General features: G+C 40.6%; 1 protein-coding gene across 1 annotated transcript; it reads left to right on the top strand.

Moving 5' to 3' along the window:
- The first annotated feature begins 26,002 nt into the window (after window positions 1-26,002).
- On the top strand, window positions 26,003-127,324 carry LOC139310193 (endogenous retrovirus group 3 member 1 Env polyprotein-like). Its single transcript, XM_070934357.1, has 2 exons — window positions 26,003-27,665; window positions 127,191-127,324. The coding sequence occupies exons 1-2, from the start codon at window positions 26,003-26,005 to the stop codon at window positions 127,322-127,324; spliced, it is 1,797 nt and encodes a 598-aa protein (XP_070790458.1).
- The last annotated feature ends 10,622 nt before the right edge of the window (window positions 127,325-137,946 follow it).

Raw genomic sequence — 137,946 nt, 5'->3', positions numbered from 1 at the left:
GAACCACCTGCCGTCATTGCTACCGGATCAGCTGATCCGGTCCGAACCAGGAGCATTTCACCCCTGACTGGAGGGCAAGGCAAGAAATAATGGATGTCAACTTATCAAAGAGAGATCCAACCTAGAATTAAGGAGAAATTTCCTGACAATGAGAACAATTAATTAGTGGAATGTTTGCCTTCAGAAGCTGTGGGTGCTCCATTACTAGAGATTTTTAAGAAGAGATTAAACAACTATTTGTCCTGAATGGTATAGGGTCTTCTGCTTGGGCAGCGGGTTGGACTGGAAAACTTCCAAGTTCCCTTCCAACTCTATTAGTTGTATTCTGAAAATACTCTGGCTTCCAAGTAAGTGGTGTTTTACCTAGCCACTGATTACTAAAACTAGTCCCATTCTTCCCATCCCTTCTTAATTATGGATTGAATTATGGAACAAGACACACCTTCAATCTATTTTATATTGAGAATCTATGTTAGCAACAAAACACAGCTGTATATCTTGAATATTAAGAAAGTTGGGGAACTTCATTCATTCTTAGAGTAAACAAGACTGTTTCTAGTACCAGCATCACCCTGAGACAAATTTCTTCTCTTGACAGTCATTCTCTTAATGGTTTTAGATGACTAATCAGTTAAAGGACTTTTAAAACAACTCTTTTGACAAATCGTCCTCTTTATGGTTTTTTTGCCACCATGGACTCTTGCAACGGGGAGCCCCATTAAGAATAGGGGAAGAGCACTTCTGTCAAAATGAACTCTCTGTGACCTTCCCTTCCAATATGTGCTCAATCAGATGGGAAAGTGGGCCTCCCAGGTGTCACAGCAAGACTGGTGACTCGAGACGAATTCTATTGTCTTCAACAGGAGCGCTGGCTTTGAGATTTTGGATAAGCCATCCTTCAGCATAGTATCCTTTGGTTAATAAGCGGGGACCTAAACAAAGGCCTCTCAAAAAAGCAAATCCAACAATAATTGTTTAAAAAAACCACATTCTAGAGAATATCACATTAAAAGCTTCACAATGATTGGTTCCATATTGAGATTAGTGGACTCTACAAGAATATGGCCTCATATAAAGTTCAAATGTTGACATTAACTGATTACCAAAAAATGAAGTCAGAACTGAAAACATTATTCTATATTTGGCTATGTTTTTTTTTCCAAATTCAAGAAATAAGAAGCTATTTTTCATTGCATGTGTAAAGTCTAAAATCAATGTAGTCCACAAGATTAGTAAATAATTAAAGAATTTGTTCAAAGTTCTTTAAGACATACATGAACATTATTTTACACATTAGCAGAAAGCTCTTGATTAAGATAATAGTGTTTTTAATAATATTATTAAAACAATGTAATACCTTATTTTAGTTATCAACCTCCATTGATTCTGTAGAGATATATTCACATTGCTGCTCATTCCTGCTTGGGCAGGAGTTGGCTAGAAGACCTCCAAGGTCCCTTCCAATTCTTATTCTTTATTCTCTATTTTATGCTGTTCTTATTTCATCATTCAGAGTCTACATTTTAAAATACCATTGATCCTCAGAACAACTTGCTTCTGAACTAACTACTCAAGTTGTGTCTGCTTAATCGTGGCTGATAAGTGTTGATCATCCATGACAAAGCTGAATATACTCCAAAATTTAGGACATGCCAAATTTAAGAAGTGAGTTGGGGTTTCATGGCAAATTCTAATCCCCATGCAAATTTTAAAGCAATAATGCCTGAGTTAATCTTGATTTATGATAAATACTTGGATATGTTCTTGCCATTTCCTTGCCCACAATACAAGAGAAGTTTATCACTGCCTTTATTTGGGAATTTTTTCAACTTCCTAGTTTACTCTGCAGCCTAACTATTCCTGGAGATTTCCAATTTAAGATCTTGTTTTGCTTTTTGATGTCACCAACATTGGATATATGCTGCCTCTGACTGAGCAAAGTTTTAGGAGTTGGTAATCAGGACCAATGATCCCCAAGAGGAGCAGATGCAGTTTGAGCTCATATCTAGAGGAAAACAAGAATACAGAACTTTCTTGCAAAAAGTATTAACTTTGAAGTGGGCCATACTACAACAGAGACTAGCTATATGGCTTCATAACCGAGAAATACTAAGACTGATCCAGATCAGCATAAAAACTTATCTTGGTTTGGAGATCAGTTCTGATTTGGAATGGAACAGTTCAAAGTGGTTTTGTCTCCCTGAACATGGGACATATGTGTCTCCATTCATTCATTCATCAAATTTAAAGACTGCTCATCTACTCTCAGAATGAATCTGGGCAGTGTACAATTTCCTATCTGTAAAATCCTACATGGAGCTGCACTAAGCTCCAATAAGTAGATTCATGCATCATGGAGCAAAGAGTGAAGGGCAAGCAGTTGTAGACTCTGGACATCAGAGGACATCAGTCTAACAAAATAACAAATGTTGGTGCTTGTTTGCACACAAAACATCTTAGTGAGAGAGAAGGAAGAAAGAAGATACTAAATTTAAATTTCTATGGAGATTCTCAGTAATCTAGGTCATGGTTGTCCCAAAGATTTTTTTAAAAAAAAGGCAACTGGACTTTGTTTTTCCTTGAAGACATTTTGTTTCTCAACTAAGAAGCTTCTTCAAATCTTCAGAACTGAAGAAGTGTCTTGGATGAGAAGCAAAATATTTTCAAGGAAAAACAAAGTCCAGTTTTTTTTAAAAAAAGCAACTTTGGGTTGCTGGGTTTAAGAATCAGCAGGTCAGCTCTTAAATTGTATGATAGTATGTGAAAATGGCCTTAAGAGACAAGAAGGCTTACATCCTAGGTAATAGTGTAATAAGAGGTAGTTCAGTCTGCAATTGGAGGAAAAGCACAAGAAATGTTTCAGAAGGGATCTTCCCTAATTTTCTTTTCAGTCTTACAAGATTCTGTTTAATGTAATCTTACAATAAAGATAGTGCTGATACTTTTAGTTGGCTTCTAGTCAACAAATGGTCAGCACTAAATTGGAGCTACATAAGAGTTAACAACAGTTCCTCATGTTGTGGTGATCCCCAACCAGGGGTGGGCTTTAAATTTTTTTACTACCGGTTCTGTGGGCATGGCTTATTTTGTGGGCGTGGCTTGGAGGTCATGTGACTGGGTGGGCGTGGCTAGCTGGTCATGCGACCGGGTGGCCATGGCTATGTGTATAGGGACTACTCAGAGGGCTGAAAAAAGTCATTTCTGACAGGTCCTCGGACTTTTGACTGGTCCTCACACTTATGACCATCCTCACATTTATGCCTGTGCAGCATTCTTAACAACCATGTCACTCATTTCACAACTGCTTCTCTTCAACATGGTGATAAAACAGGGCAAAAAACGTAAAATGTGAGGACAGTCGTAAATTTGAGGACTGGTCAAAAGTGCGAGGACCAGTCAAAAATAACTTTTTCAGCCCTCTGAGTAGTCCCTGTGCACAAAAGGACTACCCAGAGGGCTGAAAAAAGTGATTTCTGACAGGTCCTCACACTTTTGACCAGCCTTCGCAGTTATGACTGGTCATTTTTTATGCCCATTGTAGCATTCTTAACAACCGTGTCACTCATTTCACAACTGCTTCTCTTCACCATGGTGACAAGATAGGGCAAAAACGTAAATTGTGAGGACAGTCGTAAGTTTGAGGACTGGTCAAAAGTGCGAGGACCAGTCAAAAATAACTTTTTCAGCCCTCTGAGTAGTCCATATGCATAAAAGGATACAGCAATAGAGAGGGATGAAGGAAGGGAAGGGAAATTAGAGTAGGAGTGAGGGTAAGAGATGGAGGAAGAGAGGAGGGGAAGGAGAAAGGAAGAGGAAGTAGGGAGAAGAAGAAGGGGGGGAAGAGAAAGTAAGAAGGAAAGAAAAGACAGAGGTGGTAGGTTTGAGGAGAAAGATTTCTGTACAATAAAAAAGATGAAAGGGAAGAAAGCCAACCCCAAACAAATATAAAGATATTAAGATAAATAATGAATTGTTAAACTTTAAAGAATAAAAGAGAACAAATATGAATAAATAGCAATAATTAGAAACACACATACAAACATACAACGTATTTTCTTTGAACAGAGTATTTGGCCGGTTCACAAATTTAAACAGTTGTAGGAGGTTAGCACCCACCCCTTTCCTAAAAGAATGAAATATTTTGGGAAATATTAAAAAGGCAGAATATTATATTTCCCTGGATGAGAAATGGAGAAGCATATTTTACAGACAAAGCAGCTCCCACCTTCCTGCCCCCCACCCTTTGTTAATGGGCCAGAGGCAGAAAGTCAATCCTTTGTCAAAGGACATTTGCAACACAATAGTAACAGAAACTAACACAATGGGCCCCATCAAGCCATGTGATCCTGTCCACCATTAAACCATCTTTCCAAGCAGTCTCCATGTTTCCAGTGTCTTTTTCCCCACTTGGAGCAGAACCCAGAAGGATATTTCTTCCAACACAGTGTTTAGTCATTTCAATTAAATTTACAATTTCTATATTTCCTTTTTGCCATATTTATTCCTCATCTATTTATTAAAAAAACCAATATTAACCTTCATCCTCATCTCTAATCTTAATCAAATTCAATTTTTCCCTTCTACTCTATATTATACCCCTTCTATTTTTATATCCATCTTCACATTGGTTAATTATGTAATTATGTAATACAGTTGTTTAATACAAATTCAACATTTTAATATAAATCAATTAGTTATATAACTATCTTTTTTGTATATTAATCAATATGAACATGAATATTCCAATTATTTCCATGCAATCAAATTTCTTACAAATCCATTAATTATATTTACCAATAATAATAAACCAAATAATTTCCCCATATATTCCTCCAAACCACAACTTAAACATTTCTGCTTTCAACACAATATACAATTAATAGTATCTCATTATTACAATTCCCTAGTTAAATAGAACTTTTTTTCTTTTGTGTTTTAAAATCTTGAACTCTCCTCTTTTGCCCTAAATTTCCCATTGTTTGCACCTACCTTTTTTGGTGAGGAAAAAGAAAAAAAAAATCTCTCTCCCTGCCTCATTTTGTCACGCTGCAGCAAAGACCCTTTCAGTTTCGTTTTAGCTAGGGGAAAAAAAATTGCTCCAGCACTCTTTTGCAGCTTGGAAAACAAGAGCTTGCAAAGGAGTCTGCACAAAACAGCTGAGAGCAAATCAGCTGGGGGGGGGCGAGCTAATCAATTTATGCTAATTAACCTCTGCTGAAGCTGAAAGAGGCTGTTTTTTCTATTTTTGCAGGCACCGATCTTCTCATTTGTTTTCTTTTAACACTTATCTGTTGTAGGGCGGCCCTTTGAAGCCCAGCGGCAAGAATTTAAAGTTTTTTTTTCCCCTCTAGCCATCAGCTGGGACTCAGGAGGCAGCAATAGATTGGGGGTGGGCGGGGTAAGCGAACGGCGACCGACTGGCGATCCAACAGAGGCAGAGGGTGAGGGTGAGTGAAGGCATGGGGGGGGTGAGAGAGGGCTTTGGCGACCCCTGTGAAATGGCCGTTCGACCCCCAAAGGGGTCGCGAGCCCCAGGTTGAGAACTGCTGTTCTAGGCTAATTCCTCTCTTGACTCCACCCCCAGACTCTGCCTGTCCTACAGTAAATGGGGAAAAAGATGGGGAGAAAACATAAAAATCCAGATTTTTCTGTCACAGTATTCACACCTTATTGTCATTCAAGCCTTCTTTTTGAGGGATTCTGTGCGCAATAATACTCTTCCTGATCAACAGATTATTTTAAAATTCTCCTTTACTTCATATATTTATCCAACCTTAACTTTCTATTCCTCTCTTTTTTTTCATCCCTTCCTTTCCCCCGCCTCTTCATGCACAAAATGCTCAATTCAAACTGTTTATTTCTTTCAAATTTCAATCCCATCTCCTTCATAACAAGAGTGTTGCATATTTATGATATTTTTCTTTTTCAAGATGATGGGTGGACAGAGTGAGATTTCACGCAAATTGCTCCAGAATGAAAAATAATTCACGCCCAGATTGGCGCAAAGCATGTCTGTTTATTTACAGAGCTGAGGTTCTAATAGCAAAAAGGTGTCCCTTCCATTATTTTCCCCACCTTTCAGAAACAAGATCCAACTCCACTTTGTTGGAAAAGCACCAGAGACACCTGAAAGCATAAAATTGGATGAAGGAGGGAAATAAAATATTATAGCTCGGTCTGCAAAAAAAAAAAAAAAAAATGCTACCTAGATACCAACATTTGCAGACTGGGGTGTCGGCTCTGTAGAAATCTATTTGATGCCGTATAAATCTGTACCAAAGGGAACAAAGGTAAGGAATGAAAATAATAAAAATAAGAATTTTCTGTTGCATCTAATTTTAAAACATAATGAAAAGTAAAGCTTGACATTTACTGAGGCACTATTGACAGCTAGAACTGATCACTCAGAAAAGGCAGTAAAAATGTGAGGACATTATTTAGTATATCACCTAGCTTCAGGATATTAGTTGCCAGTTTGATTGCTTATTTATAACCTGCTGTATATGGGGAAATGCTGCACACTTTCTAATAGCCCTCTTTAAACATCAGTTGATGGGGAAAAAATTACTTTGGGCAAAATATTAGACACACAATTTTCATCAATTATCCTTACTAATTTTGAGTTTTTTCTACCAATTTTTCCCCCTAAAGTTTTGTGCTCTATACTCAGGGATCATTTCCCTCTCTGGCCTGCTGTACAAATGCTACCACATGGAAGTCTGTCAGTCCACAGTTCAACTTAAAATATTTGTAGCTATTTAATCTCTATTATATTGTTTGTTTGAAAGTGCAGATGAAACATCCGTCAGACGTTTCTGTCAGGAAAACAGCTTTTTTTCCACTTGCAAGGCAAAATGTTATTTTAACCTGCACCATAGAAAAGGCTTTCTAACTGATGAGGAGAGAAGATTATCCGTTCCCACAATCACCAAGATGAGTTTTGCCATTATGTCAATGGAAAGAAAATGACCGATACTGACTAATAGCTGCATCTCGGTCCAAGACATTTTACGACCGTGTTAGGGTATGCTTTGTAATCATGTGAACTATAAGCTGAAAAACCTAATGGATTCTACCATAGACTTATGATAATTTCAGATGAATGATGAGCAAATAATGGCAAAAGCATAATGAAATGTATGTATTTATGGCCTTGCTCAGAAAGTAAAAGCTATAAACGCTGCCTTCACTAAGAGCAGTGGCACCTATTACCATTGATCAATACGCTGCAGCAGAAAATGACAAGAAGGGTCACTTTTCAAAACTTTGGCTGATTCAGTACCAGTAGTTCCCTTATAACCATTGTAAAAAGTAGAGATGTTAAGTCATGTAGAACCAGATGTGATGTAAATGTAAATAAATGAATGCATACATGAGGCAAACGTAATTTGCATTAACTAAAATATCTTCATTCATTCATTCATTATTTATTTACTTATTATTGAGGGTCATTAGTCTCAATGGTAGAACCAGCCTAAGGGGATCACAATTGATAATGAAAGACGCCTTATTTGTGACTAGGGACTTTGCTCTTGAGGTAGCCTATATATTAAATTGATCCTTAAAGACAAGTTGGGAATCCTGATGGTGAACTGGCCATCCTGTGGCTACCCAGTGGGTCACTTTTTCACAATTGATTGATGCTCATTACTGGTTTGCACTAAACCAGTAATGCTTGATTAGTGACTTCCTTATTTATCAGCCACTCACAGTTACAATGATGATGAAAAAAGTAACTTTGCCATCCGTCCTCATAGTTATGGTCTTCACAGGTCTGGAAAGCAGAGGAAAGCTGAAGTAAGCATAGCCACAGTTTCACTTAGGGACACCTTTGCTTAACGACTAACTTGACAGTCCAAAGTGATATTGCTGAACCAGGACTATAATTGTACATTGAGAGAGAACTGAACCTTCACACTAACGAAGGACGAACAATGGTTTTTAAATGGCTACAACTGAACATGCAATTAAGATGCCTTCAGCCCTTTGGGCAGGGGGTTGAATTAGAACAAAATTCCCCAACCTTTCCAACTTTGCGGACCAGTGGCGAGGAGCAGAGGGGATGGTTCCACGTGAGCAGCAGGAAAATGGAGCACCCTTGCACATGCTCACCCGCTGCTCGTGCAAGCAGGGATGCACATGCACAAACACTCACTTTTTCCGTGGCCAGGTTGCAAACAGCTCACGGGACACTAGTGGGCCACCGTGGGGATCCCCGAACTAGGAGACCTCCAAGATCCCTTCCAGTACTAAGATTCTATTATTCTCTTTTAGCCATGCGGCATCTAAAAGCCTATGCACAGATTCAAACCTGGAAGCCTTTCCAAGCCATGCTGAAACAAGTATCTGGGAACCATTGTTGAGTTCATGTCAGAGAATCAGACAGCATCATCTAGAGCAGTGTTGTCATCAGACTTGGCAACTCTAAGATACACTGACTTCGACTCCCAGAATTCCCCAGCCAGCATTAAAAGCATTAAGAGCCATGGTGATGCAGTGGTTAGAATCAGTATTTCAGGCTAACTCACTGTTCACATTGCCAGGAGTTCGATTCTTTCCATCCTAACTGGCTCAAGGCAGTGGTGAAATTCATTTTTTTTTTACTACGAGTTCTGTGGGCATGGCTTAGTGGGTGTGGCAGGGGAAGGATATTGCAAAATCTCCATTCTCACCTCACTCTGGGACCAGCCAGAGGTGGTATTTGCCGGTTCTCCGAACTGCTCAAAATTTCTGCTACCGGTTCTCCAGCACCTGCTGGATTTCACCCCTGGCTCAAGGTTGACTGAGCCTTCTATCCTTCAGAGGTGGGTAAAATGAGGACCCAGATTGTTGGAGGCAATATGCTGACTCTGTAAACCGCTTAGAGAGGGCTATAAAGCATTATGAAGTGGTATATAAGTCTAAGTGCTATTGCTATTAAAGAGCACTTCTGCCTTTAAATTAAACTCAAGAAGGAAGCAGGGTGTCCCCATCCTTCCTCAGCCAAACCACTCAGATTCTATGAGATTGCAGGTGTAATATAGACAAAGAATAGCTGCCTTTTTGCTGCACATACCACCACATAGTAAGACCTCTTGTTGTGATTTATTGGATTCAAGTTAAATCTTATCCCACTTGCACTCTTTTGGAACTTCAGAATTTGACAATTCATTCATCTCACGAAGTGCCATTTCTAAGGCAAATTAGAGAGGATTCTTAGAAACAGTTCATTTATTTATTTATTTTAAGGTTTTGATCCTGCCTTTATTATTTTTATAAATGACTTAACTTAGCAGACATGCATAATATTCTCTCCTCCTCCTATTTTTCCCAAAACAACAACTCTGTGAGGTGAGTTGGGCTGAGAGAGAGTGACCACCTCAAAGTCATCCAGCTGGCTTATAGGCTTCAATAGACTAGGAGACTAGGACTGGCAGTCTCCTTAGAATATGTTTATTGTCATTTTGAATGTACACTAATCGGCATACATTAAAATGAAATTTCGTTGCATACAGCTCTCAAAGGGTCTCCATCTCTAACATACACTACATGGTTTGAGTTAATTGTCCTAGCAGGTTCTGCAGTTCAGAGCTAATCAAGGAATTGGCAGAATTACCAGTGGAACCAACCCCAAATTCTTTTAAATTTTAACGCATTGTAAGCCGCCCTGAGTCTCCAGAGAAGGGCTGCATATAAAAATAAATAAAATAAATAAAGATCTGATCACATTATCAGATATACCTCCTACAGACAAGAGGTGTAATCTGGGGTCCACAACTGTTCTGGTTTGGCGGCCTGGGCAGATGGGTGGATGAGAGGGAATGGTTCTGTGTGAGTGGCACGATGGCATTTCACACAGGAGCGCAAGTGCCTGACACTTGTGCAAGTGGAGCTGCGCACACACACACACTCACCTACCACTTGCACGGCCTGATTCTGAACAGGCTGCAGCCTGGTAGTAGGCCATGGCCCATGGGTGGGGACCCCAGTGTAATCTATCACACAATGTTAATAAAAAAAAATAAGTAACTATAATATTCACTTGTTAAATTTCTATTTCCATTTTGTAAGAAGTTTATTCCCTGTGTGAAATCTCATTCTCAAAGAAGTCTATTGGCTCAGCTCAGATTCTCTCTTAATGCTACAGAAACTTCTACCCCAAACCAGAAATTGATCTGATCTCGTATGTTGGAATCAGCCTCCAAGACCTGAAATTGGGAAAGAGAGAACTTGTTCCGTAGTGCCTGAGTCAGTTTACTTCTCTTCAGTGGTTCTATCTCTTCAGTGGTTCCATCTCTTCAGAGATGGCTGATACACTTTTTTTTCCAGTATTTCTGCCTCAAACAGCTCAGCTTCAAAAGACAAAAGTGTCTTTGGGAAGGGAGACAGAGGTTTGGGCTGATAATTTCAAAAACTAGGCATTGGAAGAGGGTAGGGATGGGAGAAACACTTAGATTGACTAGGCAGGATGTAGACAAAGATAGAGACAGAGATAAAGACTTAAGAGAAGAATATGGGAGGCAAGTTAAAAAAAGAATAAGAATTAAAGTATTCACGCGGGCAAGAGATGATGGATAGAAGATGGATAGGAAAAAGAAGGAAAAAAATCTCCCTTACCCCCCCCTTTTTTTTAATGATGGCAGGAGGAGAAATTAGAACAGAAATAGGAATGTATTCAGTAAGAAATTGAGGGATTAATTGTACATATACCTTTACATGATGAAACAAAAGTAATAATAAAATGGGAAAATTAGAGATTGAATGATTGTATTATTAAGTAAGTTTAAATAACATTGTGATTGGTAAACGCTGAGCAATTAAATAACAAAAAGAACATATTTTAATATAAACATTTGTATTAATACTAGAACCATATAGATTGGATGAAAGAAAAGAATATGAATAGATTTATTTTGTATGTTTAAATAATATTGTGATTGGCATTAGAATACTATATTGAAACATTGAATAATGAAGGCAATGAAGGATAGTATTTTAATATAAATAGATTCGAAGAGTAAAATATGGGAAATATGAATAAGAACTAAGTATTAAAAAGAGGAAAATCAGAGATTGAATAATGGTATTATTGAATATGTTTAAATAATATTATTTGTAGTGGAGTAATAAAGTGAAATAATAAGTAATAAAATGATGAAAGAACATATTTTAATATAAACAGGTGTATTAATAGTCAAATCATATATATTGGATGAATGTAAAGAATATGAATAGAATTAATTTGTATGTTTAAATAATATTGTGATTGGTATTAGAATTGTATATTTAAATATTGAACAATGAAATAATGAAGGATGGTATTGAAATACAAAGGGAACATTTTTTAATATTTATTTTATTTTATTTTACTTCGAATTTATATACCGCTCTTCTTCCTGGGAACTCAGGGCGGTCTACAGCCAGATAAAAACACATAATATAAACATTAAGAACAAATTAAAAGGAAATATCTCAATTTGGCCAAAAATTTAAGAAACATACAAATTTAAAATCATTTAAAAGGCATTGTTAGCCAGCCCGGCTTGTTGCAAAAGGAAAGTTTTAAGGGAACGGCGGAAGGCACGGAGGTCTTGGATTCTCCTTATCTCTGGGGGCAGCTGATTCCAGAGGGTAGGTGCCCCCACAGAGAAGGCCCTCCCCCTGGGGGTCACCAGCCTGCATTGCTTGGCTGATGGCACCCCGAGGAGGCCCTCTCTGTGGGAGCGCATGGGTCGATGGGAGGTCGTTGGTGGCAGAAGGCGATCTCAGAGATAACTAGGTCCTATGCCATGGAGCGCTTTAAAGGTGGTAACCAACACCTTGAAGTGCACCCGGAAGACCACTGGGAGCCAGTGCAGCTCACGCAGGAGCGGTGTTATGCGGGAGCGCCATGCAGGTCCCGTAATTACCCGCGCAGCCGCATTCTGGACCAGTTGGAGCCTCCGGGTGCTCCTCAAGGGGAGCCCCATGTAGAGAGCGTTGCAGTAGTCCAGGCGAGAGGTGACGAGGGCATGAGTGACTGTGCATACGGAATCCCGATCAAGAAAGGGGCGCAACTGGCGAATCAGGCGAACCTGACAAAAGGTCCCCCTGGCAACAGCCGTCAGATTTTCCTCCAAAGACAGCTGCGTATCCAGGAGGACTTCCAGATTGCGCGCCCTCTCAACGGTGGCCAAAAACTCGCCCCCGATAGTCAGCGATGGAGTCAGCTGACTATATCGGGATGCCAGGAACCACAGCCACTCAGTCTTGGAAGGGTTGAGCTTGAGCTTGTTCCTCCCCATCCAGATCCGTACAGCCTCCAGGCACTGGGCCATCACTTCAAGGGCATCGCTGGGGTGGCCTGGGGTGGAGATGTACAGCTGGGTGTCATCAGCGTACTGGTGGTATCTCACCCCAAAGCCACGGATGATCTTGCCCAGCGGCTTCACACAAATGTTGAACAGAAGGGGCGAGAGGACCGACCCTTACGGCACTCCACAGATGAGAGGCCTCGAGATCGACCTCTGCCCCCCCTGCCAACACGAACTGCGACCGGTCTGAGAGAAAGGAGGAAAACCACCATAACACGGTGCCCCACATCCCCAACTCTTCCAACCGGTGCAGCATGATACCATGGTCGATGGTATCAAAAGCCACTGAGAGATCAGAACTAGGACCAGAACAGAGGAGCAACCCCTGTCCTGAGCCCTCCAGAGACATGAATAAAAGTTAAAATAAAGACAGAAATAAGAGAAAGGGGGAATATTAACATACACATTTTTATAAAATAAGATAAGTGTAATGATAAGAGGAAGGTTTAGAAACTGAACGACGGTAGTATTATGTATGTTTAAACAATATGAAATAATGAAAGATTATAATTTGATATAAATGTGTATTACTACTAGAAATATATAAGCTGGATGAATGTGATAACTATGATTAATAATATTATTTTATCTGTACTGAAATGTATGGCACCCAGGTGTCACATTGTTCATGCATTGATATGTATATGTAATATAAAATAAAAAACTTGAAGGAAAAAAAAAGACTTTAAGTGTCTGTTGTTTAATCTAACAATTATAATGATAAAATTCTCTCAATTCAGCTTGAAAGTGTCCTAAATTATTTTCATGAGAATAGTATACACATTTATTATAATTACATTTTAAAGCAAAATAGCCTTATGATTCAAGCAATTGGTCTGTTTTGACATAAACACCTGTTTATAATTCACCTGTGACATGAAGAATAAAAAGTTCTAATAGAAGGATAAAGGAACAACCTAAATATCCTGATTCATTTCTATACAATGAACTATCTCCTCCAAATACAACAAAACCACTGAAACACTATTAAAATGGCTTGCAAATCTTAGCAAATCCAAATGCATGCAATAAAAATGATCTGCTGAAATACTATAGAAAAATAGACGTTGGACACAAATCTCTGCAAACCTTTGGAAAAGATTGCAACTCTTGAAATATTTATAAAAGACACAGAACTAATCAGCCATTTAATGGGCCATCCTATAAAATGAGCAATGGTAGAAGACTGCTATCCGGAGATAAATGGATTTTATTTCCTCATAGCGTGTGTGAATTTTAAAAGGACAGAGCAAATTAAAAAAAAAAATCTGGGAAGCAATCTGAATAGCACCAAGAATAAAAAATAACTTTTGGAACAGAGGTTACTATGTCACTTATGTAGGCACTTTAAATCACAGGTAAGATTAGTTCAGTCCTTTTTTAAGTTCCTTTGGGAGAAAAAGAGAGGTATTTTTACAATGATTCAAGCAGACAAAAAAAAAAAAATCAGCTGTGCATGTAATATACCAAAGTCAACAGGCCACTCTGGAAACTAAACCCAGTATCAGGCCTGCCTCCATTCAAAACTCAAGAAAGAATCATATAAATTACTGTACCTCATTCCAGGTACTAACAAAGAACTCAGCAGAAACTAACGCTTGTGAGAGTAGTTAAATGGACTAGAAAAATGTAAAACAAGATAATAATAATAATAATAATAATAATAATAATAATAATAATAATAATAATAATGGAAGCAGATAACATCTTGAATGGAAAAGTCAAAGAGTCAACGCAAAAGGAATACATCAGGAGGGTCCGCAAAATATTAAAATCAAAGCTGAATGCTGGAAACATAATTAAAGCCATTAATACATGGGCAGTTCCAGTGATACGCTACTCAGCTGGAATTATCAACTGGACTTTGGCTGAACTGGAAAACTTGGACCAGAAAACGCGCAAACTTTTGAATATGTACCACATTTTACATCCACGAAGTGACATCGACAGGTTGTACCTGCCAAGAAAAATAGGAGGCAGAGGACTATTGCAAATCTATCAAACTGTAGAAGAAGAAAAGCGAAGTTTGAATGATTAGGTAAACCAAAGTACAGAAAAATTGCTGCAGGCTGTGAAAACAGAGAACATTATAAAAACAACAAAAACAAAGGCAGAATATAAGGAAAAACAGCTGGATGACAGATTAAATAGATGGAAAACCAAAGCTTTGCATGGACAGCACTTGAAAAACATAGAAGGAAAATGTGATGACAACTTTATATGAGCATGGCTTAAGATGGGAACCATCAAGAAAGAAACGGAAGGTTTAATACTCGCTGCTCAAGAACAAGCACTACAAACTAATGCCATGAAAGCAAAGATACAAAAATCCACTCACAATCCAAACTGTCGACTTTGCAACAACAACGTTGTAACTGTTTCACATTTAATATGTGAATGCAGCAAAATCGCACAAACTGCTTACAAAGCTAAACATGACCGAGTTGCTAAATTAGTCCACTGGTCATTATGTAAAAAATACGACTTACCTGTATCCAAAAAGTTATGGGAACATAAAATGGAAAAAGTTATAGAAAATGAGAAGGTGAAGATCTTGTGGGACTTTCAAATACAGACAGATCATCACTTGGAACATAACACGCCAGATATCACAGTTGTTGAAAACCAAACCAAACGTACAATTTATTGACATCGTGGTACCAGGAGATGCCAGAATCGAAGAAAAAGAACTGGAAACAATCATGAAATATTGTGACCTGGCCATCGAAACTACACGCTATGGATGAAACATGTAACAGTGATCCCCATTGTCATCAGGGCACTTGGTACCATGTCCAATAATTTTATAAGATACATCAACGAATTGCAGCTTCCTGCAATAACACCAGCAGAACTGCAAAAAAACTGTGCTACTTGGAACATCGTACATCTTAAGAAGGTACTTGGTTGATTCCTAGGACGCTGGCAGCAACCCATATCAACCATTAGCACCAGTCAATGGTATTTGTGATGCATTTTTGAATGTTCAGTTGACTGAGTTTCATGTTTAAAGAATAAAGTAAACAAAAATAATAATAACTTTATTTTTTTTTATTTTTTTTTTATTTGATTTATATGCCGCCCTTCTCCGAAGACTCAGGGCGGCTTACAATGTGCTCAGCAATAGCCTTCATCCTTTTGTATATTTATACAAAGTCAGCTTATTGCCCCCACAACTGGGTCTTCAATTTACCTACCTTAGAAAGGATGGAAGGCTGAGTCAACCTTGAGCCTTGGCGAGATTCGAACCCTGCAGTAATTGCAGGCAGCTGGTCTTAATAACCAGCTTAATAACAGGGTGCCTTAAACCACTGTACTACCAAGGCTCTTATTGTCATTGTATGTGTAAACACAGTATACCCATACATCGAAATTCACTTAACACCCAAAGACCAGGTCCAACACAAATAACAATCCCCAAATACACCCCCACCCACCACAAATTCCCGACCCCTAAACCACCCAAACATCCACACAACAGGCCTAGTAATGCCAACAGCCAACAGCTCACTGATGGTGGCCCTTTAGTTCATTGTTGAGTGCAATTATAGCTCTGGGATAAAAGCTATTCAGAAAACGTGTGGTCCGAGTTTTAATTGTTCTGTATCTTCTGCCAGAAGGCAACAGTCCAAAAAGATTGTAAGCAGGATGGGAAGAATCTCTGAGAATGTTATGCAACTTCCTCAAACACGAGATTCGAAAATGTTGTCCAGGGCTGGGAGCTGGTGCCCGATGATATTCTGGGCAGTTTTAATGATTCTCTGTAGCGCTTTTTTGTCCACTACAGAGCATTCATGATCTATCCATGATCCCATACAAAAGGTCAAAGCATTTTTGAATCCTATTTTTGAATACAGATTATCCATGATCCCTTACAAAAGGTCAAAGCATTTTTGAATCCCTCCCTCTGTTTACAGATAGAGCTGTCATCTCTCTCTACCCCAATAATTACCCTTGTTAAAACATTCTGATCCTCAAATGACCCAACCAGAACACAACCTAACTATGTCTAATGGCCTCATTGTAGGTATGTTGCATGTGACTCAGTGGCTAAGACCTGAGCTTGTCAGTCAGAAAGGTCAGCAGTTCGGCGGTTCGAATCCCTAGTATAGGTCTGCGTGAGAAAGAGGTTGGACTAGATGACCTCCAAGGTCCCTTCCAACTCTGTTACTGTTATAAGCCCTGCAATTAGAATTTATGTCTCCACATGTGCCATTTTTATTTTACACAGAGATTATGTAAAGAGATGTTATTGCTAATCCTATTGTCGTATAAATGCAAAGGCTACTAAAAATGCTGGTTTGATTGAACTCTGGTATGTGTATGTAGGTCTTGCATGCTTTTGTGCCTTGTTGCCGCACTGAATTCCCAGTGTGGAGTTTAAAATGTCACAACTAAAGATTCTGTGTTGCTCTGGATTACTTGGGGAGCACAGGCCAACAAAATGTCTCCACACAGCATTGCAACTTAAATATAAAAGGCTGGTCCTTGTTATGATATCATGATATAGGTTCCATTATTTTGATGTCTTTGTGTTTTTAGCATTAGATCCATGTGTTGGTGAATCTTGTTCTTGCCTGCTGTACTGCAGAAGAGACAAAAATTCAGTCTACTCAACCAGCTGCTGAGTCAGACACTATTCTTTTTGCAAATGTTTTACAACCATACTAGGTTTTGAACACTTTAACCTGGGGAAGTGAGGTTTGTTGTCTGTTTAGATATAGCAGGTTGTCTAACTACCTTGAATGGATTGAGCAGGATATATTGATTGGTAGTATAGTTTCTTCCTTGATTAACATGTTATCATCTGGTACATATTATACTGATTAGATGCTGGTTTTGCTTCTTTATTTGGTTCATAGATAAGGGAGGAGGTGCTCTTCATATATCTTTTTCTTTAATTTTTTGAGTGACTCCTAAAAGGTTTATTTCTATAAGTCTGATTTGTCAATTCAAGGATTTTTATTTTATTTTATTTTATTTTATTTTATTTTATTTTATTTTATTTTATTTTATTTTATTTTATTTTATTTTATTTTATTTTATTTTATTTTATTTTTGCATTGTAGGATCTGGGTTGGTCTAAAATGCCTACAGCTTTCCAGCTGAATCTGTTTGAACTGGTCTGTATGCCATGAAATTAATCGATTTTCATCATGACTTCTGACTCAACTGATGCTCATGGGTACATTCTTCCAATTTGTACAGTACAGTAGTTGTTGTTGTTTTCAAACCTCACACTGTATGTTGTAAATACCTCCAATTTTGTTTTCTTTGACTACTGGGTCTTTGGCTTTGTTTAAAATGGTTTTGCAAGAAGCTGCAAGAATAGACTTCCAAGGATTCCAAATTTCTGATAGGAAGATCTATTATAGCATCGTTAATGAAACTGTCATGAAATATTTCCAGTAACTGTTACAAACGCAAACTCTAATTATAGTAAAATCAAGGTTCAACATTCCTTTGCCTCTTTTGCATCCCTGCAAGAAACCACATTAAGGAAGGAGGGCAAGTGTAAGAGTTTTCCACAGGTCATCTTTAGGAATGTGTCGATCTATTATCAAGCAGTTTGCTTGTGATCACAACAAAAACATACCATTTGCTTGTGTAGCAAAGGGGTGAGGAGAAATAGGGAGCAAGGAAGTCATATTGAGCTCCCATTATTTTCTACGGCTGGCATACTGGCAACATTTTCAGTATTTTCACAAAACAACACTTGTTGTGCTATTTTGAGTAATGTTCTTTCAGAACTCATGAACTGATGTCATACAAAACTGTTTTGTCCTGAGTGAAAAGCAGCATTCTGCATCTAACATTTGGGCCCATCAACACTAGCCTATAACTCCTTTCACCCTAAACTAATTTTAATATTATATTGGTTAGAAACCTTATCCAATGCATATTATTAATTAACAATAATATCTGTTCCTTGATTTACTATCCCTTTTCTCTTTTCTTGACTGCCTGTTATGAATATTAACTCAGACTCATTAAAATGTATTTTCCTAGAAATAAGCAAACCACATTGATATAATCTGTATCAACTATTTCAGCAGATAAAATCTCCAGAAATTGTTTGGTTTGCCACAGTGTTCATCACCCAAGAAGGTCAGAAGGGAAGAGAGAGTGTATTTCTGTGCTCAGCTAATTAAGCTATATAATAGTTAAGCTCTATGATCTCTTATATTTGAATAAGGTAAATTGCCAATATACATAACTAATTTGCATGGAGATAGGAAATCACATTTTGTACCCCTGGTATTGATGTTACAATACTGCAGAACAATTAATTTAAACTGAAAAGTCTAACTTGTTAATTGCTATTATTATCACGTTGCTTAGAACTAAGCTTCCTGCAGAGAAGTAATGAAGTATTCTGCAGCTTCAAAACCCCAAGGAATATTTGGATTAGCTCACCAAGAACTTGAACACCAATAACCTTCTCTGGACTAAAAGGGACCAAAAAGGTTTGCACTACTTGAGTTAAGATGCTTAAATGGTTTAGTTTTAAGGTGTTGGACTATGATTGGGGAGATCATGTTTTTTTCTGCCATCTTCTATGGAAACTCAAGAGGTGATTTTTGGTCCAGTTATTCTCTTTCAGCCCAACCTACTATGCAAAAGTAGGTTTGAGCCAGGCTAGGATTCGATATTGGGATAAAACTTAAATATTAGAAATCCAAATCTTTGGTCAAGGCAGAAGTGCCTCTTCCGTGCCAAGGTGCTGAATTGATACAAGGTATTTGACGTAGGTACAGCATTGTAAAAGGGCAAACTGACCCTAAACAGATACATCCTGTTGTTTACTGTTTATTACACCTCAAATGTCATGTATATCCTAGAGAAGAAAAACTGCTTCCCTTACTGTCCTTTTTACTGCTCTTGAGGCGCCTTTGAGCCCCTTATCTCCTCTTTTATTATGTCTTGAGCTCCGGAGCTGAGAACCTGAGCCTGTGGGAATCAGGCTGTTATGTCTTTCCTAGAGATAGATTAAAGGGTAACTTCTACGTGCGAAATGTTGCACTCTTCGTAATAACTTTGTCTTTATACTGTATAAATATCTGGTTGAAATCAGTCATCACTGTTCAGACTTTTGTTTCGTGGTCCTCGGACTGTTTGAACCTTTGCGCAAATAAAAACTCTTTCCTGCACTGAAGAGCTTGTCCTAGTCCGTTATTTTTCCTACAACAGCTGGCACCCCAGATGGGACTAGGTGCAAGGCGATATTTCGCTGAGGACCGTTTCGACCCCTCGGGACCATCGGGAGGTCGCTCCTGAACATTCTCCAGGCGCCACGGAGATACGTCTCCGGGAGACAGCCGCGATAACCCCATGGCCCCAACGGTGCTCTGATCGAGTCCAAGAACCCTGCGGTGCAGGAAAGGTGGTCTGAACAAATTCCTGGCCAGGAATCTACGGAGTGGGAGCGTTTTTTTTAAGTGAGTATATTGTAAAAGAATTGTACCTGTCTCATTTGAAGGCAGAAGAAGGGATTTGATCACTCCCTTGGACTCGGGGTAGGCTACCCTAACGAAGTCCGTGTCAGGTTGTGTGGGTGGTTAAGTCGTCGTATTTCTCGCTAGCGGCCGTGAGTTTCCGGGGCTACGAGTCGACGGCAGTGTGATAAGATGGGGGGGGCTCAGAGCGTGCCAAATACTCCTTTGGCATGCATGCTAAAAGGTTTTGACAAGTATTTTAGCAACCCTTCCTATCCGAAAGGATCAAAGGAGCGATTAAAATTTTTATGTAAGCATGTGTGGCCATTATTGGGGACAGGGTGGCCCCCGCAGGGATCATTAAGGGAGGAAACGGTGGATAAGTTGTGGGGGGTGATCGTAGTGAATCAGGATAAATATCCTGATCAATTTCAATACATTGATCAATGGGCGAGAGCCCTAACAGAAAAAGCTGAGGATTTGCTGCAATGTCAGGCTGAAATGGTCAGGCTGTGTGTATCCAGATCTGGCGGAAAGAGTAAAGGGGGGAGAGAAGGGGGGAGAAGTGAGCAAGAAAAAACCCAGGCAAAAAGAGGAGAGGAATATTCAAGGAGGAGAAAAGTATTGGCAGAAGATGAGGAGGAGTTAGTTAGACCCCCACCGTATGCTCCATTGTGGCAGCAGCAGCCCCCAGTGCAGCAGCAGCCCCCAGCGCAGCCCCTAGACCAACAGCAGCAGTTGCCGGGAGCTGTAGGAGGAGAGGGAGGTGGAAATCAGAGACGCATGAGCGATCCTGGGGCGAGACCGAAAATAAGGAAAAGTCCCCCGGTGGAAGAAGGTAGTCGGAGTGAAGGAGAAGATCGGGATGATAAGGGGTTGAAGGAAGCAACAGGAGGAGAGCAAGTGGGGGTGCAAACTCGCGCGGTAACAGCGAAGCTGAAGGCTAGCAAGCAAGAAGTTACAGCGCCTTTGCGCCAGGTGGATCAGATAATAGTAAACCAGCAGGGGCAGGTGGAACGTCAGCCCCTTTTTCAATACGTGCCGTTTACTACTACTGATCTTTTAAATTGGAAGCAACATTATGGGCCGCTGACTACTAAGCCCACTGAGATGGCGGACCTGTTTCAAACTATTATGTTAACACATAACCCAACGTGGCAGGATGTACAACAGTTGTTGCGCACTCTGTTAACTCCGGAAGAACGAGAAAAGTGGAAAGCGGCAGTTAGGCAGTGTGTGAAAGAGATGTTGCCAAATGATGCGGATGTGCAGCCGGAGGTGTTGGTCCGGGCGCCCGAAATAGATCCGGGCTGGGACCCTAAGGAAGAACAGGACCGGACACGCTTGAGGGAATATCAGAATTTGGTGGTGCAAAGTCTTAGAAGAGCAGGGAAGCCCCCAGTAAATATGTCCAAGCCATCTCTAGTGATGCAGGGTGCGGATGAAAGCCCGGAGAGTTTCCTGCAAAGATTGATTGAAGCGTATGAGTTATATACACAGGTGGATCCAAGGCAGGGGGATAATGTGCGGATGTTGAATGAAAGGTTTATAGCTCAAAGTTATGAGGATATACGGCGAAAATTGCAGCGGGTCGAAGGAGCATTAGGGAAGAACACGACGGAATTGTTGGAATTGGCACGGAAGGTGTATGTCAATAGGGATAAGGTGGAAAAGAAGGAGAGAGATGCCAGAATGCAAAAGAAGGCTGAGTTATTGGCAGTAGCACTACAGGGAGGAATGAGCTTCGACCCCAACCCGGGGACACCCCTGGGTCCTAACCAATGCGCCTATTGTAAAGGAGAAGGCCATTGGCAAAGAGAATGCCCCAGACGGATGATGAGAGGTAGAGGGATGATGAGAAGACCTGAATTTGGAGCAGGAATGAGGGGGCAGTTTGCAGGAAGAAGGGGAGAACGAGGAATGAGAGGGGGCTTGAATAGAGGATTTGGACAAAGAGGCTTGGGACGAGGCTTTGGTAGAGGAGCGAGAGGGGGCGCCGGACCAAGAGAAGCAGAAAGTATTGGATTGGCAGATATGGTGTGGTCAGATTGACGGGGACCAGGCTTGGAAGAACCCCCGCCTGAGCCGTTGGTTACAATGAGGATAGGGGGCCAGCAGACAACATTTTTAGTGGATACAGGAGCAGGTAGATCAGTTGTAAATAAGCAAATTGCAGCCCCTGGATCACGTAAAATCCAGGTTCAGGGGGTATCAGGACAGATTATGGGACGGCAGGTCCTAAAGCCTGTGATGTGTGATTTTAAAGGAGCTGAAATCCAACATGAATTTTTGTATATCCCTGAGTGCCCTATTCCATTGCTAGGCAGGGATCTGCTGAGCAAATTAGGGGCAACAATTTCTTTTGATGAAGGCAGTCAGAAAATGACCATAAGGCATTCTCCGGAGGAAATTTGGAGGTTGATGATAGGGAGACAGGTCGGTGAGAAGGAAAAGGAGGAAAAGTGGAGGATGTTTGGCGTGCCGGGTTTGTGGGCGGAGGACAATCCACCAGGTTTTGCAGCACACCACCCTCCAGTGGTGGTCGAGCTAAAACCGGGAGCAATGCCAGTCAGAATAAGGCAACGGCCCGTTTCATGGGAAGCGATCTATGCTATTTATGAGAGTATACAGAAATATTTGGAAGCGGGTGTTTTGGTGCCTACTCAATCCCCATGGAATACCCCAATTATCCCGATTAAAAAGGCAGATGGGTCTTTTCGCCCGGCCCAGGATTTGAGATTTGTGAATAGCCGAACAGTTACCTTACACCCGGCCGTGTCTAATCCATATACTTTGTTAAGTTTGATCCCACCCCAGGCGGGGTGGTTTTCTGTAGTTGATTTGAAGGATGCCTTCTTTACAATTCCTATTCATCCATCAAGCCAGCCGCTGTTCGCTTTTGAGTGGGAGAACCCTCATACGGGCACAAAAATGCAATACACATGGACTAGGTTGCCACAGGGGTTTAAAAATTCCCCGACATTGTTTGGAACAGCGCTGGCTAGGGATTTGCAGTACTACATGCCTCAGCAACCGGGGGATACAATTTTACAATATGTTGATGATGTTTTAGTGACTGGACAGACAGAGGATTTATGCTGGGACAATACTAAAATGTTATTAGACTTGTTGCTCGAGTGTGGGTATCGGGTATCAAGGAAGAAAGCTCAACTGGTGAAAGAGAGGGTGAGGTACTTGGGTTATGATATTGAGAAAGGACACAGGGCTTTAGGACCGGAGCGGAAACAGGCAGTTTTGATGCTGGCCGAACCTAGAACGAAGAGACAACTGAGAAGCTTTTTAGGGTTGGCTGGCTTTTGTCGTATTTGGATCCCCAACTTTGCTTTGATGGCAGCACCCTTGTATGCAGCCACCAGGGGCGCTAATACAGAACCCCTTGAGTGGGGGGGAGAACAGAAAAAAGCCTTTAAAGATATAAAACTTGCGCTGACTCAGGCGCCGGCGTTAGCCTTACCGAATTTGCAGAAGCCTTTTAATTTGTATGTAGATACAAGCAGAAATATTGCAGTGGGGGTGCTTACTCAACCGTTGGGAAGTTGGCAACAACCAGTAGCATATTTATCAAAACAGTTGGATGGAGTGGCGCGAGGCTGGCCGCATTGTTTAAAAGTGTTGGCTGCAATTGCAGAATTAATTCAGGATTGTAATAAACTTACTTTTTCCTGTCCAATAAATGTGCACTCTCCCCATGCGGTACAGTCCGTCTTGGATGCTAAAGGACACTTATGGATTAGTGGACAGAGATTGGCAAAGTATCAGGCAATCATGATTGAGAACCCCCAGGTGCGTTTGGTAATGTCTAATAGGTTGAATCCGGCTACGTTATTGCCAACGGAAGTAGATACCCAACACAATTGTTTACAGGTATTAGACAAAGTTTATTCCGCCCGCCCTGATTTAACGGATATCCCATTACCCAATGCACAGTTCAATTGGTATACGGACGGATCCAGTTATATTGTAGATGGATATCGGGTGTCTGGATATGCCATTGTAGATGATGAAGGAGTGGTGGAAAGCGGACCTTTAGGAAGTGGACATAGTGCACAGGTGGCTGAGTTGTGGGCATTGATACGTGCCTTAGAAAGGGCTGAGGGAGAAACATTGAATGTGTGGACTGATAGTAAATATGCATTCCTTACTTTACATGCACATGGGGCTGTTTATAAGGAACGAGGGTTTAGAGATTCAGCAGGGAAAAGTATTTTGCATGGACATCTTATTAGCCGCCTGATTGAAGCTGTAAATAAACCAGAGAAAGTAGCAGTGATGCATTGTAAAGGACATCAAAGAGGAGATGATAAGGTAGCTATAGGGAATAGAGCAGCGGATGTGGAGGCAAGGGAAGCGGCGAAGCAAGAGGGGCCTTTGCCCGACTTATCTGTCTGTGTAGCAATGGATTTAGGGGTTATTCCCCCTGAAATTAAACCAACATATACGCAACAGGAAAGTGTGAAAGCAGTGACAGACTTGAAAGCCCAGGTTGAGGATGGGTGGTATGTATTACCAGACAGGAGGATTTTCGTACCAGCCTCAATGGCATGGACACTAGGACGCCTAGCCCATGAAACAACACACATGGGAAAAACGGCTTTAGACTTGGCATTAGGAAGAGACTGTTACATCAATGGGCTGGCCGGAGTCGCTGCTGGAACTGTTGCAAAGTGTGTTACATGTGCTAAGGTTAACCCAAGACAAGGGCCATTACTGCCCCCTGGTGCCATACCCCGGTCATACATCCCCATGGATTATATTATGATAGACTTTACTGATATGCCTAGATGTGGATTGTTTAGAGCTCTGTTAGTTATGGTGGATATGTATACAGGGTGGCCGGAGGCTTTTCCAACAAAGACCAAACAGGCGCGGGAAGTGGCAAGATTATTATTGAAAGAGATCGTTCCCAGATTTGGAATCCCCAGTTATATCTCCTCAGATAATGGTCCCGAGTTTGTCCATCATATTAACCAGGCAGTTGCAAAGGCGGTAGGAATAAAGTGGCGGTTTCACAGTTCATTTCGGCCAGAAGCGGGTGGATGTGTGGAACGCTTGAATAGGACTCTGAAGGAAAGGATTACTAAGATTTGTACAGACAGTCATTTAAAATGGCCAGATGCTCTACCACTAGCCTTGTATGCCATTCGAAGCTCACCAAGGGGCCAGCACAAGTTGTCGCCATATGAGTTAATGTATGGACGACCGCCAGGGTTGTTAAGAAGAGATTTGGCAGGGTGGCCAGATTTGGGGCATAAAGGGGGGGTCTGGAATATGGAAATGGTACAAGAACTTAATAAGCAAGTTGAGAGGCTTCAGCGATACGTGATGGAACAAGTGCCCCCCCGGTTAATAACCCATTGTCATCCGTTCAAACCAGGGGATCAAGTGTGGGTTAAACATTGGAAGAAAGAGCCACTGCAAGGACGGTGGAAGGGACCTTTTACTGTTATTATGACTTCTCCCCTTGCTATTAAGATTGCAGAATCAAAGTCATGGATCCACTGGACACGAGTCAAGGCGGCGGCAGAAACTGGATGGAAAGTGATCGTGGATAAACAAAACCCTACTAAGTTAACATTCAAGCGTGCTCAAAAATAGTTTTTTTCTCTATTTTATATAGGATACTTGGAAGTGTGGTCGATTGTGGGGATCCTCAACGGATCATAGGAGTGAACTACATACCCGGGTTGTCGTATTTCTTTTGGAAACTGATTAACGACAAGTGGCTGAAGAACAAAGGATCCATGTGGGAGGAGAATTGGATGTGGGTGTGTTGGGGATTGGGGGTATTGGGTCTGTTGATTATTGTGTTTTGCAGGTATAAACAGTGGTTTTGTGGACGACCAAGGCACATCACGGCACCAGCTACTCCAATTCCTAACTGCCCGGATCTGCTCCTGAACACCCACTCAGTATAAACTGTTTGGTTATTAAAGAAATCTTGATTGTAATAAGCAAAGGGGCGATTTTTGAATGTATTAAGATTTTTTTTCCAATGTGTTGGTTCTGTAATTGTGGATGTGAGTGCTGTTGTTGCACTCATTGTATAAGACTGTGTTTTATGTACAGGGTGTTTGATTGAGTGTGACATAAAAATCATAGAAGAAGTACTAGAATACTATTTGGTGATAGGGTTAACGACACCTTCTTACACACTTAAGGTTACCCCCACCGTTGAGAGAGCATTAAGGGCTCTGAACAAAAAGGACCGGGAGGATGCAGAATATGGTAATCATTGGACTGGGATTATGGATGAGCGGATGGGTAATGAGACTACGAAGTGAGCTAGACATTCCCATAACAGAAGCGGTGAGTGAGGAGAACTGTGACGCATGCATACGCACAACATTGCAGGGAACACGGGTTTCTAAAACTTTGATCTATCACACTCAGGAGCCTGACGGTTGTGGGGAGTATAAACCCCAAACCTGTCAGGTAAATAATACCATATATCACATGTGTGTGTTGGAGGATAAGGTACAATGTTACAACCCGGCAGAAGCTAAGCAAATCACTACTTATGAGATGTCAATATACACAACTGAATGTGGGAGAGAGGAACTTTTAAATAAGACGGAGTTTAGACAATTAGGAAAGTCAGTAGAGATAACATTTGATGCCTGTTTAGCTATCAATCGTAACTGTGATGTGTGGAAGTCAACATGTGGGACATTAGAATGGGAAAGAAGTTATATGTTGGACAAAAAATATATGTGCCGAAAGCAGGGAGACTGTAGTGATCGGGACACATATAGTTATTGTCCATACTGGACTTGTGCTGTTATGTGGACGGGAGATCAGCCAGGGGGCTCTCAAAGATGTAAGCTGGAAAACGGGGTAGCTAGTAGTAACTGTCAACGAAACCAATGTAACCCTATAAAGATTACATGTACCCCGACAAAATTATGGAAGGAGGACTATGGATTAGGAATCTATGCAAAGGGAAAAGACCCTCTTGTAACCCTTCGATGGTATGTCACTAAAGTTACCAGGGCGACACAGGATACGAAAGGATTGTTCTGGTCATATTATTTGGAAATGGAAAAGTTGAATGTACCTGAAATTCCTAGTTATGTAACAAATACCTTTGTCAAATTAGCCGAAGATATAGCCCATACCCTGAATGTATCAAATTGTTTTGTTTGTGGAGGAACTAACATGGGAGAAAAATGGCCATGGGAAGCCCAGGAATTAAATTATTCCAAAGTCTTAGAAATGGATTATAAGGGTAATTTGTCATACAATAAGGGTAAGGATGGAGACTGGACCTTGACTACTAGTTTGGTAGGGAATGTTTGTTTTCAGAGAAAGATTGTGCCAGGCTGTTATCAGGTGGGAAACCTCATATGTACAGGAAAATGGGAAAGTAAGGTATGGTGGTCAGGAGCAAATGCCACAGAGGGACCTGATGAAATGGCCTTGTTTAAAGTAAACGGGTTATCCTTTTTAAAGGATCCAGATAATCAGACCCTTGAATGGCTGGCTCCTGATGGGCTATACTGGATATGTGGTAAGATGGCATATGGGGTTCTACCTAAATCCTGGTGTGGTGCCTGTGTCTTGGGATTAATTAGGCCTGGATTCTTTTTGCTTCCCCTTAAAACCCGACAGGTGTTAGGTGTCCCGGTATATGATGAGGTGGGAAATTTAAGACAAAGGAGGCATGTAGATACATCGGCAATAGGAAAGGTTAAGGTTGGAGGTAACCAACGTAGTTGGGGGAGTGAAGAATGGCCCGCAGAGCGAATTATTGAGGTTTATGGACCAGCTACATGGGCGGAAGATGGCATGTATGGCTATCGGACCCCTATATACATTCTGAACCGTTTAATTCGTCTGCAAGCGGTGGTTGAAATCATTACCAATGAAACTGTGAAAGGTCTTACTCAATTAGCTAGGGAAAGTGTCAAATCAAGGACATATATTATGCAGAATAGATTAGCTTTAGATTATTTGTTAGCTAAGGAAGGAGGGGTATGTGGAAAGTTTAATTTGACTAATTGCTGTATAGAAGTTGATGAAAGTGGAAAAGTTATTAAGGAAATAACAGACAAAATGGTTAAAATAGCTCATGTGCCAGTCCAGACATGGAAAGGCCTTAATTTACAGGATATGTTTTCAGGATGGTGGCCAAAGTTACCTGGCCTGCAGGCCATTTTTGGCCTGGTAGGACTAATAGCTGCAGGGTGTATTTTTCTCCCATGTATTTTACCTCTGTTTGTTAAAACTATCTCTAAAAGTCTATCCTTGCTGGTGGAACGTAAGACTACTGCTCAGGTGATGGCTATGTGGGATTATAAAAGGCTCCAGCAGGAAGAGGACTTAGAGGTGTGACTCGTCTGGTTATCTCAGATGAGTCACAAAGGGGGGTATGAGCCAGGCTAGGATTCGATATTGGGATAAAACTTAAATATTAGAAATCCAAATCTTTGGTCAAGGCAGAAGTGCCTCTTCCGTGCCAAGGTGCTGAATTGATACAAGGTATTTGACGTAGGTACAGCATTGTAAAAGGGCAAACTGACCCTAAACAGATACATCCTGTTGTTTACTGTTTATTACACCTCAAATGTCATGTATATCCTAGAGAAGAAAAACTGCTTCCCTTACTGTCCTTTTTACTGCTCTTGAGGCGCCTTTGAGCCCCTTATCTCCTCTTTTATTATGTCTTGAGCTCCGGAGCTGAGAACCTGAGCCTGTGGGAATCAGGCTGTTATGTCTTTCCTAGAGATAGATTAAAGGGTAACTTCTACGTGCGAAATGTTGCACTCTTCGTAATAACTTTGTCTTTATACTGTATAAATATCTGGTTGAAATCAGTCATCACTGTTCAGACTTTTGTTTCGTGGTCCTCGGACTGTTTGAACCTTTGCGCAAATAAAAACTCTTTCCTGCACTGAAGAGCTTGTCCTAGTCCGTTATTTTTCCTACAACAGGTTTGGAGGAAAATAGGATCAGGGAATGCTAGGAATGCCAGCTTGTTTTCTTGGTGGAAAGGGTGAGAATAAATCTAAGAGTAGTCTTTAATATTTCTGTTGCCGATATATTACATTCACAAAATTATTATTTGAAGAGCTATACAAGAATTAAGGAGGAGTTTCACATGAAATGAAAGATACATGGATTATAAATTCAGTGTGATATAGTGGTTAAGATTTTGATCTAAGAGATCGATCTTGGTTTCCCTCTGAGATATGGAACCTTACGGTGACTTTGAGGCAGTCATTCTTTCTTAGCTCAGGCTTCCTCATAGGGCTGTTGTTGTGAGAATAGAAATTTTGTCAACGTAAAAAAAGCGGAGATGAAATAATTAATACAGTTTTCAAAATTCACATCTCAATGGCAATGAGGCCTCCAGTTTTTGTAGGATCCAGTAACTATTCCCCAATATTATGTACTACTGGATGTGTGTCCAACATAACAGTCATCATTAAAAACTTCAGTTTTGTTCCATTGGTAGGGAACCTGAAGTTTTCCAGAAATTTTGCACTGCAACTCGCACAATTCCCTTGTCACTGACCATGCTGTGGCCCATAGAAATAAAAGTTGAAAACTTCTGGAAGATACCATGTCATTTTAGCCAGCCTATTCTGTTCCTACATCATTGGCTGGATATCTCTTTTGGGAGGCAAGAGAGACATCTGGTTTTATATTACAGAATTATCTGTAAATGCATTATCAATTCTTTAGTAGGGCTCTGATGCAGAACTACCAATTTAGAATGCTGATTCAATCTGGAAACTTCCAATTCCATGAGATCATTTGATTCAGAAAATCAATTCAGTTTGTAGATTGGATCAAATTGACTTCAAACTGGAATCCACACTGAAAGTTTACAAAGTTCAGAAGGCAGCAGTGTGAAATCACTTCTATGTTACTATCAAGAAAAAATACATGTACATCTTACTGAAAGCATCTTTACCTTTTTATTCCTTAGGGGAAAAAAAATCATATATTTTTCCCTGTGAGTAAACTTAGTGTTGTGCAGACACATACTTGGCCTTTAAAATATTCTTCCTATTAAAGAACTTTTTTTTATTTTTTCTGGGTACCATCTTCCTAGATGGTAAAGGATACTACACTTTTTTTTTTTTGCCTTAAGTTTTTTTCTACCATGGATTAGGAGATGGGTGTCAAATTTGTGGCATCACATTGTCATCATGTGACATTTTGTGATGTTTTTCCCTTTCGTGGAACTGGGGTGCCTTTCTGGGGGCATGTGGTATGGCCTGTGCATGATACATCTGGCCCATGGTTTGATCCAGTTTGATACCTCTGGATTAGGTACCCATGGTTCTTGAGCTGAAAAAGCCACATTAGGAGAAAATCTTTTATAGATCTTCTTCCTCATTTTTACTTGGGATTCTGTTGAACTGTGAGTGATATTTTCCAGTAAAAGAATAAATCATGCACACACATATCCGGGCTGCTATCAGTTCTCATTGGTTCTCCTGAACCGGATGTTAATTTTCGGAGCAGTTTGGAGAACCCGTTGCTGGAAGAAATCTTTTCCCACTTTACAGGGCTAATCCTGTAAGGGAGGCAGGAAGGAAACATTCTGGTATGCCTGTATTTCTAGTCTAATCCTTACCTTAATTGCCCTGCTGCTTTAAGTGTTTTCAAAAACTGCCCCTCGGTTAAGCTTGTTACATTGTAAGCCTTATGCCCAGACTTTCTGTCTGTAGACTGAGCTTCTCCAGAGTTCCCCCCTCCCCTGGGAGTTTTTTGTGGCACTTTTATTTCTGAGGCTTGACTTTCTTAAAGATTGTTAAAGGGTTGTTTTAAGCTTTTTGGAGTATAGTTCCAATGCGGCTGGAACAGCTATTTACAGAAAGGTTGGCATAACCATAGAAGAAATGGCTGAGAGGCAGGATGCAAGCTTGGAATGCTGATTTTTTTTTTAAACTGCCTTTCTGGGGGCATGTGATCTTTCCTTAAATCTGGATGATTACCTAAGGATATTTTGTGAGGTGAGTGAGACCAGCTGGTATCTTTAAGTAGTGTGAATGGATCTAATGATTGCTTCTCCTGGGTGGGGAAGGGTGCTTTGTCAGTTCATTGTGCGCAGGAGTCTCTTGTCTATGGGGATTCTTCCAGGGGTGAAATGCTCCCGGTTTGGACTGGATCACCCGATCCGGTCCAAACCGGGAGCATTTAACCCGTGGAAGAATGGGGTGGTTCGGAGAACCGATAGCAAAAATCCCTGCCCCCCCCCATGCACAGCTGAGCCGCACAATCATCAGAGGCTTTTTTTTACTTTTAAAAGCATTTTTTCTACAACCTCTTCGGAGGAAAAAATGCTTTTAAAAGTAAAAAAAAGTCTCTGATGATCGCGCGGCTCAGCTGGGATCGTCAGAGGCATTTAAAAGAAAAAAACCCTATTTTTCTTTTAAATGCCTCTGACAATCCAAGCTGAGTTGCCTGATCAGCAGAGGTTTTTTAAGAAAGCGTCTGCTGATCAGGCAACTCAGCTAGGATCGTCAGAACCTTTTGAAAGCATTTTTTACAACCTCTTCGCCGAAGAGGTTGTAGAAAAAATGGTTTTAAAAGTAAAAAAAAATGGCCACGCCCACCCAGTCACATTACCCCCACCACCACCAAGCCACGCCCACAGAACCAGTAGTAACAAATTTTAGATTTCACCACTGGATTCTTCAGTCATCCAGGTCATGGTTGTCCCAAAAATGCTTTTTTCAAGAGGCAACTGGACTTTCTTGGTTTCCAGAAAGTCCAGTTGCCTCTTAAAAAAGCACCTTTGGGGCAGGAGTGTCTTGCATTGCTTCGGAGTGGGCAAGGCACACGATTGCTCACTGATAATAAGTGGAGCCTCCTTCCAATTTGTTTTAGTTTTCTCTCATAATAATATGGGATAGTGACATGGCACCAATTGTAGAAAGTTAGCACCCATCCCTCTCCTAGAAGAATGAAATATTTTGAGAAATATTAAAAAGGAAGAATATATTTCCCTGAATGAGAAATGGAGAAATATGTTTTCTTAGAGGGAGAAAGCAACCCCCACCTTCCTTAATAGCCCACAGAAGATGTCAGCACTTAAATGATAAAGAGATAGATAGCTATATTCATAGGCAAAAATTCCCTGCAGCAAGGTCTGAACAAAGGCAGAATGGGATTAGCCCTTACTCAAGATTTTAATTTGTTAATTTGTCTCTATAGCTTGGCATTTTGTAGCCCAAATATGCCCACCCACTTTCTGGAGAGCTTAAATGACCTCTCTACTAAAGGGTTTCACTTTATGAGCAAGAGTAACTTGGCTGCTGATAGTTATCCTTGTATTTTAACTATTTTAATTCCTCAATGTGCTCTGGCAACCGGCCTGATTTGTAACTCCAGGTTGCAGGTATTGCTGAGAAAAAGGAAGGTATTCAGACAGAATGGTTTAGGTTTCCATGACAGCTATGACTCATTGATCTTCAGCTAATGACTGGTATTTCAGGGGTGGGTTCTACTTACCTTTACTACCAGTTCGCAACGGGGTTGCACATGCGCTCTCACTTTGCTCGTGCACGTGCACACACTTCTGTGCTGGTATTTCAGGGGTGGGTTCTACTTACCTTTACTACCAGTTCGCAACGGGGCTGCATGTGCGCTCTCACTTTGCTCGCGTATGCGCATACACTTCTGTGCATGTGCAGAAGCTTCCTGGGTCAGTGGGCGGAGCGTCCCACTGGTTTTACTACCGGTTCTAAAGAACCGGTCCAAACTGGGGGCAGCCCACCACTGTGGTATTTAGGGCAAATTTTTGCAAGCAAAGAAGCTTTTTGTATTTTTGTACAGGTAATTCTTGACTTACAATGGTCCATTTAGTGACTATTCAAAGTTACAAGGGCACTGAAAAAAATGACTTATGACCGTTTTTCACATTTACAACCGTTGCAGCATCCCTACGGTCATGAGAGGGCGGGCAAGGCGAAGCGCCCCTTGACATAAATGACATTGAGTGGGCCTTGCCCACCCAGCCATGCCCACCCAGCCATACCCACCCAGCCACGCCTACCCAGCCAGTCATTAGGGCAGAGAACCAGTTGTTAAAAAATTTGCAGCCCACCACTGCGTATCCCTATGATAAATGCCCAAACCCAAACATTTATTCTTTTTTGGAGGAAAAAAAATGGAAAGCAATTCCTTTTTCATGAAATTGAAATTTTAACTATATAGCATTATTTGAAAGCTTGAGCAAAATTAGTATTTCTTCATAAAGATTGCCACTTTTCCCCTGTCCTGCCCCATTTCCCCCCTGCCCACTTCTTTCATTTTCAGAAAGCACCAGCCTCAGAATTAATGCATTGTTTTTAACAACCAGGAAAAACCAATCTGCTCCACTTCTTAGCACAAGTGGAAAAAACTGTTCTCATCTGGATGCTCACAAAACAATCTAATAAGGATTTCTAAGGAGTTGCTTGAGCAACATCTCTCTCCCCATCTCTTCAGGAAACTGCATTAGCTGTTTAATATTCTTAACTGCCCGCATTAAGTGCATATTTTTGCATATATAAACATTATGCATTGTTTTTAAATACCCATTTCTCTACCATAAATGCTGTTCTTATATTACCAGTGAGGTCACTCCAGGGAGCACTGTTACCATGAAATAATAATTTCCATTTATAACAATTGTGAGAATGGATTCTAACATAGACAGCGTGCCTCTTTGTATGCCTTTTTCCCTAGCCTTCCAGCCACATTTTCCCTGCAATCTGCAGCCCTTGGTGCCTCCTCTAAGAATACAGAAGATGCACAGAAACAAGTAACTTTGCTAAGTTATTACAGTATGTAGTCGACATGCTCACATATGTTTAAAAGCGGTTCATTGGTAATTTGGCCTTAGAAATGTAGTGAATTTAAGTCATTCCAAATCTATATACTGTTGGCGTTGGGTAGAATGCGATCAAATCAACTAAATGACATAAAGGAGAATTCTGGTGGTATCTCTGCATGATCCAATTGTTCTTTCCCAGCTTCATCCAACATAAAAGTAATCCTTATATAAACAGGGAAGATAATTAACATCCACAAAGGCAGCCACATTCTGCATTTGTTTGAGAGAGCCAAGGTCTGTTTTCACTTAGGAAGACTTGCTGTGATTCATGCATGGAGTCAACGGGTAGATTCTTCTGACGCTAGCAGATTCTCCTTCTGAAAACTGGTTTTTTAAAAAATAAATTTTATTAAAAATTTTCCCTTTCATCATACATATTTTATGAACAGAGTGCTGACCGGGACGCATCTTATACATAATCAAAATTATTCTGAAAACTGTTATTGAAGAGCCTTCTTTACATGTCTACAGAAATCCATGTCGTGTGAGAATGACAACTGTGTCTCTCATTTTAATTGTTGTTTTTCTTTTAAAAAAAAAGCCAGTCTAAATATCTTGGGGTAGAACAGATGACTTTTCCTAAACTCTGATTGAATATATTGATCCCCAGAAATTTACTGAAGTGTCCAATGCAAGAGTTCCTTCTTATGGTTGGAAGCCTTTTCTGATATAAGAGTCAGAAATCAACTGAGATTCAAAAATCAACGAAGGCAGAGGAGCTCCTGAAGAATGGAGATTCTCCATTTCACAAAACTCCTCCACATTTCATTAGGCTGGAAATAAAAGGAGAGAGTGTGCTAACGTCACCTCCCTCCACGAGGCACTGAGCGAGGAAATGTTTGAAATGGACAAACCTGCCTCTCTGAGCCCTGTGGCTCCTGAGGGCTCATTTCATTTCATTTCATTTCACGACCAGAAGAAATGCATACAGTTACTCCCTTTCTGAGGGAAAAGCACATAAATTGGCAGGAACCTGCAGCTACGTTTCTGAAGGGGGGGGGGGCAGCCAATGGAGAAATTAATAGGATGTAAGATGAGGAGCGGCTGTGTTTGGTTACTGGGGCTGAGCACAGGGTACTATGATTAATGGGATGGGGAGAGTCTGAGGAGGTTCAATTGTTAAAATGAAATAAAAACGGCATGGCATGAAATCAAACTAAAAACAGCTATAAATATTTTAGGTACCTTAATAAAAGCCCGGGAGAATATTTATTTCTAACATAAATCCTGGGGTACTATCCTCCCCAGATAAGAAAGAATATGCTTATTCCTTCTTCCCCCCCCCCCACCCCAAACTCTTATTTACATAGAAATACAGAGGCCACTATTTATTCAGGATGAAGACTTTCCTCCCATGTACTTGGTTGTAAAATGTGATTAGCTTGATGCTCTGCCTCCTTTTTTTTTCCATACAGCTAAATCCATCCTGATCTAGCCAACCTGTCAGGAAGAACAGCTTAGTCTACCACCATTAGGAGAAGAAACTTTGAGGGAATAGTCATACACACTCCAGTTGAGATGCCGGATAACACATCTTAAAAGGGATACAATCAAAGTCATAATTAACTTGTGGACTAGGGCCTAACTAATTGGGTCTCTATCTGCTACTTATTAGAGAAATCTTTGACACAAATCCAATTTGTGGTTTAGAGATGGAAGATTTGATTATTGTGCCTCTGGGATGCTTACTACATAACCACTAGTTATGGTAAAAGTTCCAACTGCTTCACAAATGTCAGGGAGCAGTAGATTAGAAGTGTGTTTCTCCCATTTTCTGATTTGAGTTTCTTGGCATTTCCCATTGTTTAAATTGGCTATCCAATTTATCTTGTCTAATTTGGCTATCCTCTAGATCAGGGCTGTCAAACTCCTGGGCTGAGGGCCGGATGCATCACATCCTGGCCACGCCCATGCCCAGTTTAGCAAGGGGGGGAAGTCCTGATACGTCACGTGACGCTGACATGACCACGTGAGTTTGATACCCCTGCTTTAGATATATACAGTAAATCGAATCCCAGAATTAGCATGACCAAGGCTGATATTTCTGGAGTCTGAGGTTTACAGGACATATCTGTAGATTATTTCTTTGGGGAAAGCTGGTTTAAAGTAATCCATTTGGCAAGGCTGACCCATGGCACATCTACAGTAGTTTGCTCTTAAATATGACATCATGCTTTTTTTTATATCAGAGGCTCTAAGTATCAGCTGCTAGAGATCATAGAGACACACCCCAGTTCTGCCACTCCTTCTCCTACATATGGTGGTCTGGTTAATAGAGTCAGAATCTGCTGCTTGTCATAATGATTAATAACTTCACCAATTGATAAAAGATCCAACTGTTCCACTTTACCACATATCCAAATCAGAGGTGGTATTCAGCAGGTTCTGACCAGTTCTGGAGAACCGGTAGCAGAAATTTTGAGTAGTTCGGAGAACCGGTAAATACCACATCTGACTGGCTCCGTCCCCATCTATTCTCTGCCTCCTGAGTCCCAGCTGATTGGGAGGGAATGGAGATTTTACAGTATCCTTCCCCTGCCACACCCACCAAGCCATTTCATGCCCACCAAGCCACATCCACAGAACCGCTAGTAAAAAATTTTGAAATCCACCACTGATCCAAATCTCACTTATTTTTTTTAAAAAGATAAATGATTTAGCAAAACCATAATAGTATTCTATCTTGAAAAGTTGGTTGTCAGGATAGGACAAGGCCAGGAATGCCTCAATCTTTGGGGACCACGACATATTTGTAAAATTAAGATTCTTTTATTTTATTAAATTTTATTTTATTAAATTTCTATACCGCCCTTCTCCCGAAGGACTCAAAGCGGTGAACAGCCAGAAGATAAAACACAGAAATACAAAATTTAAAATAAATTAAAACAAATTAAATAATTTAGGCTGGATTTTAAAATACCTCATAATTAAACAAATTAAAATTTACGTTTAAAATTTAAATTTAAAAGAGGAGATGATTTAGGCCAGGCCAGCTTGATGAAATAAAAACGTTTTAAGCGTGCGACGGAAGGTGTGAAGATCTGGGATCCTCCGTATCTCCAGGGGGAGCTCGTTCCAGATCGTAGATGCCCCCACAGAGAAGGCTCTCCCCCTAGGGGCCTCCAGTCAACATTGTTTGGCCGATGGCACCCGGAGGAGCCCCTCTCTATGGGAGCGTACTGGCCGGTGGGAGGCTATTGGTGGTAGCAGGCGGTCCCGTAGATAACCAGGTCCTAAGCCATGGAGTGCTTTAAAGGTGGTAACCAAAACCTTGAAGCGCACTCGGAAGACCACCGGGAGCCAGTGCAGCTCGCGCAGGAGAGGTGTTACATGGGAGCTCCATGTTGCTCCCATAACCAACCGCGTGGCCGCACTCTGTGCCTGTTGGAGCCTCCGAGTGCACCTCAAGGGGAGCCCCATGTAGAGAGTGTTACAATAGTCCAGACGAGAGGTGACGAGGGCATGAGTGACTGTGTGTAGGGAGTCCCGATCTAGAAAGGGACGCAACTGGCAGATCAGTTGAACCTGATGAAAAATCCTCCCGGTCACGGCCGTCAAGTGCTCTTCTAAAGACAGCCGTGAATCCAGGAGGACGCCCAAGTTGCGAGCCCTTTCCGTGGGGGCCAATGATTCACCCCCAATAGTCAGCGATGGCACCAGCTGACTATATCGGGACGTCGGAAACCACAGCCACTCAGTCTTGGATGGGTTGAGCCTGAGCCTGTTCCTCCCCATCCAGATCCGTACGGCGTCCAGGCACTGGGACATCACTTCAAGGGCATTGTTGGGGTGGTCCGGGGTGGAGATGTACAGCTGGGTGTCGTCAGCGTACTGATGGCACTTCACCCCGAAACCACGGATGATCTCGCCCAGCGGCTTTACATAAATGTTGAACAAAAGGGGCGAGAGGACCGATCCCTGCGGCACCCCACATATGAGGGGCCTCGGGGTCAACCTCTGTCCCCCTGTCAACACAGACTGTGACCAGTCAGAGAGAAAGGAGGAGAACCACCATAGTACGGTGCCTCCAACCCCCAACTCTTCCACCCGGTGCAGCATGATACCATGGTCGATGGTATCAAAAGCCGCTGAGAGATCTAACAGGACCAAGACAGAGGAGCAACCCCTGTCCCGAGCCCTCCAGAGATCATCAACCAACGTGACCAATGCCGTTTCCGTGCTGTACCCAGGCCTGAAACCCGACTGGAACGGATCTAGATACGACGTTTCATCCAGGTACTGGGGAAGCTGTCGCGCAACCACACTCTCAACAACCTTCGCCACAAAGCGAAGGTTGGAGACTGGACGATAATTAGCCAATACTGCCGGGTCCAGGGAAGGCTTCTTGAGGAGAGGCCTCACCACCGCCTCCTTCAAGGTGGCAGGGAAGGTACCCTCACCCAATGAAGCATTTATAATCCCCTGGAGCCAGCCTTGCGTCACCTCCCGGGAAGCCAGTACTAACCAGGAGGGACACGGGTCCAACAAACATGTGGTCGCGTTCAGTCTACCCAGAATCCTGTCCATGTCATCTAGGGTCACAGGATCAAACTCATCCCAGATAACATTCTCAAGACCTGCCTCCGTCACCCTCACTGGACCTACCCAGTCGGAGTCCAGACCTTCCCGAATCTGAGTGATTTTGTCATGCAGATATTGAACAAAATCCTCAGCTCTTCCCTCCAAGGGGTCCTCCCGCGCTTCCTGGTGGAGCAGGGAGCAGGTCACCCTAAACAGGGCGGCCGGGCGATTATCTGATGACGCAATAAGAGCAGCAAAATGGGTATATTTTGCTGCTTTTATCACCACTAGGTAATTCTTAATATGAGATCTTACCAGTGTCCAGTCTGATTCAGAAAGACTAGCCCTCCAACTACTCTCTAGGCGTCTTTTCCAGTGCTTCATCTCCCTCAGCTCCTCGGTAAACCAAGGAGCCAGGTGAGAACAGCGCTGGGTCAGAGGCCGCAAAGGCACGACTCAATCCAGAGCTCCAGCGGCCGCTCTATCCCAGGAGGCCACTAGGTCTCCAGCCGAGGCGTGTGCAAGATCCTCAGGGATTAGCCCAAGCTCCATCTGGAACCTATCAGGTTCCATCAGGCACCTGGAGCGGTACCATCTTACCGGTTCCGCCTTCCTGTGGCGGGGTACCGCGGTTCGAAGGTCAAGGCGAAGGAGAGAGTGATCCGACCATGACAAGGGCTCAGTGACTATGTCCCCTGTCTCAAGATCACTCAACCACTGTCCAGAGACAAAAACCAGGTCCAGTGTGTTTCCCCCCCTGTGCGTAGGGCCATGAATTAGCTGGGTCAGGTCCATGGCCGTCATGGAAGCCATGAACTCCCGAGCCACCTCAGATGCCTCACCCGCGGACGGCAGATTAAAATCCCCCATGACCATAAGTCTGGGGGTATCAACCGCCACCGCGGCGATAACATTGAGTAGCTCGGGCAGGGCTGCTTTTATGCCTTCTGTCCAAAAATTAGTAGTGCCATGAGTATGGTAAACCATCCATTAATCAGAAAATCTTTTACAGGATCCCTTCCTACTAATATCTCTAGTTTTTTTAGGATAGTCCCTACTTTCTTGGTTCATCTCTCTTCTTTCTTTCCTCAGTGGAAGATTTTCAAACACATACAATTTCATTTTATTTTCTAAGGATGTCTCTGAGTCTCTCAGATGTTCCAGTTTTAAAGATAATGTTTATACTTGAGGCTGGTATTTCACTTTGTAGGGTACCAGCTTCTCCTTTAATTTGAATTCACAGGAGCTAAAAAAGATGGTTGTCAGGGTTCCAAGTAACACCCCCAACGAAATAAGACTCCGAGGCTAGGAATTCTTCAATGTTCCATTTTATTAGAGATGTCATATCGGCACATCTGGGAAAATCCGAATCTGAAAGCTTCCAGGTTTTCCCCACCCAAAAGAAAGTCCAAGTCCCTGCCCTAGCACCCACATGTCCATCACATGGTCCAATCAAAGTACAGTCCCAACTGGAGATGCCTCCCAGTCATACCACTCCAGGTGCAGGACAAGATGTCCTTGACTCTCAGAGAAAGGAATGTTATTATGACTCTATATCTCCCCTGCTCAATACAATCCCCCCTCCCAGTTTCCCACAGCACTAAATGTGGCAGGCCTGAAGATTCAATGCAAAAGATGGCTTCCAGGCCTGACAATGGTTGGGAAACTAACTCCCCAAGAAAATTAGGTAGACAGGTGTTGGAAGAAACATCCTTCTGGGTTCTGCTCCAAGTGGGGAAACAGACATTGGAAACATGGATACTGCTTGGAAAGATGGTTTAATGGTGGACAGGATCACATGGCTTGAGTTCCTGAACAGAAAAAGGGGCAGATACAGTAAATCCTCGGGTTTTTATGCTCTCTCTGGCTCTGCATTTCTTGGGGCCCCAAAAGAGTATCCTGATTGGTTGTCAGACTCCCAGGGGGTGGAGGTCTTAGCTAGCCTTGCTGGCTGATGGTCACATGTGCTTCCCAGGTCGCATGTGGTGAGTTTCTGCTGCTATTGTGTAGAAGGCTAATCCTATCTTTGTTGAATCTTTGGCAATTCCTACTATGGCTCTACCTGAAGGAGGCAGATCTTTGTTATGTAGAATAGAATGGCCCAGGCCTTAATGGCCCATTGACAAAGGGTGGGGGGCAGGAAGGTGGAAGCTGCTTTGTCTGTAAAATATGCTTCTCCATTTCTCATCCAGGGAAATATAATATTCTGCCTTTTTCATATTTCCTAAAATAATTCACTCTTCCAGGAAAGGGGTGAGTGCTAACTTCCTACACAGGTCATATTGGGATCTAGTCCAGTCCTCCAGATTGCCCAGCTCAGCCTTCCCATGCTTATTGTCTGGTGTTGAAATGTTTTATTTGAGTTACATGGAGTGTAAAGGCTACCCGCAACCAAACTCCACCAGCACAAGAAACCAGCCAAGCACTGTGCTACACAATCCTGTTGTGTTTGCTTTGCACCAAAATGGTTTCTTAAAGCTGAAGTATTTGACTGTTTAACACTGAAAAATCAGTTTAAAAGAGAAAGCAGAGCCAGAGGTTCCTTTCAGGCTGCTGTAAATGCCAAGAAAGCCTAAAATTAATAGCAAACATTGTAAATAGGGAAATAAAAGAAACATTTACTGCCGCAGATACAGCCTCTTGCTTCTGATATTTCCATATCTGTGGAACATCCTCCTGCTTTTAAGAGCAGAAAAGCATAAAACACACTCTTAGCGCTAGCGCCATGAATTTTTCTGTCCTTTTTAACTTTAGCTCAGTAAGGTTGCATATACTATAAAAGCAGAGCAAAAGAATGGAAGGACTTTTATTCTACATAAAGCAATTACCGTTGTTGTCAGCAGCCACAAAATTTACTGTTGAAGGAAAAGGATACAGAGAAATGAATAAGCAAAAGAGCTGAGATAAAAGGAAGGCCAAGACAAACATTCAGAGGATTAAGTAATCTGCCAGTGGTCTAGGTTTCACCTCTGAGCACTCTTTGTTTCATTTCACTCCTTGGATAACTCTGAAAAATGCATAGTTTCATACTGTTATGGCACTCTTCCCGAAGATTTAGGTGTCCTGAAAGGTCTGTCCCACCAAAATTAGGGGCGCCATGATAGCAATATTCCAGTTCTTGAGGGGCTGCCACAAAGAGGGGGTCAAATTATTCTACAAAGCACCAGAGAGCAGGACAAGAAACAATGGTTGGAAACTAACCAAAGAGAGAAACCACCTGGAATTAAGGAGAAACTTCCTAACAGTGAGGACAATTAACCAGTGGAATAGCTTGCCTCCGGAAATCGTGGGCACTCCATCACTGGAGATTTTAAAGAAGAAACCAGACAGCCACTTACCTGAAATAGTACAGGTTCTCCTGTTTGAGCAGGGGGCTGGACTAGAAGACCTCCAAGGTCCCTTCCAGCTGTATTCTATTCTAAATTAGGGATTTGGAGGGACAATAATGCTGGTTACCACTGGATAAACCAGCTGAGAATAACATTCAGACCAATCTCTCTATTGCACCTCTGATTGTTTAGGATCATCTTTCTTGTTGCTTTGTTCTGGGATTGCATTTTCTGTGTTTCTGTGAGAACTTCTGCTCTGCAGATACATTTTAATTTAAAATAGATGCATTTGGTTTTTCGAATAGAAGTGTCAGCCAATCCTATTCCTCAAAAAAATTAAGCATGAAAAGTTTTACTATCCCTATGACATGTTTATGATAGCTACTCATAGAACATAGAATAATAGGATTGGAAAGGATCTTAGAGGTCATTTCAAGATAAGCCAGTATTGCTTTTCACCTGATATTAAAATATTTGGATTTATATTACTACATTTTCAGGTGGTTTCAGGTGTGTCTATTGGGGAGTGGAGGTAAAATGCTGGTGGCCACAATTGTACAATTGAAGCACCCATCTGTTTATGTGCCACATGCAGCCATAAGAAAAAGACATACCTGCCATCTTGACATCTTTGACCTGACATATTTCACACAACATTGCAAACGTGAGCTGCTTCATTTTCTGTTTCTTCATAACACATCAATATTTAATGGAATGTTTATTATTTTAAATACTGAATTGCATTGGCTTCCAGTTTTATGCCTTGAAATATTCTGGCTATGGGCATAGTTTAATTTCTAAATTATAGAAGTAGATCATAAATCTACATTCTCCTCCAAATCCCCTACTATAGACTGCACTTTTCAAAATATCTACAACTTTACATTTACAACACGCCAAACTTTAGTGCAAATTTGGGGTGTTGTAGAAGTTATTGATAGGTCTCCCAATGGGAAAGTCAGGATGGAAGCTATCCAGTGGTGGGTTTCAAAATTTTTTACTACCGGTTCTGTGGGTGTGGCTTGATGGGCGTGGCATGGCTTGGTGGGTGTGGCAGGGGAAGGATACTGTAAAATCTCCATTCCCACCCCACTCCAAGGGAAGGATACTGCAAAATCCCCATTTCCTCCCGATCAGGTGGGACTTGGGAGACAGAGAATAGATGGGGGTGGGGCCAGTCAGAGGTGGAATTTACCGTTTCTCTGAACTACTCAAAATTTCCACTACCAGTTCTCCAGAACTGGTCAGAACCTGCTGAAACCGACTTCTAAAGCTAACATACAACTACAGATCTTTGCTTATCATAGAACAGCAGGTCACTTTATTGAAAGACTTCAAAGATCTACTTCCACTGAAGGTTCATAAAGGCACAGAGCAGATGCCATGATGAAAACATTCTGATAAGGAATAGCCAAATTTAATGCCATAACATCAGCACTTAGGTGTTCTGGGCATACATACATGGAATGCTATGCTGCAATTTTGAAAAATGAATCAAAGAAAAGTAACTTTAACAGAATAACAGAGTTGGAAGAGACTTTGGAGATCTTCTAGTCCAACCCTCTGCTCAACCATGATATCATTATATGTATCATAGAATCTTATACCATTTCATAGAAATGGCTGTCCAGTCTCTTTTTAAAAGCCTCCAGTGATGGAGCACCCACAATTTCTGAAGGCAAGCCATTACATTGGTTTATTATTTTCACTGTCAGGAAATTTCTCCTTAGTTATAGATTGCTTGTCTCCTTGGTTAGTTTCCAGGCACTGTTTCTTGTCTTGCCTTCTGGTGATTTGGAAAATAGGTTGACACCATCTTCTTTGTAGCAGCCCTTCAAATATTGGAACGCTGCTATCATGTCACCCCTGGTCCTTTTTTTCACTATACTAGACATACCTAATTCCTGCAACTTTAGACAATAATGATTATATTAATGAAGTGTGCTACATCCTGGAGTTGCAACTTCAATATTTGCACACTATATACTCATAGTCAGCACACTATACAGTATACTCATGACCTTCTTAAGGGCTTCCCAAAAGTGAAAATACTATTGTCATTGGGCCATGGGTTTGATTCAGTAGGACTTTTTCTATGGTTTTGTGTTCTCTAGGTTACTAGATTGCAAAGCAATTTTTCCCTGTCTCCCTGAACAAATCACAATAAAATTGGCTCCCTTGTCAAACCTTTAGGGTAGATGTTTTCTATCCAGACTGTTTATTGCAGAGTCTTTATTGTAATCTGTGAGCTGAATGACACCATTCTTTTCTTTTCTTTTCCATTTAATTTTCAGTCTGCTTGATTGTGAATATAAAATTTTTAAAGTATCAGTAAATATTTCTGAATTTTCTCAGTCACATAAATTGCTTTTTACTATCCTGGAACAATGTGTTATGAAATTTTTGTAGGATGCATATATAACAGAAATCTTATATGAAGGTTAAATAAGATTTTTTTTCATAATGTTGTAAGCCACTGGGAGTCACACGTAAGTGAGCTGGGTGATCATATATTTTTTTAAATAAATAAATGAAGTAGGAAGTGGAAGCTTTGTACATGTAGAACATTTGCAGAGAAATCATAGCAATCTCTTTTTAAGGGACCATCATCAAATATTTCCAGGATGGATTTATAAAGAGACCACCCTATAATAGACATGGGGGATAAAAATTTAATAAATAAATAAAAGGAGATAAATTTCTCTCTCCATCCACTCCTTGATAGAGTATCAAAAGAAGAACATGTCCAAGGTCCAAAGGTGTTTTTTTTCCCCCAAAAAGGCAACTGGACTTCATATTTCCTTGAAGACATTTCGCTACTCATTCAAGAAGCTTCTTCAGTTCTGACTGAATGGTGGAGAATGGAAGAATTTATATTCCTTGCAGTCATCTGGTCATTAGCACTCTTTCTGAGTGTCATTGAGGCCACTTGGAGGTTTATCTGTATCCTTTGGGACAACCATGACCTGGATGACTGACAATCTCCATAGACAATATATCCAAGGAATTACACACAGAAGCAGCTTCTAATTTGCCTTCCTTGGCTAAATCTCTTAATAGCCATAAACATGTTGGATTTCCTTCATTGATTTCATCCATAGACGGAAAGTTCTAGGCAGAAGAGGAGATTAAATTCTTATACAATCTGTTCTTTTTCTGCTGCCTAGATTACTTTACAAGTCTCCATGAGGGAATGCATTGCAAAAACTTTTTAGAAGCCATTCAGGAGTTCTGATGGGAAGGCAGGCGGTAGCGGAAAGAAGAATTATGAAGATCAATACTGACTTCCACAAGAAGTTCTGGCATTTTATGTTCCAATTTAGAACACCTTCTCTTTTACAGCCAAGCTGTAAATGGCTCAAATTAACACACTTTTCTTCTTCTGAAATGCTGACAGAACATTTCTTTTAATGGTGTTAGTAGGCACAAAGGCCCAGCCAAAACACTAATATGAGTCTATTTAAAATACAACAACTAAACCAAAATAGAGCTCATGGGGGTTTCTTACAGCAGCTCAACTGGTTTTACAGCTCTTTTTGCAAGCTTCTCAAGAGAGATCTGGCTAGTTGCCAGATGAAACTACACAGATTCTTCCAAATACAATTGGGAGTGGGTAGAGAATGCCCCCCTTCTTTATCATGGAACCTTCTGTCACACTTGTCTTCTTAGAACAATCTAATTCTGAAATACAGATTTCCAGAAGAGCTAAAAGTGCTTTAAGTGTTATTTGCTTTTATTTTGCCTATCAAGAAGCACTGGGGAAGGATAAGACTGTAATTTTAAGATAATTTCCGTGGTGGCGCAGTGGTTAGAATGCAGTACTGCAGGCTACTTCTGCTGATCACCGGCTGTCAGCAGTTTGGCAGATTGAATCTCACCAGGCTCAAGGTTGACTCAGCCTTCCATCCTTCCGAAGTGGGTGTGAGGACCCAGATTGTTGGGGGCAATATGCTGACTCTGTAAACTGCTTAGAGAGGGCTGTAAAGCACTATGAAACAGTATCGAAGTCTAAGTGCTATTGCTATTGCTATAATTTCAATATGATTAGCTTAAAAGTTATCAACACATTTGAACAGGATATTACCTTTAGAAGGAAATGGTTGATGAAGCACAAGTGTGACTTATGGCTCATAACCTATTGTGGGATGTATACCCTAAAAGGACAGTGCCAGAAACCTCACAGCACCAGAAACCTCAGAAAACAGTGCCAAGAAACTCAAGCCAGCCCTTTCCCCTTTAAGTAAACCAAGAAGCACCAGCTGAAAGAAAAACACAGAGCAGCCCTGCTAACAGAGCTGACAATAGAAATACTTAAGTAGAGCCATTAAGATAAGGGGAATCAGGCTAAAAATAACTCACCTGGAACTCCCCTTTTCCTCTTTCCTGGCAGAATTAACCCCCAGGATAGGAAAGACAAAGCTCCAGGAACAGGATTAACCCATTAAGGCAGGAAGATAGGATCCAGAGCAATCACTTTAACTAGGGGCACACAAATAAACCCATCAAGCTGCAGGAGCTTCAAAGGGGAATTAAGAACAAAAGGTTCAGAATCACACTTCCAAGTCTGCTTGCAAGCCAGGAACACTCAAGCTGTGTCACTACTTTTCTTGCCTTCCTGAATTAAAGGATCCTTTTCTGGCAGCTGCTTCCATGTCTATTTCTTCTCAGCATCGGTGACTGCTTCCCAGCTAGGAACAAATCAGGGAAATTTCTTCCAACACTACTCCATTCTTTCTTTAATTAAAAATCAGTTACAGGATTTGAAGACTAAAGGCATGTGAGCAGCAAAGGCAGTGGTGGAATTCAGCCAGTTCGCACCACTTCGGGAGAACCGGTTGTTAACTTTCTGAGCAGTTTGATGAACTGGTTGTTGGAAGAAATCATTAGGGCAGAGAACTGGTTGTTAAATTACTTGAATCCCACCACTGAGCAAAGGTCAATATCTATGAGCTGACCTGATTACAAAATTGAGAATGGAAAATTGTGACTTGCAATATAAGGAGGAATCAAGAACATGGGGGCATAATCTTAAACTGAGAGGAGGGAAATTCAAAAGTAATGTTAGAAAGTATTACTTAACAGAAAGAGTAGTGGAAGCTTGGAACCCATTTCCAGGGGAGGTAGTAGGTCAATCATCATTAACTGAGTTTAAATATGATAATCATGTGTCCATCATCCAACAAAAAATTAAAAATGAAATAAAAATAATTAAAAATAATAAACACATAAATTTAAAAAAAACCTCAAAGGACTCGGTGGACCACTAGAACTTTTTCTGCAGTTGGTTTTCTCTGTTTCTATGGAATCTTATCTAAATTAGTCAACAATCTGGCAACAAAAGAGATTGGGCTCAGTAGGATCTGGCAGGGCAACCACAACAGTTTCCTGAATGGAGGATTAAGGAACAGCAGAGGTAGCCTCTGGACTTTCTAACACTGCATAGCTGAGCTGTATGGAGGTAAGAGGCAGCTGCAACTTGAGGATTTGGCTGTGATTGCCTTGAAGACTTCCAGGGGTTAGGGAAGAGATTTAGAATAAGGCTGTGGGAGAAAGAGAGGTAGCAATGTTTTCACTGCTGCATAACTCCTATGCCAAGGTGGTACTACCATAGCAATAATAATTATACACAGAAACTATGTGTACATCCTAAAATTGTGGAGTGGGACAACTGGCCGCGGCCAATGCATCGTGGCCATCTTGCTGCAACCTACCTGGTGCAGCCATCTCACCGCAGTCATTGCACCACAGCCAACTTGCCATGGGACAACTCAACATAACCAACCTGCCATAGGACAAATTGCCATGGGAAAATTCACATGAGATAACTCAACATGATAAATATTAACCACCAACTGCTTCTTCCACATTATTTCCATTGACAAAAAGCTGGCCATGGTGAGATGGCCATGGTGACTTGTCCTAGATACCCCTCTAAATTGTGCCAAGACTACTAGCTTTTTCACATTTCTGGAGACTTGAGCACTAGTGGTTAAAATAAAAAAGACCTGGTATGCTCCATCTTCAGCTGTGTGAGTTCTTAGTGGGTGTGGGAACATAACAATCACTTCACACAAATTCGATAGAGCTGGCCAAATAACATCCCTGTATATAAGAACAGTAAATGGTATAAATTAGCAAAGGAAATGAAGGAATGAAAAATGGATAAAGATATGTTGTGTTTGTGAAACAGAGAGAGAGAGAGGATTTAATTAGAAGGATCTTCTGGAATGGAGTTGATGAATATAAGCGTGACTGCAAAGTTGTAGATTTAATTATGAAAGAAAGAGTGAAAATGTTATGTCACAAAGCATAAATTGGCACAATTTACTTTGCGGTGGGCGTGAATGAAAAAGAGAGTTCATACGTTAGTGATAGCTGCATGTTATGCTCTAGTAAACAGTGATTATGGAAGAACCAGGAATGGATTTTTAGAAAATTGTGCAATGTTCTGAATGAATGCAATACAAGGGAAAAGCTTTTCTTTTAGCAGACATGAATCAATGGATGGGAATAAAACAATACAGTACAGAAAAAAACCATCTGGACTAGACTTTTGCTCAGTTGGTCATTGAAGAATGTATGAAAATCAGAAAGTTATTTTAGAAATATATAAATATATTTAGAAATATTTCAGAAATATATTTTAAAAAGTGCAGAACGAATTGGCTTGAATTATAAACTGTTTTGCATGAATATAAGGATGAATATAAAAGGCTTGGTGAATACAGTAAAGGTAACATAGGTCAAAAGTAAAACATGCATGAGAATAAATGGAAGGCATAGTGAATAATTTAGCATTGAGCAGGAAATAAAGCAAGGAAGTATACTGTCCCTTTGGTTGTTTGATGTTTTTTAAGAGTTGACGATGATTTGATGGCACCTAATCAATCTCGTTCATATTATGTGTCCAAACATTTAAATGTTGCTTTATTGCTTCTAGTGTCAGCTGGATGGCATGACTTATTCTTCTCGTTGTCCAAGGTCATCTTGGCAATTTTCTTCACTGTTCAAAGCATCTTTTAGTCTTGTTTTTGTTCAGCTTTCACAGGCATGCATTACAACTGGGAAGACCACCGCTGGGACTATATATACGTCTGTTGTTATTATGTATTCATATTTATAAAAAAAAATAATATTTATTATAATGTTTAATATTATGCATTAAATTGATCCATATTATTTTATCTTTCAATTCTAAAATGACGGGTTTCTCCCTCACTGCTTCATTTGAGAAAGGTCTGGAGAACCTTTGGTGGGGCAGGAAAAAGAAACCTTGACTTGCATTCAACACATAGAAGAAGAAGAAGAAAAAAGATTATTTCCTCCACTTCAGAAAGAAAATAGGAACACTTCACCTTGGTGAAATACTATAATCTATCCTTTTTCAGTCTGCCCTGCTTCACAGCAGATTCACCACCTGCTTTCCTTTTACACAGGCAGGTTCAGCTCTGCAGGAAACCATCCTCCTGCTGCCTCCGTTTCAGTCTAATCAGCAACGGGAAAGTGACATCACAGTTCCAATCCTCTTCTCTGTGTGAAGCATTATCAACAATCCTATCAGCAAAGGCAGGGTGTGGTCAAAAAGGGATTTTCTTCGGTGTTTGCTAGCATGTTTGACCACCCTAGAGCTTCCTAATGGAAATAAAAACTAGAATTAGAATTATTATTGTGGGAAGCCACCCCACCCCACCCAGAAAATGAAATATTTTAAGGAATATTTTAAAAAGGCAGGGTAAAATATTTCCCCTAGAAGAGAAATAATTTTTTTAACGGAGACAGAAACTCAGAGCTCCAGCTCCCTGCTCCCAGCAGACATTTTGTGCCCATTAAGAAAGACTGAGCCAGCCTGTCTACAAAACAAAAGACCTTCAGCTCCAGGGTGAAGGGATTAAGACATGACCCTTCAGGACATAATAGGATTAACCCACGAAGACACAGAGATCGCTACATTGCACAATCTCCTAAGGACATTGCATCACCCTCAGAATCTTCAACCTAGCTCAGACAACCTAGAGAGCCAGCTATGACCCCTACATAACCCCTACATGGCCCCATGGGAGTCTGACAACAGCCAATAGAATACATGTTCTTGCGCAGGAACAGGAAGCTCAAGTGCAAAGCCCAAGAGAAGGTATAAAAACCCCTCACTCTCAACTCAATGTGGTCAGCTGCACCAGAACCATGTGCTTGGCGGTTCTGCTTCATCATTAAACCATCTTTCCAAACATGGAAACCATGTTTCCAGTGTCTTCCTCGCAGCTTGGAACAGAACCAGATGGATATTTCTTCCAACACTATGGATTATTGCACAAGGAAGCAGATGTTTAAACTGGATTTGGCCTTTTTATCCCACTTTCAAGTCCTTCTCAAGGATGTTCTTATTAATAATACTGTATGCAGGAAATGGTTGCAAAACACTGGGGTTTGTACACTTCTATGTAACATCCGTAAAGTTTGCAAAGGTCGCTTAGTCTGAGCTGAGCTTCAATTAGTCAGTTGATCCGACTTTAGAGATAAGGCCATGAAGCTTTGAAAGAAGGCTATTTTGAACTATTTAGTGATTCTTTGAAGAGACACAGCTCCTCAATCAAAAAGATTATGTTGAGCTTTAAATGAAACTAGCAAAGAGTTGTACATAGAACTGGACACGGAACCACTGATTGGTTCAAAATTGGGAAAGGAGTCCGGCAAGGCTGTATACTGTCACCCTGCCTATTTAACTTACTGTATATGCAGAGCACATGATGAGAAATTGAAGTTCATCAAAAGAGACATGGTGGCACAGTGGTTAGAACACAGTATGGCAGGCTAATTCTGCTGACTAATTCATTACTGTTACCTACCAGTAACTAGGTCTCAGAATTGTTCTGAACAGAATATGCAATTAATGGTTCTCCTGGGAACTGAAGAAAAGAAGCAAGTAAATTCATTGAAACACAAGTCATCCCTACTTCCTTCCCAATATGCTGCATCCTCAGACAATAATAATAAATATTTCACTCAACCAGGGGTGGGTTCTACTTACCTTCATTACTGGTTTGCATCAGGAGCACGCGTGCGCAGAAGCTTCTGTGCATGTGCAGATCACCTATGGTGACATCTGGGACAGTGGGCGCAGCCTCCTGCTGGTTTTACTACCAGTTCGCAAGAACCGGTCTGAACCGGGGGCAACCCACCACTGCATTCAACTATTTATTAGAAGCATCTTCCTTATTGTACATCATGTGTAATCCAATTTAAGCCCCTCTCATTTTAGCTACTTGCTTCTCACTGCATTCACTAGTGGCCCAGTGGTTAGAATGCAGTACTGCAGGCTAACTGACTGCTCACTCCATGAGTTCGATTCTAACTGGCTCCAGGTTGACCTTCCATCCTTCCGAGGTCAGTAAAATGAGGACCCCGATTGTTGGGGACAATATGCTGTTCTGTACACCACTTAGAGAGGGCTGTAAATCACTGTAAAACGTGATTTCACTATTGTTATTGCTATCATCTCTGCTTCGTCCACAGTAGGACACTGAGAACATGCTGAAAACAGAAAAAGCCAATCAGTGACCAAGAGGAGCCAGGAAAAATAATCATGCCAGGATTTCTGGTTGCTCTTGGAGCACCAAAATCAGAGCAAACTGAAGTGGAAGTGGGACAGGGTTGTATTTTAGGTGGGTTGCATGGTTTTGGCAGACACCCCAAGTAAAACATTCTCCCACATCTCCTTTGCACAAAAGCATTTGTAAAAAGGTGTGAAGCAGCATGTTTCCCAGTTTTATCTAGTGGTTAAGGCACCACAGACAGCAGGTTCTAGTCCCTCCTTATGTCTAGTCCCTCTAATCCCTCCTATGACTATAAAAGCCATCTGGGTGACCTTGGGCCAGACACTCTTTCTCAGTCCAACTGACCTCACAGGGTTGTTGTTGTGGGGAAAATAGGAGAAGGAAGGTGTGTTGGATATGTTTGCGCCCTTGAATTATTTGTAAAAATCAAAATAAGTGAGATACAAATAAGTAAAAATGGTTGCCAGGCTGTTACTTATCCTAGATTACATGGCACTCCATTATTATTCAAGCATTTACAGTATATCCCACGTTTATTTGTATAAATAATTCAAGGCAGCTAACATACCAAATACTTCTTCCTCCTATTTTCCCCACAACAACCACAATCCTGTGAGGTAGAGAGGGCTGAGAGAATGTGGCTGGCCCAAAAGTCACCCAGACTACTTTCATGCCTAAAGTGGGACTAGAATTCATGAACTCATTTCTAGCCTGGTGCCTTAACCACTAGACCAAAAAACGGAATTGCGCAACATCTCCGACATCCGTGTATTTCGCTGTGCCCTCAAGACCCTGCTGTTCCGCCAGACCAGGCTATCAATGTAAAGGATTTTAAATTGGGTGTTTTAAATTTTTGGGTTTTAATTTGGCCGAAATTATTTAATAATTTTAATTATTTTTAATTGATGTCTGTATATTTTTGTGTTTTTAATAGGCTGTACACCGCCCTGAGTCCTTCAGGAGAAGGGCAGTATAGAAATAAAATAATAATAATAATAATAATAATAATAATAATAATAATAATAATAATAATAATAGTAATTTATTATTTATTATTTATTATTTATTATTTATTATTTATTATTTATTATTTATTATTTATTATTATAACTGTCAGGAAATTTCTCCTTAGTTCTAAGCTGCTTCTCTCCTTGATTAGTTTCCACCCATTGCTTCTTGTCCTGGCCTCAGGTGCTTTGGAGAAAAGCTCGACTCCCTCTTCTTTGTGGCAACCCCTGAGATATTGGAACAGTGATATCATGTCTCCCCTAGTCCTTCTCTTTGTCAAACTAGACATACCCAGTTCCTGCAACCGTTCTTCATATGTTTAAGCTTCCAGTCCCCTAATCATCTTTGTTGCTTTTCTCTGCACTTTTTAAAAGAATCTCAACATCTTTTTTACATTGTGGCGACCAAAACTGGATGCAGTATTCCAAGTGTGGCCTTACCAAGGCATTATAAAGTAGTATTAACACTTCAAGTGATCTTGATTCTATCCCTCTGGTTATGCAGCTTAGAACTGTGTTGGCTTTTTTGGCAGCTGCAGCACACTGCTGGTTCATATTTAAGTGATTGTCCACTAGGACTCCAAGATCCCTCTCTCAGTTACTACTATTTTGGAGTCAAGTAAGTTGAAGTCAACTCCTAGTCCATTCCTTGTATTTTCCCCTCCTGCCTACGCCACATCTTGACCCGATAGCTATGGTAACTGTTAGGATATGGTGTAAGTCTAACAAGTTGTCTAGGCAATATATGTGTTCTATAACTTTAAATGTATTCTGTAACTTTATGTAATGCTTTAACAGATGTAATGCTGAGTCATTGTAATGACTAATGACTGCTGACTAAATGCTGACTGCAATTATCATAATTGTACTGTTGAGTCATTGCACTGCTGACTTCACTTATCTTAAGTGGATAATTACTAGTGTAAACTGTATATAAGGAGGAAGCCGAGCTATAGTCATTGTTGGACCTGCTCTCATCATTGCTTGAATTGCTGCTTGACTTGCTGGTTGAAACTGTTACTGTCATGTGTGAAGAATTGGATGGATCTGTTACCATCATGATTTGTTACCAGCATTGAATTGCTGTTTATTACCTACTGCTGTTTGTCTGGTAAGAAGATATCTGTAACTTCGGATTGATTTGAATGGCTAAAGACTTGGATTGACTAAAAGACTATGCAACTGTTTTTCACTACAAAGTAAAAGCTTTGTTAAACCAGTTTGTATGTATTATATTCATTGCTCTCAGTACCGTTTCTCTGTGCACTTACTCTGCTGGTTGGTAACACAACAATATCCTTAACAGTAACTTCAGATTCTTCTGATATGGTGCCTTAGGTGCTTGAACACCATTAGAATGAAAAGCATGAGAACCCCAAATATGACAATAGTGATCCAGGAAATTCTGGAAAGGATAAATATGGATCTTCTCCCTTCCTTTTTTACAAAGCAGGCAGGAAACACCCAGCACCCATGGCTATTAACAAAGACAATTCTATATGGCTGATAGGAATCCATGATTTACTACCTGCAGGTAAAACTTTTATACAGTCTTAATTTACTACCCACTAGTGACCCTTTTTTTATAAGTCAGAACAGAAGAGATTAGATTTTGCATGTAAATTTTATGTTTTGTCATGCAGGAGATTTATGATTTTAGTTATACCTAGTGCATGCAATGAAGTAAAGCTTGTAATAGCAGAGCATGTCATCTTAAATTTGATGAAACTGCCTAGCATTAGAGGATATTACCCTTCTAAAAAGCCACCTCCAAGTATGGCAAAGGTTTCAAACAGAATGCAGCGCAGGTTGGTTACATTTTCAAAGGTATGTAGGTGCATGAGAGAAGATTATTATCACAAATGCCGCAAAGTATGAATTATCACATCAAGACATTGATATATGACAGGTTTCTCATTGAAGTTGCCCAACAACGTAGATTGCACTATAGTCTTTGTTTTCAACAATGGACAATTTACAGCTTTTGCAAATTGAACTGCCAGGGTGAGGTTCTAGGTCATAGAGAAAGATTTGAGAACTGGTTTCAGCACTGCTTTCTGTCCTGCATAGTTATGTAATTATTTATCCACACAATCAATCTTTTTTAACTCTTCAGTTCTGGAAAAGAAATTTGAACGTGCTGTGCTTCAAGCTCCTACAGCCGTGTTGTTGTTCAGTCACTAAGTGATGTCTCACTCCACATGACCCCATGGACCACAACATGCCAGCCCCCCTGTCATCCATTGTCTCCCGGAGTTTGCCCAAACCCATGCCCACTGCCTCAATGACACCCTCTAACCATCTCATCCTCTGCCACCCCCTTCTCCTTTGCCTTCAATCTTTCCCAACATCAGGGATTTTTGTCCAATAAGTTCTCTCTCCTCACTTGGTGGCCAAAGTATTTGAGCTTCAGTACCTGTCCTTCCAAAGAAGAGTCAGGGTTGAGTTCCTTTAGGATTGACTGGTTTGATCTCCTTGCAATCCAAGGGACTCTCAAGAGTCTTCTTCAACGCTCTTAGTGTAACCGAGGGGTGTCAAACACAAGGCCTGTGGGCTGGATTCAGGCCTGTGATGTGGTCAGATCCAGCCCACGGGGCCATCCTGGAAATGTAAGGGGCTAGCCAGCTTCTCTTCAGCCCATTCTACCCAGTGCAAAGAGGAAACATCAGGCCAGCATGTCTTCGGCCTGGTCTATCCAATGCAAAGAGGAAACATGCCAGCAGCTTGGAGTGTGGCATCAAGCTGGCCACACCCACCCAGTTGGCCATGCCAAGTGTGGCATCAAACTGGCCACACCCACCCAGTCGGCCATGCCCGCCCAGCCCCCCAAGGTCAACCACAGCCCTGATATGGCCCTGAATGAAATTGAGTTTGACACCACTGGTGTAACCCATATGATTACAGAATGCATTCAGTAAAACCAGGATGAAATCGAGCTGAAACTGTCTCTGAAGAATCAGGTGTCCATGAGTTCTCACCTCCTCAGGAATAAAAGAACTCCTTGAATAATTTGTTTTGACCATATAGGGGTTTATGGCTGTTTTTGTCCCACTTTGGTTAAGAAATGTAATATTCACTACAGGAAGACAAATAACTTTCAGATCTATTTTCCTAATTTCTGAACTCAGATTTAATCACTAATGTTTCTCAGTTCATGGGAAAGTTTACCAGTTTCTGACTCTAGGTTACGAATTAATACAAGCCAGGAGCTGAACAAAGCAGCAAAGGAAGAATATAAAATGGTTCACGAATCAGGATTTATTGTCCAAATAAGGTCTATAGGATAACCCTGGAAAACAAAAACAAAAGCAGTTTGTGCAGTTTGATTTCAAAGCCATAGATATTTATGGCTCTCTTGATCCCAGAGCTGTAATATAAAAGAATTGGGGTGATTCTTTATAAAATAACAAATCAACAAGTTGTACAGTATTGGTAGTTGACATTTGATTTGAGAGAAAAAAAGTCTGCTTCCTATTGAGGCAGTTCCAAACTCCTGGCTGTTTTCTAAACTAATTTTCTTAAGGTTGTCTGAAGAGGTTCTCATGTCAAGCGTACCTTGTAAAGAAAGGACATATGGGAAAAGATCCATAAGACTGGAGAACAGATTTAACTTCAGCCTTTCCTTTAACATTTCCTTTAACAAAATATTGTTCTCAAATTTCATTTCCCAGCTGGATAGGCCACCTGATGTTATAAAAAAGAAACACCAATTGAACATGGAGGTGAGAGGAGGTGATGAAACCTCTTTTACACACACACACACACACACAAAATACTGGGTATTTTTTCCCCACTCATTATCTTGTACATTTTAGAATTTTTTTTCTTAACTGCAACTGAAATTGCTAAAACTTGTTATCACAATTTTTGGACTATAAGACACATTTTTTCCACTCCTAAAAGAGGCCTCCTGAAGCCCCGCCCAGTGGTTTCCATTTTTCGCAAAAACAGGGCACGCAGAGGCTTTGAGAGGCCTGCAGAATGCTCCTGTGGGCTGGGAAGGGCAAAAACGCCCCTGTTTTTGCAAAAAATGGGTGGAAAATGGGCCTGTTTTTTTGCAAAAACGGGGCACACAGAGGTTTTGGGAGGCCTGCAGAGTGCTCCTCTTGGCTGGGGAGGGCAAAAATGTCCCTGTTTTGCGAAAAATGGGCCTGTTTTTTGCAAAAATGGGGCACTCAGAGGGTTTGGGAGGCCTGCAGAGTGGTCCTGGGGGCTGGGGGAGGGCAAAAACTTTTTTTTTCTTGCTTACCTCTTCAAAATCTTGGTGTGTCTTATTAAGGTGACCAGATTTTAACATTGGTAAAGAGGGACATTGTGGGCGTGGCTTATTTTGTGGGCGTGGCTAGCTGGTCATGTGACTGGGTGGGCGTGGCTAGCTGGTCATGTGACCGGGTGGCCATGGCTATGTGTATAGGGTAAGGTGAACAGATTTTAACATTGGTAAGAGGGACACCATTGTGGGCGTGGCTTATTGTGTGGGCGTGGCTTGGAGGCCATGTGACTGGGTGGGCGTGGCTAGCTGGTCATGTGACCGGGTGGCCATGGCTATGTGTATAGGGACTACTCAGAGGGCTGGAAAGTCATTTCTGACAGGTCCTCACACTTTTGACTGGTCCTCATACTTATGACCATCCTCACATTTATGCCCGTGCAGCATTCTTAACAACCATGTCACTCATTTCACAACTGCTTCTCTTCACCATGATGACAAGATAGGGCAAAAATGTAAAATGTGAGGACAGTCGTAAGTTCGAGGACTGGTCAAAAGTGCGAGGACCAGTCAAAAATAACTTTTTCAGCCCTCTGAGTAGTCCATATGCACAAAAGGACTAACCAGAGGGCTGAAAAAAGTCATTTCTGACAGGTCCTCGCACTTTTGACTGGTCCTCACAGTTATGACCATCCTCACATTTATGCCCGTGCAGCATTCTTAACAACCATGTCACTCATTTCACAACTGCTTCTCTTCACCATGGTGATAAGATAGGGAAAAAAACGTAAAATGTGAGGACAGTCGTAAGTTCGAGGACTGGTCAAAAGTGCGAGGACCAGTCAAAAATAACTTTTTCAGCCCTCTGAGTAGTCCATATGCACAAAAGGACTAACCAGAGGGCTGAAAAAAGTCATTTCTGACAGGTCCTCGCACTTTTGACTGGTCCTCACACTTATGACCATCCTCACATTTATGCCCGTGCAGTATTCTTAACAACCACGTCACTCATTTCACAACTGCTTCTCTTCACCATGATGACAAGATAGGGCAAAAATGTAAAATGTGAGGACAGTCGTAAGTTCGAGGACTGGTCAAAAGTGCGAGGACCAGTCAAAAATAACTTTTTCAGCCCTCTGAGTAGTCCATATGCACAAAAGGACTAACCAGAGAGCTGAAAAAAGTCATTTCTGACAGGTCCTCGCACTTTTGACTGGTCCTCACACTTATGACCATCCTCACATTTATGCCCGTGCAGCATTCTTAACAACCATGTCACTCATTTCACAACTGCTTCTCTTCAACATGGTGACAAGATAGGGCAAAAATGTAAAATGTGAGGACAGTCATAAGTTCGAGGACTGGTCAAAAGTGTGAGGACCAGTCAAAAATAACTTTTTCAGCCCTCTGAGTAGTCCATATGCATTAAAGGATTACAGCAATAGAGAGGGATGAAGGAATGGAAATTAGAGTAGGAGTGAGGGTAAGAGAGGGAGGAAGAGAGGAGGAGAAGGAGAAAGAAAGAGGAAGTAGGGAGGAGAAAAAGAGGGTGGGGGGAAGAGAAAGTAAGAAGGAAAGAAAAGAGCGAGGTGGTAGGTTTGAGGAGAAAGATTGCTGTACAATAAAAAAGATGAAAGGGAAGAAAGCCAACCCCAAGCAAATATAAAGATATTAAGATAAAGAATGAATTGTTAAACTTTAAATAATAAAAGAGAACAAATAGCAATAAATAGCAATAATTAGAAACACACATACAAACATACAATGTATTTTCTTTGAACAGAATATTTGGCTGGTTCACAAATTTAAACAGCGTTTAGTCATTTCAATTAAATTTACAATTTCTATATTTCCTTTTTGCCATATTTATTCCTCATCTATTTTTTTAAAAAACCAATATTACCCTTCATCCTCATCTCTAATCTTAATCAAATTCAATTTTTCCCTTCTATTCTATATTATACCCCTTCCCATTATCATCTATTTTTATATCCATCCTCACATTGTTTAATTATGTAATTATGTAATACAGTTGTTTAATACAAATTCAACATTTTAATATAAATCAATTAGTTATAAAACTATCTTTTTTGTATATTAATCAATATGAACATGAATATTCCAATTATTTCCATGCAATCCAATTTCTTACAAATCAATTAATTATATTTACCAATAATAATAAACCAAATAATTTCTCCCATATATTCCTCCGAACCACAACTTAACCATTTCTGCTTTCAACACAATATACAATTAATAGTATCTCAATTATTACAATTCCCTAGTTAAATACAGCTTTTTTTCCTTTGTGTTTTAAAATCTTGAAGTCTCCTCCTAAATTTCCCATTGTTTGCAGTTTTTCACCTACCTTTTTTGGGGAGGAAAAATAAAAATAAAAATAAATCTCTCTCTGCCTCATTTTGTCACGCTGCACCAAAGACCCTGGTTTCGGTTTCGGTTTCGTTTCTGAAGCTTAGCTAGGGGAAAAAAAAACTGCTTTACACTGATTGCCTGTAGGGCGGCCCTTTGAAGCCCCGGGCAAGAGTTTAAACAGTTTTTTTTTCTTCTAGCCATCAGCTGGGGCTCAAGAAAAATCGGGACTTTTTTTAAACGCCGCGGGACGCGGGACAAATTGCTCAAAAGCGGGACTGTCCCGCCAAAAGCGGGACGTCTGGTCACCTTAGTCTTATACACCGGTCTTATAGTCTGAAAAATATGGTACTTTATTTAACAAAATCAGGATGAATTAAAACAAAAGTAGAATGTAACCTGATGACTAGAATGTCATTTAATAAGCTGTTATTATTTTAAAAAAATATTTTTAAATGAAAAATAAATAGCTCATTATAACAATATTTTCGATACCATGGGGAAACAAAACAGTGGTAGTTCTTTAACCCAAGGAAGTTTTTGCATTTTATTTAGTGCTTTGTTTAGTAACTGTTCAAAGTTACAACGGTACAAATAAAAAGCCTTATGATCAATCCCCGCATTTACAACCATTGCAGAATCTGTAATGCATCTGCAACCACCTGCAATCATGTGATAGCCATTTGTGTGCTTTGCAACTTGCTTGCAACAAGCAGAGTTAATAGAGAGGGTGGAAGTTAAATCATAACAGATTAACAGATTAACAAGAGTTGGAAGGGACCTTGTAGGTCATCTAGTCCAATCCCCCACACAAGCGGGAGACCCTACACCATTTCTGACAGATGGCAGTCCAGTCGCTTCTTGAAAGCTTCCAGTGATGAAGCTCCCACAACTTCTGAAGGCAAGTTGTCCCATTGATTGATTGCTCTCACTGTCAGAAATTTTCTCCTTATTTCCAGATTGAATCTCTCCTCTTTCAGTGTCCATCCATTATTCCTTGTCTGGCCTTCAGGTGCTTTGGAAAATAGGTTGACCCCCTCCTCTCTGTGGCAGCCGCTCAAATATTGGAACACTGCTACCATGTCTCCCCTGGTCATTCTCTTCACTAGACTAGACATGCCCAGTTCCTGCATATATGTTTTAGCCTCCCGTCCCCTAATCATCTTGGTTGCTCTTCTCTGCACTTTTTCTAGAGTCTCAACATCTTTCTTATAGTGTGGTGACCAAAATCGCAGTCATGTGATGTTTCACTTAGTGACCACAGTTATTCAACTAGAGAGTGAAGTGGAAGCGAGAGCATAAATCTGTTGCAGTCACATTATTTTTTTGTTTAGTGACCGTGGCACTTAGCGCTGGAATTGTCAGTTCCAATTGTGGTCACTAAATGACGACTTCCTATACTCTTGTTGTTGTTAGTTGCAAAGTCGTATCTGACCCATCACCACCCCATGGACAATGTTCCTCCAGGCCTTCCTATCCTGTATTCTATATAAGCAATAAAATGTCTTAGATTTATCTATATACAGTATTATAATTAAATTTCACTTAAACATTTCAAATATATGCGCCTTCAAGTGTGAAATGGATGTGACACCCAGTTGTAAATTGCTGAACAGGTAAACGTATTGAGCAAAGAAGGACCTTAAAATGTGTGGCCTGCATCGTTTACCCCTATCATGCAGATGTGGGCCCTGAATTCCTCTTTAAAAAATAAACTGTTGTCAAAAATACATAGTCTAAATCTTTTGGCTGACACCGAATAAATGACTGCATCTGATGATAATCCACGCATTGATATAACAATGAAGTTAGCCACAAAGCATAGGGCTATAAGTATTATCTTGTTTTAGCTACATAACTCATTTACATTCATAGTCAATTCATTGGTAAGCTTCATACCGCCGAACCATACATTTTCAGAAGATTAGATCTGCTCATTGTAATGAAGAAACATAATTTAGATTGGGGGTGGTTATTGGTTAGGTAGCAAATGCATATTTTTGAGATACATTGGAAAAGCCAGAGTAATATCCTGCCTGGAGCTTCAGAGGTGCAATGCTAATCTACAAGGGCAATAAGCTTATTGCTTCTCTAACTAGCTCTCATACCTGATGTAAACAGCCTGATGTCATCCACAAAGAAAACCATGACACTATCCTCCATACCTTGTCCAATTTCAGACAGACATGTTCCATTAATATCTGCCTTTTTATTTATTTTATTTTATTAGATTTCTATATCGCCCTTCTCCCGAAGGACTCAGGGCGGTGAACAGCCAAAAGATAAAACACAGAAATACAAAATTTAAAATAGATTAAAACAGATTAAACAATTTGGCTAAATTTTAAAAATCCCATAATTAAACAAAATTAAAATTAGTGTTTAAAATTTGAATTTAAAAATTTTAAAAGGGAGAAGATTTAGGCCAGGCCGGCTTGATGAAATGAAAACGTTTTAAGCGCGCGGCGGAAGGTGCGCAGATCCGGGATCCTCCGTCTCTCCAGGGGGAGCTCGTTCCAGATCGTAGGTGCCCCCACAGAGAAAGCTCTCCCCCTAGGGGCCGTCAGTCGACATTGTTTGGCCGACGGCACCCGGAGGAGCCCCTCTCTATGGGAGCGTACTGGCCAGTGGGAGGCTATTGGTGGTAGCAGGCGGTCCCGTAGATAACCAGGTCCTAAGCCATGGAGCGCTTTAAAGGTGGTAACCAGAACCTTGAAGCGCACTCGGAAGACCACCGGGAGCCAGTGCAGCTCACGCAGGAGAGGTGTTACATGGGAGCTCCACGTTGCTCCCATAACCACCCGCGCAGCCGCACTCTGCGCCAGTTGGAGCCTCCGAGTGCACCTCAAGGGGAGCCCCATGTAGAGAGCGTTACAATAGTCCAACTCATTTTCTAATATATGTTAAAATAGCAACCTTTTCTAAATGAAGAATGTCTCTTTGTCTTTATCCTGAATTGTGTTTCAAATATTTCTCTTTGATCTAAAGAGACTATTGGATATTCCATGGAGAAGTGCAACACAGTTGTATCTAATAGGAATAAAGTCTGTAGCCTTGTAAGGAATTCAAGGATGTCTTTGGCCTAATTACTCTAGTCCAGGGGGGTCAAACTGGTGGCCCACAGGCCGGATGCATCAGGCCACATCCATCCCACTCTGCAAAGGTGAAAACCGTTGCAATTGAGTTTGACACCCATGCTCTAGTCTAATGTTGATGCAGAAAACAAGGAGACTTCATTTACCTGAATATACCGGTACTTACAATGTACACTTTCCATGGCTCTGAAATCATTGCAAAAATACAGAATTGGGTACAGCTCATCCTAGTCACATTTCCTTGCAGATCTTCCCTAACAATGGAAGTGAAGTCAGGCTGAAGGAGGAAGATAGTCATATCAGTAGAAGAGAATATTTGTAGCTGAGGGTTGAACTGTGGGGTCCTTGATGTTCTCTGAGCTTGGTTGTTTTCTTGAAGTCATTTCATTACCCAATTAGGTAACATCACCAGTTATCAGTGATGTTGTTACCTAGTTGGGTAATGAAACGTCTGCAAGAAAATAACCAAGCCCAGAGAGCACCAAGGGCCCCACAGGTATCTGTATTGCTGTGTTCCATTATGCACATATCTCCAAAGATCTAAAGAGAGCCACAGCTCCAGAGCACAGATGTGCAATGATCAGCAAATATAAATGCTTTACTTTTCATACATCACCATGTCTGATCTTGGCTGCCATGTGCTGACATTAATGTTGATTGATAGTTTCAGCTGTTGGCAAAAAAAAAGGGGGGGCTCTTTATATTTGGTTATGGGGGTAGCCAAAGCTATAGCCAAAGCTTTAGTTAGCTTGGTCTAACTCAGCAGAAACAGTCAGTTATAATGTTTACAACTAAGAGTAGATATGTAAAGAACAGGAAAAGTATATTTGTCCTTCCATTTGCTTTCATGTCAAATGTAAAGATCTTCCAAATGATTTTAGCTTCTATGATATTCTATCTGCCCACTTTACTTTCTGAAAGATGTGACCTGACTTGAGAGATAGAAAATATTTGGGGACCATCTTCTGGACCATTGGACTGTTTAAACAATTGAGGCTACTGAAGTCGTACCCTGGTCAGAACATCAGAGCAATTCACACGCCAATATTAATAGGTTGATCTGGTAGGACTAATGTTTAAGTGTTATATGTAGTATGAAACATATTGGTATCCTTGTAATCAATTTGACTCTGTTTTCTGTTTCACACCTGTACATGCACACCACACTAGCCTGACAAATTAAAAGTGAACTATGACACTCTATCACTGCTGGATCTTATAACATCATATTCAGTGGTGGGATTCAAGTAATTTAACAACCAGTTCTCTGCCCTAATAATTTCTTCCAACAACCAGTTTACCAAACTGCTCAGAAAGTTAACTGGTTCTCCCGAAGTGGTGCGAACTAGCTGAATCCCACCTGATCATATTGTATTTTAAGGAGGAACAAAGGCTTGTGATTCAGTTAATTAAGTCAGAGAAAAGAGGCATATTCAGTGGTAAACAGACAAGTCAGGGCTGGCTGTGCAAGATTCCTGAAAAGACCCATCGAAGCTAACCAGGTTGGGGCAAGTAAAGCTGTACAGATTGGGTTGCATCCAGTGCAACACATAACTTTCTCTCTAAAGAATTAATTGACCCTCCAAAGTACTTCTATATGCACATCCATGCTCATTTTTATATTTTTGCCAGCGTTTTTCTCTTCCAGGGAATGACACATGTGACAACTGACAGCTGCAAGTGACAAGAGCAGGTGTCTGATTACACACAACATCACTGTTATTTACTGAGCTGCATCTGAACTTCTTCCAAATTAGAGAGGTTAAGAAAAAATAACAAGGGATGGCAAATTGTAAGTAACCCAGGCTGAAGGCTGTTTGAGCGTAGGTGCCGTCTTCCATCTTTATTTACAGTTCAGACAAATCAATAAACAAAGGGCTTATCCTACTTTTATGATTAATTCTCTTCCATTTAAGCCTGCACCCTAAGATGCTCAAGCCATCTCTGCAAATGCAGAGCCCCAAAGACCTATCCATCTCCAGCCAAGGTAACCAGAGGCTGCCTTTAGGCTGTAAGCTTATCTCAGGCTCCCAGGCTGCTAACCTCTCTGCAAGTCACTGCATGCCATCCCTGAATTTCCTCCCCCCTCACTTTCTTTTGAATGTGATATATTTCTACTTTCCTTGGCAGTAACAACCAAATCCTTATGTACAATAGCTACCTGTCTTAGGACTCAGAAGAAATGTTGGTGGTGTGGTCCGCCAGCAGCCTGTGGAGCTGGCAGCAGACTTGGACAGCGATGAGGCTGAGGAAGAACATGGGCCAGTCCTGGAGGCTGGGGAAGGCCCGAATGAGGGCTCTGCATCAGAGGCAGAGATGGGGCCAGGGCCATCGGGGAGTGATGTGCAGCCTCCAGAGCCTCCAGAAACTGATAGGAGTGAGGCAGAGGAACAGGAGGAGCCTGTTCCTAATGCACACATGAGAAGAGCTACCAGAAGGCAAGAGCAGCTCAAGCAAAGAGGACAACTTGGGAATAGGGCCAAGAGATGATTGGCCCCTCCCATAAGGCTTAAAACAGACCAGCAACAGCGTTTGGGCTTTGCCGGAAAACAACGTTGGTAGCTTTGTCTTCTTCTTCGTCTACATCTTATATTTATTTTTGTATCTGGGACTTCTGAACGTTTGCCAAGAAAGGCCTTTGGCAGTTTGCCTAATTGGACCAAGGTTTGCAATAGGACTGAGGAATTTGTGTTGGGAGGAATTTGTTTTAATTTAGTTGAACGACGCTGGGAATGAAGTAATTCTCAGCTGTTCGAATAAAGTTTGTTCGTTTTTTCACGGACTGATTTTCCTACTACTTACTTGGGCCTGGGTCACAACAGTTGGCTGAACTTGCCATTGGTGTTCCTGTGTGGGAAAGAAAATGAGAATGAGTCCATACAGAGAGTGGTAAGGAAAGCTGAAGGGATTATAGGACGCTTGCTTCCTGTTAGTGAGGCTACTGCTTATAAGCACTATGCGCTTAGAGTCAAAGCATTATTAGAGAGACGCACACACCCCACACACACACACTTTATGGTCTGTTTCTGTTGCACCCCTGTGGGGGAAGGTATCAAAGTATTTCTGGCAGGATTACCAGATTCTGTAACAGCTTTGTTCCAGGGGTGGTATTCACTTACCTTTGCTACCAGTTCACAAATGTGAAGGGCTTTTTACACATGCACAGAGTGTCAAAATCTAACCACCTCCATGCATGCACAGGGCCTTCCACACATGCACAGAGCATCAAAAATGTGGGTCATGATGACATCCGGCCGGGTGGGCAGAGCCTCCCACAGCAGCCGCTACCAGTTCACCCAAACCAGATAGAACTGGCTGAATACTTACCACTGCTTTGTTTCCTATATGCCATCTGTCTGGTAAACTCGCAAGATTCATTTTTCTCACCATGTACATGTACGCATCTGAACTAGACTGTCTTGTTTCTCTGTGTCATATAATATATGTGGGTATGTACATAATTTTGTATATTTATTTATTATTTATTTATTTTGTCATGGTCATGTAGTGAAAGAATAGCCACAGCTATACTGTGAAGATGGAAAAATACTGCATTGGGTCCTTAATGTCCTAAACGTCCTGGGAGATTCATATCGCAAGCAGTCCACGCAATATCGCAACAATAACAGAGAGTTTAAATGGGAATGGGACTGTAGGATCCAGAAAGTTGAGTTGTCCTGTTTGTGCCATACAAAATGGAGCACTTATTTAGCATCAAAAGAGAAGGGGGTCATAAAGGAAGACAAAAATGTGGGTCAGAATTGGGATTCTGCCAACCAACTTTCTACTCATTTCTATGCATATTGCCTAGACAATCTGCCTGCAATGCTAAGAGCCCATGTGTAAAGTTCCTATTATGCCACCTGGATTTGGACGGACTAGTTCTTCAGACAGAGGAATGCTGCAAAGTAGGACTGCTTTGAATGTTAGGTCAGATTTTTTGAGATTTCCATTCAAAAGTAAGCACTAATTGTACTGCAATTGAAAGTAAGACTGAGCTTTCAATTGACTTTGGACCAGGTGTTTCAGACTTAACCAGTTTGTGGAATTGGGATGTTCAGGCATAATCAGCAGGGAACCAGACACAGATTTCTATCCCACCCAACTCTCCTTATCCCGCTGAGACACTCAGCGGTGGCATAAAGTATCTGACTGACAAGAGTGGATTTTCTCTCTAGGAACTTCATTTAGATTATTTCCCACCACCTCAGATGCATGCCAAGCATTTGCTCGCACCAATTACTGGGCCTCTCATCTGGATTTGTTTATTTAACATTGCTAATCATTCCATCTTTGCTGGAAGAAGAAAGAATGAATAGAAATGATCAGCTAATTTCCTGACTGCCACAGAAAGGCCCGATAATGATGATGAGCTTTGTTGTCCCAGGGATGGAGCAAAAATGGTTCCGTTCTCTTAGCAAGCAGCAGAAAAGTCCGTTTATTTCCCTCCTCCCTTCCCCGTTGGCTCTTTCTTTGCTTTCCATCAATGAGGGTGGGGGGGAAATCCCCTTGCAGCCTGTTCAGGATATTAGGAAAGTAAAGAGGCAATCTACACCAGCAAAAGGGAGGATATTGGCCCACATCGCCTGCAGCAGAAGTCTTCGCAGGGAGGTAATATATTTAGGGTGACGGAATTGATTGCTAACCCAGGGTGGTTGTGCGTTGCGTTCATAAAAGCAGATATATGATGAAGAAAAGCCACCATGAAAGGCAATGTCAGATTTCATAGACTAGTGTGTCTGGATCAATGCAGAATTCTGTTTCTCACAGCAACCAGACAGAGTGCTTCTAGGGTGCTTTCAGGCCGGAAAGAGTAACAATAAATCTTCCAAACTAATAGTCCTGATAGATCTCTTCCACATGAATTTGGAGCAAACAAAATTTCTGATGCTAAGTGAGACATTTTTTAAGTGAATTTTGTCCCATTTTATGACCTCTCTTGCCACAGTTCTTAAGTGAATCACTGCAGCTGTTAGGTTAGTGATAAAGTTGTTAAGTGAAGCTGTCTTCCCCATGGACTTTGCTTGTCAGAAGATCGCAAAAGGTGATCACATGACCCCAGGATCAGGGATGAAATCCAGCAGGTTCCGACAGGTTCTGGAGAACTGGTAGCGGAAATTTTGAGCAGTTTGGTGAACTGGTAGCGGAAATTTTGAGTAATTCGGAGAACTGGCAAATACCACCTCTGGCTGGTCCCAGAGTGGACCGAGAATGGAGATTTTGCAATATCCTTCCCCCAGGAGTGGGGAGGGAATGGGATTTTGCAGTATCCTTTCCCTACCACGCCCACCAACCCACACAATGCCCACCAAGCCACACCCACAGAACTGGTAGTAAAAAAATTTGGATTTCACCACTGCCCAGGATATGGTAAGAGTCATAAATATGAACCAGTTGCCAAGCATCTGAATTTTATCACGTGACCATGGCTGCAATGGTTGTAAGTGTGAAAAATAGTCATAAGTCACTTTTTCAGTGCTGTTGTAAGTTTGAATGATCACTAAATGAACTGTTGTAAGTCGAGGATTACCTGTAACTGCATTATATGTGTTTTAAATGTTGAAATGTATACCTTTTGAACTGTTTTGGATGTGTGTCTCTATTGGTTTTCAAGTAGAAACAGTGATAGAATAAACATTTTCAAATAAATAAAACAATCTACTGTAGGTTATATGTACTGTAGCATCTGTTCTACTCACTAAGCACTTCTGAAAAATAAATATATTTATCCAAGCCTGCTTTTTGGGTTTTAAATTAACCCTTTCTTCTTTCTGCCTAAAAATGAAGGTCCTTTGTTTAAATGCCTTATTTTTATGATTATAAATTTCAAATCATAATTCAAATTATGAAGTTTAATCCAAATCCAGTAATTCACTTAATTCTAAATTATGAAGTGCTGTTTGATTTTCATATTAAAAGATGCAAAATTATTTCTGAAAACTAAATAAACATCATTGCCAGTTTCTGTCAAATTAAAATATGAGGTAAATTAAACTTTGTTAGGAACAGGCACATACTGCACAGTCTATCAACTGTGAAAATAACACGTGTCCACAAGCCACCAACCATATTTTCTTCACTCCTCCTTAACCAAAACCACCAGAATATTTATGGGTATCTTGTGACTACTAACACCTTTCGAAAAAAAAAAAAAGATAATAATTTGGGTTTAGCAAGCGATAAGGATTTTGAAGTTTGATAGGATGCCACAAAAACATAAGAGAAGGGATGTTTTGTATGCATTATTTTGATTATCTGATTATTTTGAATAAGAATAATGGCTAAATTTCACTCTTCATTAAACTGTTGATACTGCAGCTTCCCTTCTATCTTTGTTATCTCATTTGTTTAATTTAATTCATGGATTTGTCAAGCCTGACAACTTCTAGGAGTTGTTGCTAACAGAAGGATGAATTTTATTTCAATGCCACCACAAATATAGGCTAGTTTTACCGATTTGTAAGAGCTTATATGTTTCTATGAGTGAACAAAGCTATTTCTACAAATGTTTTATTCCATCAACCGGTGCTGAATTGGGTGTACTATTTCCTTACCTCTGATTCCATGTTGCCATACAGTTGGCAAGTCTTCAGTACCATCCCTGAGATTATTATAGTACAAACCAGGGGTGTCAAACTCATGGTGTCATGTTGTCGTCACGTGACGTAGTGTGACTTTCCCCCCCTTCGCTAAACTGGGGGTGGGCGTGGCCAGCGTGTGACACATCGAGCCCACAGGTCATGGGTTTAACACTCCTGGTATAAAAATTAGGCAGTTGAGTACCCGGTTTCCCCCAAAATAAGACATCCCCTGATCCCCTAATCCCCTAATAAGCCCAATCAGGCTTTTGAGCGCATGGCAATAGGGCCATGCGCTTATTTCAGGGTTCAAAAAAATATAAGACATTATTTCTAGGAAAAATAATAAATAATATTTTCAGGGAAACATGGTATCCGTCCTTCAAAACTGTGACTCCATTAAAGGAAACCCTTGACCACATTAAATGACTACTCAAAATTACAATGCTGCTGAAAATAATGACTTATGATTGGTCTTCACACTTGGGCCATTGCAGAATCCCAGTGGTTGCCTTAAAGGTGCTTTTTGAAAAAACAACTGGACTTTGTTTTTCCTTGAAAACTTTTCGCTTCTTATCCATTAAGCTTCTTGAACAGAACCAGGAATTACATTATTGCAATTTGGATGCTGGAAAACAGGATGTATTTACAATGGTTGGAAGATCCCAGGGTCATCATCTGCGATTTTCCCAGTTGGCTTCTGAAAGCAAAGGTAATGGGAACGCTAACAGGAAAGGTCACAAATCAATGTTTCATTTAGCGACCATGGCAAAAAAGATTGTAAAATTGGATGCAGTTACATGATGTCTCATTTAATTACTGCCCCGTATAACAATAAATTTTCTGGTATCAACTATGGTTGTGCATTGAGAACTCCTTGTATTAATTTTTTTTAAATTAAATTTAAAGGCCACTTAGCTCTAGACATTTCCTGGATACATGCAGTTAAGTAAAGAACAATCAAATAGAAAAAACATGTACATCCGGGAAAGAAAAAACTACATAACACACCAAAATAAAGGCTGGCTTGGGTTCAATAACCATGTTACCTGAAAGGCTGGCAGGTTTTCAATGACTTTGGTATTCAGGAATAGCCAACACCCTAGATGATAGGCTCAAGATCCAGATCAGTGGTAGGTTTCAAAAATTTTCGCTACTGGTTCGGTGGGTGTGGCTAAGTAGGGGGCATGTGACTGAGTAGGTGTGGCCAACTTGCAATCACTCACACTCACTCAGTCACATGACACCTCCCCACCTAGCCATGCCCACAGGAAAAGGTAGGATTTTTTTATTTTTTTTTTTTGAATTTCCATCTATCTACCTCCACCCTCCCTTCAGCAGTCGCCCCTGTTTCCCCTCCTTTAACGGCCCCGGCCATAGCCCTGCTTCCTCTCCAACCACCACCTCTTTGTTCAGGCTGCTTACCTTCTGCGGCGGTTGGTCCATAGTACGGAAGGCAAGCTGACAGGAGTTTTCGGCACTCCCCAGCCAGCCATTGCTGCTGAAAAATGGCTGGCAAAGAAGCCTCCCAGGCTGCCGAAAAGTACTGGTGGAAAAAGCTGCTGCTGTCGCTGCCATGTTCTTCACACATGCGCATCCCATTGGACTTGCAAGGCAATGGGATGCGTGTGCGCAAAAAACATGGCGGCGATGAACATGGCGGCCAGGGTGAGCGAGTGGCAACCGGAGGACCGGTTCGGGGGTGTGGCCAGCTGACCATCACTACTGGTTCAGCGACTGGGACCAAATTCCCACCACCAGTTTGCACGAACCAGTGCGAACCAGCTGAATACCACCTCTGATCCATATGGATCTTGACAGATCTGAACACTGGGCCCTATCTATCAAAATGAAATTCAATGTAGAGAAAAGTCTTACACTTAGACCAGAAAAACCAAAAGTACACATATAGACTGGATGAAACCAGGCTTAATAGCAGTAACTGTGAGAGGGAACCTTGGACTCTTAGTGGACAACCAATTAAATATGAGCCAACAGTGTGTGACGGCAGCCAAAAAAGCTAACTCAATCCTAAATTGCATTAACAGAGGGATACAATCAAGATCAAGTAAGGTACTAATACAACTCTATGAAGCCTTAGTAAGACCAACCTAGAATACTGCATCCAGTTTTGGTTACCACGCTATAAAAAAGATGTTGAGACTCTAGAAAGAATGCAAAGAAGAGCAACCAAGATGATTAGGGTACTGGAGGCTAAAACATACAACGAACGATTTCAGGAACTGGGTATGGCTAGTCTAGTGAAGAGAAGGACCAGGGGAGACATGATAGCAGTGTTCCAATATTTGAGGGGCTGCCACAGAGAGGAGGGGGTCCAAAGCAGGACAGGACAAGGAATAATGGATGGAAACTGAACAAGGAGAGATTCAACCTGGAAATGAGGAGGAATTTTCTGACAGTGAGAACAATCAACCAATGGAACAGCTTGCCTTCGGAAGTTGTGGGAGCTTCATCACTGGAAGCTTTCAAGAAAAGACTGGACTGCCATCTGTCAGAAATCTTGTAGGGTCTGCTTGGATGGGGGGTTGGACTAGATGACCTACAAGGTCCCTTCCAATCTGTATCAGGATGGCAGCCCTATACAGACCCCTGAAAGGAATGCTGTTCCAGAGGCGGGTGTCACAACTGAGAAGGTGGACTTCCTAGATCAGAAATTATGATCAAAAAACACTATCAAAAACACTGTTTCCAGGACTGAGCCACCCGTCTCACATTAAAGCTGCATTTCTGAATTGGAATAGGCTCTGCTGCTGCTGTGATGCAGCATGTTAGTAGTCTCCCTCTCAGATCCTGTTATACTTTTATCAAATTATCATTAAGTCAAATGTGGAATTAGTTTTTCATGCTTAATCAAATGCACTTCAGAAGAAGTTTATTAAATCTCACATCTCCACTCCCAGGGGGCTCACTTAGGAAGTCCACCTCATAATCCTTGGTGTTTGAAGCCAGTGGGCCTGAAAGTGCTTTTTACTTTCCATCAGCTTGCAGCCACACTGTGGTTTTAGCTGTGAGTCTTTTACTGTTCACATATTAATTTAGAAGAAAGGAATGCATGACTTGTTAGCTTGACTAACTCTGTTTAAGCTACCATTTCCCTATGCCATTGCAGAGTTCATCTAAGCTTTTCTAGATTTCTAATTCTGCACATATTGTCATCTTGGTCCCAAGAGAAATTGTGGAGCAGGCTCTCTGCCAAAGGCTACATTGATATGACCAAGGTTCAGCTTCATAGTTTCACAAATAATGAAAAAAGGAACCTTACAGTCCTGGATCCTCCCTTGGGGACCTACTCAGGGTAGAATGAAATGAATGGATGTGTTCTCTGGGCATTGGGAGTTTTGCTTTGGTTTCACTATAAAAAGATGACTTGTGGCAGGGCCCATGTAGTGGAACAAACCACAACTGGAATTGAAGCAAAACCGCTTCACGGTGTTTTACAGCACTCTCTAAGCCAGAGGTGGGTTTCAGCAGGTTCTGGCCAGTTCTGGAGAACCGGTAGCGGAAATTTTGAGTAGTTCAGAGAACCAATAGTAAAAATTCTGACTGGCCCCGCCCCCATCTATTCTCTGCCTCCCAAGTCCCAGCTGATCGGGAGGAAATGGGGATTTTGCAGTAACCTTCCCCTGGATTGGGGAGGGAATGGAGAATTTACAGTATCCTTCCCCTGCCATGCCCACCAAGCCACGCCCACCAAGCCACACCCACAGAACCGGTAGTAAAAAATGTTGAAACCCACCACTGCTCTAAGCAGTTTACAGAATCGGCAAATTGCCTCCAATAACCTGGATCCTCATTTTACTGACTTCAGAAGGATGGAAGGCTGAGTCAACCTTGAGCCAGTAGGGATCGAACTGCCGACAGTCAGCAGAATTAGCCTGCAATACTGCATTATAACCACAGCTCCTATAGTTGAGAAGGCCTTTTTATATTCATATTGTAGTATTTCTTCATAAAAGTACTAGGGGTCATGCAGAGGTGGACGGCACATGAATTAACAACCGGTTCGCCCAGCACCGAAAATGTGAGCGGGTGCGTGCACGCACACTCGCTTCTCTCATACACGCCTTCCACGCACATGTACAGCCTTCTGCGCATGTGCTTTGCTCATGTGTGCAGCTTGCGCACATGTACATGGCTTTAAAAACATGGCTAAATAGGACGGCATAGTGCCTGGGCAGGTGGGCGGGCCCACCTTCAGGTTGCAACTACCGATTTGTCCAAACCGGTCTGAACTGGCTGAATCCCACCCTTGGGGTCATAATTCAGAACTGTCATTGTGTGATGGATGACATGCCATTTTACTACTGTCTTTCTTCTAGAAAGGAGTTAATAACCCTGAACATTCCTCAATCTTGATAAAGGGATGGATAAAGGAGAAACCGTTGAAATTAAACCCAGATTGGATGGAGGTGCTGATGGAAATGATAAACTGGACTTAGGAATCAAAAGGAAATCTGAATGGGTTCCTCTCCGCTAGAAAGAGTGGATCCCAGCAGCTACGGGTAGTCCTCGACTTACGACCACAATTGAGCCCAACATTTCTGTCGCTAAGTGAGACATTTGTTACATGAGTTTTGCCCCATTTTACAACCTTTCTCGCTACAGTTGTTAAGTGAACCTGACTGTCCCTTTGACTTTGGTTGTCAGAAGGCTGCAAATCATCATCATACGACCCCGAGACATTGCAACCGTCATAAATATGAATTAGTTGCCAAGCAGCTGAATTTTGATCACATGACCATGGGGATGTTGTAGGTGTGAAAAACGGTCATAAGTCACTTTTTTAACTGCTGCTGTTACTTCGAACTTAAACAAACAGTTGTAAGACAAGGACCAGTACTCTATTTATAGCGTTCGAAAAACATAGGCAGAGTTGTATACTGCTTGCAACCTGTTTCTGAGCTAGTGGGAGGTAGCAACAGTTATTTGTACCAGGCTACCCTCAAAAGGTGTTCGAAAATTGCCATTGGTGCTTAATGCAACGGCCAGGCTTTTGACTGGGTAAAAGCCTCTGCTGAAAAATCTGCACTATCTACTTGGTACAATCTAAAGCTTTGGTGTTAACCTTCAAAGCCTTAATTTATCTGAAGAATCATCTCTGCAGCTGTGAATCTATGAATTTTGAATCAGCAGGGAAGGGTCTTCGAAAGACGCTTTGCTGACAGAAGCTCAGCTATGGAGCACATGAAAAAGGACTTCCTGCTGGGTGGCTTCCAAGCTACAGAATGAGCATCCTAAGGAGAAGCATTTGACTTCCATTCTCTCAGAAGAGGGTTAAAAACTAAGCCAAGCTTTCAACTGCAAATTATTGTGACTTTATTACATGCTATCATTTTTACTGTTGAAAGCCATCCCAAGTATTGGTATTATGCAGAGTAAAAATGAAGTAAGAGCCAGTTTGGTGTAGTGGTTAAGGCATTAGGGTAGAAATCAGGAGACCGTGAGTTCTAGTTCTACCTCAGGTACAAAGCTCGCTGGCTGATCTTGGGCCACTCACTTTCTCTCAGCCCTAGGAAGGAGGCAATGGCAAACCACTTCTGAAAAACCTTGCTAAGAAAACTGCAAACACTTGTCCAAGCTGTCTCTGAGAATCAGACACAACTGAATGGAAAAACATATATACAACATATGAGCAGCCATTAACAATATAGGAAGAGGTATTTTGTTTCTATGGTGACCAACTAGCTAACAAGGGAAAGTCTGCAAGAAGGGCTGGAGAAGAATGTTACTCATCTCATTTTTTCATGGCTAAAAGCTATTGATAGCTTTATCTTTTTTGAGTTTAGCAATAGCAATAGCACTTAGACTTATACTATATATCACTTTACAGTGCTTTAGAGCCCTCTCTAAGTGGTTTACAGAGTCAGCATATTGCCCCCAACAATCTGGGTCCTCATTTTACCCACCTCAGAAGGATGGAAGGCTGAGTCAACCTTGAGCCTGGTGAGATTTGAACTGCCAAATTGGAGTCAGCCAGCAGTCAGCAGAAGTGGCCTGCAGTACTGCACTCTAACCACTGCGCCACCGTGGCTTACCTAAAGAGAAGCATTTTCTGGTGAAAACATGGACACATCCTTGTAATTTTCTTGGAAAAATATGGATATATTTGTCCAATGCCTGCTTGCTTGTCATCAGCTAAGACTGGCTAGGAGTCACCCTCTTTCAAATCCATCCTGTTTGGTTTCCATTGCTACATATTATGGACGCAGATTCCATAATATAACTTTAAAAAAAAAACTTTTAAAAACATCCCTTGCTATATTTTCTATCATTCAGATTCCTAAAGGATGATCTCAATATCTAACCTTATGACAGAAAGCAAAAACACCCTCCATATTTCATTCATCCTAAATCTCTTTGAGAATCATTTAGAATTCTTACATGCTACTAGTGTGAGTATGTAATACGCTTTGGCCCAGCACAATGGTTTCTGCAGAACAGAATATCCCCCGTGTACTGTTGATCAGCCAAGAACAACAGCAATCAAAAAGTTAACAACAGGAATGACTTCCATTTCTTTAACCATATGATCAGAGTTAAATGTATTCCCCCCCCTCTTTTCAGAGCTAAACAGAATGATTGAGACCCAACTTAGAAACACCATGCTTATTTATTGCAAATACTAATTATCCCCAAAGGAAATTATCTTAGAAATATCAGCTAGCAATCACCAAGGACCTGTGATGTTTAAAATAAACATAGCACTTCAACTACCGTGTTTCCCCAAAAATAAGACCCTGTCTTATATTTTTTTTAATCCTGAAATAAGCGCTTGGCCTTATTGCCATGCGCTCAAAAGCCCAATTGGGCTTATTATCAGGGGATGTCTTATTTTGGGGAAAACAGGGTACCTCTGTACATCCCAACATCTATCAAGGCACATTTTTTTTACACTCAAATCCATGTTTGTTCTGTTCTCCCCTCTACCTCCACCCTCCACTTCCCTATAGCAAATGTAGAGGCAAGGACTGACAAATCTCATTTGAGTTGTCTGAGCAGTATTGGATTTTATTTTTTGAAATTCTTAATCTAATTAAATCATGTACATGGATCATCGTGGCAGGGTCATTGGTCTTCTGCATTCCAACTTATTCAACCAACTCAGTTCTCTTAAAGTTCATCATCAGTCAGCGGAATGGCTGTGTTTAATATTATTACCAAGGGCAATCACAGGAAAAATAGTGGTGCCATTGCTCTATCTGGAAGTGATGAGCTGCAGCTTTGAAATATGCCACCCATACGTGCATTTAATATTGAACAGGCAAAACGTTATCTATCTAATGCAGCCTTCATGCATGAGAAGAATAATGTTGGATGACACTATGGAAGCGCATCCATGTATGCACACATGCACTTGTATGCATCCACAGGTGCAATAATGACACTCCCCTAACTTGATTTCTTCCATGACTGTTGGATGACTTTCTATGTACCTGCTGGAAGTGATGTGAATTGCAGTCCTAGTACAGCTGGATGGTGCCAAGTAGAAGATACCTGCACTAGAGGGTCATCATCATCATCATGAGCCATGATGACGCAGTGGTTAGAGTGCAGTACTGAAGGCTACTTCTGCTGACTGCCAGCTGACTGAAATTTGGCAGTTCGAATCTCACCGGCCTCAAGGTTGACTCAGCCTTCCATCCTTTCGAGGTCGGTAAAATGAGGACCCAGATTGTTGGGGGCAATATGCTGACTTTGTAAATAGATAGATAGATAGATGATAGATAGATAGATAGATAGATAGATAGATAGATAGATAGATAGATAGATAGATAGGAGAGAGAGAGAGATGATAGATATGTGTGAGAGAGATAACTACATGTACATTTATTAAGAAATTTCATTTCTTAATGAAATTTCCCATTCTGTTCCATATTGATATTCCCCTGTGTATAGCCCATTCCATATCATTCACCACATAATACAATTAAGCCTGATTTCTTTTCTTTTAATTGTACCCAGGGTCTCCATTCGCTCACAGAGTAACTACAAATTTCGTAGTTAGATAAAAAATATTAAGCTACATGATCATTAATTCTAAAACACGTGGCTCTATATTACAGTTTTATTCTTCCTTTTTGTCTTCGTTGCATAAATTAAACTGTGGTTCCACAGAATTTCGCAGTTTTTTTTTTTTTTAAAAAAAACCAAATTGCTCAGTTACTATCAACTTTTCCTTCCTATATTTAGTCATTTTAGAGGAAGGTCAGCCTTGCGATTCAAGCTGCCGCATTATGAAGCCACTTAATGACAGAGTTGGTTGGCAAGTATTGTAATGAATCTTCATAGAAGACAGTCGGCATCAAAGTCTCATTGTCTAAGACATTCATTCTGTAAAGTAGCTTTTCTCTGCATTGCTACTGACAGCACTACAGTTGTTCAGGCTTATTCTCTAACTTCCACTCAATTGGCAACCTTAAAGCAAAGCCCCTCCTTCATGTATTTTAGCACCCAAGCTTCCAAAGTTGCGAAGTGGCTGTCTGGTGAGCTAAATATAAGGGGATTGCTGTGGGAGGGGGAATACGCTGGATAAAGCAGGTGGCTATAAAAAGGCTGCCATGAATAAACTCATTTGAAATTCTCTAGTGGCATCTTCCACAAAGTAACAATCTGAGAGTTTTCAGAATTACTTTTCAACCTCTGCCATCATACAGCACAAGAAGGGACATAATACGGGAGCCGTTCATGACAGAACTGTGATCATCCCAAAAGCTGTAGCTACACTGTAATTAAGAATGGCTGACACAGATAAACAGACACAACTCTAACACACATCCCCTGCACAAAAATCGTTGTTGTCTTTGTAGAACATCTGTTCTTCGGCACTCCAAGCTTTGGCATATTTATATGTAGTACAGGCCCACCCGCGATCTCCGCTATGGGTTCAGGTGAACCAGTCCAAACCAGCTGAATACCACCTCTGATGTAGTAGTTCCCACTGGTTTTCCTGCATCTCACCTCCCTATATTTATTAGACATTAAGAACAGAGTTAACAGGGAATAAACGGAAGAATGTATTTTCGGAGGAATGTATTTTCCAGTAAAAGAAGGATTTCAGCTTCTTTCACAGGGGCTTTCGGCAAGGAAAAAATGTATGTAGATAGGATGTGGGGTTTTCCCACAATCGAGACAACACGATTGAGATATTGGAGACTTTTCTCAGTAGCTCTCTTCACAGCCCCCTTGTTGAGTAGTGGGTGCAGACACAGGACACAGGACATGTCTGGCAGTTCAACAGCTTTATTCAGCTCCAGTAACAGCAATGGCAATGCGAGCCACGGCAGCCCTTTTTAAACCAGAGCTGTACGCGGCTTCAGCCACTGACGCACGCTTAATTTTCCCACTCTAGCTACTGGCTCCTGATTGGCTCCTGTGCCTGTCTATTCAATACTTAACACCCCTATCAGAGAAGGTGTCTCAGGAGGAGAGACAAGAAGATTGGAAGTGAAAAACTGGCTACAGAAAAGGTGCCAAAGGAAGTAGTTTTAATTTTTTGATAAGGGGATGTGTTCTGAGGTGGGGACTCCTGGTAAGAAATGGACTCTACCTTACAAGAATTGAGAAAAATATAATTGGAATGTATGTTGTAAACTCGATCTGGAAGGAGTTCTGTAGGGGAGAGAGAAAATAGTGCAGGAAATCAGGTGATTCCAAGCACTCAAGAATATAGAGGCAGCCAATAATGAACATATACCTCCTGTACAGGTAGTCCTCATTTTACAACAGTTATTTTCGTGACCGTTAAAAGGTACAATGGCACTGGGAAAAAGTGACTTTCACACTTACAACCATTGTACAATCTCCATGGTCACATGATCAAAATTCAAATGCTTGGCAACTGACTCATATTTATGATGGTTGTAGTGTCCTGGAATCATGTAATCATCCTTTGTACACTTCTGACAAGCAAAGTTAATGAGGGAAGCTGGAGTTACTTAATAACAATTGCAGTGATTCGCGTAACAACTGTGGCAAGAACTGTCATAAAATGGGGCACTGTTTATTTAACAACCATCTTGTTCAGTGGTGGGTTGCCTCCAGTTCGGACCGGTTCTCAAGAACCGGTAGTAAAACCGGCGGGAGGCTCCGCCCACTGACCTGGACATCATCAGAAGTGATCTGTGCATGCACGGGCATGATGCGAACCAGTAATAAAGGTAAGTAGAACCCACCCCTGGTCTCGTTTAGCAACAGTAACTTTGGGTTCAATTGTGGTCATATGTTGAGGATTACCTGCAAAGTGTTGGTCAAATCACATTAACAAAGGATTCATTGACTGTGTACAAGATATGGAACACAAGCAAGAAGATGCAAACAAAATCTACCAGGAATTACTGAGACTTGATGAGCCAAAACACAAGAGTAGAATATGGAGACAAGGGATGGCAGTAGATCATGCGGCCATCCTGAAGACTACCTAAATTGTGCACAGTCACTCACGCCCTCGTCACCTCTCGCCTTGACTACTGCAACGCTCTCTACATGGGGCTCCCCTTGAAGAGCACCCGGAGGCTCCAGCTGGTCCAGAATGCAGCAGCGCGGGTAGTGATAGGAGCAACATGGCGCTCCCATGTAACACCGCTCCTGCGCGAGCTGCACTGGCTCCCGGTGGTCTTCCGGGTGCGCTTCAAGGTGTTGATTATCACCTTTAAAGCGCTCCATGGCATAGGGCCTAGCTATCTCCGAGACCGCCTGCTGCTACCGACGACCTCCCATCGACCCGTGCGCTCCCACAGAGAGGGCCTCCTCAGGGTGCCATCAGCCAAACAATGTAGGCTGGTGGCCCCCAGGGGGAGGGCCTTCTCTGTGGGGGCTCCCACCCTCTGGAATCAGTTGCCCCCGGAGATAAGAAGAATCCATGACCTCAGTGCCTTCCGTCGTTCCTGAAAACCCATCTTTTTCAGCAAGCCGGGTTGGCTTAAGAAGAAATTTTTAAATTCTTTTAATTAGTCTGTAATTCTTAACTTTCGGGCCAAAATTTATATATATTTTTAAATGTTTTAATATTTGTATTCTATGTTTTTATCTTGGCTGTACACCGCCCTGAGTCCTCAGGGAGAAGGGCGGTATATAAATTGGAAATTAAATTAAATTAAATTAAATTAAATTAAATTAAATTAAATAATAACATTCCAGCCCAGATTGTATAAATTTCAAGAAAGAGACCCCTAATAGTGGGAGAGTTTAAATACCTGGAAATCTGTTGGAAAATTTGTCTTGACCAATACAGCGAGGTCCCCAAAGGTCTCCACTTTCCAAAGGCCTGAAAAGGATATTTATTTTATTTATTTTTATTTATTTAGTTTGTCAAACATGCACAAGAAAACAGATATAAGTATAAACATGGACATGAACACAGGAAATGAGTATGAATAAATGGGGACAATAGGACAGGGACGCTGGTGCACTTATGCATGCCCCTTACAGACCTCTTAGGAATGGGGTGAGGTCCACGGTAGACAGTTTAAGGTTAAAGTTTTGGGAGTTTAAGGATGTAACAACAGAGTCAGGTAGTGCAATTCCAGGCATTGACCACTCTGTTGCTGAAGTCGTATTTTCTGCAATCGAGTTTAGACTGGTTTACCTTGAGTTTGTATCTATTGTGTGTTCGTGTATTATTGCGGTTGAAGCTGAAGTAGTCATTGATAGGTAGGATGTTGTAGCAGACAATTTTGTGTACTACAGTTAGGTCAGATATTGGTGCTGCTCTATGTGATCCTAACCAATATGAAAGAACTGGTTAAGGAAGTAAAAGCAGGGAACTTTAAAAAGAAGCTGCCATGCTATTGTGGATTGAAGGTCCTACAGAAAGAGGAATTGGAGAATACTCATACATGCACATTAAATTTCAGGAAAGCCACTTTAACAAACCATAGTAGAGTACTAAGCAGGTTCTTAATGGATGGACATCTTCAGGTTAAAAGGACTATAGAAGAGTTGGCCACCTAATGAGAAGGAAGGACTCACTGGAGAAGAGCCTAATGCTGGGAAAGATTGAGGGTAAAAGAAGAACGGGACGACAGAGAATGAGGTGACTGGATGGAGTCACTGAAGCAGTTGCCATGAGCTTAAATGGACTCCGGGGGATGGTAGAGGACAGGAAAGTCTGGAGGAACATTGTCCATGGGGTCGCGATGGGTCAAACACGACTTCACAACTAACAAGAAGAAGAGTTGACAACTTCTCAAAAGTTCCTGGAAGTACTATTCCAATGAGGAAAGAACTGGAAGACAACATAAATATAGGTAGTCCTCAATTTATGGATCCCCACATTTTTTGTTGCTAAGTTGCTTTGTTAAGTGAATTTTGCCCCATTTTCTTGCCACATTTGTTAGGTAAATCATTGCAGTTATTAAATTAGTAACACGGGTTGTTAAGTGAATCTGGTTTCTCCATTGATTTTGCTTCTCAGAAGGTTGCTAAAGGTGATCACATGACCCCGGGACCCTGCAACTGTCATAAATGTGAGTCAGTTGTGAGTCAGTTGCCAAGCATCCGAATGTAAATCGCATAACTGCAATGGTTATGAATGTGAAAAATGGTCGTAAGTCACTTTTTGCAGTGCCGTGGTAACTTCGAAAGGTCACTAAGTGAATTGTAAATCGAGGACTACCTGTAGTGGACAAGTAGCTTTCAACTGACTTAAAATGTTTTTAAAAATAGGTATAAAATAGTTACTAGCCTAGAAAGGGCAAAGCACAAAAGAAACATAAGCTCACAAGATGTCAGAAAGAGCTCTCTTGGTTATGCAAGTATATCATGAGAATTTCAGCAGTTTATGGGATTTAATAAAAAAACACGACACCCAAGATGTTTTCTTTTTATTACCCCAGCACAGCAAGGCAAATTTTGGTTTCAGGCACTGTTTCATTACAGCACATTAAAGCATGTATTGAATCTTCGCATCACTGCTGCTCATTGACTAAGTCACACGGGTGCCAATGCCAATAGCACGCACAGAAACCAGGGCAGATCGACCCACTTTAAAAATCTGCAAATTATTCAAAAGTTCTTTAAAAGCTGGTCCTTGTGGCCTGCAGATGGTGCCAATTTTCATGTTATCCATTAAAACTGCAGGAGTGCTGCTAAATTTCAGAAATTGGTGCTTATATAGTCACAGAAAGTGGTCAAGACAATTCAGGGCACATTCTGAACAGGTTTTCTTCCGAATGCCAGTTCTCAGTCAGCTGCTAGGACCCATATGGTCTGCAGAAAGCTCATCCTAACAGCAGACCCCACAGATGGCAACACTTCTAAACAGGAATGCAAGCAGAGCTGTCCCTTGGCTTCGGTACTTGTTAAATAGCGACCATTTTCAATTGCCTCTGGTGCAATATTTGATGCTAACATGTCTAAAAGAGCATCTTCTCCTCTTTCAACTTTATAGACATATGTAAATGTTGCGGATTATCTTACTGTCTACAACACCATGGCTTCCAGATTGCAAACCTTCTCTGCAGTAGATGTTGCTTGGTGGAAAGCATTTGTCTCTGCGATAAGCCAGCATGCAATGCTGAAATATTTTAAGGTTTTTTTGGGGAACCTTTTTATGGTGCCTCAGCAGTTAGCCTAACCTCCTTATTAGGCATTCTAAGTTGATTATCGTCTGTTTTTATCTTTAGGGTATGTTTTAATTCTTATTGTAAATAGAATAGAATAGAGCTGGAAGGGACCTTGGAGGTCTTCTAATCCAGCTCCCTGGTCAAGCAGGAGAACCTATACAATCTCAGACAAGTGACTGTCCACTCTCTTCTTAAAAACCTCCAGTGATGGAGTACTCATGATTTCTGGAGGCAAGCTGTTCCACTGGTTAATTGTTCTCACTGTTAGGAAGTTTCTCCTTAATTCCAGGTTGCTTCTCTCTTTGATTAGTTTCCAATCACTGTTTCTTGTCCTGCCTTCTGGTGCTTTGGAGAATAATTTGACCCCATCTTCTTTCTCTTTAAAGCCAATCATCCTTGGCTTTAAAATAAAGAACCATATATAAAAGGCTTCATCAATACATTACCATAAACATAGGCATTGTACTTTGGGAAATTCAACATGGCAGAAGTCACTACTCTCAAGAATTTCAAATGGGTGCTGAAGAGCCATTCCACACTGTACTAAATATCTATCATTTTGGATTATGATGTTGATTCATAGAAGATCTGAGCGCCAGCTTAACTCCCATTCTTTACTGATGCTGGGTGCTTGTGGGGGGGGGGGAATGTGCAAGTAGATGGGTGCAGAAAGAAGTGGCTGTGGCATGAAGGTGATTCTCTGACAAATTTTTGCACATAGATGCCTTACCTCAACCTGGGCAGGGAACTGGATATGGACCACCTGCCATGTGGCAATGAACAGGACATTGAGAGTCAGCTTGGTGTACTGGTGAAGGTGCTGGCCTAGAAACTGGGAGACTGTGAGTTCTAGTTCTGCTTTAGGCATGAAAGCTATCTGGGTGACTTTACGCTAATTGTTCTCTCTCAGCCCGAACCACTTCACAGGAGTGTTGTGGTGAAAATAGAAGGAAAAGGGGATTATTGTGTATGTTTTTCCCTCTGAATTACTTATAAAGTAATAAAGGCAGGACAAAAATCTATAAATAAACATACAGCATAGCCCTATTAGTGGCTTTGAATTTCAAAAGCAATGTGATAAATAGAGTGCTCTTGGGGAATAATATTGGTTAAGCTAATAGTTAAAAACAAATTCCTGGGTATGATTCAAATGCAAGTCATTTACTGGTAAACGTTAAGGAAGTGCTTGGGAAAAAGATGAATTTTATACCGGACATTTGAGGGGATTTTGCTTTTATTTTTTTAGGATAGTCAATTATGGTAGGTGTTTTATTTGTTCTTCAATTTAATTATTATTATTAGGACTTTTTACCTTTTATGAGGTTACTTATGAAAAGGTGTGACATAATTCATATGCTTGTATATTGTAGAACTAGAAATTTAGAGGTCCTTTTCTACTGTATTTTAATATAGTAAAGGTTTTCTTTTTCGCTGTGTTTTCAGGTAACATATTTTGTTAAGCGTGGTTTGGTTTGGTTTGTGTGTTCTTTTGTATTTGGCTTTTTAGTTTTTTTCAATAGATAAAGTATCAAGTTCTGAGTCATAACATCTGAAACTGCAAAGACAGCAGGTAAACTTTCTCCAAAACAGCTAAAATTGTAACATCTACAACAGAATGAGCAACCTTCTGACAAGAAGAGGACCCCAATGCTTGGGGGGATTTGAGGGCCTTAGTGGGTGAATCAAGGATGCCAAATGAGTGAGAGAAGGATTTTTCTTTAGGGGGGTTGCTTTCCATGTAAATTGGGGCTTTTCTTCTGAAGTTGAAAAGCAATTTTCATAGGTTTCTGGACTTCAGCATGGTAGGAAACTTTGCCATTAACTTTGGCAATCATGCTTGTGGGGACTAATAGGACCAAATACAGGTTTCAATAAAGGAAAATATTTATAGCTCAGGGTTGAAATGAGGGTTCCTTGGTACTCTCTGAGCTTGGATGTTTTCTTGCAGACATTTCAATATGCAAACTAGAGTAGCACTGGCGATGTTACCTAATTTGGGCAATTTAAATGTGTGCAAGAAAACAACCAAGCTCAGAGAGCATCAAGGAGGCCTTACTTGCAGGTTTCTCTGGTCCCCCATCTCTAATCTAGTTTGCGTCAAATGTGTTGTATTTTAAGTCATTAACTTTCCAGCAAAGTCCCACAGCAAGTTGAGGAAGGATGCTGTAGGGTTTATTGCCCTGCACGAAATTAGTCTTGCTTCACTTCATTCCCTCTGAACCACCCTCTGCTTTATTCTCTAAATTGTCATGCCACCTTTAGGAGGATTTTAAAGAGAGTAGAAAGAGGTCTGTCTCAAATGCCTTTCCCAAATATAATTGATTGTTATTACTCTATAAACCCTTTCCATAAAATATATAATTATTGATTTCCGTCATTACAAATACCCCTGATTTCTCCACGGAGTGATGTCATAAATATTTCCTGTCACTTTAATCATTTTTGTCATCTCATGCTTTCCAAATCAAAGGGAGCAAGCTGTTTAATTTTCCCCCCTCCAATTTTGTCTTCCTACATATCTTCCAGAAGCCTCCTTCACACACAGGATGAAAACAGATGCACAGATGTTATATCCTGCTTAACTCTGGCAAGCCTAATATGTTAACTTAAGCAAGAGTGTTAACTGTGGTACATGAATCCACAGGAACTAATTTTTGGCACTTCTGCACACCTAATTTTTTCTCAGATGTACTTAGTACCTTGCCCAAACTCCATACAATTTGAGAAAATCCAGCCTTCAGAGTTGAGGCTGATATTCTCCCTTGTCATACCTACTTTCAGATATATTTTTTTCTTTTAACTACCCTGTAATCCCTTGTATCAGGTTGGCATTGGGGCAACTGAATGGAGCTCAAGTGTTTACTGGCCAGATGCCCTTCCTGACACCTATGCAGACTTCACAGTAGACAATTACTCATTACACCCAGAGAGAGAAATATCTGCCGCTACCTAAGATCTCCGGATTGGGAAGCAAGAGCTCCACCCCTAGGCCACCGTGCCACTGTATCTTCAGATATTATAATAAACCAAAATTTAACACCACCCTTAACAACTTTAAAAGCCAATAATATCACTAATTTTGTAAATACTGCCTATGAAAGTTTTAAAAATCTGGAATCCCAAGAGAACATCAAATCTTAGAAGATGCTAAAAATCTCATCCATGGGATTTCATGACATCACATGCAAGACCATGGACATTTTGAATTTTTTTGTTCCAGTTCACCATTTTTAAAGATTGTTTTGGTTGAATATTTTGAATATACTGAGCATTAGGGCACGACTTCTAAGAAGTTTGTGGGTGCTATGTTGTCAATCCTTCTTTGTTGGTAGAGCCAGTGAGATTTGTATTCTTTCACTCCACTCTTCCCTTCTGTTGTTGACTTGAAAGTTCTCAGTTAATCACAGTTCATCATGTTGTCCATACTGTTATTAATGGTAAATTTAGTTTCTTTAAATGAACCATCTTCGTGAACAATAGTGTGAAGTTGATTCATTTCAAACTGAATCTAATTAAAATTAACACATAGGCAACATGACAAGGTGCAATGAATGAAAGCTGGAAATGAAAAAATTTAATATCCTTCTTTGAGCTCAGTCTTTTTCTTCACACTTTAGCTGATGGGAATGATAAATGCATGAAGACAAAGATGCTTGGCCATTGAACTATCTTGCCGATCCATAATGATGCTAAACTGTTTCCAAAAAAAGAAACCATTTTCTAGTCAAAAAAGAAATGGATGAAAATGTTCATGTAGCAGACGCCAATTAAAGTGATTGTCATCACACCCAAAAGAAAAAAAGGCATTGGCTTTGTTTTTTTGTTAATTGCACCAGTATTCAGTATGGCATCTGCAGTGCAAAATACTTATACCTAATTTCTAACAAAAATTTGGAATCATAATTGCAATGAGTACAAACTGCTAGCGGAAAATTGATTTATTTATAATACAAAGTTTTTGGATAGAATAAAAAAAAATACAAAGGGATTAAATAAAAGCCACTAGCTCTTATATTGTTCACCTGCACAAATGGCAAGGCCATTTAACACTAGAAAGGTGTGCCCTGACTAACTTTAGTGTGTACTTAACTCCATGTCTCTTGTTTCCTGGTAAGTATTCATTTCATTGATATAAAGGGTTCTCTAGAAGCATCTGTCATGATTGAATACAATTGACCTTCTGTATGAGGCAGACTTCCCTTAAATAAATACGTGTTATTCAAATACTTCTCAGAAAACCAGTTAAGTTCATTCATAATCTGTTGCAGCAAACATGCCAAACAAGCTGTGTGATTCTTTGAAAATGAACAAATAAGACAAAATTTTCAACAGAGTAAGATTTTCTGGGTAAGATGGGTCACCGAGGATCCTTAGGTTGATTTGAGAGTCCCGTGATTTGAGTTCAACATTTGGATTCAGAAACGTGGATTTGTGTCTTGCCTTGAAATCAACTAACTAGAAATCAACTGACAACTATGACAGGATAGGATGTGATTTTCAGGTTTAGCATTTATTATCCTGTTGCATAAATGGGCAATTAGACCATTGAGCCCAAACTACTTATCAGTGAAGGGACCAAAAAATGTTAATTAAAATATCTCAACAGAGGACTATCTAGCATTCATCATCATCATCAGATCCTCTGCAGAGCACATTGGGCAGCAAATGTATTCCAGAAATTTCGATCATTCCAGATATCAAGATCGACATGAATATGGAGTGGCATTGATACTAAACAAGGAAGCATGCCAAACCTTCATAGGCTGGAAAGCTATTAGCCCATGTCTATAATTATAGCCAGGTTTCAATCAAAGCATGTGAAAACAACTGTCTAGCACAGTGGTTCTCAACCTTCCTAATGCCGCGACCCTTTAATACAGTTCCTCATGTTGTGGTGACCCCCAACCAGGGGTGGGTTCTAAATTTTTTTACTACCGGTTCTGTGGGCATGGCTTATTTTGTGGGCGTGGTTTGGAGGTCATATGACCAGGTGGGCATGGCTAGCTGGTCATGTGACCGGGTGGCCATGGCTATGTGTATAGGGACTACTCAGAGGGCTGAAAAAAGTGATTTCTGACAGGTCCTCGCACTTTTGACCGGTCTTCGCACTTATGACTGGTCATCATTTATGCCCATTGTAGCATTCTTAACAACAGTGTCACTTATTTCACAACTGCTTCTCTTCACCATGGTGACAAGATAGGGCAAAAACGTAAAATGTGAGGACAGTCGTAAGTTCGAGGATTGGTCAAAAGTGCGAGGACCAGTCAGAAATAACTTTTTCAGCCTTCTGAGTAGTCCATATGCATAAAAGGATACAGCAATAGAGAGGGATGAAGGAAGGGAAGGTAAATTAGACTAAGAGTGAGGGTAAGAAAGGGAGGAAGAGAGAAGGAGAATGAGAAAGGAAGAGGAAGTAGGGAGGAGAAGAAGAGGGGGAGGAAGAGAAAGTAAGAAGGAAAGAAAAGAGAGATGGTAGGTTTGAGGAGAAAGATTGCTGTACAATAAAAAAGGTGAAAGGGAAGAAAGTCAACCCCAAACAAATATAAAGATATTAAGATAAAGAATGAATTGTTAAACTTTAAAGAATAAAAGAGAACAAATATGAATAAATAACAATAATTAGAAACACACATACAAACATACAATGTATTTTCTTTGAACAGAGTATTTGGCCAGTTCACAAATTTAAACAGTGTTTAGTCATTTCAATTAAATTTACAATTTCTATATTTCCTTTTTGTCATATTTATTCCTCATCTATTTTTGTAAAAAACCAATATTACCCTTCACCCTCATCTCTAATCTTAATCAAATTCAATTTTTCCCTTCTATTCTATATTATACCCCTTCCCATTGTCATCTATTTTTATATCCATCCTCACATTGGTTAATTATGTAATATTACAGTTGTTTAATATAAATTCAACATTTTAATATAAATCAATTAGTTATATAACTACCTTTTTTGTATATTAATCAATATGAACATGAATATTCCAATTATTTCCATGCAATCCAATTTCTTACAAATCAATTAATTATATTTACCAATAATAATAAACCAAATAATTTCCCCCATATATTCCTCCAAACCACAACTTAACCATTTCTGCTTTTAACACAATATACAATTAATAGTATCTCAATTATTACAATTCCCTAGTTAAATAGAGCTTTTTTTCTTTTGTGTTTTAAAATCTTGAACTCTCCTCTTTTTCCCTAAATTTCCCATTGTTTGCACCTACCTTTTTTGGTGAGGAAAAAGAAAAGAAATTTGCCTGCCTAATTTTCCAGCCTTGCAGCAACAGCAAAGCCAACAGCCTGCTTTACTTTCAGTTTCCTTTTTCAGCATAGCTAGGGGAAAAAAAATGCTCCAGCACTCTTTGCAAACAAGCAGCAGAGCCCTGAGCAAAACAGCTGAGAGCAAATCAGCTGAGAGTCGGGAGCCGATCTAATCAAGGGCTAATTTGCCTATGCTGAAGCTCCGTGGGCCAATAAAATTACAAAAAACCACCGAACCATTTGTTAAATTCCTGGCTCGCCCGCCCCTCACCATGCGGAGGGGCGGGGCGAGCCAGCAATTTAACAAAGCCCGGCGGCAAGAATTTAAACAGGTTTTTTTCCTCTAGCCATCAGCTGGGACTCAGGAGGCAGCAATAGTTTGGGAGTGGGCGGGGTAAGCGAACAGCCGGCGATCCAACAGAGCAGAGAGTGAGGGTGAGTGAAGGCGTTGGGGGGGGGCGAGAGAGGGCTTTGGCGACCCCTGTGAAATGGCCATTCGACCCCCAAAGGGGTCGCGACCCCCAGGTTGAGAACCGCTGGTCTAGCAATAGCTTGAATATGTTCAACAGAAAGGAACACTTTTGAAGTAGACAGTTTTTCTTAAAACGTTTAACTTGCCATGATGTAAAAAAGATGTGGAGACTCTAGAAAGAGTGCAGAGAAGAGCAACAAAGATGATTAGGGAACTGGAGGCTAAAACATATAAAGAATGTTTGCAGGAACTGGGTATGTCTATCTTAATGAAAAGAAGGACTAAGGGAGACATGATAGCAGTGTCCCAATATTTGAGGGGTGCCACAAAGAAGAGGGAGTCAAGCTATTCTCCAAAGCACCTGAGGGCAGGACAAGAAGCAATGGGTGAAAACTAATCAAGGAGAGAAGCAACCTAAAACTAAGGGGAAATTTCCTGACAGTTAGAACAATTAACCAGTGGAACAACTTGCCTGCAGAAGTTGTGAATGCGCCAACACTGGAAGTTTTTAAGAAGATGTTGGATAACCATTTGTCTGAAGTGGTGTAGGGTTTCCTGCCTAAGTAGGGGGTTGGACTAGAAGACCTCCAAGGCCCCTTCCAATTCTATTATTCTATTATTCTGACTAAAATATGTTTTCTTCTCACCTAAGTTTATTTTTAGTGAAATAATTTTAGTGAAGTTTTTTTAAATAAACATAGTCTTAATAATACAAACTAAACTAGAAGAGAAAAGGGCAGAAAAAAGAACAAGAAAAGAAAAAAAGAAGATGAAGGAAAAAAGACAACAGAGAAGGGTCTTCTGACTTTCGTCATACAGAGCATAAGCTAACATACTAACTTTTCACCCTCCTTTAAAGATACAATTTTAAAAAAAACTGTTCTCCACAGAGCCTAATTTTTATCTATGTGCAATTCAGAAATAATATCGTTTCAATCCTAGTTCAACAAAACATTTATTACGAGTTTCCAGAAATATTAAACAAATAGTTTATTTCTGGTCAAATAGTCCAACTTTATACTCCTTCTGTTTGCTCTGCACAATCTTGACCTTCAAACTGTTCCTACGGCATCTCAGGATTTGATCTTTCATCACTCTTTGGTATTTAAAAGATGTCTTCAAATCTTTCACCAGCTTCCTTTGTAAATCCCTTAAGCAAGCATTGTCCAGGATTTCTTGTCACAGCTGTTCCATGTCCAGATCCTTTTTTTGATTTGTGTTTTTTTTTCCTATTCCCATTTTGGTAATCGCAATTATGTTGTCTTCCATGCTTTCAAACTCTATAAGGTCTATGCAGCTAAAAGTGTTTTTAAAATACTTCTCATTGTCTTCTAAAAGTTTATTGAGTGAAATCTGTATCCTTTCTGAGATATTATCTATTAATGTTTCAGCCCATTAAAATCAGTGCGGTCATCTGCTTTTCCAATAAATGTAGTGATGTTGATCACAATGAACAAATACTCTGAGAACAATACAGCAGAATCAGCTTCTGCTCCACCTCTCAACCCTCCCTTTCTGTGATATGTTCTCCTCTCATATTATACCAATAAGGAAGGGTAGAAAATCACTTCAATTTTTCCTGGGTCTCCAAAGAGTTACAGTAATTTCAGCAAAGATTTGATGTTGTTTTCTGCAGCGTTACGACTCCCTTTGGGTGCAGTGCATTATTTGCTCTGGTAATTTACAGTCCAAATGGCAGTGATTATGTGATTAAACAAGATCAAGCCTTCCATTCAGTTCAGTAATCCTTACAGGAGGTTTATTATTTTTTTCATATCTGTTGCTACAAATCTGCATTCAGTTTGCCTAATTTTTGAAACAGTTTAAAGAATATTCTTTTAAAAAAGAAAAGCGGGTTCTCTTTTTTTAGTTCTACGTACATGCTTAGTGGTATTCCTATGGCCTATTCCAGCAAAACCACTCTCTTTTTAAAGAAACCATAAACCAATGCAGATTCAATCGCTATCGTTAATATTTCAATAACATAATAATAATTTAGAGTTCATAAGCAATAATGCACAGCAGGGAATGTAATTTTGCTTTCTACCTCTTGCAGTGCAAAACAAAGCCTTACATTTAAAGGTCAATATTTATGTTACATCCGCTGAATGAAGCTTCCTTTTAGGAAAAAATGGGTTCCTTTGTGTATGCTTGGATACAGTTTCATCTAATCACATCCCTAAAATAACAACTAAAAAGGTACCTTAGGATATTGAATGGAATCATTTATCCATATCTGAAGCTTTCAGAATACCGAGTAAGCAGATCAATGAGTGAGTTGTGTCATTATGTGCCATTAAGATAGTATGGACTCTTAGTTATTGCATGGACAAAATTTTTCCAGGATGATCTGTTTCAAATATAACTTTTTAGATCATCCAACAGTGCATCCATTGGCATTATAATTGAGTTCATCCACCTTGTTGCTGACAGGTCTTATCTTCTCTTTCCTTTCTTCTTCCCCAACATTATAGATTACTTCAGAGAAATCTAGGTTTTTCGTTTTGTGCCTTCAAGTCAGTGTTGACTCCTGGTGACTGCCTGAATGAGTTCATGAGATTTTCTTGGCAAGATTTCAGATGTGGTTTGATCTTGCCTGCTTCCTAAGGGCAGAGACTGGCCCATGGTCACCCAGCTGGCTTTGACCAAAGGCGGGGTGAAAACTTACAGTCTACTGATTTCTAGTCTTATACCTTACCACTACATCAAACTGGCTCTCTTGATTTATTTTAGGAGCCAATTGTTTGTTGTCTTGGCTATACCTATTTATATATTTTGGAGGAATTTTCATCAATGCCAAAATTCTAAAATATCAATAATCTCTATATCTTCTTTTTTTAAAGTCCAACTTTCATTTCCACAAATGATTCACAAGGTAAATCATTACAAATCATATGGATCTTTAAGAAATGCATGCTATTTACAAGTTCTCCTAAGCACACAAGGCAACAGTTTAGACTGAGTCTAAATCCTCCAAGTGAGTGAAGAAGAGAGAACGGAGAACTCAGGCAACTGAGCCAAGTTAAGCTCTACACGTTTTAGTGTACAGGAGGTACAAATAGTCTTATGATTTTATTATTGTTTATTATTATTTCCTTTCCTTACTCGTTCAGTTGTCACTTGTTCAATAAACAAGCGACAACTGAAGCAAAAAGCATAGCTCCATCTTTTGTATCAATTACGACTCATCCTGGAACGAAGGCTTTACTCGCAGTCACTTGTCACCTTTCAACACATTTGCAATGTCCCCTATATTGAATTGTTGTCAAGGACCGTTCAGAAGTTACTTCTGAGCCATAATGCAACCATTCAGGTTGCTGTGGACATCCCTCAGTATACCCGTGTATTGATTTCAACAGTTGCATTTGTTACCAATTGGTATCCAGGGGCTCTTCAAGGCATTGGTCTTCACCTTCAAATTCCTCATAATTCAAAGCCTGGATATCTGTGAACTGTCTTCTCCTAGTAACATCTGCCTGCACAATGATAGTAAATAGGGTGGGATCACTCTAATTCCTTCTCTCAGGGATACCATCTGCAAAGACCTCAAAAGCATACCTTTTGACTAGCGCTGCTGAAATAGCTTGCCCCTCCGCCTCCAGACATCAGAATGGCTTCGCACACCTGGCTTTTAAATAGTCCTTTAAACATGGCTATATTATCAGGATTGGGCTGGACTGTTATGACTGCTGTCTCTGGTAAGGAAGGGAATCTCAGATCCATTGATTGTGGTATTCTTGGGGGTGAGGGCAAAGTGTTACTTTTTAAAATGACATGGTTTGTTTTTGATTTGAATTAAAATCAGAATCAGAATAGAGTGAAAGGGACCTTGGAGGTCTTGTAGTCCAGCCCCTGCTCAAGCAAGAGATCCTATACCATTTCAGACAAGTGACTGTCCAATGTCTTCTTAAAAACCTTTAGTGATGAAGCACCCACAACTTCTGATGACAAGCTGTTCCATTGGTTAATTGTCTTTACTGTTAGGAAGTTTCTCTTCAATTCCAGGTTGCTTCTCTCCTTGATTAGTTTCCACCCATTGTTTCTTGTCCTGCCCTCTGGTGCTTTGGAAAATAAATTGACCTCCTCCGCTTTGTGGCAGCCTCTCAAATACTGGAATACTGCTATCATACCCCACCTAGTCCTTCTTTTCTCTAGACTAGCCAAACCCAAATCCTGCAGCTATTCTTCATATATTTTAGTCTCCAGGCCTTTAATCATCTTAGTTGCTCCTTGCACTTTTTCCAAAGTCTCAACGTCTTTTGTGTAACATGGTCACCAAAACTGGATGCAATATTCCAAGATGAGACTTGTTCATCGCTCAGAGTACACTTTAATGATAAGTCTTGCAAATTAAAGTTTAAAAAAAATGAACATGTTGCTCTGTTTAGAGTTGTGTTTGTCAATCACAACAATTTTAATGAGTGGTTAATGAACTCCCAGAATTCTGGGAGTTGAAATGATAAAGTTGAACTTGTCTAGAGTGATATAACTCTGTTGCTGACTGGTTGCCACTTATCTCTTCATCTGCCACCTCCTTTTTACAAGGACACGACGGTCTCTTCTTTTCATCATTGCCTAAACATCATTATTCTTTTCTTTGGACAACTTTGATGAATAGATCCCTGTTCCACTCTGAAACCCTTATTTCTTTCACTTACTAGACTTTCTCTCTCTCTTATCATGCAAACAATACAAGAATAAAATGCAGAGAGTTTATAACAGTACATTTAGTGCCATGGTAGCACAGTGGTTAGAATGCAGTACTGCAGGCTGCTTCTGCTGACTGCCCGTTGCCAGCAGTTTGGCAGTTCAAATCTGACAGACTCAAGGTTGACTCAGCCTTCCATCCCTCTGAAGTCAGTAAAATGAGGACCCAGATTGTTGGGGACAATATGCTGACTCTATAAACTGCTTAGAGAGGGCTGTGAAGCGGTATATAAGTCTAAGTGCTATTGCTAAGTGCTATTCTGTACAGTTTAAAAAAAACATAGGAGACATTGCTCCTAATTGTACAAAATTAAGAAGTCAGAGCAGAGTGACTCTTGAGTCCAGTGGGGCCTACTCCCAAGTAAGGAATTGGAAATTAATAAAATTAAACCATAAAGGCTCCCAATCCTTACCTAAACATATTAAAAAGAATTAAAATATCACCTGTTTTGACAAACCACAAGGCTGATTAATATCCTTCAGCTTCCTTTCATTCTCTTTGCTTAAGCTCCTTATGTTTCTGGCTGCCTAATTTATATTTACAGCCTAGCACTGCAGGAACAGATATTAATTACACAGGAGTGACTAATGCATAGACAAGAGAAGAAATCTTATGTATTTTTAAATATTCTTCTGTGATAAAAGTTTTCCAACCCAAAGGCTCTCACTGTATCAGCCAAGGGACACTCTGGAATGTCCTATCCAAGTCACGCCATGTATCCAAGATGACATTCAGAAAATGTAGCCCACCAAGCCAGTAGGTCTAACCTCCTTTTCCACATCTTATTCTGCTTTATGACATGGATAGCCCAGGCTGAATTTTCACCTCTCTTAAAGAGAGAGAGAGAGAGAGAGAGAGAGAGAGAGAGAGGGAGGGAGGGAGGGAGGGAGAGAGAGAGAGAGAGAGAGAGAGAGAGAGAGAGAGAGAGAGAGAGAGAGAGAGAGAGAGAGAGAGAGAGAGAGGTGAAAAAAATAGCTCTTATGTCCAGAATAACTAACTTTTGAAGCACTGGAGTCACATACAATGCTGACTGATGGGTTGAAGGTGTCACCCTCACCCACACATGCTTAAGTTCTACTTTCAGAGCTGAAAGGTGACCCAGACAAGTATAAATAGGCCTGAAGATGTCATCAGAGGGAGATATTTATCCCCATTTATGAGCATTAATTCAATTTTGATTTGAAAATACCCAAATCTATAAATTGCTAAAGCAAAACAAACATTCAGTTTATTCATCCAAAAGCTGGAGAGGATCTTATGTACTTTCACCCTGCTATACAGTTAGTCCTCGCTTAATGACTGCACTGTTTATTGACCAGTTGAAGAAGTAAGACAATTTGCATGCTACAAGCGTGATGAAAATGACAAAGATCAATAGAACATGTAGTCTAATATATGCCCCTTAATTTAATCTCCGTTTCCAACTAATAAACCGATTGTAGGAAATTTTATATGTTCTACAGGACAGGGCAGTGTTGCAGAGATTTTGTTTGTTTTGTTTTAAACACCCTCCCTGTAGTTTTACAGGCCAGAACAACGTTACCTGTTTGTCAGCCATTCTCTTCAGTGCTTAAAAAAATGTCAGCATTAATATCCTTCTGTAATTTGACAAGCTTCTGTAAACCTGCTTCCCTTCGCTCTCTTTGTGTTTTCATGACAGGCAATTTTGAAGCCTGGTTTTCCTGCCACTTCCAATCAAGTTAACAAGCAGAAGCCTCACCTACAACAGAGCCATGAAGAGGACCCAAAAAATGTTTGGGTCAAACATTGAATTCCGCTTAGTGAACAAGAGAAAAGAAAGGAGTCTGGTGGGAGGGATGGTAGAACATCCTCCTGAAGGCCCAGATCTGTCAGAAGATAACATTGTCGTGTTTTTGTAACAAAAAGGCAACCTCAGGCCCCAAGCATTGAATTTCCATTTGATGACACCAACCACAGCATGAAAGATGTGTGAAATTCTTAAAACAAGGTTAATGAAGTTCAACACAGACAAAAAGCAATTCCCCTTCCCAATTTATTTTCTAAAACCCTAGGTGAAAGAGGACATTCTGGCCCTGACGATTTCTTTGCATCATTGTCGTCATCGTCGTCAACATCATCATCATCATCATCATCATCATCATCTCACCAAGGCTCACACTGTCTCAAAATACATCAAATATGTCACTCAGCCACTAAACGTTTGCACATCATCTTTGGAATTCCAAAAGATTCAGGGAAGAGCTGGATACCATGTTGATCATCATCAATTACACATCAGGCCTTCAAAGTTATAGAAGTGTTTCACAATTGTCTTCTCTAACAATACTCCTATATGTATAGACGACAACAACAGTGTATCTTTTTAACGAATTTAGGTTCAAGTATAACCTGAATATACCAGCTTCTGAAGACTCAATTATTCATCTTTGTAATAGGTCTTTGAAAGGTTAGCCCAGGGGTCCTCAAACTTCGGCCCACGGACTGGATACGGCCTGCCAAAGCCATTAATCTGGCCCGCACGGGACCACCAGGCTGCCCCGCCCACATTGACCCACCTATCCGCTGGCCTCCACCCACCTTCTGGAGGCCAAGGAGACCAAAAACAGGCCCATTTTTGGGTGGCAGAGTGGTACTGGAGGCCTCAGGAGGCCAAAAACGGTCCCGGGCCTCCAGAAAGAGAAAGAGAGAGAGAGCGGGAGGGAGACACACAAACACACACACAGAGAGAGAAGTCCCTCATATACACCCCAAGGCAGCCATATCCCTTCACTAACCTGCTTTCCACCCCCAGGAGCATAACAAATTAAAGTTTAATTTGTGTGTATTGTTTGGACTGCTAAATTGGCCATGCCCACCCAGTCATATAACCACCTAGCCACTCCTACCCAGCCAGTCCGCCCTCCCACCCCAATAGTCTGAGGGACCATGAATTGGCTCCCTGTTTAAAAAGTTTGAGGACCCCGGGTTAGCCTATGGCCCCAGCTCTAATTCTCAAATTAATGCCACTGCTATAGTGCAGCATTTATGCAGAATCGTGGCAGAGGAAACAACTGCTTGCATGAGCTTAAATCATTACAATACGACAATACTTCTTTAAGTGGGAGATTTACAATAGTTATCTATCCAAGGCTACAGTTCTGCATGCTATAGGAAAGCAAGACAGACTCAGTTAACAAACGTTGCTGTTTCAAGGCCATCTTGCATTTAACATTTCAAAGAAAAGAGAAGAAAAGGAAAGGAAAGGAAAGGAAAGGAAAGGAAAGGAAAGGGAAGGGAAGGGAAGGGAAGGGAAGGAAAGGAAAGGAAAGGAAAGGAAAGGAAAGGAAAGGAAAGGAAAGGAAAGGAAAGGAAAGGAAAGGAAAGGAAAGAAGAAAGAAGAAAGTTAATATCCCTCACCCACTGCGCCGTAAGCAGGGAAAAAAAGAATATTTTGCCTACCCACTTGTATAATAAAGCCTTACTTGCTTCGCACGATTGTTTTTTCCCATTTAGATCCTCTTTGCTTGAAAGAAAGAAAGAAAGAAAGAAAGAAAGAAAGAAAGAAAGAAAGAAAGAAAGAAAGAAAGAAAGAAAGAAAGAAGAAAGAAATATAACTCCTTTCTATCAAATATTTGCAAATCTGAATTTATCCCCATCAGCTAACTCCCACAACACAACTTCACTGCTGCAGTGCACTCCATATAAATAGACTGTCTTTTAAAGACTACTCAGAACAATCAATTGGTTCAAAATATAGCAGCCTGATTCCTCGCAGATATTTTGTATTATGGCCCCTGAATAGTAACAGTAATAGAGTTGGAAGGGACCTTGGAGGTTATCCAGTCCAGCCCCCTGCTCTCGCAGGAGACCTATACTATTTCTGATAGATAGCTGTCTAATCGCTTCTTAAAAGCCTGAGTGTTAGGGCGCCTACAATTTCCGAAGGCAATTTGTTCCACTGGTTAATTGTTCTCACTATTAGAAATTTTCTTCTTAGTTCTAGGTTGCTTCTCTCCTTGGTTAGTTTCCATCTATTGTTTCTGTCCTGGTTACAAATGCTTTGGTAAATAAGCTGCGCCCCCCCCCCCCACTTGTTTGTGGCAGCCCTTCAAGTAGTGGAAGACTGCTATCATGTCACCCCTGGTCCTTCTTTTCAGTATACTAGGTATACCCAGTATACTGTAATCGATTCCTGCAATCGTTCTTTGTAATGGCTACCAGTAATCTCCAATTACAATTTAATAGAATTTATATTGCATGGGCTAATTTTTTTACAATGAGAATCAGCCCATCAGATACATTTGACGCAGTGGTGGGAGTAAACATTTTTTTACTACCAGTTCTGTGGGCGTGGCTTGGTGGGCATGGCATGGCTTGGTGGGCGTGGCTTGGTGGGCATGGCATGGCTTGGTGGGTGTGGCTTGGTGGGCATGGCAGGGGAAGGATACTGTAAAATCTCCATTCCCACCCCACTCCAGGGGAAGGTTACTGCAAAATCCCCATTTCCTTCCAATCAACTGGGACTCGGGAGGCAGAGAATAGATTGGGGCAGAGCCACTTAGAGGTGGTATTTACCGGTTCTCCAAACTACTCAAAATTTCTGCTACTCCAGAACTGGTCAGAACCTGCAGAATATGACCTCTGATTTGACCCATGAGAAGTCCCTAGTTCCTTAAATTTGTCAGAGCAAGGGGCATTGCTTTTCTGTTGCTGTTTTTGCCTTATGGAATGGCCTCCTTTTAGAACTGAAGTTGGTCCATATATTATAATGTACTAGAAGTTACATAAGATGGATTTGGTCATTAACATACTGTTGTCATCCTTTACTACTTATCATTTTTATAATTATTATTGCTTATTTGGGCCAATGCTTCCTCGGTCAGTATAACACTGTGAGTGTTATACTGGTATCAACTTTATAATGTGGACTTTCAGCTTTTGTTGTTATTTTTTTACCAAGATGACTTAGCTGTGAGGATAGATGGGTGGGTGCATGGATGGATGGAGTCATGTATATAATTTTACTAGCTGGATGCCTGTGCTTCACTAGGAAAGCTATGTGATCGGGCATAATAAATTGACACTTAAAGCCTGAAACTTAATGTAGAATGTGTAACTCTGTAGCATCACAGCATGCTAATATAAGGCAACTGGCAGTTGGAACAGAGAGGGAGGGGAGTAGAATGTCCCAGCCCGCAGGCCGGATGAGTCATGTGTTGGCCACATGCACATCCGGTTTAGTGAAGGGGTAGCATCAGAGCATTTTAATATAAGGCAACTGGCAGTTGGAACAGAGAGGGAGGGGAGTAGAATGTCCCAGCCCGCAGGCTGGATGAGTCATGTGTTGGCCACACCCACACCCGGTTTAGTGAAGGGGTAGCATCAGAGCATTTTAATATAAGGCAACTGGCAGTTGGGCAGATGGGGAAGGGGAGTAGAACATCTAACTCCTTAGCATCAGAGCATGTGAATATAATACTGTATATGAAATACTAATGATCTGATGGTCATTTCAAAAAAAAATCCTTTCTTATCAAGCACCTAGAAGCCAAGAGGAACATACGTGCCAAATTTCAAGTTTGTAGGCTGCACCGTTCTGGAGATTTTGTGATGAGTGAGTGATATTTGGCTTTTACTGTATATATATATATATATATAGATTTAATTTCTGATTGCTTCCAAGTGACAATCAGAATTAAGGGAAATAGATGACCAACACCTTTCTGTCTTTGATTCTTACTTAGAAGAAGAGAGGACTGCACAATTGTTATTATTTTAAAAAAAACCAAAGAAACCAATACTATTTCCATCTTACATTAAGACTAGAACTTTGATCAGTAAAATACAAGAATATTTTATATAAAAGTAAGTAATTTTCTGCAAAAGTAGGGTTTGGAAAAGTTGAAAGAGCTTTGTCTCATAGGAACCAGTTCAATAAGGTTAGACTTTAATTACATTAGGTTGAAATTCCGAAAGAAATCTCCCCTGGATTTAAACTATTTATTTCTTGTAAGAAAAATGGAAAATGGAAACCAGACCGTTTGGTCTATGTCGGAATATTTCCTTATACTTTGGCCAATGTTTTGCAATGTCCAGAGGTTGCTTTTCAAATTTCACGGAAGTTTATATTATGGGAGCATGAATGGAAAGAGTAGATCCCCTTAAGAGCAGTGAATAGCTTTGACTAGCAAAGGCTCAACTTGGCAGGTTAATTGATATATTCTTTGGTTCAGTTAATCTTAAACAAATTCCAGATGTAAATCAATATTTTGGTTGTGTGTTTATTTGTATGATTTATGTAGCTGCCCATCTCACACAAATGATTCTTGTACAAGGATTAAACATCCATCCCCACAAACACACCAAAAAACCCCAAGAACATCTAACCCCAAACACCCAATGGATAAACAATAACCTCACTTACAGAAAAATAATAATAATAATAATCAGCTGCAACTGCAGGACAATGACCACGTTATGTTTTCCATATATATAAGAATTCATTCCACATGATTGACCACACCGGAACATAAGTAGGAATGTTTAGTAATTGTGGGTATCGCTTCTTGGCAGGTCACAACTTTTGTAATCCTTCCAGTTGTGCTGGATCTGCAATTCCAGTTATTTCCAGCTGGCACTGACTATTCCAGGGTTCCTGGGTGTTAACTGTACTTGAGTTTTTCAGATAGATTCATCAAAGCAATTGGTGAGGAACTGTGGAACACAGATTGGGATAAAGGCCATCAAGTGGCTCGTTTGATTGTGGGTTGTCGCCAGGGTGTGTATGTGTGTGAGGGTTTTTGTATTCTTTTATATTGGGTTGTTATTGTTTGTATGCCATCCAGAGTGAGTGGGCAGAGTGCCATCCATGAGAGTGAGTGGGCAGCCATATAAATTTTCTAAATAAATAAGTTGGAACTTGCAGTAGAACTCTCATGCAATTTTTCTGTGGTGGCCCAGTGATTAGAATGCAGTAATTCAGGCTGACACTGCTCACTGCCAGGAGTTCAATTCTGACCGGCTCAAGGTTGACTCCGCCTTCCATCCTTCCAAGGTCAGTAGAATGAGGACCCAGATTTTGGGGGGCAACATGCTGACTCTGTAAACTGCTTAGAGGGGGCTGTAAAGCTCTATGAAGCTGTATATAAGTCTAAGTGCTATTGCTATTCTTGAACTATATGAAATCTTTGATATACAGTACGAAATTTCTACAAGCATGGAAGGAGTTATTTTCTTCCTCGCTTCTAATAATAGAAAAAGTTTCATCTAGGTCTTAACATCCAGGCAAATTCATAAAGGAAGAAATGGCCCTTAGGCTATGCACCCAGCAAATAGATTATACCAGTATTGATTTCTGTTGTTTAAATTCTATGGTTAATTTATTGTGTCTGATAACACCTCTTCTGAGCCCAGGTTTCCACCTGCCTAAGAAACAATGCCATACAAGCAACAACATTAGAATAAAGGAAAGAATCAGAATAAAAGGAAAGAAAGGAAAGGATGAGAACCTGAGATGTTCATTGGTACATGAGGGTTTTTCATTGGAATTCGCAAAAGAAAAGGAAGTGATGAGAAAGTTAAAATAAAAATTAACCTTTCCTTGCCTTACATATCCAGAGAGCAACTACAGGAAGTTGCTTATTTGTCAGAATTGCTAACAGTTGCTAACAATTACTAAATAGCATACTGCAGTAATTTGCCTAAACCAGTGATGGCGAATCTTTTCGGCACCGAAGTGCCAAAAAGGTCGTGTGGAAACGTCTTGCGTGCACGCACTCATCAGAGCCGCACTCCGGAAAAGCCGAATTTCTGGGTTCTAGCGTGCATGTGTTCTAACGATCAGCTGGCTGGCGCACATGCGCAGGTCAGTTTTCAGCACTGCTGCACACGTGAAGCGATCGCACTGCGGAAAAGCCAAACTTCCAGGTTCTGGCACACATGCGCACCCAACAATCAACTGGCTGGCGTGCATGCGCAAACCGGTTTTCAGCACTGCCATGCGCGCGAAGGACAGCTGATCATCATGCGTGCATGCGTGCCAGAAATCCAGAAGACAAACAGGCAAGGCTGCACATGCCGGGCGACATGGCTTTGTGTGCCACTTTGGGCACACATGCCATAGGTTTGCCATCACGGCATGGCACTCAAACTGAGGACTTTGAAATTTATGCCACCTCTGAAACTCTCTATATATTTTGGGTACAGCTCATTTTATTTCAGATTCCTCATTTCCTAATTTCTGTTGGCCTCAAATTGGCCTTTTTTTCTTTCCTCTGCTGGATAATAAAGCACCTAGATGGCAGACACAGTTTTAAATCAAGGCAATCCAAGCCAGCAATTTAAATTAACTCTCCCTTTGATGGGGCTTCATATATATCCTGAACAGTGGCACAGAAATGATCATAAAACTACATTAATTTTCAGTGATGAGAAAAGCAATCTTGTCCATTGTCTCAAAAGGCACAAAAGTCCTTTGAGAAAACCTTATATTATCTTCTGGAGATAATATTGCACATTTATAAAAATCCTCCAAGCTTGAGAAATGCTAGATGTGTCCATGATTTAGAAAGCATTTGGGATCTACTGATCACAAATATAAATATAATCTGGAATCATTTTTAGGACAAAATCATTCAGCACAGAGAAATAGAGAAACTGTTTCGGGCAGGCAAAATTTTCCTCTAAGTTCCAAAAGCAGCAGTTGACATTCTGAACATTATTGAATTGATAGGTGTTATGTCCTTATAAGGACATCCGCCCTGATTGGCTGCTAGCCATCGGGCGGGAAATTTGAATCCCTGTCAAGGGGCGGTGCGTCTGCCGGAGCGAATATAAGGAGAGCTCCGGCAGTGCGCCAGCAGTCTTGTCTTGTTACTTTTGTAGCTAATAAAGTTACTAAATGTATCGAGCTGGTCACGTCTTCATTTCCTGCGCCTGATCTAACACTGGCGACAAAGGAAACCCCATTGGAATCCTGGGCAGAACCACCATCCACATCAAATACAAGGACTTTAACGGAGAGCTGCCCATCACCATCGTGGAGAACAGCCGACCGAACCTGTTAGGAGTGAAGTGGTTTAAGCCGCTGGGCCTTTCCATCGAGGGCATCCACGAAATCCACAGGGACGAACTCGACACCATCATCGAAGAGTTCCAAGAAGTCTTTGATGGTAAGCTGGGGAAATTTGTGGGGAGGCCAATTTCCTTTAATCTGGACAAGGGAATCACCCCAATTAGGCTTAAGCCCCGCCGAGTTCCGTTTGCCCTGCGGCCTAAAGTAGACGAGCAGCTGGATAAGCTGATCGCCCAGGGCGTCCTGGAACCGATCGATCATGCCTCATGGGAGACCCCCATTGTTACCCCACTGAAGCATGATGGGTCTGTGCGCATCTGCGCTGACTACCGTTGTACCATCAACAAGGCGTTGGCACAGAGCACATACCCAGTCCCAATAGTGCAACATCTGCTGCATTCCCTGGGATCTGGCTCAATTTTCGCGAAACTGGACCTGGCCCAGGCTTACCAGCAACTGCCAGTGGATGAAAAAACGGCAGAGGCACAAACAATTGTCACGCACAGGGTGGCATTCAAATGTAATCGCCTCCAATTTGGAGTCAGCGCTGCCCCCGGCATTTTCCAATCTATGATGGAACGCCTTCTCCAAGGTGTTCCAGGGGTGGTGCCTTACTTCGACGATGTGCTAATCTCCGGTGACTCACGAGCTCAACTCCTTGAAAGACTCAGGCTTGTCCTGCAGCGTTTCAAGGCCAAGGGCTTGAGGGTCAGGCGGGACAAGTGCATCATAGGAGTACAGGAAGTCGAGTTCCTGGGCTATCTCATTGATAGCACTGGCATCCACCCCACCAAATCAAAAGTGGAAGCAATCCATGAAGCTCCAAGCCCAAAAAACAAAACGGAGCTTCAGGCATTCCTTGGGTTGCTCAATTTCTACGCAATTTTTCTAAAACAGAAAGCCACAGTTGCTGAGCCACTCCACCGCCTACTGGGGAAATCGGCTTCCTGGAAGTGGGGCCAGGAAGAGGAAGCAGCATTCCGGGCCATCAAAGGACTATTGACGTCCAAGAGCGTCCTCATCCAGTACAGCGAGACGCTCCCCATCAAGCTGACTTGCGATGCGTCACCTTACAGGGTGGGGGAAGTTCTCAGCCACGAACTGCCCAACGGCACGGAAGCCCCGATCGCTTATTTCTCAAAGACCATGTCCGGCGCAGAACGGAACTACAGTCAGCTGGACAAAGAAGCCCTGGCCATCGTGGCAGGAGTGAAGCGCTTCCATGAATACCTCTACGGAAAACGCTTCACCATAGTCACCGACCACAAGCCACTCCTGGGACTCCTCGCAGGTGACCAACCCACCCCGACCTTCATGTCCCCACGGATGACGAGATGGGCCATCTTCCTAGCCGGTTATTCTTATAGGCTCGCGCACCAGCCAGGCACAGCCATAGGAAACGCCGACGCACTCAGCAGATGCCCATCGAAAGATCCGGTTGAAGACCCAGCCCCCACGCTCCACCTGTTCCACATAGATGACGACGCCAGCTGTCCAGTATCATCCGCAGATGTGGCCGTCCACACCCAAAAGGATTCCACACTCCGCCAAGTGAAGTCCTGGATCCTCAGAGGGTGGCCATCGGAAAAGACGGAAGAGAGGTTCAGCCCGTTCGCCAGGAAGCAGAAGGAGCTGTCCACCATAAAGGGCTGTCTGCTATGGGGAGACAGGGTGCTGATCCCAAGCACTCTGCAACGGCGGACGTTAGAGACTTTGCACAAAGGGCATCTGGGCATCGTCCGCATGAAGGCCTTGGCACGGAGCTACGTCTGGTGGCCCTCCCTGGACAGAGACATTGAACAATGGGTCTCCAGATGTGACCCGTGCCAAGAAGTTCGCGCAGCGCCGCCACAATCCAAAGTCGCAAAGTGGGAGACCCCCAGCAACCCCTGGTCGAGGATACAGATCGACTTCGCGGGTCCGATGCAAGGGCGACACCTCCTCATCGTGGTAGATGCCTTCTCCAAGTGGCTCGAGGTGGTACCCATGGCATCTACCACAACAGAAACGACGATCCGAGCCCTGCGCCACCCTTTCGCCACACATGGACTACCGGACGTGCTGGTCTCCGACAACGGCCCCCAGCTCACATCCCTTGCCATGGAGTCCTTCCTGGCAGGACTGGGCATCCGCCACGCCCTGTCCGCCCCGTACAGGCCGGCCGGAAACGGACAAGTTGAACGCATGGTGAGGCTCACCAAAGAGGCACTCACCAAGATGGGCCCGGGAGACTGGCAGGAACAGATAGACAACTTCCTCCTCACCCAGCACATCACGCCGCATGCCACCACCCACAAGAGCCCGGCCAAAATGCTGATGGGCAGAAGGTTGAGGTCACCCTTGGACCGGCTGCACCCCCAATACAGCCCAGAAGTGACCGCAACCGCCAGCCGCCCGCTTCGCGCCTTCAGCAAGGGAGATTCAGTTTTCGCGCTGAATTTCAACGGCTCTCCTAAGTGGCTGAAGGGAAAGATTGACAGCACAACCGGCCCGAAATCCTACACCGTGGAGTTGGAAGATGGACAGGTCTGCAGACGTCACATCGACCAACTCCGGAAAAGGTGGGGGGGAGCACACGAAAACCAGCCTGACGAGGGAGGCCTACAACACCCAGACGAGGTAGGCCTCCAACACCCCGGCGAGGTAGGCCTACACCACCCCGACGAGGTAGGCCTACCACACCCCTGCGAGGCAGACCACCGCCATCCCGACGAGGCCGGCCCAGCACACTACCAGGCACTGTCACGTCGGCAGTCCAGCAAGGTAGACCAGGGCCAGCCGCACGGGGGATGGCAACACCAACCCAGCAAGGTGGGCACCCGGCACAACAGGGCCAGGGACCACCAATCCAGCCCACAAGTAGACCGGGACCTGTCCAGAGGAGAAGCATCGCACCCCACCAGTGACGGCAGCCTACACCAGCCCGGCCAGGGAGACCGCAGTTACAGGCGAGTAGACCGGGACCCAGCCAAGACGGGCACTCCACTACCCATGGGCAAGGGTGGCACACGACTCCCCGGCGAGGGGGACCCCCGCCCATCTCAGAAGACAGCCAGGAAATAACAACCCGACCCAGATGACCCCAGGCACCAACCAGCAGTAGACCAGGGACTAGGGGGAAGGGAAAGCTGACAACAACCAGGCCAGGGAGACCTGCACCACCCCGGCAGGGGAGACCTCCACCGCTCCGCAGAGGTAGCCCCTCAACAACATCCTGACCAGGTCGACCACCGCCAACCAGACGGGGTAGACCAACGCCAGCCCAACCGAGGGGACCGACGCCACCCCTGCGAGGTCGAACAGCACACCGCAAGCCAGCACCACCCGCAGCCGGCGGACCGGACCCGAGGGCACCGAGCGGAACCACCACCCAGACGGCAGCAAGCCGGACCGCAACCGAACTGCAGCGCCCGGGAGACCAGGGAGGAGCAAGCGACAGCCTGGGACTTACCAAGACTCAGACGCTCTTCCCGGGTCGGAACCGAGCAACCGAGACGAGGCGATAGATCCACAGGCCAGGAGGAAGACCACCAGAACCAGCCAGCCAAGGTCTGCGGTCCGGCCGGAGGCGCTGAGGGTGACCCCGCACACTTGACAGCCGAACCAAGCCCGGTTCCGGGGAGGGAACCAGGAGACGCAAGAGCCCCATCCATCCAGGCCGGAGACGGAGAAGTGAGACTGCGCAGGTCAGCTAGGGTGCCGAGGCGTCCTACGTACCTGCGCGATTACGTGACTTTTGTTGACGAAGTTTAATCAGTTCCCGGACTAAGGGGGGAGGAGTGTTATGTCCTTATAAGGACATCCGCCCTGATTGGCTGCTAGCCATCAGGCGGGAAATTTGAATCCCTGTCAAGGGGCGGTGCGTCTGCCGGAGCGAATATAAGGAGAGCTCCGGCAGCGCGCCAGCAGTCTTGTCTTGTTACTTTTGTAGCTAATAAAGTTACTAAATGTATCGAGCTGGTCACGTCTTCATTTCCTGCGCCTGATCTAACAATAGGGAAGTATGATTCACATGTTATATAACTAGTCATAGTAGGTTTCTAGTGAAACTTGAGAGTTCCCTATTTCTTTATAAAAGATTAGGCCTGTAGATCAGTGGTAATACTTGTGTTTTGTATGCAGAACCTGAGTTTTCCAGGTTGGCTGAGAAGCTCCAGAACGCTGCTAGTTCATGCATCTAATACCAAATTTATGTTCCTAGCATGGCATTTCCTTTGAACTTCAGGATGTTACAATGAAATTTCTCAGGTGCATTTAGAACATCTTTTTCTATCTCAGATTGAAACCCTAATTTGATTTACCTTGAAATTATCACTTCTAGAGGATTTTATTTATTTGCTTGTTTGCAATTATTTATATGCCATGTATTCAGATGATTATTACTTCACTCCCCTTATTTTATACTGAATAAACTTTCTTATGAAAGGTATACATTAAGATAAAGGTATTAGTTTGTAATGGGATTGGTTGTTACATAAACAAGTGAAACGGGAAGAAGGAAGGAAGGAAGGAAGGAAGGAAGGAAGGAAGGAAGGAAGGAAGGAAGGAGGGAGGGGAGAGGGAGGGGAGAGGGAGAAAGGAAGAAAGAAAGGGAGGGACGGAGGGAGGGAGGAAGGAAGGAAGGGTAACAGTAAAAGAAATAATTTATACAACCAACTGTTTAATCATTTCAAACAGACAATTTTAAGGAATTTGAGAATGACTTAGTAAAAATTAAATGCAAAGAACATGGCATTCCTCTGCTTCCACAAATAAGATAAAAAAACCAATTAAAAACTGAAGCAAAATCAGATGCTGTATATTAACAAGGGGCTATACCTCATTTGGTACTAGGTGTCTCTTTCCTAAAATCTTCTAGGAATACCTCACAAACAGGAAATTATTTAGTCTCATTAAGCTTACTAAGTATTCAGTGTTTATTAATCATATTTAATTGGATATGACAACATCTCTCCAAAGGGCAAGATCCACCCCAAGCATAGTATATCTAAGTCTCCCTGATTCAGCATGAACACGTACTGCGTTCTCTTCAGACAGATATGTTAAGTACTTTGCTTGCTCAGATTCCAATAAGCACCATCTTGAAATGTTTTTGTCATCAAAATGTTATCTATGACAGTGACGCATTTTTGTTTTATATTTAAAATGCAATATAATTTTTCCATATTTTTCTTTGTAAGCAGGTATGTATTCATTTAGTCTTAAAAAAAAGAGGCATTGAGTATAGACTATCCACCTTACATCATAAACAAGCCATTTTTATTTTAATTGGAGGGTAATAAAAATGGCATGGTCATTTACTAAAAATAAACTGGCACAAATTTATTTTAGCCAATGCAGCACAGCAAATGGCTTACTGAATGTCTGCTGTTGTACCCTCTTCATTCTCTCCTGCCATTGCAATATGAATTCATAATTACAAACGCTCCTTCTGAACAATACAGTATTCGGCTCTAGAAAACCAGCTTCATATGAAAGAAATCCTAGCCCCAGATGATATTTCATTAACATTGCTAAGAATTTTTTCACAAGCAGGTTTTCTTCCCTTCAAAATTAAATCAGGTATATATCATCTCCATTCCTAAATTATATCAGAGATTTTTCAACCTTCAATGGGTGTTTTTCACCCCTGGAATCAATTATTATTATTATTATTATTATTATTTTTCTTATATAATAGCCAAGACAACAGGGACCTGTGCTTTATTACAGCCCATGTTACAACTGCCAGAATTGCCTCAGGTCAGCACATTGGAGTCTAAGCCAAAACTTATTCTTTTCATTTTGGTTTCATGCCACTCACCGGCGATGTGCTTGCACAGTGCAGTTTAAATCTGTTCCTTTGATCATTATATTGGTTTATGTTCATTGAATTTATATGCTTCCATTCTCTTCATCTATGTTGATCTCATAGAACATACAATAATAGCGTTGGAAGGACCTTTGAGATCTTCTAGTCAAACCCCCCGGTTCAAGTAGGAGATCAATTCTAAACAAATGGCTGTGCATTCTCTTCGTGAAAACCTCCAGTGATGGAGTACCCACAACTACCAATGGTAGGCCATTCCACTAATTCAGGGGTGTCAAACTGGTGGCCCGTGGGCCAGATGCGTCACACGCAGGCCATGCCCACCTCAGCTCCGTGAAGGGGAAAAATGTCATGAAATGTCATGTGACACTGCAAGTTTGACACTCGTGCACTAATTCATTGTTCTCTCTAATAGGAAATTTCTCCTTAGTTCTAGGTTGGATCTCTATTTAACGATCTTCCACCCATTACTTCTTGCCTTGCTCTCAGGTGCTTTAGAGAATAGTTTAACCCCTTCTTTTCTGTGGAAGCCCCTCAAGTCCTGGAAGACTGCTATCATTTTACCCCTAGTCCTTTTCTTTGTTAGACTAAACATACCAAGTTCCATCAATCATTCATCATATGGTTTAGCCTTCAGATCCCTTATCATCTTTGTAGCCTATATCCTCTAGATTTAGTAAGCTTTATGTAAGCAGTGTCTACACCTTGGTTGAGCAATGCATCGAATGGATTCCACTTGATAAAAAGCATCCAAAAAAGAGACCTAAAACAAGATGGAACTATGACATCAGCAAGAATTGCTAACCCAACTGGCAAAGGAAAGCTCAAGACCCCACTGCTTACTTCCCTCCATGTAGATGTAGTACCATTAAGGACTACTCATTGAGTACAGTTTGTCAGCCAGTTACAGATTGAGTGGTGGGATTCTACCAGTTCGGACCAGTTTGGGTGAACTGGTAGCTCCAACAATCAGTTGAAAGTGAACTGGTTCGCTCTGACAATCAGGTGGACCCGCCTGCCCGCCCCTTGCGCTATACTGACCTATATCTTCTCAGCTGATTTATGTAGCAGAGCGGATTGATGTGCCTCAGCTGTGTTACTCCTCAGCAGTAACACGGAAAGTAAGTTTTTGTAAAACTTACAATATGTGTGCAGCGTGCGCAAAGCGTGTGATCATTGAACCGGTTGTTAAACCGACAGGTACCACCACTATACAGATCCATCTGATGGTGATGCTATCTATCCCACTTTTTTCTAGCTTACCGAAAAGTAGGTTGTGGTCTACTTTGTCAAATGCCTTGCTGAAGTCTAAGTATATTATGTCCATAGTATTTTGCTGGTCTATCACTAGAAGCTTTCAAGAAGAGACTGGACTGCCATCTATCAGAAATAGTGTAGGGTCTCCTGCTTGAGGATGGATTAGATGACCTACAAGGTCCCTTCCAACTCTGTTAATCTGTTTAAGACTCTATTGATGGAAACATGAAGAAGAGGCCTTCATCCTGCAGTGTATAGACAATGGCTAGAATGATGATGACGATCCTCTAGATCTTTTTAAAAAAAGCTTTTTAAATGATATTTTGATAGTAAAAACATGACAGTATCAAATTTTAGCTGTCCAGTCCCTGATTCCCTCCAGATGCAACTCTCCAAATTCCCAGCCTATAAAAGCACACTGATTTAGAATTTTGCAAGCTCTAGTTTTGATGCATCTTGGAGCTGAAGCTGTAGACATTGGCCCTTGTAAAATAAATTTTTGAAAAATATTTGACAGACTCAAGTGCAGCATGTTGGTATATATTGGAAGAAGATAACCCTTGATCAACTTTCTACCCTTTAGCACAGGGTATATGGTAGGGAGAGGCCTACTGGTATACAGTGTTATGAGCAGAAGCTTTTGTGCAAACAGCCCCATGAAAGTCTATGTCAGAGCTTGGTAATCTAGTAATCTTGGAGTCTGAACTCCACAATTCTTCTGCAGAGACAAGAGAAATTTCCTTGGCCAGTTCATTTATCTAATCTGCCTTGAAACAATACTTTTGAACAATTGCCTTGGTAAGCAAATCTCCACATTTTCGATCTATGTCATTTCTTAAGTCTCATTAAAAGCAGTTTATTCTGTCCTGGGCACCAAGCCAAGTCATCAGAAGACATTGTTTGAAATAAGCCTTTGCCAGTATCAAATTATACCACTAAAACAATGCTCACTGGTTGAGGTCATTAAAATTCAAACCTAATTATTCTTGGAATTGTTCCTTGGTATTCATTCCACACTCATCAACCCAACAACTTTTCAGAACAAAGAGGATTGATTTTCTCCATTGAAATGAATGTGGAAGACATTCTAGGCAAAGATTTCTGGATCAGAGTATCGATGTATTATTTACTGAATCTGTTAATAATATTGTGAGTTTTTATTACGATTTACTTGGTGTAAGTCATTGCAAGAAAACAAGCTCTGTCTAGAATCTTAACTCACTTTTAATTGTACCATTTTTACAATAAATATTAAAGACCAAATGTTTTTTCAGAAACATAAATGTTGTCAAGCACCTGCCTTCTTTTGAAAATGTAAACTATAAAAATAAGAAATCAGAAAACATAAGTGCATTACACTGGTAGAAAGACATCAATATGAATGCCAAATTAAAGCAAATGCACAAAATAGCATTGATAAATAGCTGTTTTATCATTAAATAATACAGATACAAAAGCAAAAACGAGCTAAAATCAGATTACAAAAACTAAAATAGTTTAACATTATTTAAAAGCCTGGAAGTCTGGGAAAACTCACCCAAAAAAACCAACAATCCAAAGATTTCTGGAAGTTTGCTGAACAAGAAATACCTTGATTAAATAATTTAGATGACACCAAAGGAAGGCTCGGAGCGTACATAGAAAAACAAACATCTTTGATCCTGGCTTAAGTTACAAGGTTCAAAAATGATGTTGCTGTGTGTATTTATGGCTTGCCTGAGCCATTATTCACTCTACTTTTTTGTAGACAATGTAGATAGGGAGTCTGCCTATATAGAGAATCCCTGGTGGTTACCACTATGTTCTGTGAAACAAGCTCAGAAACCCACTTTTTGAGTTACAATTTAGCTCATTTATCATCTTAGCTTGGTCTTCTGGACTTAGAACAATGCAAGTCGTACCAATGAAGATTTACAATTCAGAGAAATGGCAGATAATAAACAAATATGAACTTCAGAGCCTAAACAGGAACATCCTTTACACCTTTGCAATAATATGACGGTAATAGAGCTTAATCAGATTCGATATAAAATAATTGAACATACAAGCTGCCTTTTTATTTCTGGTATGAATGTTTATTTATGATTTACTAGTATACTTTTTTTTTATTCCAAAATGATTGATGTGATCCTTAACCCATGGATTTAGAATTAGACTCCACTGGTTTTAATGAGACAATTTTCAAGTAGGTTGAAAAACAGATTTTAAAAAAGATTCCAGCATTAACATTTATACTAGAATTTTACAGAATGGATAAACTGAAAGAAAAAGAAACGCCATCATTTCTGACAGTCATAAAATAAGCTGCTAACCCTTCTGGATTTTTTGCTAGCTTTTTATTCCACCAGGCATGGTGTTAATCTTCACAGCAACTGGAATCCTATTCCAAACTATTACTTGAATGGTCTTCATGGAAAATGCAGCAGATTTTCTATTGAATGTTCTAAGTCAGGGGTGTCAAACACAAGGCCCGTGGCAGGGGTGGGTTCTACTTACCTTTACTATCGGTTCGCAACGGGGTCGCGCACACTTGCTTTGCTCATGCGTATGTGCACTCTTCTGTGCAAGTGAAGAAGCTTCTGCGCATGGGCAGAAGTGTTTTGATGACATCAGGGTCAGTGGGCAAAGCCTCCCGCCGGTTTTACTACCAGTTCTATAGAACCTGTGCGAACCGGGGGCAACCTACCACTGGCCCGCAGGATGGATCCAGCCTGTGGGGTGCTTAGATCTGGCCCACGGGGACAGCCTGGAAAAGCAAAGGACCGGCTTGCGGTACCTCTTTCAGCAAAAACAGAGCATGGGAGGGCCGCACACAGCCCTCCCAAGCTCCTTTTTTACTGGCAGAGGGTTACAGGAGGCCGTTCCAGCAAAAAATGGAGCTTGGAAGCCCGTTTTTGCTGGCAGAGCACTCGGGCTTCCATAGGCGCCCCCGACACAAGTGACATCAAGCTGACCATGCTCACCATGGCCCCCTGAGATCAAACACAACCCTAATGCAGCCCTCAATGAAATTGAGCTTGACACCCCTGTTCTAAGTGGTCACACTGAAGAACTTTCTCTTTAACAAACTTGGTCTTTCTGCTTCTCTGCAAATGTCATTTTACAAAGTTGGATACATCTAGGGCAGGGGTGTCAAACTCATGTCGTCACGGCATCGATGGCGTCATGTCACATGACGTATCGAGACTTTTTTCCCCTTCGCTAAACTGGGCGTTGGCGTGGACAGTGTGTGACACATCTGGCCCATGGGCTGGAAGTTTGACAGCCCTGATCTAGGATATCTGTAGGGACGGGTACCCAAAATGGCAAATGCAACCAGCAAACCCAAGCCTCACCCCCTTTTAAACATATGTTGCATGCATTGCATGCATCTTTAAAAAGGTAAGGCTTTTATCATCTGGATGGGCCCTTCCTTTTGAATGATCCTATAGATCCCCCTGGGTATTTCTTTGCCATTTGAGAGTGATTGACTGTGTTACTCATGTTTTATTGCACTGCCCTTTTCTTGGTTTATAGATTGGCACATAGACTTATCTCTGTTGCCAACTTATTTTGACTGGTTTGAAGGCAACAGTGCAGGAAATAAGTTAATAATAACTGATATCTTAGTGAAAAATGTCAACGAAAGAGGGACTGTAACAAGGAAAGAAAATCGAGAGACGTTTTCGTGAAGATCAGAAACATCTTAGGAAAACATACATATATATAGTATACATTTTCATGAGTAAATACAGAAGTAATCTGATAGAGACAAATTAAGTTAAAGGAAGAATCTCTTTACAAATGGTATTAAAGATTGTGTGTGTGGGGGGGGGGGAAACTAGACAGAAAACCTATTCAGGAATTCACTCACTTAGAAAGTGAAAAAGGATAGACCAGCTGTCAAACAGGACAGCACCAGCTGCAGATGAAATTCTCATTGAACTATTTAAAGCTGCAGGAGAAAAGGCAGCTGAAGCACTAAAAGTTCAATTTCAACACATTTGAAACAAGACTCCATGGCCTGGAGATTGGAAAAGATCAATGTTCGTACCTATAATAAACAAGGGAGGTGCATGAGAAAATGCAGTTCCCATTGCACTAATTTCTCACACAACACTTTCCTTAAAAGCTTACAAAAAACATACATATGAGGCAAGAGATGCCAAATGAACAAGTAAAAAGAAGAGCAGGTTGCTCTACTTGGGCATCCTGTCCCTAAGTCTTACTCCCACAGCTGCAGTAGCTTCTATTACTCCCACGGGATCCAAATAGCCACCAACATTTTGTACAGTTCCTTTAACCAAAATGAAATGGAAAAGGACCTAATACTAAAAACAATATGCTAAAGCTGCTGAAAGTTTCTCTACCTTAGCCTAGAACAGGCCTGTCAAGCTCACAGGCCACGGATCGGATGCATCACACACTGGCCACATCCATGCCCGGTTTAGTGAAGGGGGGGGGAGTTGTGATACATCATGTGATGCCACCATGACGCCGCGGGTTTGACACGTGGCCTAGAACAAGCTTTTAATTTGGGTGAAATCTACTGAGTTTAATGTAACAAAGAATGTTAATAAAATTCATTGTGCATCTGCCATGACATTCTACATTGTGCATTCTACATCTGCCATGACATGCATTAGAAATGCACCTATAGAAAAAATGGAGAACCTATTCCTAGAACACTAGGCAAGGAAGAAAACATGTTTGAGTAACATGCCATAAGACTCTAGAAATTTGTGACATCATTTGTCAATGGATTTGAGTTGCGATATTTGATATCCTGCACCCTAATCCTCTCTATTTCCCTATTCAGTGTTTTGCTTTATGCAAATTGTTATTATATGAGATTTTAGGGAAGCCTGCACTTGGAGCTTTTTCCCAGTTTGGGCTCCTGAGTTTTTTGCAGCTATATCTAGACAAGGAAGATCTGACAACAGTGACTCATATCTTTATTACTGTGTGGTTAGATTACTGTAAAACAACATGCATTTGGGTTGATTTTGAAAATGACTGTGTGCCTAATAACTATGCTATGGTCACTGTTATATTTGTCAGTAGACTTCTAAGTGTACCGTATTTTTCAGAGTATAAGACGCACTTTAGTTTTGGGGAGGAAAATAAGAAAAAAGCTGATTGGCAGGGGGATCGGCCTCCCGGAATATCCCCAATCAACTGTTCCCAGAGATGAATTTTAGCAACAGGTTCCTTGGTTGTGATTTCTGTGCCTTGCTTTTTCTTGCTTTTTTTTCTGCCTCTGAAACTTCTGAAATTCTGTTTCAGAAAAAACTTTCTTTTCTGCCTCTGAAAGCCTCTGAAACAGAGCTTCAGAAAAAAAAGCCTCTGAAGCTCTGTTTGGGGGCTCCTTTTCTGAAGCTTCGTTTCTGATGCTTTTTTCAGCCTCTGAAACCTCGGTTTGAAAAGCTGGGCAGGGCTACATTCAGAGTATAACACGCACCCAGATTTTCACCCTCTTTTTTGGGGGGAAAAGGTGCATCTTATACTCTGAAAAATACAATAATTAAAGATTCTGCTTTTTGACCTATAAAGTTCATCTTTACATGCAAGATTCTGAAGAAGAATCTATTCAACTCATATGACTATCCAAAGCAACTTCCAACAGTCATGGATATGGAGCATCAAAGGTAGATATTGTCATTATATCCCCTCTGCTGCTTCCTGGAAAACCATAGAGGCATACTTATTTTGACATGCATTTAAGTGCTAGCAGTAACGCTGAGTAATCATCTTGGTTTGGATGGCTTTAGTATTAGTTATCATTTTTAAATGAAGAAATAATAATGGATTTTTGTGCCTTTACTGCTCTAAACTACATTTCTGAGTGCTGCCCTGCAAACTACTGCAACAAATAACTAATCAGCATGCAAAAAAGGACAATTTGGGTGCATGTGGTTTGAGTAGATGATACACTACTGTAGAAAAAACCTTGTGCTTGGCAAGCTGGAGGATAATAGAAAATGGTGAAAAGATAAGGTGGATGGAGACCAGAGAGGATGCAATACTGCCTTGGAAAGGCTTTCTACGGGTTATTGCTGGAGGTAGGTTGAGTTGGCAAGTTTTTGTCCATGCTGTCTCCCAGAATCAACCTGACTCAATTCCACTTAGCTAACTATTAACCCTTAAGGTCTTCCATGAGTTAGGACCTTAGAATGCAAGAGATTTTTTTTTTGTAATGGACTTGTCTAAATATAAAAAATGGAGAGAATGTTCCAAAAATGGTCTTCTTCTGCATTGCTCCAAGATGAAAAAATTGACACTTCTGGGAGTCACTTTTGACCCCCACCTCTACCCACCTTCTGTATTTTGAAAACCTAGAGTTACACATCTTGTTGTCATGCTATGCGTTATTTTTAATGCCTGCTCTTTCACTTTGTTCATTCATTCACTTTAATTAAGGTAGCCACTTGCAGTATTTCATTGGTGAACTATAAATAGAAATAAATAAATAAAATTCAGAGGCTGCCTTTTTATTTTTATTTGACTTGTTGGAAATGAAAACCCTTTAAAGCCAGTTGGTTTCCAAATGGTCAGTTATCTCTTTTTAGCTTTGGTTTCTTTCATCCAGCTAATCTGGTGTTTATATGTAAATTCCATGTTAGTCACAAGCAAACAAACAAATAATAAATATCTATCTAAATCTGAGCTCTGTTCAATGGAATAAAAATATATTAAATCTGCACAAAATGTGTGAATGGTGAATAGTAGCTCCACACAAGGATACTGAGCTACATGTACATCAGGGGTGAAATTCTACCAGTTCAGACTGTTTCGGACGAACCGCCAGTAAAAAATGTTACCAGTTCAGGTGAACCTGTAGTAAAAAAAATGCTACCAGTTCAGGCGAACCGGTATTTCCGATAATCAGCTGTGACACACGATTTAGCTAGAATCGTCGGATTTCCTGCTTTCTAGCTAATCTAAATCACGTGGCACAGCAAATCTCCTCCCCTCCCCCCCCCCCCGGTTCTACTTACCTTTGCAGACTTGGAAGGCTTCAAAATGTTCCTTTTTTAGTGCTGCATAGGCACACGCTTGGTAGCAGATTCACAGAACCGGTAGCAGACTTCAGAGGATTTCACCGCTGATGTATATACCATATGCATATGAGCTTTATTATATAAATATAGGTACTGTTTAGAACAGAGGCCTTGGCTGTATGAATTGCTCTTAGCTCTGGAAAACAGAAAGCAATATCAAGAGCATAAACATACAGAATTATAAGAGATTCGGTCCAACCAAAAGCTACTGAGTAGAAAGTAGAAATAGCACTTCTGATACATAACTGTCCTGTCTCTGCCAGACATTTTAGTGGGTGGGGGCATCTCTGACTCTGCCCTATTACTCTTTATGAAAAAGGTCATTAATAATTTGCATACATTAGTTTAAGTGAATGCAAATTGTAAATTGCCTACTTGGTAATCTTGGAGCAAAGAACCATTAATTAGCCAAGTTGTTTATTAGGAGGGACACACATATGAAAGCAAAGCCTTGGCCCAGCATCAACCCAATTTGTCTAATCCGACCCAAAATAAGAACAGAGAAGAGAATTGTCTGTTCTTATTTCCATATATAAGTATTTATGTATGTGTGTGTGTAATGTGTGCGCGTGTGTTTTGGAATAATTTTTCCAGATGGAGACTTGTAGACAAATCTTTCTGTTTCGATTTGGGAGGGAATAACCATTAAACTCAAAGCAAGGCTATAACAAATGGTAACAGATATAATGCTGCACTCAAACAAACAAAAAAAATCTATTGCTACTATTTTTTTTAATGAGAAAACACACTCTATTGGTTTTCATTAAGAAAAACCCCTTGGGGACATCTGTGTGTTTTGACTAATTTTTCATTTATCAAACTTATGGTTCATTTATTCTTTAATGGTAAGTAGGAGTTTACACCAAGCTTGTAATTTCTAGTGTCTAGCATAAAACTAATATGATAGATCACCTTGCTTGCAAGGCACATGCTTTTCCTAGATAGATTGTAAGTGTTCCTGCTTGATTCCAGTGAGTCAAGATGAGAAATTATATCTTTTACTCTTCAATCTTATACATAGATCTGTAAGATACGCACACACACCCATACACAGAAAGACACAAAAACACATCTACTATATTATATACACATGTATATATTATATACATATACACATGTGTTTGTGGATATGAGTTTGTATACATACATACATGTGTGTGTGTTTAACTTATAGAATATATAGACAGTATAGATGGTAGAGGAAAGAGGAGCGAGAGGGAGAGAGAGAAGGGAGAATGAGGGGGAGAGAGGTGGAGAGAGGGGAAAGAGAAGAGAGAGGAAGAGAGGGAGAACGGAGGGAGAGAGGGAGGGATGAAAGTGCTGGACTAGAAACCAGAAGACCATGAGTTCTAGTCCCATTTTAGCATGAAACCTGGCTGTGTGAATTTGGGCCAGGGACCTCACAAAATTGTTGTTATGGGGAAAATAGGAGGAGGAATGAGTATTAGGTATGCTTGCCGCCCTGAAGTTATTTATTAAAACAATAAAGGCAGGAAAGAGAAATGATTGATGATGGATGGATGGATGGATGGATGGATGGTTGGATCGATCGATCGATCGATCGATGGATCTGTCAGATGTAAATGCCTTATTCTGTAATGTGTAAATAATATATGAACGGGGTATCAGGGGTTAACTTATTCTTCACTGCTTAATGTATTCATGATTCACCACTCCCACATCTAGCTCCACCCATTGTATATATAAGGAGCTGTTTGTCCCCATTTTCTTGCTTCTACCTATGAATATTCAGTGAATATAGAATGCCTATTGTAAATAAAAGGAGATATATTTAAACCTTTAACTCTTACTAAATTTATTGAGTCTGATCCTGAAAAATATTGCAACAAGCTGGTAGCAGAGGATGGTTAATTGACTCAATAAAAAAATTAAAAATGTCTAAAAAAGATAGGCCCAACACCAGGGCATACAGCAAAGAAATAGAAACAGAACAAGAAATAATCAACGAATCCACAAATGCGATTTCGAGAGAATCTGAAGAATACACCACTGAAGACGAAGAAATAATAGATGAAAACGATGATGAGGAGGAAATCGAAATAGAGAATAACGAACTCAGGTCAGAAATATTAAAACTATTGAAGAGCCAGAAGAATGATGAAAGCCTCATCGCGAACCTCCAAGATATGCTGAAGAACAGCGGAGCAGCGAGAGAGAAGCACATCACTAATGAAAAATCAAAAGGCACCAAAATAGTGAGTGATATGACTACAGAAAATATTGCTGTGAAGAAGAAAACCGGTGATCCCGCGCGAAATTTTGAATGGCAGCCATCTTGGTTTCAACAGACCTCCAGGGTGAGCGAAGCAGAGCCAATCAGAAAGCTCAATTCAAAATTTCTGGCGCGAAAAACATCAGACAACGAAAATGAAAAAGAAGACTCTAACACCTCTGAAGAATCAGAATCGGAAAGTGAAGGGGATTCAACAAACAATCAAATAAAATCAGCAATGAAAACGCTTTTTGCTGCTTTTGGACCAAAACTAAGAATTACAAAAAAGCTAACGAAGAAGCGAGCGAGCAAGCCAACGCCTCAAGACCTGCCCGCTCCCATTCTGACTACGAGAGCGACGACGCCCGAACCCAGAGAGCCCTGCCGATACCGCCCCACGCCACAGACCGAAGCAAGCACCAACGCCGTCAAAGGAAGAAGAAGAGCAGCCGCCATCATCAAGACTCCCAAAATCGAGCCAGAGACCAATTCGTCTGAGGAGGAGCAGAACGAGCGAGCCGCAACGAGGAGAACCTCTCACGACGACTCCATGGAAGAAATGAACAACGCGCATGCGCAAGACTACGCAGACGGTCCGGGAAGACATGAACTGGCGAGGAGACCGTGCAGACTCGTTGCAAGCATCCCCACGCCGTTTTGTAACTTTCTGCATTTGCGAGACCACGGACTACCTCAGGTTGTAAGTAATGGACATAATAATGTCGGAAATTTACCCAGTGACTTCCCAAAGCTAAGGATAGATGGCATTAATTTGCAAGAATGGTATCAGCAGCTCCAGGTTGTCTTTATGAAGGAAAACTTACTGTTTTTTATCACTAGTCCCCCAAAAAGACCTTGGACTCTAAAAATAGACTGCTTACACCATAGAGCATTTTTCTTATTAATATCTAGCGTGTCTCCTGCAATGTATCATAGCATTAAGCAAAATATGACTGTATCAGAAATTATTCAATGCATGTTCAATTTGTTTTACAGTGACAGTGTAGCTACCACCACAAGGATGTCTAAAGATTTCTTTTCATCTAGGATAAAACCAGGGGTTTCCATAAGTGAGCATTTAGTATCTTTAAACAAAATAAGAGCTGAGCTGCATTTAAGGGGGGAGGTGATTTCAGATCAAACAATGAAAAGTGTTATTATCAACTCACTTGATCCATCATGGGACAATTATATGTCACATTTAGACACAATCAATCTAGGATACTTATCCATAGAAAGTCTATCCAATAAATTAATAGCAGAAGACAATTCAAGAAGAAATCGTTCTAACAACCACATAGAACACAAACCATATAGGAAAGTAGCTTTCCAAGAAAAATACAATGAAACATTTAAATGTCACAACTGTGGATCCAGGGAACACAATAGAAGAGATTGCCCCAAAATTTCAAAAGAAAGACATAGGTCAGAATATAGAAACAAATACAATTATAGACAGTCTTCCATGGATAGACATAGGTACAGAAGCCCACCAAATTACAAAGAGAATAGAGGGGGCAGAGATAATTCTAAGGATAGAAAATCTGGTTCATTGAATGGATTAAATAAACAAGACAACACTAACACACAGCAGAATGAAAATAGTAATTGGCTTATTGATTCTGGAGCAACTAATCACACCACTAATAACAAAGATATATTGTCTTCATTTGTAGAAGATAAATTTGTAATAAAGGTAGCTAACCAAGAAAAGGTTCAAGTGTTAGGCAAAGGGAATGTAATACTGCCAGGTCTAGGGAAAATAGAGGGGGTATTGCTAATACCTGAAATACCTCATAACATACTAAGTGCCATAAAACTAAGTAGAGATTCTGATATTAACATAGTTTTTTCTAAAGGAAAGGCGACTTTAAAGAAAAATGAAATAGATATAGGCACTGTAATAATTAAAGGAGGCCTACCTTATCTAATAACAAAGGAAAAATGGTTACACAACATTGATTCAAATATGGAAGATTGTATTGAAGTAGATGATGGAAACATTAGCAACAGTGACAATGATGAATGTAAAATATCTCATGATCACAAAGATGTACACAATGAAAAAAAACCAAAAATAGGTAAGCCAATTCATGATGAGTGTGCTCACATCTTACATAGGAAGTTAGGACATGCCAGTTTTCCTGTAGTACAAAAAATGACTGAACACGCAGAAGGTGTCAAAATAAAAAATTGTGAAAACTATTTGGAATGCTCAGTATGTAAATCTACAAAACTAAACACTAGCCCCAGGCCAAGAAAATCCACCAGATCAACCAACCAAATTTTTGATTTAGTACACATGGACTTAGTTGGTCCACTAACTCCATCAATCACTTATAGAAAACGTTACTTCTTAACCATAGTAGACGATTATAGCCGTTATGGATTTGTCTATACATTAAAACACAAGGACGAAACCTTCCAAAAATTTAAAGAATTTTATAAACGCATAGAAACACAACACAATATCAGAATAAAACAAATTATGACAGATAGGGGATGTGAATTCATGTCTAAAGAATTCTCCCAATGGTTAAAGGACAAAGGAATGTTACATTACACGTCTAGTCCATTTTCTGCATTCCAGAACGGGATTGTAGAGAGGAAGAACTCAACATTACAAACCATGATTAGATGCACATTGGAAGATGCTGGCTTAAGCAAACAATTCTGGTCAGAAGCCTTACATTATTCCAATTATACACAGAATAGAACCTGGTCCAGCATTGTAAATAAAACACCATATGAAGTAATGTATAATAGAAAACCAAAATTGGCACACATGCACATATTTGGGGTCACTGCAGACGTACACATACCTAAGCAACTGAGAAGAAAGGGAGAAAACGTATCCAGAAGACTCAGATTTATGGGATATGAGACAGGTACTAAAGGGTACAGATTCATTGATAGCAATAACAAATTTATAGTCTCCAGAACAGCTGTGTTCCATGAACAGGCCAACTGGTCTAAAATACATCTTAATGAAATATTTCCAAGTGACAACAAAGATACGAAATCTCAAGAGAAAGAGACCATAGAAAAACAAAACATCAACAAATATAAAAACAAAACTAAAACATGGACAAATAGCCAACACAAAATAAAGACAGACACACTAACAAAAAAGGAAGCAAGATATTTGCATGATAACAATAGTAAACCTGAAAAAACAATTAGAAACACCAGAAATCAGATACCAAATAGATATAAGGACTATATAATGCATATGGATGATGAGTCAAAGACACCTAATACATATGAGGAAGTGTTAAAACTCCCTCGTGAAGAAAAAGAAAAATGGGAATTAGCAATGAAAAAAGAAATGGAAAGTTTACAAGGACTAAATGTATTTACACCTGCAATCGCACCAAAGGATAAAACAATTATTGGTACCAGGTGGATATATAAAATTAAGAACTTAGAGAGAGGTAATACCCTATACAAAGCTAGACTAGTTGCACAAGGTTATGCACAGAAATATCCGGAGGATTACACTGACACGTATTCCCCCACAGTAAGAACCGAGAGTGTCAAAACAGCTCTAGTGGTAGCATCAGCACTTAATCTCGATGTATTCCAATATGACATACAGACTGCATACCTACACGCAAAACTAGATAAGGAAATATATGTAAGAGCACCTCACAGTCAATACACAAACAGAAATGAGACTTGGTTGTTAAACAAGAGTTTATACGGGTTAAAACAATCTGGTAAACGATGGTATGATTGTTTAGTAAAAGTACTTAAAACCATGGACTTCAATGCCACCACTGCTGATAACTGTTTTTTCGTTAAAAAGGGTGATGATTACATGGAATTTGTATTGATTTATGTGGATGACATTTTATACATAGGAAAACATAAAGAGAGAAGAGAAACTTTTGTAACTAAGCTAAATGAACATTTCTCATTGAAATCTTTAGGCAAAGTAAACAAATATCTTGGTGTTCAAATTAATAAAACAAAAAGAGGGTTCAAACTTACTCAGAGAGATAAGATCATAGAGCTCTTAAACAAATGCAATCTAAGTAATGCCAAACCTTGCGATACTCCTATGCAAACTGACTTTCTAAGAAATACTGATGAATCATCCCCTGAATTCAAAGACAACACATTTTATAGATCAGTCATAGGTTCACTTCTTTATATATCTAATTGGACAAGACCAGATATCGCTTTACCCCTCAATTTATTATCCAGACATGTCAGCAAGCCAACAATGTATCACTGGGAAGCTGTTAAAAGAATATTAAGATATCTGAAAAGTACACTAGACTTTTGTTTAATGTTGGAACCTAACGATAATAAAGAACCAAAGCTTACATGTTATGCAGATGCAGACTGGGCTGGAGACACATCATGTAGAAAAAGTACATCTGGTTATATATTCCTCTTAAATGACTGTCCAGTTTACTGGTACACTGGTAAACAAGAATTAGTGGCCACTTCAACGACAGAAGCAGAATATGTCTGTTTATCTAAAGCTGCAAATAACCTTGTATGGTTTAATGATTTGATTTCAGATGTTTGGAAAAAACCTACTTTACCTTTTGTTATGCATGAAGATAATAAAGCAGCTATTGAAATATCCAGATCTGACGCCATTGGACAAAGGTCCAGACACATAGACATAAAATTTAAACATGTGAGACAATTATCTCAGGATGGATTTATTAAAGCTGTGCATTGTGAGACTTCAGAACAATTAGCTGACATATTAACAAAACCTTTACCTGCCAAGCAGTATAAATACTTAACTTCTAAATTATATGTTTTGTACTGTCCTGAATCTGAATGTAATTGGTGTTGTATAACGAATCGGCATTTAGAGGGGGATTTGTCAGATGTAAATGCCTTATTCTGTAATGTGTAAATAATATATGAACGGGGTATCAGGGGTTAACTTATTCTTCACTGCTTAATGTATTCATGATTCACCACTCCCACATCTAGCTCCACCCATTGTATATATAAGGAGCTGTTTGTCCCCATTTTCTTGCTTCTACCTATGAATATTCAGTGAATATAGAATGCCTATTGTAAATAAAAGGAGATATATTTAAACCTTTAACTCTTACTAAATTTATTGAGTCTGATCCTGAAAAATATTGCAACAGGATCGATGGATCAATGGATCAATGGATGGATGATAGATTAGATAGATAGATAGATAGATAGATAGATAGATAGATAGATAGATAGATGTACTTTGATGTAGCATCACATGCAGAGTGTATGTTTAAGACAGTAAAATTCATTTCAAAATAGGTTACTTGGAGATAAGACTACTGATTCCTTTTGATCAATTCTAGAAAATATCCTCTAATTAAAAGTATGTATTAGCCTATTCTGTCAAGCCATCTTTTCTTAGGAATGGGAAAGCAAGGATCTGACCACAGGTGGTTACTCCAAGTAGCTCTACGGCACTCCATAATATTTTAAAAAAGAGAAATTCATTTTCTATTTATTCATATTTGAATAGCAGCGGAGAAAGGCAGTAGGAGAAACAGTGATATGATGATGTCATCAAAAGGATGGCAGACTGAAAGACAATATCTACATTTATGGTTGAATAGAAACCCTTTATAAACCTTTTGCATGAACTGAAGAAATGTTCTTATAACAGGTGGTCTGGTGATTAGGGAAAAATGGATAATAGAAAAAAGTGAGCTTTTTGTAATCATAGAATAAGAGATAATTTTGTAATCATACTTATACAGTATATGTGCAGAGAAAAATCTTCTGCTTCGATTTCTTTTTTTCCCCTTCAACTGCACTTTTGACTTGTTTTCTTTCCTTCTCTTTCTTTGTTCTCTCAGTTTGCATAAGATTTTAAGTTCTCTTTAAAACTTTTAATAAAATTTATTTTTTTAAAAAAGGTAGGCAGACTGAGCAGAGGGGAATTTTTGATGGAGTGAAATTTGATGGGATTTTTTTTTCTTTTTTAAGGTTTAGTTATTTTCTGCTTAGGGGAAAAAAAAGGGAGAAAGTGGTGCCTCTGTTTCTCAAGTGTTTGCAACCAAAATTCAGTGGACCAACAAGCAACTTTGAGAGTCTCAGGCAAAGACAACAAATGAATCACAAGCTCCAAAGTTTGGTGGCCTTATCGTGCAAAGTATCCGTGTCATTTCTGGACAGAAAGATATTGGAAACAACAGAAAATCTATAGAAGCTGATTTTGCCCAAGGCAAAAAAAAAAAAAAAAGGAGGGACAGGTGGACAAAACACAAGTCTCTTATTTTCAGCGGTTGCTAAGAAAAGGTAACTCAAGTCTTCTTTCCATTTGGGAAAAAAAAGCATGTCAGTTTTGAATGAAGAATTACAAGTTAGCAGTTGCCCATTAGAGTTATTCCTCAGTCCAAACAGCATCACCAAGTGCATCAATGGAGAAGGAAAAGGATGTTTACCTGGCAATTGTGTCCCCTGAGTTTTAATTGCCTTCAATCTTAACAGGCTGACAAAAATCTACTGCAGTAAGTTTGTGCTCTCTATCTCTCTCTGTGTGTGTCTCCGTCTCTCTCTCTCTCTGTGTGTGTGTGTCTCTCTCTCTCCTTCCCTCCCTCTCCCTCTCTCTCTCTCCTTCCCTCCCTCTCCCTCTCTCTCTCTCCCTCCCTCCCTCCCTCTCATTCAATCTTTTTCTTTCAGCCTACATTCCCCCTCTGCATTTTTTTTTTTTTTACTAGAGCCAGTGTCAGCTAAATAAGGGAGACTGAACACTTAGGTCTACAATAAAAGGTCTAGGATAAAAAAAAATGCTACTTTGAGTGAAAATACAAGAAGTTGCTATGAAAGGCTACGTAGCGAGTTAAGTGGGTTTCTGAAAGGCCAAGATGAAACAAAGGAGGTTGGGGAAAGGATACTAAAAAAAAAACTGCGGTTGTCAGAGGGAAAAATCAATGTGCATCAATCTAAAGCTTTTGCCTGTCGGCTAATGATACAAGTCTCTGTCATACAGGCAGGAAAGAGAGATGGCATCAAGGAGGATATGGGCACCTACAGGGGGTTATCACTGCCACTTTCAAGTTCTTATTAGCTGAGCCTCTGTGGAAGAATAGAATTGTCTTCCACTTTAGAGAGAAAGAGACATCCTCATGATAGCAGCAAGAGTTAGCTTTTAAAGCTGTAGCTGTTTGTATGGGGTGGGGAGGGGAGGGGAACATAATCCAGCTAAACTGTCCCAGGGAATCTGAAGGAGCAATAGGGAAATGTAGGAAACGCCGGAAGATTGTGTGTGCAATGCCTGAGGATGCATGCTGTGTGTAAAATGCCACTGCAAGGAGCGTCCTGAAGGACGCTGCCTCTTTATGTTATTTGCAAACTTCTATCTGAAGATTTCCCCCTCCACTCCAAATACTGACTAGGTTCATATGAGGAATGGAAAACTACCTTATTGAAGGGATTATTCAGAAGCCCAAGCCATAATATTTCACAAAAGAAGAACATTCTAATGATATTACATGCAGTGATTCAACTCTCTTCCATTGCCCTTTTTTCATAGAGACATCACTTTGCTTTAAAAATTCACTATTCATCTTGTAGACAATACATCTGAGGGAAATTTATTTGCATGCTGTCTCATGCTGTTGAGATTTTTGAAATTTGTATTTTTCATGGCCTTGGAGAGTGCTTGGTTGAGGGAAACTTGCTTTTTTTCTCCCTTTGGCTGTTCCATTTTGTTCCATTCAATCTTGCTCAATTCTCAGAGACTGCCTGGACAAGACCCTGAAGTTTTCTTGGCAAGATTTTTCAGAAATTGTTGACCATTGGCTTCTTCTTGGGGTTGAGAGAGAGTGGCTGGCCCAAGGTCACCTAGCTAGCTTCATGCCTATGACAGGACTAGAACTTCCAGTGTCCTGGTTTCTAGCCTCGTGCCTTAACCACTAAACCCTTCTAAGACAAAGAAGAATGAAACCATCGATGGAAACAGAACTCCCAAATGAATGAGCAGGTTTTAGAAAGGCCATGAAGAAGAAAAAAGAGAGTGAATAGAGCAAGGGAATTCATGAGAGAGGTTTACTTCTTGCTTCCTTGCCTACAGCAAGCCCTTTGTGGAAATCATGCCAGAATATGGAAAGTATTAAAGTTCATTGTATGCCAGAAAGGCCATTATTCTACTTAGAAATCTTTACAAGGGACAAGAAGCTGCTTTAAGTACTGACTTTGGAGAAACAGAACGGTTCAGGAAAAAAAGGAACAAAGATGCATATGTCCCCACTCTGTTTAAGTTAAGTAGATGTATAGTGAATATTTTATAAGAATGGCAACTTTCAAAGAGATGTTAGCTCAAATTAAAACTGGAAACTGAAGCAGTGAAATTTCTGAATAACAACACTTTGTTAGTTCAAAGTAGAGAATAACTGAATAATAGAGTTTGGAAGGGACCTTGGAAGTCTTCTAGCCCAACTCCCTGCTCAAGCAGGAAACCCTCTACCATTGCAGACAAATGGTTGTCCAATCTCTTCTTTAAAACTTCCAGTGTTGGAACATCCAAAAGATTTAGAAGAGTGTACGATGAAAAAAATGGAGAATGGTGGAGAATGTATTAATGTTAAGCATTACAATGACAAACGTAGTAGCAGCCAGGATGTTTGGCTAACTTATAACCAATAGAAATGTGTCATGGATAAATGCCTTATTCTCAAATGAAAGAGACATATGCTCATAGAGTACTAAGGGTTAATTTATTCTTCCTTCCCTAAAGTATTCCTCTGTAACCACTCCTACCTCCTAATCCCGCCTCAATGATATAAAAAGGGGATGCATACTCCTCCTACTTGCTTCTAACTACAATCACTCAGTGAATATAGAATGCCTTCTGTAAATAAACATTACTTTGTTTGAATAATATAATTCTGAATTCTTTATTGAGTCCGATCCTCGAATTATGGCAACAATCTGATAGCAGAGGATGGTTGGCTGACTCAATAAGAAAAAGACATGCCAAAGAAAGAAAACTTCAGAAACAAAAGAGAAAGACCCAACACCAGGGCACATAACAAAGAAATGGAAACAGATCAAGAAATGATCGATGAATCTACAAATATAATGGCAAGAGAATCTGAAGACTTCACTACAGACAACGAAGAGGTAATCGATGAACAAGAAGTGAGCGAGACAGAAAACAGCACACTCAGATCAGAAATATTAAGACTGCTAAAAAGCCAAAAAGACGACAAAAATCTCATCGCGAACCTCCAAGACATCATAAAAGATAGCGGAGCAGCGAGAGAAAATCACACCAACGCACCAGAATCTAAAGACCAAAAAATGGTAAGCGAATTACCTATAGATGAGAGTGTAACTAAAAGAAAGACTAACGGTCCCGCGCAAAATTTTGAATGGCAGCCATCTTGGTTTTGTCAGCCCAGCAAAATGGCCGACTCAGAACCAATCAGAAAGCAGAGTTCAAAATGGCTGGCACGAAAAGCTCTACACAGCATAAAAAACAAAAAAGAAAAATTCTATTCATCTGAAGAATCTGATACTGGTTTTCGGCGACGGCGGTGCCTTTTGAAGCTCCGCCAGCCCCGCCGCCTGTAGAGCCGCTTCGCTACCCAGAAGCGGCTCAAAAACTTCAAAATCCTCAGGATTGCTGAAGAAGAGATCGCAGGGCACAGGTCGAGCCCCTGTAACCCCCCAGGGAATTGTTTCTGGGGAGGGAACAGGTGCGGCTCCCTCCCAACCTGCTGAAACTCCGGGCGGCGTGGGACGATTCTGCTCTTGCAGAACAAGCCGGCTGCAGGAAACTTTAAAGTGAAAGGAACCAGCCTTAATAAGCAGCGAAAATCTACTTGAACCCTGAAACTCGGAAACGCAAGTATTAGCGCTTTGTTGACTCTTTAACCTGAGAAAAATGCGAATGAGTGAAAGTGATTTGAAAAAACATGGCGCTTAGCCTTAGAGTTAACGAGCCAGCGAGTGTGGATTGGTGAAGTCATCTTGCTTTGTTACAAAGTTTCCAAGTTGCTACAAAGTTGCCTCGTTTGTAATAAGAGAAACAAGTGAAAAATTTCTCCCTTTTTAATACTTAAATACTTGACTTTGCTTTACTTCAGTTCTTATTTGACTAAATCTGGGGGACTTTTTTAGAAGTCTCTGTGGAGGTGGGAAAGGAAAAGGAACTTCCCTCTTCAGAAAAACTAGCCTACGTGGCAGGATGGCTTCAAAGAAGCAGGAAGGGAAGGCAACAGGGGGGGGATCCCCCACACATAAACATGAAACGCAGCTTCCCCCTGCTCAACAGCTACAGATTCAGAAAAAAGATTTTGATGTGGGAGATTTAAAAGAATTTATTTCTAAAATTTTGGATGATAAATTTCAAAAATCCCAACAGGAAATAGATGACAAACTTCAAAAGTCTCAACAGGAAATTATGCAGGAAATTAATGAAGTTAAAGATATGGTGAAACAGAATCAAAATAAGGTGACCAAAAAAATATCAGAAGTTGCGTCTGGCCTGGCAGAATTTATTATCAAAGTTGACTCTAAAGTGGAAGAACTTAAATCAGAAGTCAATGTTAAGATGAAAGATAATGACTATAAAATTTCTGATGTTGATGATAAAATGCAGAGAGTCGAGAACGAAATTGTTATGATGCAATTCAGGGCAATGGAGTTCGCTATACGGCTTCGAGGAATTCGAGAAGATGACAGACAGGATTTGAGACAGGTCTGCTCTGAGGCTTTGGCTGTGATTTTAAAAATTAATCCTGATGTGGTTTTTTACAAAATAGATAAAATTTACAGAGTGAATTCTTGGGTGGCCAGACAAAGACAATTGCCTTGAGATGTGGTCATATATTTTACAGATAGAGCAATAAGGAATGACATCCTGCAAAAATCCTTTCATACTTCTGTACAAGTGGGGGGCTCACAAATTGGAGTCTATAAAGAGTTACCACCTAAAATGTTGAAAACCAGAAAGGACTTTGGTTTTCTTGTTAAAGAATTGCAAAACCAACAGATACCATTTCGGTGGGATGCCCCAACTGGTATAATTTTGAGATACAAGGGAGAAAGACATCGCTTGAACACTGTGGAGAAGGCGGAGCATTTTTACACTACTATTCTTAAAGAAAGAACACCATCTCCACGTACATCCACAGTTTTGGAGATTAAGGAGAGTGATAAGAAGCAACTTCAACAAGATCTGCAAGAACAGTCTAAGCAGGAACCAGAGGAAATGCAGGGCACTGAAGGAGGTTTTTTGGATGAGCCTTTGCTGGAATCTTCTCCAATTTTGGACCCGGCTCGGATGATTGAAGTTAAGGATCAGCGTATAACTCGAGCAAAATCTAAGCAACTTAAAGAAAAGCAACAACAGGAACAACAAGATAAAAAGGGAGTTAAGAGTACTACACAAGAGACTGGAGCCATGGGGGGAGCAAGACCGAAGATTCCGGAAGACATTCGGTTATTCTGCTCTTTGCTCCAGAAAGATAAAGATGACGATTAAGTGTTTGTCTTGGAATGTGAATGGGTTGAATTCAGCACAGAAAAGGAAGAAATTATTTGCATACTTGAAACAATTTAATAATGATATAATTTGTCTACAAGAAACGCATATTACAGTTCAAGATCAAAAATATTTAATAAACTCCAAATTAGGAACGCATTTTATATCTTCAACTTTGCAAAAAAAGAATAGTGTGGTTATTTATGTAAATAAAAATTTTTTGGCTAAAGTTATAGAAGCAGATGAAGATGGTAGGTTTGTAGCAATTGAATTATTTACAACAAATGGCCAAATTCTTCTGATTGGAATTTATGCTCCCAATCAACAACAGGATCACTTCTACAAAATGTTACATACTAAAATACTGCAATGGGACTATAGATCTATTTTAATCATGGGAGACTGGAATGGAGTAATTGACTCCAAATTAGATAAAAAGAGTTTGGCGAAGTCTAGGATCAAGTTACCACAGACCTTTTTTGATATGAAAGAAGATTTGGAATTAAAAGATATTTGGAGAATACACAATCCAAAAGAATTGGACTATACTTTCTTTTCAGACAGACATAGATCTTTCTCTAGGATTGATTTCATTTTGTTGTCAGATGATTTACTCGTTAAGACAAAAAGAACAAAGATTTTTCCATTATCTGATACTGACACCGAAGAAACACCAACCGAACTACAAATCGAAACAGCTATGAAAACACTTTTTGCAACTTTCGGTCCAAATTTAAAAATATCGAAGAAATAAACGAAAATACCAAAGCCAGCCGATCAAACAGAAAAGAAAAGACAAACGGCACAATCCAAAGGCAAAGATGCAGAAGCAAGCAAGCAAGCGTTTCGACATCCATCCACTTCAACCCGAACGACAAGAACATTAATGCCTGAACCCAGAGAGCCTTGCAAGTACTCGCCCATGCCGCAAACGCTTCCGGGAGCCAGAGGCCTCAACCAAGATGACCACGATGAAAAGAAGCAAGCCCCGATCATCACCTGGACACCCAAAGTCGAACCGGAGAGCGAATCATCGGAGGAGGAGCACTACCAGGGAGCTACGGCGACGAGAACCTCTTCCGACAGCTTCAGGAATGAAATGAACAACGCGCATGCGCAAATACGCCCAGAAGAATACAGAGACAATAAAGAACAGAGAGAACCATTCAGACTAATCGCGAGTATACCTACACCATTCTGCAACTATCAACATGTACAAGATCATGGACAGCCTCCTGTTGTAAGTAATGCAACAAATAACATTGGAAACTTGCCTAATGATTTTCCAAAATTGAGAATAGACAGTATTAATTTGCAGGGATGGAGTCAACAACTCCAGGTTGTTTTCTTAAAAGAGAATTTATTATTTTTTTATAACTAACCCTCCTAAAAAACCATGGACCCTAAAATTGGACTGCCTACACCACAGAGCATTTTATTTACTAATATTTAGTATATCACCTGCTATCTATCATAGTATTAAGCACAATCTAACTGTCTCAGAAATAATTCATTGTATGTTTAAACTGTTTCATAGTGAAAGTGTGGCAACCACAACTAGAATGTCTAAAAACTTTTTCTCAGCCAGGATAAAACCTGGAACTACCATAAGTGAACATTTATTATCACTAAACAAAATTAGAGCAGAACTTCATTTAAGGGGAGAAATAATATCTGATCAGACAATGAAAAGTGTTATCATTAATTCATTAGACCCATCATGGGACAATTACATATCACATTTGGATACAATCAATTTAGGATATCTATCTATAGAGAGTTTGTCAAATAGATTAATAGCTGAAGATAATTTGAGAAGAAACCGTCACAGTACATACAAAGAACACAGACAAACCAAAAGGGTAGTATTCCAAGACAGGTATCAAGAATCAATGGAGTGTTATAATTGTGGTTCCAAGGAACATTACAGAAGGGACTGTCCAAAACCTCCTAGGGAAAGACAAAGACATGACACTAGAAACAGATACCACGACAGGCAATCATCTATTGACAGATACAGACACAGAAACTCACCAAACTTTAGAGAACATAGAGGGGGCAGAGATAGCTCAAGAGATAGGAAATCTGGATCATTATATGGGTTAGACAAGTACACTATAACCAAAAACCAAGAATCAAAGAATAATGCCTGGCTCATTGATTCCGGGGCAACAAATCACACAACACATGATAAGAAAATATTATCTTCCTTCGTAGAAGATAAATTTGTAATTAAAGTAGCTAATCAAGAAGAGGTCCAAGTCATTGGAAGAGGAAATGTAGAATTACCCGGTTTAGGGAAAATAGAGGGGGTCCTATTAATACCCAAAATACCTCACAACGTTCTTAGTGCAATAAAGCTAAGCAGGGACTCTAACATAAATATAATATTCTCAAAGGGAAAAGTAACTCTAGAGAAAAACAAAATAAACATAGGTAATATAATTACCAAAGGAGATTTACCATATTTAATCACAGAGGAAAGATGGCTACACAATATTGATTCAAACATGGAAAATGACAATAACATAGAGAATGAAAATGACAATGACAGTGACAATGAGGAACACGAACCAGAACATAATGATGAAACCTTATCTATCAGTAATACACATACTAACAAAAGACCAATAATTGGAAAACCAATCCATGATGAATGTGCACATATATTACACAGAAAATTAGGACATGCCAGTTTTCCTGTAATACAAAAAATGATTGAACATGCTGAAGGTGTTAAAATAAAAGACTGTAAAAATTACTTGGAATGCTCAGTATGTAAGTCCTCAAAGCTCAGAATCAAGCCCAGACCCAAAAAGGCAACAAGAACATCAAATCATATTTTTAACCTGATTCATATGGATCTAGTTGGCCCATTAACTCCATCAATTACATACAAAAAAACGATACTTTCTTACTATTGTAGACGACTATAGTCGTTATGGTTTTGTCTACACCTTAAAACACAAAGATGAAACATTTCAAAAGTTTAAAGAATTTTATAAATGTGTAGAAACACAACACAACATAAAAATAAAACAGATTATGACAGACAGAGGATCTGAATTCATGTCAAAGGATTTCTCCCAATGGCTAAAGGCCAAAGGGATGTTACATTTCACCTCTAGTCCTTTCTCTGCTTTTCAAAATGGAGTAGTAGAACGAAGAAACTCGACACTACAAACCATGATTAGATGTACATTAGAAGATGCTAGTTTAGGCAAACATTTCTGGTCAGAAGCACTATTATATTCCAATTATACCCTTAACAGACTTTGGTCTAGTGTCATAAATAAAACACCATACGAATTGATGTATAATAAAAAACCCAAGATAGCCCACATGCATGTATTTGGAGTTACTGCAGATGTACATATACCGAAACAATTGAGACGTAAGGGAGATAATGTATCTAGGAAGCTCAAATTCATGGGCTATGAAACAGGCACAAAAGGATATAGATTTATTGACAATAATAACAAATTCATAATTTCTAGGACAGCTGTATTTCACGAACAGGCCAATTGGTCTAAGATACATCTTAATGAGATACTTCCAACAGCAAGACCAGATACTAAGACACAAAATAAAACAGAAAGAGAAGGACAAAACTACAGTACACAAAAGGGCAACACCAAAACACGGATGGGAAATTGTCCCAAAATCAAAACAGACTCATTAACTCAAAAGGAAGCAAGATATTTACACGATAATGACAGCAGGCCACAAAGAACAATTAGATGTAACAGGAATCAAGTACCAAAAAGATATAAGGATTACATAATGCATATAAATAATGATGCATCAACACCTAATACATATGAAGATGTATTGAAACTTCCCACAGAAGAAAGAAAGAAATGGGAATTAGCCATGGCCAAAGAAATGGACAGTTTACGAGAACTCAAAGTATTCACTCCAACGCCAGCTCCAAAAGATAAAACAATTATAGGCACTAGGTGGATATTTAAAATTAAGAATTTAGAAGGGGGTAACACTTTATATAAAGCAAGGCTGGTTGCACAGGGGTTTACCCAAAGATATCCTGAGGATTATACCGACACATATTCTCCCACTGTAAGAACTGAAAGTGTTAAGACAGCTTTAGTAATAGCCTCAGCCCTTAATCTTGAAGTCTTTCAATACGACATACAAACTGCATATCTACATGCAAAACTCGATAAGGAAATATATGTAAGAGCTCCTCATAGTCAAAATACAAATAGAAACGAAACATGGTTACTAAACAAAAGTTTGTATGGATTAAAGCAATCCGGCAAACGTTGGTATGAATGCTTGGTCAACGTACTCAAAACTATGAATTTCAACGCCACAACTGCAGACAATTGTTTCTTTGTTAGGAGAGATGGTGATTCATTAGATTTTGTGTTAATTTATGTGGATGACATTTTGTATATTGGCAAACATAAAGATAAAAGAGATATATTTGTAACAAAATTAGGAGAACATTTCTCATTGAAATCATTGGGGAAAGTAAATAAATATCTTGGAGTACAGATTAGTAAAACTAAAAAAGGATTTAGATTGTCTCAAAAGGATAAAATTATTGAACTCTTGAACAGATGCAATATGAATGATGCAAAGCCTTGTGATACCCCAATGCAAGCTGATTTTCTAAAGAATATGAATGAATCATCTCCTGAGTTTAATGATAATACACTTTACAGATCAGTTATTGGTTCCCTTTTATATATTGCTAATTGGACCAGGCCCGATATTACTCTACCCCTCAATTTGTTGTCCAGATATGTCAGTAAACCTTTAATTTATCATTGGGAAGCTATTAAAAGAGTGTTAAGGTATTTGAAACACAGCTTAGATTTTTGCCTATTATTAGAGCCCAACAATGTTAATGAGCCTATTCTCACTTGTTACGCTGATGCTGACTGGGCAGGCGACACTAAAAGCAGGAAGAGTACTTCCGGCTATATATTCTTTCTTAACAATTGTCCAGTCTACTGGTATACTGGAAAACAAGATCTAGTAGCTACATCAACTACTGAGGCAGAGTATATATGCTTGTCAAAAGCTTCTAATAATCTCATATGGTTCAATGATCTATTAACCAATGTTTGGAAAAGTCCTTCACTACCATTTATTATACATGAAGACAACAAGGCTGCTATAGAGATATCCAGAGCAGATGCCGTTGGTCAGAGATCTAGGCATATAGATATCAAATACAAACATGTAAGACAATTATCTCAAAATGGATTTATTAAAGCTATTCATTGTGAAACCACAGAACAAATAGCTGATATATTGACTAAACCTTTACAAACAAAACAACATAAATATTTAACTTCAAAACTGCATGTTTTATATTGTCCTGAATCTGAATCTGTATGTAATTATTGCTATATGTCGAATCGGCATTTAGAGAGGGATTTGTCATGGATAAATGCCTTATTCTCAAATGAAAGAGACATATGCTCATAGAGTACTAAGGGTTAATTTATTCTTCCTTCCCTAATGTATTCCTCTGTAACTACTCCTACCTCCTAATCCCGCCTCAATGATATAAAAAGGGGATGCACACTCCTCCTACTTGCTTCTATCTACAATCACTCAGTGAATATAGAATGCCTTCTGTAAATAAACATTACTTTGTTTGAATAATATAATTCTGAATTCTTTATTGAGTCCGATCCACGAATTACGGCAACAAAATGAAAGTGATAAAGATAGATGGCATCAGGGGTGGGTTCTACTTACCTTTACTACTGGTTCACAACATGGCCGTGTGCGTGCTCTTCTGTGCAAGCGCAGAAGCTTCTGTGCATGTGCAGAAGCACTTTGATGATGTCAGGGTTGGTGGGCGGAGCCTTCCACCGGTTTTACTACCGGTTCTATAGAACTGGTGCGAACTGGGGACAACCCACCACTGGATGGCATGTTGGAGAAATAAAGAGATTAATCTTTGAGAAGAAGGCAGTGACTTAGACAAGAACACGAATAGAACAACAATCAGACTGCTTTTCAGCATGAGTATGAAATCACTAAGTATCACTAAGAAAGAACAAGAAAAGGAAGATACGCCGATGGACTACAAAATAAATTAAGCAATCAGTCCTGGATCCAATATAGTATGACTGCTGCTTTGAAGTAATGATGAACAAGAAGAACCTGACATCATTTAGACAAGACGTACTAGAAGATGATGGACTGAAAAAATGATTATGGAAAGAAGAAGAAGAAGAGAAAGACAATAAAGGTATATGGGTGGTATCAAATATATTACAGGACTGTCCTCGGAGGAGCTACAAGTTCTGGATAGAGACTAATCAAACTGTGAAGATGCTGAGCCTGATTTGATGACATCTAAGTTTGTACTGTATGTCAAGTGGTATCCCATACAGTTTTTATTTTATTTTTCTTACCTTTCTTTTTCTGAACCCAAGGCAGCCAATTTTGAATTCTTAGTCTCTCTTCTAGGGACCAATCTAATTTTAAACTTCAGTATCTTCAGGACTTTTTTGCCTTTATTATTGACTCCAATTTGCAAATTGGTTAATATACAAATGTTTTAAATTAATAGAGTTAACACTTTTTACATATCTTAAAATCATGTACCGAAACTGACTATATAAATTATAGTCAATTATATAAATTATGCTGGGAATAGCGGGGTTTTTTGACTGCTTACTTTTTAAGAGTGTATTTACAGATTTTCTCTGGTGTTTCCCTTCATGAACCATCTACTTGTTATAGGAACAAAGTATAATCTCCATGGATATAGACATGCATTATAACATTCAAATAAAGATAAATTTGATTATTTCATTAAAGACATATTGGAAAATTCATTATTTCAGAGCAAATCAGATCCCAATATGGCTAAGGAAGCAATTGGAATATTTAGTAGAAATGGAAATTAGGCCATGTGTTTTCCTTCAATAGGCTAGAAGATAATTGAACTCTGTGTTATTTTTCCCCCCCAAATTTCATTATGGATCTTGGCATCACACCAGTTTGGATTATCTCCAATGCAGCTAGAAGTGATTTACATCACTTCTGGAGCTCCAGACTGGGCACCAAATGTGATCAAATAATCTCTGCACATTTTCTTTCTTTATTGGTATTTTTGGTAGTGATTCATTTTGGTAGTAATTCTTCTGCAGACTTTGCAATATTCAAATCTGATCCATATAAGCTTTGTTTTCACAACGGTGGCTTGTAAGGGAGCATACTATGCCTTAAGCTGTAGTGATGCCATTTTACAATTCAGACAAGTTCATAACTTGTTAAGTCAGGTCTAAATTTAATTTCTTGCAAGGAGTGTTGGATGCTAAGCTTAAAAACAATATGTGTTGCGTAATACTCAGCAAAAACTTTCCTAATGGCCCAACATTCACATTTGGTGGGAACACTAAAATGTTATGAGCTTTAGCTATTTTGTATTATTTTTGGCTACTTTTATTCTTTTAAAAAATGAAATAATTTGGGAATCCTGTAGACACTTCTGGAAAAAAAAATCATATGTGTTGTGTTGGCCAGAAATATTGCATTGGTAACTGCTGGGTTATATTGTGGGTCTCCAAATTTTTTAGGATGAAGATTAAAAAAACAAAAACAAAAAGAATTGGGAAAGTATGACCCAGATCACTGTATAAAATTGCATGAAGTTGCCCAGGGGAAAGAAACCATTGCAAAATCCCAAACTATTGTGTCTATTTAACAGTGCTTTTTTTTAAAAAAAAAAAGAGACAGAAATAATAGTAATACTTGGGAAAAGTATAAATACAACCACCTGAAT

The sequence above is a fragment of the Pituophis catenifer genome, unplaced genomic scaffold (genome assembly GCF_029215685.1).
Source record: "Pituophis catenifer annectens isolate HBS135680 unplaced genomic scaffold, rPitCat1.0.hap2 SCAF_2, whole genome shotgun sequence".
NCBI classification, from domain to species: Eukaryota; Metazoa; Chordata; class Lepidosauria; order Squamata; family Colubridae; genus Pituophis; species Pituophis catenifer.
This window is presented reverse-complemented; position numbering and strand designations above follow the sequence as displayed.

Bases quoted from the DNA above. Each gene is read 5' to 3' on its own strand.
- LOC139310193 (XM_070934357.1), top strand. From the start codon at position 26,003: ATGCAGAATATGGTAATCATTGGACTGGGATTATGGATGAGCGGATGG. The intron at 27,666-127,190 runs GTCTTACTCAAT...TAAAACTTCCAG, and splicing joins TACCAATGAAACTGTGAAAG to TGTTGGAACATCCAAAAGAT.